Source organism: Phycodurus eques, chromosome 16, assembly GCF_024500275.1.
Source record: "Phycodurus eques isolate BA_2022a chromosome 16, UOR_Pequ_1.1, whole genome shotgun sequence".
Lineage (NCBI taxonomy): Eukaryota > Metazoa > Chordata > Actinopteri > Syngnathiformes > Syngnathidae > Phycodurus > Phycodurus eques.
Genome location: NC_084540.1, coordinates 13700580 through 13808897, shown reverse-complemented (window position 1 = coordinate 13808897; position 108318 = coordinate 13700580). Strand labels below are relative to the sequence as shown.

Sequence of the window (108318 nt, the reverse complement as noted above, 5' to 3'; positions counted from 1 at the left end):
CCGTTGTCGTATTTTACGCTTCATAATGTTCCACACATTTTCAATGGGAGACGGGTCTGGACTGCAGGCAGGCCACTCTAGTACCCGCACTCTTTTACTATGAAGCCACGCTGTTGTAACACTTGCAGAATGTGGTTTGGCATTGTCTTGCTGAAATAAGCAGGGACGTCCATGAAAAAGACGTTGCTTGGATGGCAACATATGTTTCTCCAAAACCTGTATGTACCTTTCAGCATTAATGGTGCCTTCACAGATGTGTAAGTTACTCAGGCCGTTGGCACTAACACAGCCGCATACCATCACGGATGCTGGCTTTTGAACTTTGCGTCCATAACAGTCCGGATGGTTCTTTTCCTCTTTGGCCCGGAGGACACGACGTCCACAATTTCCAAAAACAATTTGAAATGTGGACTCGTTGGACCACAGAACACTTTGCATCAGTCCATCTTCGCTGAGCTCGGACCCAGAGAAGCTGGCGGCGTTTCTGGGTGTTGTTGATAAATGGCTTTTGCTTTGCATAGTAGAGTTTCAAGTTGCACTTATGGATGTAGCGCCGAACTGTATTTACTGACATTGTGTGTGTGTGTTTCTGAGCCCATGTGGTGATATCCTTGACAAATTGATGTCGGTTTTTGATGCAGTGCCGCCTGAGGGATCGAAGGTCACGGGCATTCAATGTCGGTTTTCGGCCTTGCCGCTTACATGCAGTGATTTCTCCAGATTCTCTGAACCTTTTGATGATGTTATAGACCGTAGATGATGAAATCCCTAAATTCCTTGCAATTGTACATTGAGGAACATTGTCCTTAAACTGTTCCAACCATTTTCTCACGCACTTGTTCACAAAGAGGTGAACCTCGCCCCATCTTGTGAATGACTGAGCAATTAAGGGAAGCTCCTTTTATACCCAATTATGGCACCCACCTGTTCCCAATTAGCCTGTTTACCTGTGGGATATTCCAAACAGGTGTTTGATGAGCATTCCTCAACTTTTTCAGTCTTTTTTGCCACCTGTCCAGCTTTTTTGGAACTTGTTGCAGCCATAAAATTATAAATTAATGATTATTTGCTAAAAACAATCAAGTTGATCAGTTTGAACATTAAATATCTTGTCTTTGTAGTGTATTCAATTAAATATACATGATTGAACATGATTTGCAAATCATTGTATTCTGTTTTTATTTATGTTTAACACAACGTCCCAACTTCATTGGAATTGGGGTTGTATTTTCTACAAATAATTAATCTCTGCTTATCTATCAATGCCAGCAATGTAGAGTGACAAGAAGAATAATTCAATGTTTTTCCTGTAGATAGCAGAAGGTACAAGTAACTTGTGTATCCACCGGTTGCCATTCATACAACTGAATAATAACTTTGTGTTCAACTATACAGGCCCAGATTTCACACTGCAAGTACATTTGTAAGTAAATTGAGATCAGATCTTCATTACAGTATTTCAGTATATATACTTGTGAAATGTTTGTTTGGTCGTGTGACATGAGATTTTTTTAAATGTCAAATACTTACCATGTCTCAATAAGAACAGATATTGTAGACCATGGGTGTCCAAACTATGGCCCGGGTGCCATTTGCAGCCCACCATCTGTGTTTTAGCGGCTCGCAGCATATACTAAAAATAACACTTGACATGGGCTGCAAGAGTGGGCGGGAGCAGCATTAAAAAAAAAAAAAAAAGTCCCCCATGGGTGCGATACCCATGACAACTAATACAACTACTACTATGACAACTACTACTGCTAATACTACTACTACTAATAATAATAATAATAGTAATAAATTGGTTTTCTATAGGTGGCCGACTGGTTAGAGCATGAGCCTCCCAGTTCTGAGGACCCGGGTTCAATCCTCGGCCCCGCCTGTGTGGAGTTTGCATGTTCTCCCCGTGCCTGCGTGGGTTTTCTCCGGGCCCTCCGGTTTCCTCCGACATCCCAAAAACATTCATTAATTGGAGACTCTAAATTGCCCGTAGGCATGACTGTGAGTGTGAATGGTTGTTTGTTCCTATGTGCCCTGCGATTGGCTGGCAACCAGTTCTGGGTGTACCCGCCTCCTGCCCGATGACAGCTGGGATAGGCTCCAGCACGCCCGCGACCCTTGTGAGGAGAAGCGGCTCAGAAAATGGATGGATGGATGGTTTTCTATAAGAGACTTTCGAGTTATACAGACCCAAATGAACTATTTACAACTAAAACTATGACAACATTTCTCTTCATGATGGTGAATAAAGATTGTTCTGTTTCAGAACCAAAAGCGCCCCACTCTCTGCTCTGTATGAAGGTCCAAATTGTGAACATATCACATTAATGATTCTGAATTAACTGCTTTAAAAAAAAAGGGAAAAAAAGAAAAAGAAAGTCAGCTTACTGAAGATTACTCTTGTTTTGGTTCTGAATGTGGAGATGTGATTTGGCTGTTGCTCAGTGCAGGGGTGGATCTATTCTGGTCGGTAACAGGGCTGCGGACCACCCCAAAATAGTTAATAATCTTAAACTATTTGCCTTATCAAAAGAAAACTGTGATTTAGCATATTTTCAAAATAACTACAATATATATCAACACAACATGTAATTGCTTGATGGATTGGTTTTAATATGTTTAATACATAAAATTAAAGTTGAAGAATTTCAAAGTGGCCTTTGAAATTCAGACAGATAGATAGATGGACAGACAGACAGGCAGACAGATGGTGACATCAGCAACAACCTCCAGAGGGCAGGAGTGAAGATATCACATTCTGCAATGAATGCAGAAGCAGGGGCACCGCCAGAGATTTGTGGTCCCATGCAAAAAATAGCACTTTGGGCCCTACCACATAAATGCTGCAAATTGAAAATACTATTTTACAGGGCTCCTGTCAGTCACGGGGCCTCTGGAATTGTCATCATTTTTCTCCCCCTTACAGCACCCCTGCTCAGAGGTCTACAGAAACATTCTCAGAATGAGAATCATCTTTATTTGCCAAGTATGTCCAAAAAACACACAAGGAATTTGTCTCCGGTAATTGGAGCCGCTCTAGTATGACAACAGACAGTCAATTGACAGAGAACACTTTTGAGACATAAAGACATTGAGAAAAACAGTCACTGAGCAATAAAGGGTAATGCCGGAACAAATTTTATTTTATTTTTTTTGGGACAATTGTGCAAAAAGATGCAGAGTCCTCTAGCACTTAGAGCAGTTTGAATGACTAATATAGCAATAGTCCGGTGCAATGACCATTGTGCAAAGGGCAATGGTCCTTCTGTCTGCCAATTTAAAGACAAATCATGCTACCAAAACAATAAAGGTTCAAAAGTTCATCAGAGTAAAGAAGTCAAAGGTTTTAGACCAGCCAAATCAATCTCTAGACATAAAACCGAAAAAACATGCAGTTTACTTGCTAAAGAGAAGACTCCAGGGAGTAACTAACGTAAATGAGCGGTAGTCGCTCATCTGTAAGGACTTGGGCTATGGAACGGAGGGTCACGGTTTAGACAAAAAATGTAAAATAGCAACTAGCTGTTGGAGAGATGCTGGAGATGTGCCCTTGAGCAAGGCACCACCCCCCATGCCACCTCAAAAGCTTTAAGAGTTACAGGCACTATTTGCATGCCCCTTCCACGCTGCCAACTTTCTTTGAATGCCTGCCATGTTTGAGCTGGCTGTGCTATGCAAGTACTGTATAAAACAGCGTGTGAGTTGAACCCTAACCTGGAGTCATTATAATGAGTACAATAAGCATCACAAAAGAAGAATGCAAAGGTTTGGTGATGTCAATGAATCATGCCTTTATTGCAAACAAAGGATTTACAACTAAACATGATTCACTTTAGTCTATTTTAAGTCTGTTCTAATACTTCTGTCCACTTAAAAATGTGGTGTGGGTCAATGATGCTGTACTCACTTGATTTGGGTGCAGCAGCATGGGTTCTGTTCCCCCTCAGTGATGGTGTACTGCGAATGTAAGTGTGAAGGGTTGTCTGTCTGAATTTGTGACCAGTACAGGGTGTGGTCTGCCTTTCGCCCAGTCGACCGGGAGAGGTTCTAGCTCTCCGTGACGCTCCGCACGATAAGCACCTTGGGATTTTTACTTAGGCTTGCCCTCAGGGTGCCGGTTATAATGGTGAAATGAATAATCACTAGTGGTGTAAAGACCAAAAAACACAGTTAGGTATTTACCTTGGTTTTAAATTCACAGTTCGGTTCACATTGGGTTCAGTAAGGGAACAAAACGGCTTTTGTATGAAAGAGAACAAAATTAATGACATTTAGCATGGAACATCAGTCGCGTAAATATTTTTTCGGGACGTGCGACATCAATCTTCTCCTTAGGAAATGAATGATGGAGACAAGTGGAAAACTAACGGTTTAAACAGTCTGAATTATTATGCCGTCCGCTAGCCAGCTGTCATGCACTGGGTTTGTTTATGGACTAGGCGTGTGGCTAGAGCACGAGGCAGTTCCATTTCTTGTCCCTTACCTAATACACTACTCACAAAAAAGTGTGAGATACTTGGCTTTCACATGAAATTTCAGTCAAAAAAAAAAATGCACTATAAAATTCACTATAAAGTTCTCTCTTTGTATTTTTTGCTCAAGAAAATGAAACTGGCAGTCATTTCCCAAAAAAATCGAATAAAAAAAATAACTAGTTGCCTTGAGAATGCTCTTTTTACATCACCAAAAACGCAACCATTTCTTGGTCTGACATCATCAACAGAACTGGAGACCATTTCACCGCATACCCAGTGTGGACAAAGGAATGTACTATACTATAAAGGGGCAGTATTTACGTATTTTTTTACCACCTCCAAAATGACTTTTCAGGAAATATACAAAGAAAAAAAATCTTGAAAATATTCCAAAAAACTGAAATAAAATCTTGCTCGAGTTTCCAAACACTGCTTTGTTCAAGTTGGCATTGTAGCTGCTATCATATACCTTTGCACACTCACATCAACACCACATCACCCCAAAATGATGTTCAATTGATAATTTAACATGCTAACAAACAAAACAAAAACATCGCTTATTTATTACGGTGTCATTAATAAAAATGGTACGAACACAGCGCGAGCTCGCAGTGCCCGTGACGCCAACGACCGTAGAAAAAGCCTTTAACTGCACAAAAGCAAACGCCTGTGTTACGTCATGTTACCCAACTATTTTTCAAAGGTCTTAGAGCCAACATACCTCCATATGGCTCATGCGGATACCCTCTACAACAAAGCATTACAGCTAAAGCCAACTTAAATGTATCTAATAAACACTACTCAAATATATCTAATCTCACCATCCAGACTTTCAATATAGGCGACAATTATGCCACACTGCTTTGCAGAACAAGGAAGTAGGCGGAGTTTTACAACATTTCCCAAAATGTTAAGCATTTACAGATTTGTTCTCAAGCTATTTGCGCTTGAAATTGGTTGATATTGCGTAAAAATAACAGATGAATATTGTCGATCTATGAAGCAAGAGCACGTGCAAGTATAAGGCTACGTGCTAGTCGTTCAGCAGGCTAATGTGTCAATCACGCAGGTTCGAGACCTAAATGTGGTTGGGCCAAAATCTGGCGGAAAAGCACTTCTGAGTCTGTTTTTTTCTGCTGACATTGTTTTTAAATCAATAACTATGGAATAAGTGCCAATGTTTGTAGTATTAGATACCGTAGGTCCTTTAATTTGACCTTGTTTCAATTTATGAATGCCCGTCTAACTGTTCAATTATTTCAGCACTACTTTCTGCACAACTGCTTTTCTCCACCAAGGAGTTGAACGGCAAAATTTAAAACAGGCGTTTGATCCATAAATAAACCAATGTACATTTCCTTGTTCAATTAGAATTGGCATTTAAAGAGTCCTCTTCATGCTGTTCACATTTTGACATGTTGAGACCAAGACAACACCCAACAATTGACTCATAGAATGTCATCCAAAAAGTTGCAACTGAGATACAAACTGGGTCACAGAAAGACATAGAAGCGGAAGATGTACTGGAAATGTTGTGAATTTTGCCGCTCATTTCCTTTCGAAAACAGCAAGTTGTGCAAAAAGTACTGAAACGTTGGATTCCACAAATTGAGAGATCAATCCCCACATGCTGCCAGATTACGACCGAACTCGGAGACTAAGCAGGTTCAGTCCTGGTTAGTACTTGGAAGGGAGACTGCCTCGGAATACCAGGTGCTGAGGTTAGACAGAAGGCCAATCACCTGCTCCCTTAAAAAACACTACAGAAAACGCAATTGTGGCTTAATGTGCTTCATTGCATTGAGAGCTCTAACTAACTATATAGTACACATTTAATCCAGAATCTGAATAACCTAACTTTTTGGGAGTATATTGTACGTTCTGTGTTGGAAACCTAATAATCACCTGATTACATAATTGCAACCTTATTAGGGCTTATCATGAACAGAAGTCAAGGGAAACCTTTGCAAGTTTTTTTTTTTTTCTTCATTTAAGAGCAACTACAGTGAAGTGCTCTTCTTTAAGCGTTGAATGAAGTTTATGGTCCGTTGTAGAGACTTTTATGGGGACAGGGTGACGTTATCACGCTTCTGTAGCGTTCCTCATGCAGGGAACGTTTACAAGGTAGCGGCGTGACACTTCCCGTAAGAAGGAATTTATTACTGCTATTGAGGAAAAAATAAAAACACTCGCGTATCACATGACTTGTTATCTGCCCGGATACCGACACTGTGTGTGTGTGTGTGCAGAAAAACAACACTATTAGCGCCCACTCGTGATGAGTCACTCGTGACTCACCGAACGTGCCAGTAAGATCAGCGCTGCTTCCTTGGAAGATCAACAGAATAAAGCACATCAGTTTCCCATGCCGGGAATCCATGTTTCTCGTTAAATTACCCCTATAAGTACGAGCGGGACCGAACGGCATCGCGTGTGGGAATACGGAAGAGTGGGTCCTGCAGCTCGCTGCACAAGCTCCGTGTGACACGACCACTGAGTCACCCTTGACTCCACTGCCATCGCAATGCCTGGTGTGCTTTGTCATTTCTACTTTCAAATGGCAGCATGATGCACGTCATACGAGAAGCCGCACTCATGTCGGTACCTTTCACTCAGTGAATCCGAGATCATTTGCCAAATGAGATGCAAAGCATTGTACAACTGTTTTGCAATACATATAAACATGGAATGAACTTTATGAAATATCTATATCTAGATATAGTGTACATATATATATATATAAAACAGAAATTGAGGCCAGAAATAACGCTTTCATCTCCCACTCAGACCAAAATAACCTCCACTCACCAAAAAAACCTGACTTACACAAAAAACATTCACTCACCAACAACCTCTCTCATGCAGAAAATACCTCTCACTCATAGTAAAAAAACACGCACACACACATCAGAAAATCTCACACACATCAAAAAGTTTTCTTATTCACCCCAAACCCTCCTACTCAAGAGATTTTTTAAAAAAATTTTTTACAAGGGTGTCCCTGAATTATGAGGTGCTGTATAAACCAAAAAGTAACATTTACCTCTTACTGTACATGCACTCAAAAAAAAACCTCTCACAAAAATCTCACTCACATCAAAAACAAATCTAAAACGTTATTTTATTCACCCAAAACAGTCTTCCTAAAACAAACAAAACTCACAGAGAAAACATCTTTTGTCTGTGTAAAACCTTTTATTTTATCTGAGTGAGAGTAAAAAATGTCTTCTAAATTTGACACACCACAGAAGAGTGTTGTTAACAACCATGTCCAATTTGAATGGTAAAAAAAGAAAAAAGCCAAGTACATAAAAATGAAGCTTAAATATTATGCAAAATCAAGCAAGCCGTTGTCTCCGCTGTCAAATGCTGTGGGCATGTCTGCTGAATGCAAGAAACCACACCCCTTCAAAAAAATATGAATGCTCCTTTGTTTAGCAACGTCTTATGCCTACACATCCCTACATGATTGAGCCGTGAAAATATATCCACTGAAAGCCTCCAGTGGCTGGCATGTATCCCACTGGGTCATTGCAGGGCTTTCCACACCGCGACAAAAGGTGCTAGCCCCGAGACAGCTTGCGAGCTAACAGGCTTCCGGGGCTCCTCTAGGCCGGCAAACGGGTAGCAGCCTCGTGCACATCATCAACTTCTCACTTGCAAATTGTGGCATCCAGATGCATTATTTACTGTGTAGGCATAGCTAGCTAGCTAACTGCATGGTAGAAATTATATAGTGGAGGAGAGGTGACTCATGCTATGTCCCTGGGCAGCTCAAGTCCTTTTTCAGTGAGGGTGGGGAGACTCATACCGGACGCCCAAGTGCATCACTAGGTTCCGTTTTTGCCACGCCCAAAAGCATTTGTAAAACTGAAATGGTTGAAAACAATTTAACTCTATATGACTGCGTGGTTCTCCGTTTTTTCACGTTTTCAGTAATTATTTTCAAACATGTACAATGTACAGAGAGACAAAACCATGAATTCACTTTACAGGGTCTTGAAGGTTTAATCAGTATCGTATTTTATCAGGGGATAAAAAGTCATTTCCCAACTACTCTATGTCCACCTGCTTAGCTGTGAGCTTGTGGTTGAAGAAAAATGAGTCAGGATGAAACCAAACTTGAGCTGAATCATTTCCAGAGAAAAGTGCAAAGAAATAAAACCAAAAACAAACTAAGTCTCAGAAAAGATGTCTGTAACAATGGAATGTAGAAAAACATTCACATTTATTATCGGTCATTCATAATAAAATGGAATAGAATTTGAATTAAAAGAAAGACATAAAAGAAAAGAGATTGCAGCTGAAACTGCTCTCAGTCAAGATGCACGCAGAATGACGAATAAAAAGAAACGCAATGAATGGATGTTTCATTCCAGCCAAGGGCAGCTGCTACCTCTTCTGAATCTTACAGCTCCAGCGGCTACATGCAGAAGTGTTTCATCCCCTAAAAGGACTCCTTCTCGGACCTCACTTTAATATGGGCAGCGTGCTAAATGTTGAAAATGTTACGTTTAGTTGCTGCCTTGTGGGCATCAGAAGATCAATACAACTCTTATCATTTCATCCAAATCCCTTAACTTCCCTTGACTTTGTTCTCTTGGCACAATTCCCAAACGCAAAGTCACAAGACGGTTTTGAGGAGATTCTGTATTGTGTGTAAAAGACGCCAACAGTCGAGTCACAGAGTGCAAAACCTCCGCATGCTGCTGTCACCGCTGAGGACAAGTGACCCGTGTGTGTCCTGGCATGTGGCAGATTCCGCAGGAACGAGGTTTCTTGGCAGCGGGTGGTTTGTCCCCCGTTATCTTCCTTCGCTTCTTTTCGCCGTTTCTGTTGCTGTTAAACCCGCCGCCTCCAAAGGCACCTGACGGAGAGGAAAAGGAAAAGAGGTCAATACACTGAAGATTCTTTGTGTGCTGCCTTTAATTCTCAGCAGGAAGGTGTGTGTCGTGACAGCTTTTCTTTATGGTTAAGTAAGGATGTGTATCACATAAACTAGATGATGAGCTGACTGCTGCCTCAAGGTACAAATTCATTGTATGCAAGCAAGTAAGTAAAAGAAACACAATGGCCCCTCCAAGATCATGTATGATGCTGGTGGACTTGACAATGTTGTTGACAATTTTTTTTAAATGAAGGAAAATACATTTGCATTGCCTAAAAACATAATGAAACATAACTACACTGAAAGTAAATAAATAAACGTGTAATTATACTGTAGTATTCGTATGTTGGATGTTTGCCTTTAAGGGGTGTGGTCAAGTGACTGAAGCCATTTGCGTGTGAGCGTCTGGGTGTAAGTTGTGGCCTACAGCAGCACCTTGCAAGACTGTTTGTCCCATTTAATAAACAGATGAAAGTCCATCAGCGACTGTGGCTCTCCTTGCCTACAACCCCAATTCCAATGAAGTTGGGACGTTGTGTTAAACATAAATAAAAACAGAATACAATGATTTGCAAATCATGTTCAACCTATATTTAATTGAATACACTACAAAGACAAGATATTTAATGTTCAAACTGATCAATTTGATTGTTTTTAGAAAATAATCATTAACTTAGAATTTTATGGCTGCAACACATTCCAAAGAAGCTCGGACAGGTGGCAAAAAAGACTGAGAAAGTTGAGGAATGCTCATCAAACACCTGTTTGGAGCATCCCACAGGTGAACAGGCTAATTGGGAACAGGTGGGTGCCATGATGGGGTATAAAAGGAGCTTCCCTGAATTGCTCAGTCATTCACAAGCAAAGATGGGGCAAGGTACAATTGCAAGGAATATAGGGATTTCATCATCTACGGTCCATAATATCATCAAAAGGTTGAGAGAATCTGGAGAAATGACTGCATGTAAGCGCAAGGCCGAAAACCAACATTGAATGCCCGTGACCTTTGATCCCTCAGGCGGCACTGCATCAAAAGCTGACATCAATGTGTAAAGGATATCACCACATGGGCTCAGGAACACTTCAGAAAACCAATGTCAGTAAATACAGTTCTTACACATCTGTGAAGGCACCATTAATACATACAGGTACATACAGGTTACATATGCTGCCATCCAAGCAACGTCTTTTTCATGGACGCCCCTGCTTATTTCAGCAAGACAATGCCAAACCACATTCTGCAAGTGTTACAACAGCGTGGCTTCGTAGTAAAAGAGTGCGCGTACTAGACTGGCCTGCCTGCAGTCCAGAACTGTCGGACTTGCCGCTTACATGCAGTGATTTCACCAGAGTTTCTGAACCTTTTGATGATGATATGGACTGTAGATGATGAAATCCCTAAATTCCTTGCAATTGTACGCTGAGGAACATTCTTCTCCTATCTCTGGGGTTGAGGTCACCGAGGTGGTCAAAAAGCTCCTCGGTGGCAAGGCCCCGGGGGTGGATGAGATTCGCCCGGAGGTTCCTCAAGGCTCTGGATGTTGTAGGGCTGTCCTGGTTGACACGACTCTGCAAAATTGCGTGGACATCGGGGACAGTGCCTCTGGATTGGCAGACTGGGGTGGTGGTCCCCCTTTTTAAGAAGGGGGACCGGAGAGTGTGTTCCAACGACAGGGGGATCACACTCCTCAGCCTCCCTGGTAAGGTATATACAGGGGTGCTGGAGAGGAGGGTCCGTCGGGAAGTTGAATCTCAGATTCAGGTGGAGCAGTGTTGTTTTCGTCCTGGCCGTGGAACAGTGGACCAGCTCTACACCCTTGGCAGGGTCAAGGGTGTTCACCTGTGGGATGTTCCAAACAGGTGTTTGATGAGCATTCCTCGACTTTCTCAGTCTTTTTTGCCACCTGTCCCAGCTTTTTTGGAACGTGTTGCAGCCATAAAATTCTAAGTTAATGATTATTTGCTAAAAATAATAAAGTTTATCAGTTTGAACATTAAATATCTCGTCTTTGTAGTGTATTCAATTAAATATGGGTTTGAACATTTGTGGAAGAAACTGGTATTTAATCAATTGTAATGTTCATAATGTACTGAGCATCCAGGCCCTTTACTATGTCACAATAAATTCAATTTCAGGTTCTATGTCTATCACTGATATCACTGCCACAAAAACGGGAGGCGTCACAAAAACATAAAAAGCCAAAGAAAATGCAAAATCAATAAAGTCACTCCATAAGCATCTGCCTGGCGTTTTCAAAGAGTGGAACGTTTCTCTTTTAGTTTTATAGTGAATCCCCATCTATCGTAGAGGATACGCTCCAGACTTTCTTGCGATAAGTGAAAATCTGCAATAGAGAGAGACCATATAAAAAAAAGATTTTTCTATGTAGTTTTACCGCTCCCACATACTTTAAGCACATTTTAACTTACGAAAACACAATTTTTAAACGCATTGTAAAGAAACGTATTTGAACACAAAAAAATAACATAACACTCTACTGTTTGTGTACATGCATGTGCCTTTGAGAGGCGGGGCCTGGTGAGGTGGGGTGTGATGTCCACAAGTTTGCGTGTTAAGTGTCTGGGCGGCAGCTGTGGTCAACAGCTGATGAGTGTTGACTTTATATGTTTTATTATTCTTCCGGCATTCAATAAATGGCTGAAAAGTGCATCGGCAACTGTGGCTCTCCTTTCCCACATGCATGGGCATTACATTAAGTACAGTATATTGCAAATGGCCATAAAAATGGGTAACTTAGAAAAGGTTGGGATAAGAGTTCCAGTGCATTCCATATATGAAGGGGCTGGGAGCACTTTCACATAAAAATCTTTTGAAATAGACCCCAAACAAAACGTGTGCCTTGCCTTGTGGGGAGACGTTTTCGTCATCCCACTGGAAGAAGTTACACTGTTGGTCTCTCGGTTTCCCGCACGTGTGAAACAGCCGTCCCTTGTTCGGTCCGTCCTTCTGCACAACGCGCGTCACTGTGGCCTCGTTACAGTTACACATCGTACCTTCTGTGCCTCCCTGAGGCCCACTGCCACCTCCTCCGGCGGTGTTCCTAAACCCAAGAGATTGCCGGGGAAGCTGGGAGATTCTCGGTGGCGCGGCTGGTGTTGGTGGTGGAGGCCAATGACTCTGCAGCGCCCCCTGTTGGATCGGCTGATCCGCCCACAGAAAAAAATTACAAGCCCCTGAATTGCATTTATAGAACTGCCGTCCTTGGTTGGGCCCTTCTTTGCGCACAGTCAGCAGGATTGCATCCTGACCACAGTTACACACAATGACATCACTGTTGTTGTGTGCACTGATACTATTGCCCCCTGGTGGTGGACGAGGTTGTGGGTTCCAAGAGGGAGCAGAGGGTGGAGCAGACAGCCTTGGGCTTGAATTTGATGCTCGTGGTTGTGCTGGTCTGCGGGCATTTTGATGGTGGTCCTCTCTTCCTGCCACTCCTCCTTGTCCTGCTCCTCTGAGATATTTAAGGTCTAGCACCTCTCGGAGAGTCTCATCACATCCACCGATACAGCCGACAAACTCTAAAGGTAAAATGGCAGGAAGGCTGCCCCGACGGAACTTGAACTTTAACCTGCAGGACACAACAGGAAGCAAATGTCAGCGAAGATTAATACTTATCACAAGTTACATCCACATTTAATGAAATCCCCACTGCAAACTACAACCACAATAATACACGTTAAATCTTTTTTTTTCTCTCTTATTTTTTAAATCTTTGTAAAGCATATTGCGCAGGTGCATCTAATGTCAAAGTTGATTGGAGTACATACAGCGTCTACCTGCTATACCACTTTTCTAATGAGCTTTTACAGTGTACAGGCAGGTCTCTATTTTGAGTTGCGTCTTGGGTGTAGTACCAAGCTTTGCCACAAGATGCCGTTTAGCAGAGGTCTACTGGAAAAGATGCAGCATAACAGAAGAGGCAAAGCAAGAAGAAGGAGATGCAGAGGTCTCCAACTGAAATCCAGTAATAGTTGTTGTAATTACCGTGACATCTATGCTAATGAATCACATTATGTTGCACATTTGCATTAAGCTAGCAGACTTCTGTTAGATGAAATTATATGGTTTGTTTGAGCATTTTAGCATTTAAATATACTTGTGCTTGAATGTTTTATTCTCTAAAGTTTAACCTGTCAGTTTTTTAACCTTCAACCGGGAGTGACAAATAAAGAGCTCGATGCAAAAATGCTATGCCTCTTATTCGTGGAACGGTGCGAGCAACAGCGCGAGACCTGGCACTAAAGAATACTTTAAAAAGTGGGTTTTAATAAGTTTACATGTGTGGGAGAGGTAACACCATTTTATTTATTTATTTATTTATTTATCATCACATATTTTCCCCTTTTGCGGGTGGGTTTGGAACATATCCCCCACGATAAACGGTTCACTTTACCAGCAAAAGCAGAAAGAACTGAGCTTGCTTGGTTTAAACAGCAATATTACTATTACTGTCACATACTTATATAGGTGAGGCCCTAATAATTGTTTTAAAGAGTTAATCATTGTATAACACATATTGGCCGAAGTGCAAAAAAAAATAAAGCTGTTACTAAAAGGTTTAACAATACAGTAAAGCTCAAGATGCAAGATACATCTGCTTTTCAAAATGTGCACCCCAAGTAAATAAATAAATAAAGTTTAGGTACCACAGCAAGTTGCCATGGTGATCAGAAAAAGTCGCACTGGCAGCAGAAAGCTATATTCAAAGTTTTTGCATTTGTGATTAGTTATAGAATACATTTCTGGGTGAAATGTGAATTTAAAAAAATCTGTTCTTATACACAAGTGTTGTGGTTCAGCTTTTAGGTCTGTACATCCGAAGAGTTGCTGTGGCAACAGATACCGGTGTGAAGCACTATGGCTTGCTGCTTGCCAAATGCACCCTATATTTGGACTGTGCACTGGCATGTGGTCACAGGGTTAATACCCACTGATGCAAGGACTATTGTCAGGTTTCCTCACAATTTACCTCACACTTACAACGAACAACTAAAACGAGCCTTGCTTTTACAAAGAGAATAATGTTCAGTTTTCATTGAGGGGGTATTAATTGAACAGTATGTTTCTTATTGTTGTGTTGCAGTGGTGTAGAAATATGCTGAATCATCCTGACAGGTGTTTTTTTTCCATGTGATAAAATACAAGCTAACCAAAATAAATAATAATATAATAAACATATAAACCAATCTCTCTCTAACAGTGTCAGTCATAATTATCTTTGTAAAGACAGACATTTTGATACAGCAGTTAGTGGATCTTAACTCCATGTATAGCAAGCGAGTCTATAATTGCCATGTCGCGTAATGAGTTTTTACAGAGCCTGCATTGTTCTGAGAGTCAAAGATTTGCATAAAAGAGCATTGTATGACACAAAATAAATAAATAAATAAAAATACACCAAATAGCCATGTCAACTGAAAATGTTTTTTTCTGAGGTAAGCTAATCAGGACAAAGAAGATGTGCATCATTACCCACAATTCAGCGCTTATTGGTTCTCAGCCATCAAAATGACTTTCACATAGCTGTTCTTCACAGCTATAAATACTTTCACCTTCAGACATGGTTGCAATTGACGCAATAGACTAAGAATTATTTCTCAGCTCTCAGCCAGATGTACCAGTGTTTCATACACCTTACAGTGTTAAAAAGCTTCAAAAAACAGCAGTCCAAACACCTTTCCCGCAATAATGCAGCACTGGAAGTCACGGCATTGAGCAAGAGCTCAGCTAATTATAAATTGTCTGATTGCTCTGATGACATACCTACTGATCGCAGCCTCATGCCTGTCACTTTGGCTAAGATACAGCATTTTTCAGAATGCAACTACAATTTCTAGGGTTTGAAAACAAAGTATAACTCTTGGCACATTCACCAGTTTTAAGTACTCACATGTGAACGGGCCGCGGCTGGCAGGTAGAACAAATGCTCTCATCTCGGCTGACCTCCAGCACCGTGTCAGGAAACCATACGGCTGTTTTACAGGCTGGGAAACCCACACAGGACAGGAACTTACTACGAGGGTGGGAATGAAAACATAAGTGATCTAAAAAGCATAGATTCACTAGATTAAATATGAACATTTTAATCGCAGTGGAGCAAATATTTGTTATACTCACAGTGGACAGAGACAAACACATTATTATTATTATTTTGTATTTTATAGGGCATTTGCTTCCTCATGAAATCCTTATATTTATCATCTCACCCATTTCCCTCCTTCTTCTTCCTCAGCACCATGTCACGTCCACAGTGGGGACACTTCCTGACAGGGAGTGGGATCTCCATGTCTTGCTGCTCAGTTTCATGGATCTCCTGAGCAGCACCCAAATACAGCGACAGAGCTTCATCTAACCTAAGGCAATACAGAAACTTATCTCTTAGGTTAAAAGCAACAGTTTACAGTGACTAATTCACCTCAGTCGTGGTACAGTGGGAGGAAAAAAATCTGTGAATTGTAAACCCTTTGGAATTCCTTGAATTTCTAGATAAATTGGTCAGAAAATGTGGTCTGATCTTCATCTAAATCAAAAGAATACCCAAACAGTCTGTTTAAAGTAATACCACACAAACCATTATGTTTTAATATTTTTATTGAAAATAACATGAACATTCACAGGACAGGGAGGAAAAAGTAAGTGAACCTCAAGGCTATGGACTCTAATCAGAGTCCAATCAATGAGAAGAGGTTGGAGGTGTTGCTTAAAGTTGCTCTGGCAACTAGAATACACACACCAGTTTAGAATTGTCTCTTATCAAGAAGCATTGCCTAATGTGTACCATGCATTTCTCAAACGAGCTCTCAGCAGAACTAAGATTAAGAAGAGTTGAAAAAAAGAAGGAAAAGGTTACTAAAGTATATCTAAAAGTCTTGATGTTAATCAGGCCACGGTTAGACAAATTGGCTATAAATGGAGATAGTTCTGCCTGTTCTCTTCTAACGAGTAGCCGTCCTGTAAAGATGACTGCAAGAGTACAGCGCAGAATACTCAATGAGGTAAAAAAAATAATCCTACAGTGCCAGATGAAGATTTACAGAAATCACTGCCACATGCCAACATATCTGTTGACAAATCTACCATACGTAAAATATTAAACAAGAATGGTGTTCATGGGACAACACTAAGGAGGAAGCCGTTGCTCTCTAAAAAAAAAAAACAATGCTGCACATTTGAAGTTTGTTAAAGAACATTTGGATGTTCCACAGCACTACTGTCAAAATTAGTCTGTGAAATGGAAATGGACTGCACTTATATAGCGCTTTATCTACACCATTCGCACTCACATTCACACCTACGGGCAATTTAGAGTCTACTCCCCCATTGGGGGGATTTAGATTAGGGGATGTCATCAATCATTGCCAACTGTGGGCCTGTGAAGCCCTTTGAGACACTTTTGTGATTCAGGGCTATACAAATAAACTTGACTTGAGTTAACCTTATTGAGATACTGTGGCATGATTTTAAGAGAGTTACTCACACCAGACAGGAATATTGCCAAACTGCAACAGATTTATAAAGAGAAATGGTCAAAAATTTAGCCTGATCGTTGTACACGTCTGATCTTCAACTATAGGAAATGTTTGGTTAAGGTTATTGCTGCCAAAGGAGGTTCAACCAGTTATTGAATTCAAGTGTTCAATTACTTTTTCCTCCTTGTCGTGTGAATGTTTAAATGTTTTTATCTATGAAAAATATGAAAACATACAATTGGTTGTGTGGTATTAGTTTAATCAGACTCTGCTTGTTGTTGTGATTTGGATGAAGATCAGACAACATTTTATGGCCAATTTATGCAGAAATTCATAATAGTATTGGGTGTGACTAACCTCTTTGCCTTCGTGACCGACTCAATGAAGACAGCCTTGTATTTTTGGATGTGGTGATGCAACACACTCCTTCGGTCCTTCCTTCCCTCTGATACCAGCTTGAGGTCTGCCTCCAATTCAGCGCGCAGGTGGGGTTTCGACATCTCATAGCCCATGGCGTTGTAACCTAACCAAAGAAACGGCAAGAATTGTAGTAGTTTAAAAACTTAATACAAGAGTATGTGAGTGTAAGTTTGTCTAGATACCTTCTACCAGTCCCATGCCAAGCTCCCCAGGGAGAAACCGCTGGTCAGCTGTCAAGCCCACGTACATGCGACTTTTTATGGTTTCGATGTGTTCTGCATGTGTTGCATCTGTGCCTGTTGAACACAATTACACCATTTGGGAAGATGTGTTTAAAATACTTCTATTGGGGATCAAAGTATTTTTTTACATTTTTTGTTTTACAAATGACAATTTGAATCAGTTCTAGGAGAATGAATATCTTGTAATCCCTCGCATTATCACGGTTCCTCTATCACGGCCCCTCTATATTGCTATATTTTTTGTGTTGAAATACACTTACAATGTGTTTAAAAAGTGTGTTCAAAATAAGTTTCCATATGATTACAGCAGGTGGCACGGTGGACCGACTGGTTAGCACATCTGCCTTAAAGTTCTGAGGACTCAGGTTCAAATTCAGCCTCGCATGTATGGAGTTTGCATGTTCTCTCTGCGCCGCCATGGGTTTTCTTTGGGTACTCCGGGTTCCTCGCACATTCAAAAAAACAGCCATGGTAGGTTAATTGAAGACTCTAAATTTCCCATAGGTGTGAAAGAGAGTGTGAATGGTTGTTTGTTTAGATGTGCCCTGCGATTGGCTGGTGACCAGTTCAGTTCCAGTTCGCCCGAAGATAGCTGGGATAGGCTCCAGCACGCCCGCAACCCTAGTGATATAAGCGGTACGGAAAATGAATCAATTAATGATTACAGCATGTGGTAGGGGTATTTTAAGGGTTAAACTAAGGGTTTTAGTTTTTTGTTTTTTTTCATCCCATCATTATCACAAATTTCATACACATTTTATGTTTATCTGTGTTTCTTACCGATTTTAACCTAGCGTAGGTGAGACTGCAAGACAACTCTCGGAATGATCTGCATTAATATTTTATATTCTTTATTTGTTAGTGCTTGCGGGCACAAACACATTAAAAGCACAGCCTCCAAATGTGTTTTTCTGATGTACCAATGCCATGCTTCTCCATCAGTGATATGAGGTCGGCTTCAGTGAGGAGCTGTGGAGGACTCGTCTGACCGTCCACCATCTCTATAGCAGAGGGCTGGAACTGGGAGCCTTGTTCATACACTGGAATAACCTAGCACAAACAAAGTACCTTTAATAGTTAGCTTCCATACGTTGATCTTTGATGCTTCCACCCCCCCCAAAAGCAACCCACCCAACACACACACACAAAACACTCCTCTTACCTTAGCGCTCCACCTGTCATAAGGATAAACATCAAGGTAATTTTTCGCAATGATCATGAGTCCCGAAGTGGAAAACTTCTCTTGAGCAATGTCTATATCCACAATAGTCTCGTGCCCCAAAGCATCCTGGGATACACAAGCCAGGAAGTGACGGACAATGAACTCATACAAACGTCCTTCATTTCCCTGAAATAGAAAAACGACAATGGTATTAAAACAGCATCGTTTTGTGTAAAGGAAACAGGCTGTGCCTACCTGCAGTGTGTTTGTGTATTTAGTGGGGTGTATAGGGGGATGGGCTTGGTCAGACTTTTTGCCCTGTCGTGGTTTGGGACCCCCAGGCTGGTCAAGCACTCGCTGGGCGAATGCCCCCCAGTCAGGACTCTGCATCTGTTGCTCCACCAAGGGGCTGAGAGTAAGGGACACTGGGAAAATGTTTGTTTCCGTGCGAGGGTAGCTGATAAACCTTCACAGAAACAGAATGTGATATTTCCGTTAAATACACCCAGAAAATTCACTATACAGTGGAACCTCGGGTTATGAATTTAATTTGTTCTGTGACCACTCGCCCATGCCAAGACTGTTTGCAATTTAAATATAGTACATCGAGGTAGTTTTTCTACAAATATTTTGTGCGGAACCTGAAATGTTCGTAAAAAAAAGGGTTGTTCGTAACATGAGGTTCACTGTATTCAGAGAAAGGTTTAACAAGGAAAGTAAAAGGCTTCCATACTGTCAGCACAAAAGGAACACAGTATGCGTTTCAAAAAATGCTACCTCACACTCACCCTTGTGTGTAAAGTTTTTCTGCAATTTTCATTGTCTCTTTAGCACTAATTCGCAGCTTTCGAGATGCCAGTTTTTCCAATTCCTGATGCGGGAAAAGAGGAAAAAATGTCATCGGGCTGGTGAAGCTGAATGAGGAACAAGCAAGTGTGCGGATGTTTGACTTTACCACAGTGTCCAAAGGCAGCGGCCTCCATTTGCTCTTGGGCTTACTGGTTACTGAGGTGACGGTTGCTATGGGATCCTTGAATTAAAAACATATAATTATAGTTAATAATATTTACATGTGGCGGCACGGTAGTCGACTGGTTAGAGCGTCTGCCTCACAGTTCTGAGGACCGGGGTTCAATCCCCGGCCTCGCCTATGTGGAGTTTGTATGTTCTCCCCGTGCTTGCGTGGGTTTTCTGGGAGAATTACCAAATTACACTAAACTCTTTAACAGTAGATAACTGAATGCCAGTGTTATACAAGCATCAAATGTCGAGTTCAGTGGAATTAATGTATGGCAAAATCACTGACCTTATTTTAGACCTACATGCATCAGAGTCAGTGCAGTGAAAATATACCTTAGTCAGCAGTCAACTTGAAACATTCATTTTCTAAAGTTGCTTGTACTGTTTAGTAAAACAAAGTAACGTCAATCACAACATTCATGACGTTGTTTTGAATCTTCCCTCTTCATCCCCTCAAAAGGAGTGGTGCATTGAGGGTCCGCAAAATGTTAAAAAGTAGATGTAATAAAACATGTTTTCATTGGTCATTTAGATACATGGTACATTTGACAGTACATGGAAAACACTGAGATTCACATCACAAAACCTCCAACTCTTCAGCAAGTGTACAAAGATGCATACTTGACAACTGATGTTGGCATAATATTGCACTGTGATTGGGGTTGGGCATCGTTTGAATATGAGCGATTGCCGTCCTGATTCCGGTTCCTTATTTCAATTCTGGTTCCAGATTATTCTCAATTCAGATTCTTTGAGGAGGCTGGGTCAAAAAAAGTTTGCATGGTTTAAATAAAAGGTGTCCAAATTATGAACATCCATTTTCTTAGCAGCCTGTTGCATAGACTAAAATGAACATTTGCCACTGGGTTCTTTATAAACAGTATCAATATCAAACCTATGAACTAAAAGGCAATGTGTTTGTAACTAACCCAATTGACTTAATATTTATTAATTAATGTTTCAGCTAAAAGTAAAATATAGCATTGTTAAAATCATTATTTGGGACTGTTTTTTCACGTCAAATGGTTTATATGTGCAAGTTTTAACTTGACTTCCTGGTTTAAGCTTGTAGCCTTTTATTTTGAAGGGCATGCACCAGAACTCAGCATTTTGACACAAAAAGTAACTTCACACGGCACTGGTGTTTTTTTTTTTTTTCTTCTCTTTTTTTATGAATGGAACCAAATGCTATAAAACGTTGATTCCTTTCCCGATCCACTGAAGAGGTACAAGGTTAGTGTTTGTGATACTGTGAGACAACGTTTCTGTGAATTTTGTCCCAATTCATTGTGATGTAAAGTTGTTATGGTGAAGTTTTAGCTCAATGTTAAGCTTTTTTTTTCTGTCATCGGCTCTACGTTGGTTTGAAGACTAAAATAAGTGCTAAACACTCAACTTTACACCGATCTTATTGGCCTGATCAGTATCGGCCGATAATTTGCATTTTATGCTGATCGCCTTTAATGTCATAATTCGCCGATCCGATCCGCAAAAGACATTTACGGCATGTCACCATCGTGTACGGTATATTTGAATCCAAAAACTAGTTTAGTTTATTTCTAGCCTTGTCGCGTGTTTTTTCACGTAGTACTGTAAATATCTGACTGCCAATAAAGTTATTTTAAAAAGAAAAATGTCGGTGCTGTGGTAAAGACAACACGTAATGCGTGGATCAGACTACAAGACAAATTTTGCTCTTTCAAAATTGCACTATGTCAGACTACTGCAATAAAATCTTGTATTCCGATACCACCACATCCCGTTTTTTACAATTACTGGGCTTTATCTTTTTTTTTTAACACGACCAGATACACTCGTTACCACAGTCACGACAACAACAATCGATCGCGTCGTGTGTATTATATGAACTAAATGGGGAAAAACGTGTGTTGGTGGTCAACCGGTGCTCGGGAGAGGACTTTGATTCAAGGATTGTTTGATGTATGTTCACATACTTTTAATACGATACGGCTTGTAAGCAGGCAACAAAACGTTATGTAGCCTAGCGAGCTCGTGCTAGCGCTAATGGTTGTACCGGCGTTCTGTCGAATCATGCTGTAAAGTTCAGGTGTGTGTGAAGTAATATAATTAAAACCCCAATTCCAATGAAGTTGGGACGCTGTCCATCCATCCATCCATCCATTGTCTTCCGCTTATCCGAGGTCGGGTCGCAGGGGCAGCAGCCTCAGCAGAGAAGCCCAGACTTCCCTCTCCCCAGCCACTTCCTTTAGCTCTTCCGATGGGATCCCGAGGCGTTCCCAGGCAAGCCGAGAGACGTAGTCTCTCCAGCGTGGCCTGGGTCATCCCCGGGGTCTCCTCCCGGTGGGACGTGCCCGGACAATCTCACCAGGGAGGCGTCCAGGAGGCATCCTAAACAGATGCCCGAGCCACCTCATCTGCCTCCTCTCAATCCGGAGGAACAGCGGCTCTACTCTGAGCCCCTCCCGGATGACCGAGCTTCTCACCCTCTCTCTAAGGGAGAGAGAGGAAACCCATTTCGGCCGCTTGTATCCGGGATCTTGTTCTTTCGGTCACGACCCACAGCTCGTGACCATATGTGAGGGTAGGAACGTAGATCGACCGGTAAATCGAGAGCTTCGCCTTTCGGCTTAGCTCCTTCTTTACCACAACGGAATGATACGGAAGTCCGCATCACTGCAGACGCTGCACCGATCCGCCTGTCGATCTCCCGTTCCATTCTTCCCTCACTCGTGAACAAGACCCCAAGGTACTTGAACTCCTCCACTTGGGGCAGGATCTCATCCCCGACCCGGAGGGGCCACTCCACCTTTTCTTTTAACAACATTCAATACATGTTTGGGAACTGAGGACACTAATTGTTGAAGCTTTGTAGGAGGAATTCTTTCCCATTCTTGCTTGATGTACAGCTTCAGCTGTTCAACAGTCCGGGGTCTCCCTTGTCGTATTTTACGCTTCATAATGCGCCACACATTTTCAATGGGAGACAGGTCTGGACGGCAGGCAGGCCAGTCGAGTACCCGCACTCTTTTACTACGAAGCCACGCTGTTGTAACACGTGCAGAATGCGGTTTGGCATTGTCTTGCTGAAATAAGCCGGGGCCTCCATGAAAAAGACGTTGCTTGGATATGCATATGTTTCTCCAAAACTTGTATGTACTTTTCAGCATTAATGGTGCCTTCACAGATGTGTAAGTTACCCATGCAATTGGCACTAAAACAGCCCCATACAATCACAGATGCTGGCTTTTGAAGTTTGCGTCCATAACAGTCCGGATGATTCTTTTCCTCTTTGGCCCAGAGGACACGGCATCCACAATTTACAAAAACAATTTGAAATGTGCACTTTTCCACTTTGCATCAGTCCATCTTAGATGAGTTCGGGCCCAGAGAAGCCGGCGGCCTTTCTGCGTGTTGTTGATAAATGGCTTTTGGTTTGCATAGTAGAGTTTCAAGTTGCACTTACGGATGTAGCACCGAACTGTATTTACTGACATTGGTTTTCTGAAGTGTTCCTGAGCCCATGTGGTGATATCCTTTACACATTGATGTCGGTTGTTGATGCAGTGCCGCCTGAGGGATCAAAGGTCACGGGCATTTAATGTTGGTTTTCGGCCTTGCTGCTTACGTGCAGTCATTTCTCCAGATTCTCTGAATCTTTTGATGATGATATGGACCGTAGATGATGAAATCCCTAAATTCCTTGCAATTGTACGTTGACGAACATTGTCCTTAAACTGTTCGACTATTTTCTCACGCACTTGTTCACAATGAGGTGAACCTCGCCCCATCTTTGCTGGTGAATGACTGAGCAATTCAGGGAAACTCCTTTTATACCCAATCATGGCACCCACCTGTTCCTAATTAGCCTGTTCACCTGTGGGATGTTCCAAACAGGTGTTTGATAAGCATTTCTCAACTTTCTCAGTCTTTTTTGCCACCTGTCCCAGCTTTTTTTGGAATGTGTTGCAGCCATAAAATTCAAAGTTAATGATTATTTGCTTAAAACAATCAACTTTATCAGTTTGAACATTAAATATCTTGTTTTTGTTGTGTATTCAATTAAATATAGGTTGAACATGATTTGCAAATCATTGTATTCTGTTTTTAATTATGTTTAACACAACGTCCCAACTTCATTGGAATTGGGGTTGTACAATAAAGTAATTTAATTACAGTAGGTTAGCACCCATTATTTCTGTCATGTTGTAATGATGGTTTGACCTAATTGATTAGAATACATGACCTGACTGGAGCAGTGATTTCCAACCTTTATGGAGCCAAGGCACATATTTTACAATTGAAAAATCTCACGGCACACCAACAAACAAAAATGTCACAAAAAGTGGATACAATAATTACTGCATGTACTTCCTGCCATCTAATAGAAGAGCATTTATCTGTTCTGTCTGTTACTATGCCTCACTGGCATAAATAGATGAACAAAGATATATTTATTGTAAATATATTTTTTGGAGCAATTAAGTAAATGAACAAGTCATTTAAATAGACACATTGCTCCATCTTGTGATCGGATCGGTGATCGGTTATCGTTTTTTTAAACGAGCTGATCGGTGAAATCCTGATCGTGTAAAGCCTACTAAACGCCATCAGTGCAAAAGTGCAAACAACCATTTACCTTGTTAGCTGTCTCAATGTTGGCATAGACGTATTTTATTGTTTCACTCACCCAACTGACTGAGAGTTGACTTGACTGAAGCGACGCGCGGTGTAGGCTGAGGTTCGGAGCGCGTCAGATGCTACATATCGTGAAAGCCTCCTTTGCACAATATAATCTTATTCCAAGTGTTGCAATGGGGCGTCTGGTCATTAATTTTAACAAAGTTAAAACACGCTATTGTTAGCCGTCGCTGTGGGCACAAGCACGTCTTTGTGCATGTTCTTCTTCCTTGGTTTTTGCTACTTCTTCTTCAGGGCCGGCGGACTGGGAACCAACATTTTTAAATTTGAACGATTCCGGGAGAATCGGAACGTTAGTCCCGGTTCCAATCGTTTCTCGATTTTCGATACCCAACCCTAACTTTGATAGATTGTACAACACATTGCAATTTCAACGTTGTGTCCCACCCTTAATAAACAGGCATTTAGAGGACTGTACCTCCATGCAGATCTGGTAGAGCACGAGACAAGCTGTGTGGTTGAAGAGACGGTGTCTTTTCCATCCAAATTCTACAGTGTCCTCCTCCACCTCATGTAGCACTGAAAGACGGAAGCAGATGAGACCAAATTTAAATTAAGTTTAAATTATCAGCAAATAAACCTCCAAACCCATATTGGATCTGTGTGTCCATGCACCCCTGATCTTGTAGAAAGTCTCAGGAATGAAAGCCTGGATGGCTTTGAACCGCTCCACCACGAAGCCCAGAGTGGGAAACTGGCAGCTGCCGTAAGAAATTAGCTGATTGGCCAGAGACAATGGGAAGATCTTCTGTAGGCGAAGGGTCTGGAAGCGGGTGAAGGATGCACCTGCATGTGTTCAGAGAGAAAAGTATTTATAAAGTCTATAGGCTTCTGAAATCTTATATCATCTGAGGCATCACATTATTTTGAAAGGATCTTTCTAATGTATTCTACAGTGCGATACTGCGTGTGCCTCCTCACCTATCCGCAGGTCAAGCTCTTGGCGGACATCAACAGCATCACTGATGTTAGCGTCTGGCTCTGATAGTGTTTCACAAGCTCTCCGAATGGAGTTGGGGGTGATTTCAGAAAACTTCGCTCGAAACACTTGCAAATTAGGCTTCACTAAAAACACAGTATTTATCCAAACTTATCAAAGATATGTACATATGGACAACTGCACCTGAAGATGATTGATATTCTATGGTGTGTCCTGCTATTGAAACATGAAGCAGCCAAACAACCAAAAATTGTTTGGTCATTCTTTGCATTGTTAAGCTCTATTTTAACCTTACCGGCTTTGCAGACATTGATTATTTCAAAACCAATGTTCTCTCCCTCTCTGTCACAGTCAGTCCAGATAATTAAGGCCTGGCACTGTCTCACCTCCTTTTCCAATGTATGCTGCATCGGAAGGACAGCAAGGTGAGAGGGACTTAGTTTATAACAACCATTATTCACAAACAATATAAAATTGACACAGAACATAAAAAGAAGGAAAGAGTGGAAGGTTCCATAATTTGTTTCAATACAAAGAATTGGCTTCCTTTTTTGTAATTCCTTGGAAAGGCATACCTTAATTTTTATCATGCCATCTGGACAATACTTCTCTACTTCAGCATCAAACAACAGCACCGGATTGCAGCTGAGCCTTTGGGCAGAAAATGTAAATATAAAAAAATCAACAGATGCGTGTTAGCCTCATACAGGTACTGTTCAAAATGGTAGACGTGTCCTTTTCAAACTTACCAGTTTTGATAAGGGGCTTTGAATTCAAGAGCCAGTAAATGCCCTGAGACTGATGTCATTGTTACCGTCACATTCTAGAGGCAGATGTGGACATAAGGAAAGAAGCAATTAGAGGAAACAAAATAAAAGAAACAGATGCAAAAGAATGTGTATTTCATTGTGTCCACATACCTGACCAAAGAGATGATATTCATACTCATAGATCTTATTAAACTTTGACTGTCCTTCCCTCTTAAAAAAGAAAATAGAAGGGCATTAGACCCCTGCCAGAAGAGTAAAAATAAAAACATTCTCAAACAAGAGTGAGGGTGCATAAAGGCATAAAAAGACAGATGAGGATGGTTATTTTTTTTTTGTCATTATGTTGAACAAGTTGGAGTCGCTAGGTTACAACTAGTATACAGTTTAACACTTTATGTTACATGGTATAAACTAACGCATGCACATGACACAACCGCTAGCTCCTCTCTTTCCAATTCAAACAGAGGACAGTGGTGTCAGCTAACTCCTACCTAACAACATAAACTGTGGAAGGGAACACACTATTATCATTTGTTGGTATTGGGTGGTAGAAGTAAATAAATGTTCAACCTATCCTTGTTTGAGCTTGGTACCCACATGACTATATCCCTGGAAGGCAGCATTATTGCTCTGTGCATATAGTGTGATCAGTGCCCAGTTGGGGAGATGTGGGATGGATTGGGGGGAACAAACCATTTTTGAGGCAAGTGTGTGCAGTATTTTTTTTTTGTTAAAATATTACATTTCAACCAAGTACTGCATGGTTACACACTTTTCTAGCTTCTTTATAAAGTACATACAGTAAAAAGAAGAAAAAAAACTCTGACTTTAGGGGCGCTTGGATTCAGTTTAGGGGAGCTTCAGCACCCCCAAAAATGGGCTTAAAACGCCTATGAACTACGTATTGTCGATATTGCAGTAATAATAATTTAGTTATCTAGAAATAAAATGACAACAAGATACTTACCCTGATGGACCTGCCATTGGACATGATTTCGGAGATACCTTTGGCTGCATCATTCTTCTCGGCTACGCAGAGGACCCGCTTGATTTGACCCCTCCGCATCATGTCTAATGTTGCCAATGAGTCCTGCGCCGCAGAACAACACCTCAGCTGGATACCTGGCCTCCGTTGTCCCAGTCGAAGCAGCTGTTTTGCGAGGAGCTTCACTACTTGCATGCCTGGCCGCTACTCACATAAAGCAGCTTGTTCTCCACGGAGTCCCGCTACTGTCCTTCCACAGTGTTAGCATGTTAGCTAAAAGTGCTAGGTCGAGCGAGTAGACTTCAAAACCCTTTGGAGAACGAAACTTGTCACTGTGTAAAACTTCACCACTCCTGCGTCGATAAAGTAAATGTCTTCGGAACCCAAATACATCTCCCGACAAAAAAAAAAAAAAACTTTCTTCGTAATGTCTTCAGCTGTTAGCAGAGAAAGTTTATATTGTTTACAAACCCCGCGCCCGCCTGTCAAATTCTGCCGTATTCTACCGTGGTGTCGTAAGGTCAGTATATTGTCGTAAATGTTTGACCGAGTGGATTTAATGACGTCCATCCGGGAAAAAGAAAGATTTTTGTCTGTGATTTTTGTGTTTTCAATAATATCGGTTTCTAAAGAAAATACGCAATATGGTCACCAGTAAATGGGGTTTGACTATTTATTCTATTAAATTGTTCCTTCACACCAATCCCCACCGGAGCTGTCAGAATCAGAATCATCTTATTTGCCAAGTATGTCCAAAAAACACACAAGGAATTTGTCTCCGGTAATTGGAGCCGCTCTAGTATGACAACAGACAGTCAATTGACAGAGAACACTCTTGAGACATAAAGACATTGAGAAAAACAGTCACTGAGCAATAAAGGGTTGCTAGTTATCTGGTAATGCCGGTACATTTTTTTGTTTGTTTGTTTTTTCGTTTTTTTTTCCCGTCGTCATTACAAGAACTGGATTTAAATAAAGGGAAACAATTACATGTCTTAAAATTTAAATTGAGCTTCACCGCTACTTATGTTTCGCTGTGGAAATCTTGCATCGGATTGGTGGAAGAGTCACCTGACTCGACTCCAGCAGCTGGGTAAACATGGCGTCACTCTCACGGTGTGATGATTATGTCGCTCCTGCCTGCTAGCGGTGTGATTTCTGGGCGCATCTGTGGATCAAACAAGGCAACGTGATGGTAATGAAGACATGAAGAGAAGACGGAGAGAAGAGCTGCTTTTCATTGTCTGGTTCAATGCATGAAAGGTTTGAGGCTGGCCGGATGCTGGGATTGACGCTATATAATTGCTTTTGTTAGCAGGACGCCGACCTGCGTGCGTGTGGTGTACTGTATTAAAATCGAGCATCTTATGCTGTGGACTGGATCACCCGATGCCACAATTCAACACTGGCATCAAATTTCCACATATTCTGTGATTATTGGTGGACGATGAGAGTACAATGATCATTGTGACTTCACTTTATCTGCCTTTCAGCTCTGCTCCCTGCCAGCTTGTTCATAATTGATAGATGAGCTGCACAGTGTGGTCTCTAATGCCTTGCTCCGCAAAAGCACTATGATAGGTTCACCTGACGTGGTGGCTTTCACAAAAGAGGATGATGATGGTCAGCTCACTCCTGACCCATGGGCCATTCCAGAGGAGTTCTCCATTCCCCTCCATCCTCCGGCTGACTCCAACCCTTGGGCCAAAACCTCCTACGCCAAGTTCACCAAAGACTTCATCCTCATTTCAGAGTTCTCTGAGCAGGTGGGCCCTCAGCCTCTCCTCACCATTCCCGATGACCCCAAAGTCTGTGGCACTTTTGATCTCAACTACTTCTCTCTGCGCATCATGTCAGTTGACTACCAGGCCTCCTTTGTTGGGCATCCGCCTGGCAGCGGATACCCTCGGCTCAGTTTTGTGGAGGACTCAAGGGTTGTACTGGGTGACTCTAAAGAGGGCGCGTTTGCCTACGTCCATCACCTTACACTGTATGACCTGGAGGCAAGGGGCTTTGTGCGGCCATTCTGTATGGCATACGTGTCAGTAGATGAAAGGAAGATCATGTTGCAGTTTCAGGAGCTGTCTGTCCGCTTCTCAAAGGCCTCGGAGTGCTTGAAGGCTGGGAACCGGAGAGCTTTTGCCAAAGAACTTCAGCGGAAGCTTCGAGACCTAGAGTAAGTCCCTTCTTGAAACAGTGAACCAGCGTTCCCTTACATAGATAGGAAACATGTACACAGACACCTTATGCTTTATAATTACACAGGACTTTATTTTACTTCATAATTTAAAAAAAATAAAAGAAACTAGACTGCAATTTCTGTAGAATGCTGATGCTGACTGAGCTGCTGTGCAACTAATTTAAATAGGAAAAATGCTGAACGTGAGACTGAAAAAAGCTTAATTTAAATGATAGAGGTACATTTTTCAAATGTATCCAGTCATTTCAGATTTTGTCATGGAAAACGTGGAATACCAAAAAAATATGGGAATTTTGGGAACGTGTCTAACACATCCCAAGACTGAATGAGCTAACACTTTCAAGTTGGAATGGGTCAAATCAGTTGAGAAATGTAGACTGGTGCATTAAATTTGTAAAACGTCTCATTGATTTCAAATGGATTTATTTCTATGTAAATGTGAAATGGTGGGAAAAGTAGGAATTTTGGAAATCTGGGAAAATCATGCAGAAGATGTCCTGAATTTTGTGATTATTTTGAAGTTGGAACTGTTTCAATCGGTTGAGAAATGTGGAAGGTGTAGCGTTTTGAAAAACCACCGGAAATAATAATAATAAATATAATTTTGGTGAAGAATTGTGTGTGAATGCTCTTCAGCATTCAGACAACTAGAAATGCATGGTCATAGATGACAGTGTATCCCACCAGGCATCCTCCTTCTATATACTGTAGTTTCTAAACTATTTGACCTTTTTAAGGTCACACATTTACTGGAGCCTATCGCAGCTGAATTTGGCAAGAGCTGGGGTACACCCTGGACTGGTTGCCAGCCAATCACGGGGCACATTTAGACAAACGAGCATTCACATTAACACCTATTGACAAGTTACAGTTTCAGTCAACCTAACAAGCATGTTTTGGCAATGTGGGAGTAAGCCGGAGTACCTGGAGAAAATCCAGCAAGCACAGGGCGAACATGTACTCCAAAATTCAAACAGAAAGGCTGGAGCTGAGACTTAAACCCCAAACCTTAGAAGTGTGACGCATACATTTTAACTACTAGTCTCGCTTCCCAGTCACAATACTAATACCATACTATATACTGAATCAATAATAGTCCTGTTTTAGATGGGTGTCAAGTAATAAATGTTTGTCTGTGGTGACTGTGCTAGTTATGACTGAAAATGGAGCTCTGTCACTGTTTGACCATGTTATGCTTGTCGCCCTCAAGCATGCCACCTACCCGTCGGCTGAAAATGTTTGTTTATCCAGACTTTGCTATGTGAATTCCCTCATATTTACCATTTAATTAATTAAGACAGGAGTTACTGAGCAAAATATAGGCGTTGATTGACAACCAAGTTTTTTTCCCCTCTTAGGTACACTCACTCTGTTCTGCAGAGGGAAGAGGGCCTGCGGAGAGAGGCGGGACCACAGTGCATGTACTCCGCCCATGCTGTGGAAAAGGCAAATGAGCTTGCCAACGTGGAAAAGAGCATATACGAACACAGAGACCTTCTAAGACAGATCAGCTCATACCCCCATCGTCCCCGCCGGGACCCTCAAGCTGTTGCGTGTCAGAAGTGTATGAGAGAGTGTGAAGAGCTCTTTGGCAAGTATTCCAAGCTAGCTAACCCCTTGAGTTGCACCGATGGAGGGGAGAAGGAAGGGAATGATGTTCAGGGACGTAACGGTCATGGAAGCGAAAGGGAGGTGGGTGAAGAAGAATATGAGCATGTTAAACGCAGGCCGTCCTACACGCCACAGTTGATCAAAGCCAAGTCTGCAAAGTGTTTCGACAAGCGCCTTAAGACCCTCCAAGAGCTGTGTGACAACAGGTTCTACGAGGCCACTGTGGAGCTCCTGAAGGAGACGGAAAGTAGTTTCCGTGGTGACCTGTGCTACCTGCACACCCGACGCTTGGACCTAGCCCTGCGGAAGAAGGTGAGAGTTATTAACTTCCTGTTTGAAGAGGAACTCTGTGAAGACGACTATGATGATCTTGATGGAAGGGCAACATTAAGACCATTTTGTGCTGTGAACCACGCTGTAGATGACTCCAGACTTATGAATCCAGTACCTATCGTACTTGGACCAGAACATCCAAAGCCTTTTGACACTGCCTCTGAGACTAGCCATACTCGAGACCTCAAGCTTGAAGACAAAAATCTCAAGAGCTCTTATTTTGACCAGAAATTGGATGCCCAGAAGTGCTCAGAGAAACCTAATGGAAACTGTAGCAACCAAGCAAGTCCAAAGCCAGACATTCTGGATCATGAGTCTAACATGACCCCAGACTGCATCCACAAAACTGATTTGAATGGTGAGAGCAACAGTGAATGGGTGGAGGCCGCTATTGATGAAGACAGGAAACCCAAGACTTTGCTAGAAGAATCTACCAGAGACATAGGATGCGAGAAGGGCTCGAAGTTGGTTCCAATGGATGCTGCATGCTGTATGACTCATGAAGGTTTTCTCGATAATCCACCTGATGTGGCGCCCCATCTTGCTGTCCATCTGCAGAATGCTCAAATCCTGGTGGTCAACCAGGAGCCCCAGGCCCTACTTCCACTCCATGATGACTATGCTGTGGGATCCCCATTCTCAGAGAACCACACAGCTGGACTCCTAGGAGATGCAGTTTCCCATACCTCGGCCGAGGATGGGTCTGATTGTACTATGAGTACATCTACTGGTTCTGATTGGACTGCCTCCCCTCTCAGCAACGAGGGAAAGCTGACCCTGCGTCAGAAGAAGAAGGCCGGACAAGGGGCCTTGAGGTTCGTGCGACAGTATCCTTTTGCTATGCAGGCTCTCTGGTGTTTGCTGAGTGGCAGGACGCTGGTGGTGCTTGGGGCCGATGAGGCGAGAGTTCGTCGGCTGGTTTCAGCTCTGGCCCTATTTGTACCAGCTCCAGGGAAGTGTGGAGAGCGAGTACAAGCTTGGCTGTGCTGCCCTTTCACCCTTACTGACCTGTACAGGTGGAAACTTATTGGATTGCAAAGGTAAGCACTCAAGGAAAAATTAAATATATATAATGCCTTGCTAAAGGCTTCTTTGTTGATCTGTTAATCATTAAAGATGAGTTAGGGATACTCAATCTTTATGTTGTTGGCCATTTCTCCATTTGTTGACTCAAACAACGTTGCCATCATGGTTATATTTACTGAATCTGTGGATATGTGTCTAAGGTCCGCCACACAGCGAACGAAGTGTGGTGGGTTCAGCAACTAGTTTTAGTGGTCGACTGTCAGTGACTGGTTTTGCTGCGATTCAAAATTTGGAGGGAAAAAAAAAAAAGCATTTCCAAGTTCTAAGCATAAGCGAAACCCAGCAAGCCGCCATGACATTGCCAAGCTCTGGGACAATCGATTGTTACCAGCAGCCTGTCAAAATATGGACACTTTCTCCACTTTATTATCGCCCGTTTCCTCTCTTTGTGGCAATCTGCTTATTCCTTGACAATTGTGCCATGTTTTGTTGGTTCAATAAAAAAATAATACAGTACAGTATATTGTGTGTGGACTGTGGCGCCTCAAAAACTATACAGTTTTTCCCGTAGCAGTATGTCGTTAGACGTACTGCACAATCGCTTGGTATGCGGTGAAGTCGCCAACTGTAGTTTTTCGCGATGGTCCACTTCAGTTGTGTTTGGCTGCTTAGCTCGGTGTGTGGTGGGCCTAAGAATCAAATTTTTATGAGCTTTTACTTTTATAAAACAATACATTACACACCATCCTCATTATGTTTTATTGAACAAAAACCAAGAGACAAAACGGATGTGCCAATTTTTATTTTTTTTAAATTTCCACCCACTCCATGTTGAAAAATTCTGTACTCACCAATGTTGTTGGGGGGTGGGAGGGGGACGTCTCTTCACAAGGCACAATATAACCATGAAGTCGTTTTAGCCAATCAGGAGCCATTCTGTGAATACTCAGTCAAGTGAGGTTAGTCCTGAATATGACAACTTAGTATAAAGTTAGCAAAACAATACTAAAACATAATCAAGAAACACATAAAATAATAAATACATTTAAATAATAAAGTACAATTGCGGCTTAAATATGAAAAAGCAAAATCTTAGCGAATACTGGCGCATCAAACAGATGAAAAGCTGGGTTGAAAAAAACCTGTTTTTAAAAAAAATTAATTAATCAAAGCTGTTCATGGTAATATGTTGATGATGAAAGGCCAAAAGTTATTGAAAATTTCACATTTTTGAAAAAACTCATTGGCTTTCCTGTAATCAGCAACACTATTTGCTGGCAACTTGCAACTATTTATCTATATTATATATACAGTATTTGTCTCTCAGAGTGGCGTCTCCTGTGGGTTCCAGCATGCTGTACTCACTGTCCCGCTACAGCCGCTATATCTCCATTCTGGATACCGACCAGAAGACATTGCGCTCTCCACCTTATCGTGGCGAACTGCTCGCCAACATGGCTGATCACCGCACCTACGTCCGCCGTGGCTCCACATACTTCCTTCACGTGCAGAGTATACTGTGCCGTTTGGTGGCCAAGGCCTTTCTGTTCACCTTCACCCACCATCTCCATCTGCCAGTCAACATAACAGAGGGGCCGGATGGCGTGGAGGCCCGACGCCGCTGCTTCCTCCAGGAGCAATTGGGGCTGGGAGAGGACGACAGCCAGATAGTGCTCTACCTCAGCCAGTTGATCACTCAACACTACCTGCACACTTCTGACGGCCGCAGTCCAGCAGCAGCCCCTTTTAATTTTAACTACACCACCAGCGTTTTATACAAAATCTGATCTTTTACAGAGAGACCCCACCCTTTTGGTTTTTAATGGACTAAATATGATCTTGATCTTGAAGATGATCATTTTAATTTAAGATCAAACTGCACTGGTTTTATTGTATTATCTCTGCAGATCTGCCTTGTTCTCTGGTCAAATGTGTGTGTAGGAAAAAGGCAACTCGTGAATGCCAGTAAGTGGTTCAGTTGTGAAAGCATGTTGACTCAAACATGCACACACACTGTAATCCTGACGTGACAGAGAAATGGTGAATATTTGCATATTACTGGGTTTATGTTGTGGGATCAGTCCCTGCTCAACCACACGTGTACAGTATCTTTATATTTTTTAATTACAGTAAATTAACACTGTTGACACTGCTGTTCATGTACAGAAATAGCTTATTTGTTCTCAGACAAACTTGCATTATGATGATATTCTGTCCATGAAACTTCATGAGCACCATGCAAAATTATTCCGCCTTTGTCAACTAACGCGTTCTCCCTGAGGATTTTTCAACCACACACTCGGTTTGTTTGAATCCTGTAGTGGGCATGAGTTCTTTTACCCACATTCCTGTAGTAAAATTGTATTGTCCTTGTTTTTCCAAATGGACATGCAAAAGTGGACTTTTAACCGTCGATTTTACTCTTGAGAACATGAAGTAAAGAGGCTGTTTCAGACTTGTTAAATTTTATCCAGTTGTCCTCCCATGATAGTGCATGACCTAAGAAATATGTTGTCACACAAATACTTTCTGTTGAGGGGTACACAACAGCAACAAAAAAAACCTGCTGATACGATCAGTTGTTGTGGATGTCCGTGGGATTTGACTCAGTCAGGAAAACTTTAAAGCTATTTAACCTTAATGTATTGAATTTCACTGTTGTCTTAAAGGTGTGAGATTGTTGTGGTGTCAGCATGAGACTGTCTTGTACCACAGTGAATTATTATATTGGTAATGTTTCTGCTTTATTATGGGTGAAAGAATTGTTACAGACAGGATGTTTGGTTTGGGTGAAGAAGGATGTTAGATATATATATATGATTTACTGTTGCCTGATCAGTGATCTTTGTTGGATTTAATCACAAAACTCAACTTTTTTTTTTTAAGTTAATTTTTTTCAGTAAGCCCTGTAACAGTTCCATAAACCTTGGAAATCTGAAATTGGGCTGTGAAACAAATCTGCAGAAGAGTCATCCATATGTAACACATTTTGCTGTTGCTAATTTTGTGGTGTTGCTGTACTTCTGTAAACACTACAACACATGTAACTGCATGGGGCAAATAGTCATGGTGGAACTGTGGATGCTGTCCTTTCTACTGCAAGCAATGGAAATTGATCTTAGAGGCTTTTTTTTTTTTTTCATTCACCTGACTAAAATTTTAATTTTGGGAAAATGCAGCAACCTTAGATTTCATTTAACTTTTTTTTTTTTTTAACTCCGCTTGTTCCATGTGACCTATTAAATAATTTCTGATCTTAGTGGTTTTAGCAATTTTTCCCTGTAATGCAAAAAAAGTGAATGTAATCTGACCACACTGTGCTTAACTTGATCACTCAGTGTCCTTAAGTTACAGCTGCATCATTTCTGCACATTTTGTATCACTTCATGAGGGGGGCGGTGTCTTTTTTTCCCCCCTTTTAAATATATCGCATATCAATCCTTTAGGTATTTTTTTCCATTAAAATATTTATATCCAGTACCGTTTTTGCACTGTTTGGTGCACACAGGAGTTAAATGAGTCGATGATCCTGACGTTCACTGTGAACAACTCATGCAACCGACAGATCATTAAATATGAAGTGCTCCAAGAGACTTGTGTTTGTGTGACTTGTGTCCACGATGAATGTGCTAGCTTTTGAGGTGGTATGGCTAAAAAAAAAATCATCAATTGGGAAAACAGCTCATTCTTCTGCAGGAGCTGGAGAAACAGTGAAAAGTGAAGTGTTGCATGTTCAGACTCAATTCAAGAACGCTTGGAAGATTTGAAGTATTTGGACAATGCAACTCCCCACTTAATTCTTTAATCAAAACATACCAAGTCTATTCACTGAGCAGCAACAGTAACTTCATTTAGAATAAATTGCACCATTTGTATGATACTTGGTCTAAATGTGTCTTAATTCTTGTTCTAGAACCTTAATTAATGCACAATTTAATCAAAATGTTCTAAGCTCCTCTTTGTGGCTTTATAAGTGACTGGCTACTCTAAGAAACTGCAAGTATTGAATGTGAACAGATGTGACAGGAAGTTAATCAGAATTGTTTTATTCAAATTATTACAAGAGGTTTAAAAAAAAAAACTTCTCACCCAGCCCTCTTTGAATGAAATAAAACATCACGACAAAAGAGCTTGAAGAAAACTTACTCCTCAGAGGTATTGAAGATAAGGGGTTTAGACAGTAGAACACAGAAAAACAACTGTAATGAATACAGGAAGGCCACTCTCAGTGTACTTCAGAGCCCTAAGACAATTGCTGGGAATAATGTTGATCAAAGTTAGGAACATATTCTGTAGCAGGTGACTGAGATGTGCGAGAGCAACGATGGAGGCCAGGCAAGTCTTGATGTTCTACACTTAACCAGAACATCCTCTGCATCCACAGTGGGTGCATTCAATGATCCTTCCCTACAAAGAGACAATAAGTCACAAATGGTACATTGGGTAAGAAAGGTCTTACCACACATCATACTGTAAATACAATCAAACCCACTGAAAATGTTTATTGATTTAAAATCAAGTCCATGCAGATGGGTCTCTGAATTGTATCAAATATAATCCTATCCTTGTCTCTGTCTGGTTCGGTACTAAAAATGTGTTTATAAATTCAATGAATATTTTAAAGTGAAATGGCAGAATAATCATAAAAATTATTATACTAATGTATTGGAATCAGTGGAACTCCGGATAATCATTGAAACTTACAACTTCCAGCTTGCTCTTTGGAACTCTGCAAATACAGTTAGTCCCAAAGTTGGTGTCTCGTGTTTGGATGCAACGCAGGCAGCACAAGTTCTCATAGCCCTGCTTCTTCCACTTGGCAATCAGGTTCTTGTCAGCATAGCCTTCCTTTATGCAATACTCATACAGCTCTGCCAGGACACGCACAAAGAAAAACAAACATTCGGTTGGCATCTAGTAGACAATTTGATATATTATGTTCTGTTCAAAGTAAACATGGTTACAATTGACAGGATAACGTTTCAAATGAATCATGATTGGTAAAAGTTTGAATTGAGTCAACTGGAAAAGATGTTGCATCAAGAGATAAATAATACTGATTAAATATGGTTCTCCTTTACCTCTGCTAATGGCTTTTCTTTTGAAGAAAAGGTCGTAGATGTATCGACTCCGCTGATGATGCAGTCTGAAAATTGGCCAAAGAGCTTCCACTTTTCTCTTACCCTCATGAGGTTCAGTTTCAGCTGGGAAGAAGCAGACCATAGAAAGGGGATCTCAATGTCGGACATATCGAACGGTGGAAACCAACAGGCAACACGTTAGCGCCATATCTAAAGTAAAATGTTTCAAACCCTGCATTAAATTACAATTGTAATAAATAAAGCTCTTCGTGACCATTGGTTAAAAAGACAGTAATGCCCTAACCGCGTAAGGGCTAAATTATCTTGTTTCGGCTTACCTTCCCTCATTTTCTGATCCAGCTCATCCAAAGTAGGCTCAATAAGTTCCCAGCCGTCTGGAGGTGGCTTACGACTTCTCTTGACTTTCGGCATTTTCCTACACTCAAGTCCCGAAACGAACAAAAGCACCTAATGTTTTCCTACTTGGGTATCGAAAACGTCTGAGGCCCTTGAATTCGCAGTCATCGGGGTCCATTGGGAACTCGTCTCACATTTGACGTCATAACACCGTATTTATTTTTATATCTTTTAAATCATATTCCAGACTAACTTGACATTAATTTATTACCAAACGTGAATTTAGGTCAGTTGGCAGACATTTTCGGAGCCAAAATTGATGCAAATAGCCTGCAGTCGTTTTCTTGATATTGCATCACTTTCAGCCACAAGTTGAATGCCGTTATGAAAACAGAAATGCCTTTTTTTTTTTTTTTTTTTTTTTTTTTAAATAACACGTAACATACAGATAATAAAGTCAGCCCATGAGGAAAATTTTATAATATGTGGTTTGTACGCGGAGAAATGTTTGAAATAGCCCCGACCATTTTTTTCCATTTTGAGGATATTTGAACAGGCAAATCGTTGGCCACAACGCACTTCTGTATTTTGTTGCTCTGTGATTTTAGAAGCCAGCTGTCACTTCGGCCTTAAATGTCTTTTGTTTTTTATATATATATGTATATATATTGTTAGTCCGATATCGATATACAGTATTTATTACTCAAAATGCCTAAAGGAGGTAAGACGATTGTGTAAAATGTCAACTGTTTAGTGAATTTGCATATTTCTACAGAGTATTAGCAAGCGTTAGCCACTTTAAAGCAGGTAACGATTCTTGCCTTTAAGAACATGCAGAGTGGCATCAATTTACGCTTGTGTTCGCTCTGATGGGATTATAACATTACACCGATGTAATGTGTAGAAACATGTATGTAAACATGTTCTTCTCCACTGTGCGTAGTAAACAGGGTGAATCTGTTCACGTCTGTCATCTTCACTGTAGGTAGGAAAGGCGGCCACAAGGGTCGCATGCGGACCTACACAAGTCCAGAGGAGATCGACGCCCAGATGAAGGCGGAGAAGGAGAGAAAGACAGTAAGTCGTGTATCTTATAAAAGAAAATGCCATAGACCTCTTCCAGGATCCATACATACCATTTCTCTTGCATCCTTAGCGACATTTGAGTTGCTTATCCACTGATTTAATGAGCCTATGAAAACAAAGGGAAATGTTTGTAACTGCTAAGTTCTCCTCATGATTTTCTGTCACAACCGTAACATTGACAGGATTTGATACCTGCCAGGAATTGTGTGTGCGTGCCTGTTTTAAATGAGAATGATTTTGTTACTGTTGTGCGAGTTCTTGGATACTGGTGTTGATACAGTATAGTATTTTTCTTTTTCACTATAATTGAGAGATTATTACAGAATGCGCCATTAAAAAGGGGGTAGCAAACCTCAAATTATTTAAATCATATAAATATTGCAAATAATGAGTTAGACAAATCATATAATTTGAAGAGATTTTCATCTGTGTATACTGGTTCAGAAGCTGCAATGCCAAACCAATGGTACCAACGCTAGCCTGTACAGTCTTAATAGCCAAAAGCTAGTAAAGTTGCAGAAGGGAGCAAGCTGTCATCACTGATTGATTTTGCAGGTAACAAGTGTTTACGCCTTGATGGAGGTCTGCACTTTCTGTGCTCATGTAAAATGCAGTTACGATGATGCACAGACATATTTACAATAGCTGACTAACGTGGCTATTTTAATATTTACTTATGGGCTAAATGCATGACTTCCTATATTCTTTGTTTCAGGATGAGGATGAAGGTGCAGCTCAGAATGACATTACAGAAAAGTTACAAGCATCAGGATCAGATGATAGTGACGATGACAATTCACAGGTACAACCCTATCACAGTAAAAAAAAAAAATCTTTTTTTTTTAATGCACTCTCTGAGCTGTTGTGATGTGTTTGCAGAGGAAGAGAATAGGTGTGGAGGGCTTGATAGAAATCGAGAACCCCAACAGAATCGCTCAGAAGTCCAAGAAGGTGACCCACATCGAGTTGGATGAGCCCAAGCAATTGTCGAGAAGAGAAAGGTGTGTGTTTCCGTACAAATCAGTTCAAATCTTTTGCCCCCATCATATCACTTTAGTTTAAACATTAGGCATGTTATACCAGGCCACTGATTTTGTATACTGAAAGTCTTCGGTAATGTTTCTAGTAACCAGTTATTCGGAAAACTCACCGTTTGTAGTCTGGGTATCTTTTGCTACACCATTCCTGGAACTTTCTGGCATACCTAATGCATTTTTTGTGTGTGTGTTTAAATTCCCTAATGCTGTAATCCTACATACTTTGATTAAAAGGAACTTAACATTTTACCATGTATTTAATTTGTACATTGATTTGTTTTAGAGCTGGTGGGGCAGTTAAAGACCATTTTAGCAATTTAATTATTAAAACTTTGTATTTTGGTGATGTTTTCACATGCTTTTTTTTATCTATACTTATGAGAGGAATAAGGATCCGTGGCAAGTTAATAATGTCCCATGTACTGTATAACAACTTGGGGCAGGAGTTGAAAATACGCCAGAGCTATGAACTTTAACATATTTCAGAGTATTCAGCTATGTTCAACTGAATTGTCCCTTTTCGATAAATTAAAAGTACAAATGTCTGACATTTTGTACCGGAAATATCAACAACCTACAGTATTGGAAGCATACTGTAAGGACCAAAGTGTCGTTATATTGCACTATCACAAGTTTGGCCAAAAAAACGTAGGAATTGATAATTTTTCAGTTCAAGACTATCATGACTATATTGTATCTAAATACTGAAGAATTTATTTATTCGCAACATCCAGTTTAATACCAATGTTTTCATGTTTGTCTTTTTCCAACTCTGTGCATACAGAGAAGAAATTGAGAAGCAGAAAGCAAAGGAGCGCTACATGAAGATGCATTTAGCAGGGAAGACTGACCAAGCCAAAGCTGACCTCGCCCGCCTTGCCATCATCAAGAAACAGAGAGAGGAAGCGGCGAGAAAGAAAGAGGAAGAGAAAAAAGGTATGTTGCTTGAATGGGGCAAAAATATACAGTGATGTCTTGAGATACGAGTGACCTGACTGAGTTTTTCGAGATATAGCCGCGTTTTTTTTTTTTTTTTTTTTTTTTTTGCTTGCTTTGACTTGCTAGCAAAATTTTGAGATTTGGGCGCTGTATAGTGGCAGTGAACTTAAATCAAGAAAAAGCAGCAGTTTAACAGTTCTTCAAAAAAAGAGGCTTCGAGCTGTTTAATGTAAACCCCCCCCACCCCAATTAAAGTTTACTGTCAAACTAAACATGAAACAAAGAAAATTACACATTTAAAACAACCAACAACAACAGCCTTAGATAAGTATGTTTACCGTCCTGCTGGCAAACAAAGCTGAAGTCACAGACGGGCTAACAAATATCATCTGTGTCGCTCTGTCATATACCCTTTTAAGCAATCACTAATGAACAACAGCAACACAAGTAGGCAGACAATATAATAATACTCACAGGTACATATTCTTTATCCTTTCATAAAATGACTAATATAACTGCAAGCTTACTGAGGACCGTCTCCATGTACAGTATATCCGTTTGTCTCCCCTGGTTGGCCAAGATGCGCACACCAGAAGGAGCAGCACAATGTCTGTTGAATTGAAACAAAAAAAGTTGAAAAAAGCTTTTAGTTCTTTACATTCTATTTAGCGGCACGGTGGACGACTTGTTAGAGCCTCTACCTCACAGTTCTGAGGACCGGGGTTCAATCCCCGGCCCCGCCTGTGTGGAGTTTGCATGTTCTCCCCGTGCCTGCATGGGTTTTCTCTGGGCACTCCGGTTTCCTCCCACATCCCAAAAACATGCTTGGTAGGTTAATTGACAACTCTAAATTGCCCGTAGGTGTGAATGTGAGTGCGACTGGTTGTTTGTTTGTATGTGCCCTGCGATTGACTGGCAACCAGTTCAGGGTGTACCCCGCCTCCTGCCCGATGATTGCTGGGATAGGCTCCAGCACACCCGCGACCCTAGTGAGGAGAAGCGGCTCAGAAAATGTATGGATAGATGGACATTCTATTTAACTATGTTTTTGGGGGTGTTTTTGGAAGGCTGGAATGGATTAATAGCATTTCAGTTCATTTCAAATGGGGAAAGATGATTTGAGAGATGAGCATGGTCACGCAACAAATTTGGTATCTCATGCACCAGTGTATATACAATTGAGAAATTGTAAATGTGATACGGAACTCATTTCCATATCCTTATCCATACCTTTTTTCCCTTGCAGCAAGAGAAGCAAAAGAAGCAGCAGCAGCAGCGGCTAAAGGGTTAAACTCCCTCTCACTAAAATGATGCAGAGTATTTATCAGAAACATTTTACCACCTTTATGAACTGACGCAATATGAATTAAGACTATTAAAAAAAAAAGTGATATGAAGAGTATTTACCTTACTGGTGGTGCTTTTTGGCATGGATAACGGCCGGCCGGATTGGTAAAGCTGCAGCTGGTTTACATACTATTGGAATGAAGTTATGAGCTTTTACATGATATGAATCAAACTGATCATTTTACAATGTCCACTTTTGCTAATTGAGAATTGGCGTTATTTTTCTTTTGGATTTAACACTGTACATAACTGAGTTGTGAAAATATTTCAGATTAATATGATAATGTTCAAACATTAATTTCTTCATTTGGAGTCACCTGGTATGAATGTGATTCGTCAATACAGCAGTTGGTTCTGTTGTTGTTGTTTGTTTGTTTGTTTGTTTGTTTTCCAGAAACTGTAGCTTCTAAGACTATGCTTGACGCTTGGCATGGCAAAAAATCCTGTTCCTATTATCATATAGCTAGCTCGATCAAACTGCCAGGTCAAGGTAGCTTACAACGTTTTACTTTTACTACCTATATTTTTCAAAATAGACTTGTTGCTTTTTAAAAAAAATACAATGTCAACATGACTTAAAGGAAAGAAAATCAGCTGCAGTTAAGCTCTTAATTGATTGAGATCTTGGGAACTTAAACTAATTAAGAACAGCAGCAACAGATTGGGAGAAGCAAGCTATTCCCCAACCATGCCCTTATGTAGGACAGTTGTTTGATGAAAAGCAACTTTTTTTTCTGTTGTACCAAGTTATCAAACAGGTATCTTTTTATGAGCAGGTTGTTGAGAATCAATCTTTCAGTTGATGCCATTGGACAATCCAAAGTCACACAGGTAAAGATTTATCACCCTCCAAAGCATCCGCTGAATCGAGCTTTTGTTGATGCTGGATTTCAGTGCAGCCCACCGGATAGAGCAGGCATTTGCGCAAAGCCTGGGAAAGTCTAAGAGTTCGGTCTTTTCATCAGTGCTAATTGCAAGCCTTCCACCGTGTGGTTATGAGCAGACACGGTTTGAGAAACTTGCCTTGGATAGTACAGATTGTACTACGTGTTGGAGCAGTGTCGTGGTGGCCATGAAACTTCTCAAGCTGCCATTGAACTCCAGTCTGGGACCAAACGATTCTTGTCACCTGGCAATTTTGCAATACTGCACTTATGTCAATTGGCGAGCCATGGGGAACAGAATGATTTGCTTATTTAAAAAAAAAAAAAAAAAAAACTGCAAAGCCTAAGATGTCAATGCAAATGGCCTCATGCCTCTCAGAATCCGAATCATCTTTATTTGCCAAGTATGTCCAAAAATAACCGCAAGGAATTTGTCTCCGGAAGTTGGAGCCGCTCTAGTACGACAACAGACAGTCAATTGACAGAGAACCAACGCTTTTGAGACATAAAGACATTGAGAAAAACAGCCACTGAGCAATAAAGGGTTGCTAGTTATCTGGTATGCCGGTACAATTTTTTAATTAATTTTTTTTTTACAATTGTGCAAAAAGATGCAGAGTCCTGTAGCACTTAGAGCTGTTTGAATGACTAATATAGCAATAGTCCGGTACAATGACCATTGTGCAAAGGGCGCTGACACTTGATGACACCTCAAAAAAAAGGGAGTTTATCATGTCTTGTGGGACATCCTGTACATAATAGACATATTTTTTATTTTTTTGGGAACTTAAGAAGTTGAAGTAAGTTGAATCAAGCACTTCTAGGTCATGCATATAACACAATCAAATGAAAAGCACTAGGTGGTAGCTGAGGGTACCTTCTTGTGTCGCGTTAGAACGTTTTCTAATGCGCCGTCCCACAGTTTCAGGTATCGGATCTCATTACATACGTAAAGCGGTATAGTAGGAGGAGCACGGTAGAAGTAGGTCACATGTTTGACCACACGCCCGGCGAAGGGTGGCGCGCAAGTGCACAAGCTGCACGTACAATAACAAACGAAGAAGAATGACGCATTTGATTGGTCTAAACTTTGGCGGACTTTTACCCTTCGTCACCGTGTTTTTTTCCCTTCTAGTTCCCCGTGGCTGCCTCGTGATGAGTTTTGTATTTGACAGCGACATTCGCTGTACGTCTTTCGTTGGGTAAGTTCAGCGTTGACTACACATTTCGGTTTCAGCCTGGACGAGATTGAAAGATTAATTAAGATTAATGCTTGTAGTAAAAATTTAAATAAAATAATCAGCCCCAGGTTTTGCATTTTGAACGTATCTGTTTGAGTATGCAATGTAAACTTTGAATGTGTAGCAATGTCTGTCTTGACTTGACATTTAAACTTGAGGACTAGAGTAGTTTTCTTGAAATAGGTTGAAGTGTTTAGGAAACCTTGTTGGTTAACGTTTAATTCACAGTATATTTAAAAAAAATAAAAAAGTTAATAAAGCTATTTGTTTTGTATGGATACTTGACTTTTTAAGCTATTCTTGCTGTGCAGCCGATTTTCTTGTTCAGGTGAACACAGCAAATGGTCTTAATTTTTTTTCTTACAGGAATTTGACTTGTCTCTTGTTTCTGGTGATCTGGTGATTTAAAAACTGTATGAGGACAAGTTACCCTTGCCACCAGACTGTGCGTTAAGATTTATTTAAACTGTCGTGTATTTGCTTTGCTTATGCAGTGATCCAAAGTTTACCTTGTGGAGCCTCGAGTTTTGCAACAGGCACTTTTCAACTGAAGCTTTTGATCATTAATGAACCCCCGCCCCCTTTTGCACATTGGACATTGACATAAACCCTCAGGTGAACTAAGAACAAAGCATTAAGACTAAATTTGAGAGTCTTCAATAAACCTACGTGCCTATGTGGGTTTTCTCCAGGTTCTCCAGTTTCCTCCCACAAATAAAACATATGGTTGATTTCCAGTGGGCTTCATTGGCCAAAGGGCTGACACAAGATATGGATTTAGTTCTGGGTGCAACACTGGTACTGCTCCATTCTCCTCAGGGATGGGATAAATGCACAGAACAAATGTCACTGTATATTGTACATGTGACAAATAAATTACTTAAATATTACGACGGTTTCCACCCCAGCTCTCAATCACTGGAAAAAGGACGTGGAGGACGTGTGGCCTGATGAGTTCAGATTGACTTCCACACATGAAGTAATGTGACCATCACACTAAGTTCCTGTTAAGATCTGGGCTTGAATCTATTGGTCAGGTCAAATTTAGTTGATTGTAATTTTTCCCTGGTTAGCATTGTCATATTGCATGATGACATCACATCTTATTCTCGAACGATTGGATAAAAAAATGGAATAATTATGTTGTTTAGATCAGCACTGTGCAAGAACAACAGCAAGCATGTCTTTAACAAATGTCACCAAGGACGCATGGGACTCGCACAACAAGATGATGTTGGAGCCTTTGGCTGTCAATGATGCTGAGGTCAGTGTTTATGGAAATATATTTGACTACTATCGTGGTATTTTAATATTAACCTCTTTGGAATTATTGCTGTGTCCGAAATCCTTCACTCACTCACTACTCCCTACTCCCCATGTACGGTTGCACTATACAGTGGACTATAAAGTGAGCTCATTCATAGCAGCATCCAGACACTACACGGCGCTCTGTTAATGACGCCACAGGTGTCGCACAGTAACAAAGTAGGTCGTTGCCCTGGGTTAAAAAATAAAAAATTGCTGCACAATATTAAAAGTTGGTTTTGTAAACAAATCCATGTCCTTTTGTTTTCTTTGTTAAACATTAAATTGACATTTGTACGAAAGGTTCACTCCCTCTGTCTGTGAAACATCTAGTCCTGCCATTCTTCTACTTCTTCTATGAAGACTCAATGCATTATGGTATATCACAACTTGGTGAGTGACAATCTGTTGGTAACTACTTTTTGCTATGCTTTGTGGGAAATTGAGTGTACTAAAGGGCACTGAATTTGATCACTAAGCATTTGGACAGCACTACAAAATGGCATAACCATTATATAGTCCACTATATAGTGGTTAGTGAGTGATTTCCGCAACAGCCACTATATTTGTCTAATGGACAGTAATTGGTGCTGTCTATATTTTTCTGCACCTTTTTATGTGGGTGTACTCTATATATAATATGGATTTATTTACATTCACTGTAAACAACGTGATGAATGCCTGCACAATGTAATGATATCCAATACAAGAGCTGTATTAATAAATTAAAATAAAATCTGCCTCAAAGCTTGGTTTTGATTTTCCACTATTAGAGAGGTGTAAAATATTAGAAACACTTGATTACAATGCTGTGCGTTTCTTAGTCACTTCCACTAGAATAATAAACTTTAATACAGTACTTCTGTGAGTTTGTCAATCAAATCATATCTTTTGTGTGTGGATCTCTGACTGTGGAAGTGAACCTAATCCGAATAATTGAAATTGTTACCATATGTTATGGCTGTGTAATCCATAAAATATTCACAGAGTTGATATTAAATGTAATCCATACTTTTGCAACTGCAGCAATAATAACATCCTTCTGTATGAAGTTTGTGTGTCAGATTGTTTTGTCTGTGTTTCAGGTGTTCTCTATAATTAAAAAGGAAAAGCACAGGCAGACGTATGGGCTGGAACTGATTGCTTCAGAGAATTTCACCAGCAGAGCTGTTCTAGAGGCTTTGGGATCTTGTATGAACAACAAGTACTCAGAAGGATATCCTGGTCAGAGGTATGAGAATAAACATGTTTGTGAAATGATTTATGAACTAGAATAGGATTGCATGCAATAAGGAGAGCAGTGAGATTGAGTTTTCCTTTCAATTATGAATGAGTTCGATATTCTTAATGGTCTCAATTTAGGTATTATGGTGGAACTGAGCATGTGGACGAGCTGGAGAGACTCTGCCAGAAGAGGGCGTTAGAGGCATATGGGCTGGATTTTGACAAATGGGGTGTGAACGTGCAGCCATATTCAGGTAACAAATATGGTTTCATATCTCAAATTAAGGGCAACACAGTGGGCTAGTTGTTAACGCGTCTGCCTCACAGTCTCAAAATTGGTGTTTGAATCCGTGTTTGCATATTTGTTCTTCCCGTGCTTGTGTGGGTTGTTCTCTATTTACTCCATCTTCCTCCCACGTTTTTAAAACATGCTTAATTGAAGACTCTAAATTTTACATAAGTGTCTAATTTGTATATATGTGCCCTGCTATTGGATGGCAACCAGTCCAGGGTTACCCAGCCTCTCACCCAAACCCAGCTTTTAAAGGCTCCAGCTAACTAAAGACCCTAATCAGAATCATCTTTATTTGCCAAGTATGTCCAAAAACACACAAGGAATTTGTCTCCGGTAGTTGGAGCCGCTCTAACACTTTGGAGACAGAAAGACATTGACAAAAAAAAAAACAGTCACTGAGCAGTAAAGGGTTGCTAGTTATCTGGTAATGGTACATTTTTTTTTTGTTTTTTTGACAATTGTGCAAAAAGATGCAGAGTCTTCTAGCACTTAGAGCAGTTCGAATGACTAATATTGCAATAGTCCAGTGCAATGACAATTGTGCAAAGGGCGCTGAGACTTCAAGGAGTGTATGCGGTTTAAAGTGACGAGTAGTGCGATCATCTGGGACAATGTTGGTTGTGCAAATGTTACAGATACTCCTCAATGAGTGTGCAAATGGAGCAGATGCTACTATGGCATGAGTGGCCAGTATATGCAAATAGTGCAGCATGGCGAGACAACTACAGTGAGTGCACGAGTAATACATAATTGGCCCCACAGAAATGTGACAACGAACTCAAGTCAAAAAATTGCCAGCACGTTGTAATGGAATTGTAGGTTAGGTGTTTAAGAAGTTGATCGCAGGAGGGAAGAAGCTGTTGGATAATGTGAGGATAAGTGGTACAGAAAATGGATGGAGGGCTCTCAAATTGAGTAAGAAGTAATGTAAATGCTTCTCTATGAAGGTTCTCCTGCCAACTTTGCTGTTTACACCGCCATCGTGGAACCGCATGGTAGAATTATGGGCCTGGACCTTCCTGATGGAGGTCACCTGACGCATGGCTTCATGACTGAAAAGAAAAAAATCTCTGCAACGTCCATCTTCTTTGAGTCCATGCCGTACAAGGTGATCACACACATTGGCTTGAATAGACCTGAATATTTAGTTAGATAAGCAAGATTTCAAGTTGGCACTGTTGACCTAGTAAGAAGAAAAAAAAAAGCACCTTATTCCATGAACATTTAGGTCCATAAGTATTTGGACAATTACACACAGTGTTTGGTTTTACTTTAATGCGCCACAATTAAGAAGTGATTTGGAATGTAGATGTTCACCCTTGATTTCATACCGGTAGGTTTCACAAAAAATTGGCATTCATTTTGTAATTACAGCCATTTTATGCAAAGTATCACCATTTTCTGGGTTTTTCACAAATTTGGATAATTGAGTCACAAGAGGTCATTGGCTGTATGCATGTACAACTGTATAGAGGAACTGTTGTATTTAATTGAAAACAACTCACAGTATACTTTCATTAATAAAACGATCACTCGAGTACCATTTGCCTAGTTGTAAATAATAATGAAGTGTTGGTTAGTTCAGTGTATCATTATTATTTGCCTGTATATGTCAGATGTACTGTAGTTGTGGCTGGTGAGAAATTAATCAGACGGTGTTCTGTTTCAGGTTAATCCCGAAACTGGTTACATCGACTATGACCGACTGCAAGAAAACGCTCGCCTTTTCCACCCCAAACTCATCATTGCAGGTTGTCTATGCACTCGCATGTATTGTATTGTTTGCTTTGTTAATATTGTTGTGCTTTGAAGCCTATGTCATGTTTTAAGTCGAAGGATTGAGTTTTAGTCTGATTCTCAATTCTGTGTTGACTGGAAATTTACCCATTATATTGTTTTGGTGCTGGGTTAACAATTTTGTTCTGTTGAGGAAACCTTTCGCACATGAACACACAAATGAGAAATCAAACCGCTTTTTCCTTTCCTTTCTTTCACAGGAACGAGCTGCTATTCCCGTAACATCGATTATGCCCGCATGAGGCTGATCGCTAACGAGAATGGTGCGTATCTGATGGGAGACATGGCACACATCAGTGGACTGGTGGCTGCCGGAGTCGTGCCTTCACCCTTTGACTACTGTGACATTGTTTCCACGACGACACACAAGACGCTGCGCGGCTGCAGAGCTGGACTGATATTCTTCAGGAAAGGTCAACACTCCTGTCATCAAATCTTTGGAGTATTCAAGCGTTCTGTTTTATTCTCATCTGCACTTCTCCAGGTGTGCGCAGCATAGACGCCAAGGGGAAAGAGACTCTGTACAATCTCGAGTCTCTAATCAATCAGGCCGTCTTTCCAGGGCTGCAGGGTGGACCACACAACCATGCCATCGCAGGTCCTCCACATCATTAGATTTAAAACATTGTTCTCTGTTTAATGTCAGTACCTGTTCAATCTGTGTTGAATTGGTTCTTTCCATTTTCAAATTGGCAATCAAAAAATGTAAAAAGTGACTGATTTCGTTTTGGTTCCCCCCTCGCACCCCCCCCCCCCCCTTTTTTTTTTTATCCAACACAAAAAATGAAGAAATGACATCTTTTTCACATTTCAATTTTAGGCTTATATCAAAAATACAAAATGGAAAAAATGGGCCACAGGACTGAGTATGAGTTTAATATTTATTTGGTGTTGTTTACATGGCCTGAAAGTTTGATAACAAGCATTACTAAAGATACATTATCTTGTTAGCTGCCACAATCTGTCAGGACCACAACCACGAGCCATCAAATGAGCCATCAGTCATATTACTGTATATCAAGGACAAACATGTTTGAAGCGTTACTGTAATCAGCTTCATGCATTACGACTTACACGGAAGAAATGCTTCTACTCCTGTTTGTCTGTCCGTTTACATTGTTCTCAACTCATTCATGTCCACACGGAGCACCAAATATGGACTGGTAGCCTTGGAGCAAATCACTTCAAATCCACCATTTTATAAATTTTTCTTTCAACCATTATGCAATGATACGTAGGGAGCTATGTGTACACACTACAGTATATCTCAGTTGACTAATTGTGCTGGCTAACAAGCTAAGTATCTTTAGTAATGCTCATTTCCAAACTTATAAAAACGACCAATTAAATATTAAACTTCATCTCAGTCATGTGGACCGCTTTTCAATTTTGTATTTTTGATATGAGCCTAACATTATAAAGTATTATACATATTTTAGTTTAATTAGATTGAAATAAAACATAAAATAATCAGTCATGTTTTCATTTTCTGATTACCAATTGAAAACTGAAAAAATTAATGATGCATAGAATCTGCTCATTTCACTGCATTTCCCATTTATTTTGGTTAAATGTCTCCAGGTGTTGCTGTAGCTCTCAAACAAGCCATGACACCAGAGTTCAAAGCTTACCAGATGCAGGTTCTTGTGAACTGCAAAGGTCTGGCCACTGCTCTCATTGAGCATGGCTACAAGATTGTCACTGGTAGGTGTCTTTGTGCCCGACTGGCATAACTAGTGGGAAGTTCAAACAGAAAACAACAGAACAGAATAAACTGTATATGACTGCTATAATGTTAAATTGGAGTTGGGTTCTATCTATACTATGTGGAGTGGCAAGGCAGTACTACACCCTGCGAGGAAGGTATGCAACAAGTAGCAAATATGGCAGGATGGCACAGGAACACGGTCAGGAGGACACTACCCATGCCCAGGGAACCAGGGTGGTGTTCCAGCACCACCAAAGCGCCTCGACCAGCCCCCAGGAGGAGGACGCGGGAACATTCCACTGCACCCCCAGCCAAACACCACCTACACCCATCGATTCCTTCAACTGCCAACCTCTCATCTACCCTCGGTAGATCAAGAGGCCCCCACCTGCCAACGGGGCCCGCTGCAGGGAGACAGCCACCACCCCTGCGGGAGGACAATAGCCCGCAGCGAGTGACTGGGGTGGAAGAATGGGATCGGCATGGGGGAGCCGTAAATGGGAAATTCTTAATGCCCGTTATTTTTATCAGTAGGCTAGAAGGCTTTAAATTTGATCAAGTGTTGAACGTCATGATTATATTTGCATTTTAAGGTGGTTCTGACAATCATCTTATCCTGTTGGACCTGCGCAGCAAAGGAACCGATGGAGGACGAGCTGAGAAGGTTCTGGAAGCCTGTGCTATTGCTTGTAATAAGAACACCTGTCCAGGTATGGTTTGTTGTGTACTTGAGTGTTGATGCTGCAGATCTTATTGCAAAATTTGCACGTCCATATACAGTGTGTGTGTGTGTGTACATATGTATGTATGTGTGTGTGTGTGTGTGTATATATATATATGTATGTGAAGTTCACGGGCATTCAATCTTGGTTTTCGGCCTTGCCGCTTACATGCAGTGATTTCCCCCTTTTTTTTATAATCCAACACCAAAAATGCGTACGTGTACACGCGTAAAAACTGTAAGGGGTGTGAATACTTTTCGTACCCTGTGTGTGTGTGTGTGTGTCTATATATTATAGTTTGATCTTTTCATGCAGGGGACAAAAGTGCTTTGCGGCCCAGTGGACTGAGATTTGGCTCCCCAGCGCTAACCTCGAGAGGCTTGATGGAAAATGACTTCAGGAAGGTTGCAGACTTCCTTCACAGAGGTTAAGGATCTGCAACTCCATCACTGAGGCTGTTATAATTGTATATTGATATATGCTCATGATAATACATTCACAAGACCTATAAAGCTACTGTTACGAATACAACTCACTCCAATTGAGATGAAATCAAATTTAAACATAATTTGTTGTGCTATTTGATACTGTACAAACAGCTTGGGTTTAATTTTCTCTTTAGACTGGTGCAACGTATACTAAAGTACCAGGCAAAAGTCTGGATATTTGCTCATAGAATACATTGACTGCTCTGATGTACTTTAATTTATATAAATTTAAAATGTCGTCAAATTTGTAGTTCTTTGGTACATGTAGCACTCCGTCTGCCAAGATGTGTTCTGTTTACGCTCACAATAGTGTGAGGTTTGGATGAGTATCAGTGCCTATTCGATTGTTTTCACTTCCCATTTTTGTTATTTCCTTACCTAAATTACTTGTTTTTTGTCGCTATATAAACCTCCTGGCTCTTCATAAAGAAGAGCCTCTTCATAAAGGTCAAATTAAGCCCAAGATTGATTTAAAAAAGAAAAAAAATGTCTGGAGTAGAATTTCAACATAAAAAGCTCCCTACCCTTTAATTTCTTTACACTCCAGGTATTGAGCTGACCTTGGAGGTGCAGAGAAGTCTGGATCCCAAGGCCACGCTGAAGGAGTTCATCCAGGCGTTGTCCAAGGAAGAAAAGTTCCAGGAGCGTGTGACCGAGATCAGAACAGAGGTTGAAGCTTTTGCTGGTCATTTTGCCATGCCTGGCCTCCCTGAGCTCTAGATGATGACTCATACACTGATGGTTGTTGTTGGACTGATTATTATGGAAACTATTGCATGCAATTTTGGAGATGTTAATTTGTATGTGTAGATTTGATACGGTTATACACACACCTTACACAATCAGCTCAAGACACATTTTTGTTTAAGCAGGCATTCAATATTTTTTTTGTGGTTTCGTCCACTGCTGCTTTCGATGTTTCATTAAAACCTCCAAATCAAATTCATCCTTTCTATAAAGGTTTCCATACCTTATGAGTTGTGCAGTTTGCTGCCCCAAGTATGACTATCCTTTTCTTTGATTAAGCATCATGTACAGTATTCAACACCAGGGACATATGCTTTGTTTTTTGAATGCAACTTCTTTGTCAATGCATTGAGTGTGCCTGAGGTGGATATATCTGCTGTGATCAATCTGTACAAATAGAAGCCGCATGTAGCTGCCCGGAATGAGCCGGAGGAGTTCTGTCAAGAGCTTTGTATTTAAATTGTGTCCTGCATTAAAAGACTCAATGCATTAAACACGCCTATCCCCTTTGGTAATGCACTACATACACTGATCTCTGGGGGGCAGCGGGATTTGGTGGGTGGGAGGGGTGGGGTCCTGATCCCCCACGGTGCAAGGGCAGCAAGTAGAGGTCACTTCTGAAAGTTATTGTGCATGTGAGATTGTCTCAATTCACTTGCATGTGTCTGCAGATACTCACCTCTGGGATTTATTTGCTTGGTGTGGGGCCCCTCACTCATTGCAATAAATGCAGTAACTCATAAGCATGCAAGCTTCCTGGGTATCCCTTCACTTGCACTCCCACCACACTTCAGTTGTACAGCGGGGACCACAACCTCTGTCCTGCATGCTTCCCCTTCAGTCTTTATGCTGTCCTTCCTTTATAGCATGCAGCACTACTGTATAATGTGTCATTGTCCTAGGGATATAATGATTGACTTTCCTCATCTTTCTGACAGCTAATGTCCTGTTTTGTCTTATAATGTTTAGTTATGTTTTCACTATCTCTCCCTTTAAAATAGTTCCCTCTGACTGAATGTTCAGTAAAAATCCACCAGAATACAAAGAACCACAGTGGCAGCTTAAAAAGTCCATCGTGGCACAATAAAACTGCTCTGGCATGAAAGGAAACGGATCCTCCTGTCTGCTTGACTTACTGTAACAGCTGAACAGAACAAAACAAAAACAAAAACAAAACGAAATGTCCTGCACTTTGCACCCTGGGACTCGCAGTATTGAGTCTTTTATTTTTTAATTATTATTGTTATTATTATTATTATTAGCACTTTTAGGTTTGCCTTGAGTTGGTGTGCAGTAATGGATCAGGTGTTAGGTTCTGCCTACTGACTTTGATGGGCAAGGTTGACAGATCAAATAATGCAATGAGGCACTGCAACACCCATGTAATAATTAAAAGGTTTAAAATATATATATATATATATATATATATATATATATAGGTTAATAACACGTTAATATGGTTGAGTAAAAGTCATCAAATACACCAGTATATGCTCAGAAAATTCCAAATGCGTAAAATATGAATGAAGAGATTTATCATCGATGTCAATAACCGAAAGTATTTAAGTAGAAGTTACGAAATACCGCTGTTCAAGTTCCTCTGCAGTGTAGTCAAATTAAAAGTGAGGGAGTCGCTCTGAGGATTGTTTATGCAACGGGCCAAACCACACCTTTGAAAATGTTCTCGAAAATGATTAAATACAGCTCTACTCGGACCAAAACAACATTGTGGGGTGAGTTGTCAAACCAAACGATGTCTTTAATTATATATTTGCTAGTCTAACGCGAGAATATTTAGCTGTATTTGGGTTGAGTTTCTGTTCGCGGAGTTGTCGAAGTGAATCAGTGTTGGTGTGTGGGGATAAATATCTCGTTACAGTGTAAGACGTACACTACCAATTTTAGCATTCAGCATTAAAAGCATAACATAATTTATGGCTTTAGCACCCCCTGGTGCCACCCGGGTTGGGTGTGGCCGGTAACGAGACAATGACAGAAATAAAGAAAAGGGCAAATGGAGAAACAAAAAAACGTCAAAAACAGTTGGTCCAGTCGCGGTTCGAGGAGACTTTTCCTAACGGACTTGTTTCGGGTTAAAGGTTTTGTCAGAGATGCGTATTTAACCCGGTTCTAGCAAGCTAACCCAAGCAAAGCAGTAACAGTAGCCTAATAAAACACGTTATAGATTAGGTGGCGGAATTTTTTTTTTTTTATATAATTCAAAATGAGAGAGGAAAATATCACATTACATATTTCTGCTCCATAAAGACCAGTAACAATGAGGACTTTGAATTTAATTCTACACTACCATCTGGCTGATTGTGTTGAGAGCGAGAAGAAAGAAGAAGAAGAAGAAGAAAGAGAGGGGGAGAGAGAGAGAGGCGGCGGGGCAGGGTGCTTGGGAGACTGAGTGGGACATAGAGCAGGGCCAAGAGGCTCATAATTTTGAACAAAAAAATGCCTGATAAAACTGCCCGAGTGAGTGTTACTTTTTTTATTTTAATGACAACAATATTTATTTAACAGGGAAGATACAGTGGGTACGGAACGTTTTCAGACCCCCTTAAATTTTTCACTCTTTGTTATATTGCAGCCATTTGTTAGAATCATTTAAGTTTATTTTTTCCTCATTAATGTACACACAGCACGCCATATTGACAGGAAAAAAAACATATTTGTAAACATTTTTGCTGATTTATTAAAAAAGAAAAACTGAAATATCACACAGCCAGAAGTATTCAGACCCTTTGCTGTGACACTCATATATTTAACTCGGGTGCTGGCCATGTCTTCTGATCTTCCTTAAAATGGTTCTACACCTTCATTGGAGTCCAGCTGTGTTTGATTATACTGATTGGACTTGATTAGGAAAGCCACACACCTGTCTATATAAGAGCTTATAGCTCACAGTGCATGTCAGAGCAAATGAAAATCATGAGGTCAAAGGAACTGCCTGAAGAGCTCAGGGACAGAATTGTGGCAAGGCACAGATCTGGCCAAGGTTACAAAAAGATTTCTGCTGCACTTAAGGTTCCTCAGAGCACAGTGGCCTCCATAATCCCGAAATGAAAGACATTTGGGACGATCAGAACCCTTCCTAGAGCTTGGGAGATAAAAACATGGAGAAGAGCCTTGGTGAGAGAGGTAAAGAAGAACCCAAAGATCACTGTGGCTGAGCTCCAGAGATGCAGTCGGGAGAAAGTTCTAGAAAGTCAACCATCACTGCAGCCCTCCACCAGTCGGGGCTTCATGGCAGAGCGGCCCGACGGAAGCCTCTCCTCAGTGCAAGACACATGAAAGCCCGCATGGAGTTTGCTAAAAAATACCTGAAGGACTCCAAGATGGTGAGAAATAAGATTCTCTGGTCTGATGAGATCAAGATAGAACTTTTTGGCCTTAATTCTAAGTGGTATGTGTGGAGAAAACCAGGCACTGCTCATCACCTGTCCAATACAGTCCCAACAGTGAAGCATGGTGGTGGCAGCATCATGCTGTGAGTGTGTTTTTCAGCTGGAGGGACAGGGAGACTGGTTGCAATCGAAAAAAAATAAATGCGGCCAGGTACAGGGATATCCTGGACAAAAACCTTCTCCAGAGTGCTCAGAACCTCAGACTGGGCCGAAGGTTCACCTTCAAAAAAGACAATGACCCTAAGGACACAGCTAAAATACAGAAGGAGTGGCTTCAGAACAACACAATGACTTTTTTTGATTGGCCCAGACAGAGCCCTGACTTAAACCCAATTGAGCATCTCTGGAAAGACCTGAAAATGGCTGCCCACCAATGTTCACCATCCAACTTGACAGAACTGGAGAGGATCTGCAAGGAGGAATGAGAGCTGATCCCCAAATCCAGGTGTGAAAAACGTCTCGCATCATTCCCAAAAAGACTCATGGCTGTATTAGCTCAAAAGGGTGCTTCTACTAAATACTGAGCAAAGGGTCTGAATACTATTATTATAATTTTTTTGTCAGTATGGGGAGCTGTGTGTTCCTTAATGTAGAAAAAAAATGTACTGAAATGATTTTAGTAAATGGCTGCAATATAAAAAAGTGAAAACATTTAAGGGGGTCTGAATACTTTCCGTACCCACTGTACATTGCCTTTAAAAATGGGGGAAATCTGATGCACATAAAATGTCTAGCTTCAGATAATCTGCACTCTTAGTAAGTAGTCAGGCTTTAGAAAACAATGAAAGAATGTTGTCACATGTGGGGAGTAGCTGGACCCAAGAGCAGGCGGAGGCAGATGTAAAATGATGAACAGTTTATTGAGACAGAAGCGTTCGAGCCGGCAGGGACGTGGGTGTGTTATGTGACAGAAGAGTCTCTGCTCGGATGAAGGGCAAAGTTTATAAAACAGTGTTGAGGCCAGCCATGATGAACGGATTAGAGACAGTGGCACTGAAGAGACAACAGGAAGCAGAGCTCGAGGTGGCGGAAATGAAGATATTGAGGTTTGCTCTCAGAGTGACCAGGTTTGGACACGTCCAGAGGAGAAATAGTGAGTATATTGGTAGAAGGATGATGAGGATAGAGCTGGCAGGCAAGAGAGCTAGAGGAAGACCAAAGAGAAGGTTGATGGATGTCGTGAGGGAAGACATGATGGCAGTTGGTGTTTGAGAGGAGAATGCAGGAGATAGGGTTACATGGAAAAGGATGACTCACTGTGGCGACCCTTAAAGGGACAAGCCGAAAGGAAAAGAAGAAGAAGAAATCAATTTGCTTTTCTTTTCTTTGAAGGCTTTACCAGAAGGCGGGAATTTAAGCCCCATGGCAGGTTCATGCATACCATGTGTTAAGAGGTATGCTGTTGTGTGGTAAAAACCAGGATCCTGTGGAAGCCAATGGACTGACCACCCCTCTTTTAACCAAGAAAACATTAGCATCGTAACATGGAACCAGGGAATATGGCCCAAATAGAAGAAGAGATGCACAACATATACCTTGCGCTATTTGGAATTAGTGAGGCAAGAGGAACACAAGCAGAACAAATACATTGAGGATGGGAGTGATAACAGCAAAACTCAGGTCATGAAGAGGAAAATGCCATTCACACAGAAGGGGTTGCTTTTGTTTTATCAAGATTAGCCCAAAGAGCACTGATAGGATGGGGGGGGGGGGGGGGGGGGGTTCTCATGCACCAAGAACAATCATAGCCTCATTCAGAACTATAGTATGAAATACAAGATCAACACGAATGCAATCCACTGCTAAGCGCTGACAAGCAAGAGCGAAGAAGAAGCAAAAGTTGAGTTTTAAGACAGCTTTAGAATATGATGGACAAGTACCTAGAGAAAGACAAAACCATCCCCAAAGGATACTTAACGCAAAGGTAGGCAAAGACAATGTGGGTTATTAGAAAGTCATGGGAACACAGGGACTCTGAAAAATGAACAAAGAAGGAGAGAAATTTGTGGACATCTGAGCTTTAGACAAACTCGTCGTTGCAGGCAGCATCTTCATTCGATATGGATTTCACCGGACAATACCACGCACAAAGAAACAAAAAACAGACTATATTTGCAAAAATAAGAAGTTCAGAAGAATATTTCAGAATGTCAGAGTTAAGCAAGGAGCAGATGTGACTTCAGACCACCATTTCCTATCTGCTAAACAGAAAAATTAAAAAGGACGGGCAGAGTTTACAGGAACCAGGAGAAAATCCAGTGTCATTCTGCTAAGGGGGGGAACAAGAATGAAAAACGGTTTAGGTGCAACTTTCCAACATATGTGAAGTCCTGCAGGAATTAGTAGATCATCATTAAAAACCAGTCGAATCTCATCACAACATGTCAAGAAGTTTTCAGATACAAAAAAAAATATATTGACAATGGGAATGGATATGCTATAAAAGATACATGTAACGAATGAGAAGAAAGCATCAGTGCTAAACTGCAGCACAAGAAAATGAATATGAAAAAAATCTCCAATCCACTGAATCCATAATAGGTGAACCGCAATATAGCAAGGGAACACTGTATAGCAGGCCAGAAAGACAAGTGGGACAAAGATAGCAAAACCATAAGAAAAGAAAGCCTCCGCCCACCAGAGCCCTCCTGCCTTTCCAACCTGCACAAAGAGATCTTCCTATCAGACGGATTGGACCGAGCAGAGAGGAGATCAGGAGAGCTGTGCTGAAGCTAAAACATGGCAGGGCAGCGGGCCCATATAACATTCCTCCAGAAGCTTTAAAGGCAGACATTGTCATCACTGTGGAATTGCTCTAGCATCTCTTCTGTAAGATCTGGGAAGATGAACAACTGACATTAGATTGTCAAATTAAGTCAGAAATAAAGTAATTTTGCTGTGCAATGATTACTCTGCCTCAAGTGTGTCGTGCTTTTAAAAGTGGTTGTTTTACTCACCTGAATGTTTTAAGAGAGGCAGTGCGGCTGTCAGAAGGTGTGACCGGAAATCAGAAAGGATATATAGACACTCTATAATAGGATCCTTGACAACAATCATGTTCAAAAGGGATAGGAACAACTCTTAAAGACTGATTAAGTGTTTAGTGAGAGTGAGGGCAGGACAAAGTGTTCAACGATTTCTCTGTTTCAGGGTGTTGGTCGGTAGGTAAGGTAATTTATTTAAAAAATAAATCCCCTTTCAGTATATTTGATAGCATATCTTTCACTTTTCATTGATTATCGTCCCACTCAGTGGTTTATTATTCACATTGTCGGACAAAAAATGCCACCACTTGGATGGGACTAAGCAGTTGAATAAGAAGATTTCTTAGAAATACTGCAGTTAATCATTTATTTCAACAAGCAACCAACTTAAACTGAGCTAAGAAAAGTCATTAAATTTGCAATTAGCTCCTCATTTTTAAAAATCAATTTACATGTAAGGTACATAATTTTCCATCAAAGTATTTTATTTGATTATCCTATTCAGTTCATCACTGTCTAAGAACAACAACAACCATCGTTTTAACAAACGGCCAATATGTCACCAAGAAGACTTGGGACTCACACCACAAGATGATGTTAGAGCCTCTGGCCATCAACGACTCTGAGGTCAGTAAACTAAATTGTGCACTACTGTCGATTTCGGCGGAACAGTGACGGGGTCTGAGATTTTCCTATTCCCTATTCTTGCATGGGTTTTGTTTGTTTTGTCTGATCCAATTTCCTAAACCAAATACATATCCAGTTGCTGTAGCTTCATCGACCAAGATAATGACATAAAATTTTTTGTTTGGTCCTTTGGCGCAAAATGGTTGCCGCCTACTCCACCTCATTGATGGGTTAACCCATTGGATTTAACCCGAATCAAGTACCTTTAGCTCAATTTTTGCAAATGCAGCAAGAATAACCTGTTCTAATCTATACTGTAGTATTTGTTTGTGTATCAGGTTTTTATTTTGTCTCCTTTATAATCTGAGTTTTGTCACATTTGTGTTTCAGGTGTTCTCCATCATAAAAAAGGAGAAGCAAAGGCAGACATATGGGCTGGAGCTGATTGCTTCAGAGAACTTCATCAGTAAAGCTGTTCTAGAAGCTCTGGGATCTTGCCTCAACAACAAGTACTCCAAGGGAAATCCTGGCCATAGGTAAAAATAAAAAATAAATTCTAAAATGGTTGATGAAATTATGGCCAAAGATCAAAGATGGGATCAGATCCGGTTTAGTGAAATGAAACCTCTGATACTCTGAATGTCAGGCACTTTGGTGGATCCGAGCATGTTGACGAGCTGGAGAGTCTCTGTCAAAAGCGAGCACTGGCGGCCTATTGTCTGGACTCTCAAAAATGGGGCGTGAATGTGCGATCATATTCAGGTAACTAATGTCGTTTAACTTGTCAAATTGAATTAAAGATGTTTTCTTTCACCTCATTCTTCATCTCGCCTTGTGAAATGTCAATTCATGGATGTCAATGCTTTTCCATTAAGGTTCACCTGCCAACTTTGCTGTCTACACTGCTATTGTGGGTCCCTACGGTAGAATCATGGGCTTGGACCTTCCCGATGGAGGTCACCTGACACATGGTTTCATGACGGAAAAGAAAAAAATCTCTGCAACATCCATATTCTTTGAGTCCATGCCGTACAAGGTTGATCACAAACATTGGTTCACATGCACCTCAATAATTAGTTAAATAAGTAAGAATATTATATTCTATATTATATTATATATTGAGTACTCCAGTACTTTTTGGGGAGAATTACCCAACAAAAATACCTAATTGATTATCCAGGTCAGCAGAAAGGGAGGCTTTCCGAGGTCAGACAAGCGTTGAGACCTCGGACACGCTGAAGGGCAGCATGTTCTGCGTCTGTCCCAAGGTCCCCTCCTTTGAGGGCGCAATAATTGTTTTCTGACTGACAAACATGGCCTCAGATTTCGAGGCCTGACAACCAGCTGATACACTCAGCTATGAGCTGTCCCAACAAACGCTAAAGCCTAGATGATGGGCCATTAGGACCATATCTTTCACAAATATCTTCAGGCCATCAAAGCCTCTATATGCCTTGGTTGCATCTAGGTATTTCATAAAAAAATTGTATTTCATAAAATAAAATGAATACACCCAGTGACAAAGCACACCCTTGGTGGAATCCAATTCGGAAGACCGTCTAATGCCTTTTAAAATTTAATAAAACACTTGTGCACTGATTTGGCAAAGTACCATACATTCTCAAGGACCTTACAAAAGATGTAGAGCTTGTACAGAGTTTCACGACTGGAACAATAATCAAATTCCACCTCCCAGATCTATGGCTAGACTAACAGACTAACAGACTCCATTAGTCAGGAATAGGCTTTCCTAGGTAGCCTGAGGAGTGTGATCCCCCTGGATTTGGAACATACACGCCGGTCCTCCTTCTTAAAATAGTGCACGACCAAACCACTCTGCCAATCCAGAGGTACTGCCCTTGCCTTCCCCGGAAGAAAGGCAGGTTAACCTATTAGCATTCTCTTAGTATACATTTTCCTCAAGTGCGTGTTGGTCAGTTCAGTCTAATATTATTATTATTTCTCTGTACACATCAGATGAAACTGTCATTGGTGTGTAGGTGTTGAGAAAAAGTGTTCTGGTTTCAGGTGAATCCTAAAACTGGTTACATCGATTATGACAGACTTCAAGAAAATGCACAGCTTTTCCACCCAAAACTCATCATTGCAGGTCATCTATCATGCATTCACATATATTGTCCTCACTTGTTTGCTTTAACATTTTTGTGTTTTTAAGTTAATATCAGAAGGAAATTGAAAGATCACATTTAATTTAAGTCTGTAATATTTTACTCATACCCATACGCATACCCATACCTGTGGAATTAACTGGGATTCTTTAGGGAAACCTTTTGCATTTGAACACAAATGAAAATTCAGAAGTATTTCCTTTCCTTTCTTTCACAGGAACGAGCTGCTATTCCCGTAACATTGACTATGCCCGCATGAGGCAGATCGCTAGAGAGAATGGCGCGTATCTGATGGGAGACATGGCGCACATCAGTGGACTGGTGGCTGCCGGAGTCGTGCCTTCACCCTTTGACTACTGTGACATTGTTTCCACAACGACACACAAGACACTGCGCGGCTGCAGAGGCGGACTGATATTCTTCAGGAAAGGTCAACTCTTTCGTCATCAAGCCTTCGCAGTTATCAAGCATTCTGTTCAATCTTGGCTTCTATTCTGCAGGTGTGCACAGTGTTGACGCCAAGGGGAAGGAGACTACAATGTACAATCTCGAGTCTTTAATCAATCAAGCCGTCTTTCCAGGGCTGCAGGGCGGCCCACACAACCATGCCATCGCAGGTTCTTCATGTCATTAGACTTTAAAAAAGACTTTGTTCTCTGACTTATGTCAATAGCTATTCGTTTGACTGCATTCTACCTGTACTCACATGTAATGGTTGTATGTCCCCAGGTGTTGCTGTGGCTCTCAGACAAGCCATGACACCAGAGTTTAAAGCTTACCAGATGCAGGTTCTTGTCAATTGTCAAGCTCTTTCCACTGCCCTCATAGAGTACGGCTACAAGATTGTTACTGGTAATTGGCATTGGACATTAAGAAGTTCTTCATGTCTATTGTGTTGTCAATGAAGCATTTAATTGAACTATCTTCTGTATTTTTGATCATCTGCAGAGGTGGCAAAAGTACTCACCTTTCTACTTTTTGTATTTAAGCAGAAGTACAGATACTAGTCTGGTAAAAGTAGAAGCACTGATTCAACTCCTGTACTTAAGTAACTGTAAAAACTTACATATTCTTTAATGTTCTCAAGTAAAACATAAGAATCAATTTCTACTGTCAATTATGCAATACACATTTTGATAACTTGGCACAATAGCAACAACAAAAACACTCCCCTGAGCACAAAATAGTTTCCCTCTTTTATTAACTTACTGTATATAGTCCTCGTTCTGAGAAGAAGAAAAAATGATGTTGTTTCACGTTCTTTAATAGCTCTGTAGTGTTGGCTCAACTTTTATGATATAAAAACAACATGTGAACTGAATACTAAAAATGCTAAATTAGTCAATGATAATAACTGAAAAAAGTACCCTTGTGTATATATACAGTGTGTTTTTTGAGAAAAGACGGAGAGTGTTTGAACACCAGAAGTTGGTGGTTTGTAGGCAGGCACAAGACAAAACCCATTCGCACAAAACATTCTTGGACCCGACAACATCAAAGACGTCTCTTAACTAAGACCGAGAATGGGGAATATCTTTTTCCTTTGAATCTGTTGCTGTGGGTGTTAATGCTTCCCGGTTCACGTTCCTCCATGGTACTGCTCTCACTATTTTGACCACAAGATCTCAATCAATGAAGATCTTACTATGGTTGACTTTACATCTCTTCCTTTACGTCTTTTTTTTACATTGTGTCGCCATCAGCGGAAGTTGAAAAAAATCCCAAACCTATTACAAAGTAAGGAGTAGAAAGTACAGATGTCTGTTTTCAAGTGTAGGGAGTAAAAGTTAAAAAAATAATCAGAAAAATATATAAATAAATGTAATTAAGTACAAATCAAAGTATTTGTACTTCGTGACTTCCCACCACTGGTCATCTTTATGATTTAACTGTCACGTTCTGCGTTCTGCTACTCCGTCTTCATGTTAAGGTGGTTCTGACAATCATCTTATCCTGTTGGACCTGCGCAGTAAAGGAACAGATGCAGTACGAGCCGAGAAAGTTCTGGAAGCCTGTGATATTTCTTGTAATAAGCACGCCTGTCCAGGTATTGTTAATTACATAAGTGTTGATGCATGCTGCTTTGTTTTCATGCTAGTGTACTGAGTGTGCAATTCTTGTAACAAACTTGCTTCGATAGATACCTATGATCACACCAGCAGTTTGGGCCAGAAATACAATATTTGGAAAACGACAGACTTGTATGACTTTTCTGTCACACATCACGACAGCTGATTTAAAATAATCAAGATGCATAAACAGAAAATTGCATCTTATTTCTACAATAAAAATCGAAAAGAAGACAATAGTTCTGTTCTGCACATCTTGAGTTTTATTCAAAATCCTTGGGGTGGGTGTACAAATGTGAAATAATCAACCATCATCCATCCATCCATCCATTTTTTGAGCCGCTTCTCCTCACAAGGGTCGCGGGAGTGCTGGAGCCTATCCCAGCTATCATCGGGCAGGAGGCGAGGTACACCCGGAACTGGTTGCCAGCCAATCGCAGGGTACATATAAACAAACAACCATTCGACTCACATTCACTCCTGCGGGCAATTTTAGAGTCTTCAATTAATCTACCATGCATGTTTTGGGAATGTGGGAGGAAACTGCAGTGCCTGGAGAAATCCCACGCAGGCACAGAGAGAACATGCAAACTCCACACAGGCGGTCCTCAGAACTGTGAGGCAGACGCTCTAACCAGTCGTCCACCGTGCCGGACAAAAAAAACAAAAAACATGGTCATTGTCCCTTTTCTTCTGGATCTAACTCTACCTTGTTGTGCAGGGGAAACAAGTGTAATGAGCCCCAGTGGACTAAGACTCGGCTCTCCGGCACTCACATCCAGAGGCTTGAAGGAAGATGACTTCAGGAAGGTGGCAGACTTCATTCATAGAGGTATTATTTTCACAACAAACAGCCTATCACAAGATGGTCATTTTGAATTCCCTTACATGAAGAGCCTATAGCATGTATACTCTGTGTGTGTGTATATATATTTGAATATGCTTTGTTTAATGTAGTCATATATATATATATATATATATATATATATATATATATATATATATATATATATATATATATATATATATATATATGTGTGTGTGTGTGTGTGTGTGTGTATTGTATATATATATATATATATATATATATATATATATATATATATATATATATATATATATATATATATATATATATATATATATATACATACAGAGTATATGTGCAAAAGAGAAAACATTTATTTATTTATTTAGGCCATGAATGACTAATGTGGTTCTTGAAGGAAACCGACCCCTAGTTTGTACTGTTCACGAGTGTGTCTGGATCCGGATTTCAATCTTTTCTTTCCTACCCTCTAGGCATTGGGCTTACCCTGGAGGTGCAGAGAAGTTTGGATCCGAAGGCCACTCTGAAGGAATTCATCCAGGCGTTGGTCCAGGACGAGAAGTTCCAGCAGCGTGTAACTGAGCTCAGGACAGAGGTGGAGGCTTTCGCCGGTAATTTTCCTATGCCTGGTCTCACTGAACTGTAGATGATGATGACTCAGACACTGATGGGTGTTTTGGGGTTGATAATTATGGAAAATAGCACATGCAATTTTGGAGGGGTGAAGTTGTGTGTATAATAGAAATGGTTAGACTGTGAAGACACTTAACAGTCACACCTTCAATATCTTTATTTTGTTGTGGTCCACTACAGCTTTCAATGTTTCATCCGCATTTAAGCTTTAATGTTCATTGAATTACTGTACCAAATCTATCACTTAGAAGTTGCCTTACAGTCATTTGTGAAAACTGTAATGCCATGTATCAATCTATCCGTTTCATAATTAAGCATGATTATAATTAGAGTACAGTGGAACCTCGATTTAACGGACTATTGGGGGGAGGGGTCGTTAAAGCAGATTGTCCTTTAAATTGAACCACTTTTTTCGTGGCCTATATAAAAAAAACTAGTACAGTACAAAATTATTGTAAATAGGTGTAGAAAAAAAACCAAGTTTATCCAAACTTACCTTACTGGTGCATGTGAGGGGTGATTTTGAGTTATTTTGAGTTCCAACCGGACACTATTTTCTGTCCGTTAAATCTGCAGTCTGTTAAATCATCAATCCATCCATCCATTTTCTGAGCCGCTGCTCCTCACGATGGTTGCGGGCGTGCTGGAGCCTATCCCAGATGTCATCGGGCAGGAGGCGGGCCAGCCAATCGCAGGGCACATACAAACAAACAACCATCCGCACTCACATTCACACCTACGGGCAATTTAGAGTCTCCAATTAATGCATGTCTTTGGGATGAGGGAGGAAACCGGGGTGCCCGGAGAAAACCCACGCAGGCACGGGGAGAACATGCAAACTCCACACAGACGGGGCCGGGGATTGAACCCGGGTCCTCAGAACTGTGAGGCTGACGCTCTAACCAGTCGGCCACTGTGCCGCCTCTGTTAAATCAGGGTCCATTAAATCGAGGTTCCACTGTAGAGCTAAACGATTGCTCACCCTTCATTGACTTTGGTGAATGCAGCTTTGGCCAGGAGGGGTTGATGCCATGAGGCATCATGTCATTATTCACTGGGTGTTTTGACCCTGAACCCTCACATCCTCCGGATGGTGAGTCAGCAGTGGAGGCCAAATCACTCCCCATCTCCTTCTCCTGCTTTCCATCTTAACTCCTCTATCCTGCTCGCTCCATAACAAGCAAGAGACTATTTCCGCTGCCTTCCTCATCTTACGAGCTGGTGCCTTTCACTCCATTCCTGTCATCTCAAGGGCCGTGAGCATTGTCCACATTGATTGAATAGGGAATCCTCTACAGCCAAATTCGACTGAGAATAGCCATACCTGCCATCCTTTCTCCCTGCAATCACTTAGCAGGTCCTAGTACTTGGCTTCTTCCTTTCAAAGGCTTGTTCACAGCCCTCCTATGGGACAGTAGGTTTGATGTGAAAGATTGTCTTTGCCTCTTCAGACAACAGTACCACATCTGGCTTTAGGGTTATCTGGAAAACCTGGGGGAACTGCAGTCTTCCTCCCAGGTCATCATATATTCAGAATACAAGTACAAATGAATTCTGTATTTTATGTACAGCTTGTATACAAATAAAATTATTACCATTTTGGGAAAAGACAGCTTCTGTGTATTAATTTAACTCCAACCTGGAGCAGCTGGTGGTGGATGTCAAACTTACAAGAGGGCCTTAAATGAGTCTCCCTCAAATTAGGTAGGATTTTCATTCTGGGATTATACAAATCTAATTACTTGGCCCCAAATAAACAACACTTGATGAATGGATGAAATATGAGTCTTCTAATATTTCCACACCAGTCTTGTAAACAACCGTGCCAAATTTGGATTTAAAAAAAATCACCAATTATATAAAATGAGGCTTCAGAATCATGAAAAATCAAGCATTGGTCTCTGCCCTGAAATGGTGTTGGTGTGTTTGCTAAATGCACTGAAACCATACCTACTCAACTCTTCAAATCATCCATCCATCCATCCATTTTCTGAGCCGCTTCTCCTCACCAGGGTCGTGGGCATGCTGGAGTCTATCCCAGCTATCTTTGGGCGAGCGGCGGGGTACACCCTGAACTGGTCGCCAGCCAATTGCAGGGCACATATAAGCAAACAACCAATCGCAGTCACTTTCACACCTATGGGCAATTTAGAGTCCTCAATTAACCTAGTATGCATGTTTTTGGGATGTGGGAGGAAACCAGAGTAACCGACACGGGGAGAACATGCAAACTGGATTTGATTTAGCTGTGGGGTGTGGAGGGGCTGCCCCCCTTTTCTCAGGAGCCTAGCCTCTTACTTCACACACTCAGAACATTTTTATTACTCACACTGTACATTCAGTATTTCGCACATTGGGCACATTCACTCCTCATTCAGGGTCATCGACGACGATCAGGCTTATTTAATCGTGGCAGCCAAAATCACAATCACGATAAAAAAAATATTTATTGCAGCCCTACTCGAAAGCAAAGTGCTAAGGTCTTTAGCTGTGCAGTCAGTGAATGGGGTGTTGACCATGCCCAACAGCCTCTCAAAATATCCACACTTTCTTTATTCTGCACATTTCCTCTTCTTTGTGCTCATCTGCTTCTTCCATGAAAACCATGCCATGTTTTTGTGGTTCAATAAAAATAATAATAATAATAGAGCACAGTATATTGTATGTGGGGCCTCAAAATCCGATACAGGGTCTCAGTTCTTCCGTTGCAGCATGTCCGTCGACGAGAGGTACTTAATTGCTTGTGTGAGGCGAAGAGTTGCCAGCTGTTATTTTTTTCGATGGTCCACTCCAGTCGCTTTGGCCCGCATCGCTCGTACAATCAAGGAGCTCAAGTTTTTGGCCATTGTCAAGGAAAAAGCAGATCAAGTTTTTATATCGTAGGGCACTTAGAGCAGGCTTTAAATTTGTGTGTGCTCTTCTTCACTGCAGCTGGATCTTGCATTTGAATTTACGCTAAATATTCATTAAAATATCCAAATCTACTGTATTGTATCTTTGCCTCACTGAAGAGACTTCTTTCATGATTAAGCACCATGTAGTCGTCAGAAATCACAATTGTATGACCGATAAAGCGTTGTTGCCAATGGAATAACAGAGTTTTACATTTGCAAGAATAATTTTGCTTATGTATGAACTGATTCTAACCTAAAGCCGCTGGTGTTGAATTTAATGTAAAACTTACAAGAGCCTCTAAATTGGGGTAGGATTTTTCCCTGCTGTAATCAGAATCAGAATCATCTTTATTTGCCAAGTATGTCCAAAGAACACACAAGGAATTTGTCTCCGGTAATTGGAGCCGCTCTAGTACGACAACAGACAGTCAATTGGCATAGAACACTTTTGATACGTAAAGACATTGACAAAAAACAGTCACTGAGCAATAAAGGGTTGCTAGTTATCTGGTAATGCCGGTACATTTGTCTTTTTTTCGACAATTGTGCAAAAAGATGCAGATTCCTCAAGCACTTGGAGCAGTTCGAATGACGAATATTGCAATCGTCCGGTGCAATGACCATTGTGCAAAGGGTGCCGAGACTTCAAGGAGTGTATGCAGTTTAACGTGACTAGTAGCGCGATAATCTGGTACAATGTTGATTGTGCAAATGTTGCAGCTACTCCTCAGTCAGTGTGCAAATGGAGCAGATGCTACTCTGGCATGAGTGGCCAGTATTGGTCAACAACAGATATGCAAATAGTGCAGCGTGGCGAGACTACTACAGTGAGTGCACGAGTAATATATAATTGTCCCACAGAAATGTGACAACAAACTCAAGACAAAAAAATTACCAGCATGTTGCAATGGAATTGTAGGTTAGGTGTTTAAGACGTTGATTGCAAGAGGGAAGAAGCTGTTGGAATGTCTGCTAGTTCTAGTTTGCATTGATCGGTAGCGCCTACCTAATTTAAACGTGCATGAGCAATCTCACATACATGTACTGTCTACTTAAAGATCCATAAGGAGTGTGTGCCTAAACATTCTCCACATGAAAGTGCTTTGAGAAAATAATTGCCATGTGGCGCTATAAATGCTGAACTACATACCAAAGCTGACTTTGAGCAAGAGGTGCGGTACACCGTAGGGCACATACAAGCAAGCATTCACACTCAAATTCAAAATTAAGATTCGTCAGTCGTCCTACCATGCATGTTTTTCGAATGTGGGACGAAGGCAGAGTACCCACAGAAAACCGACACAAGCAAAGGGTGAACATGCAAATCCCATCTGAAAGACCAGAGTCAAGATTCTAACATGCGTTGTAGGTTGATTGAAGACTCTAAATTTCCCGTAGGTGTGAATGTGAGTGCGAATGGTTGTTTGTTTCTATGCGCCCTGCGATTGGCTGTCGCCTGGTTCAGGGTGTACTCTGCCTCCCGCCCGAAGATAGCTGGGAAAGGCTCCAGCAGCCCGTGACCCTCGTGAGGAGAAGCGGCACAGAAAATGGATGGATGGATGGACGCCCACGGCTCTAGTGAGGATAAGTAGTACAGAAAATGGTTGGCTGGATGGATAGATACAGTAAAGAAAATGGATAGATACAGTAAAGAAAATGGATGGATGGATGGATGGATGGATGGATGGATGGATGGATGGATGGAAGATCCAGTGTTTTGTCACCATCAAGAAACAATGTTCCACCATAAATGTAAATGTTTTCTTCAGAAAATCTGCCACAGGACAGCTCTTGTTAATAATTTTGAAATGTGTTTGTTTACCTTTAGGCAAAATGGGGCATTTAATAAATTTTGAACATGCTTTGTTTAATGTACTCGAATTTTCTCATTTATAACCCTGCCAAATTATCCTTCTGCAATAATCATGAAATAATCTGGGATGTATGGAGTTTAGCTCCCTACCTTTCTACTAAAATGCTCTCCAGTCCGGTAGGTGGCGGTAATGCTCTTGGAAGCTGGTTGCAATCCAAAAAAAGGCAGCGGAAAAGCCACTCACAGGAAACGGAAGTGACGTTATTTGGTCAAAGGTCAATCCGCGCGCCTCTGGGTAGGCTGGAAACTGTATCGTGACAAAAACACTCTTTTAAACCAATCCCGGATTGAAGTGTTCCAGTATATAAAATACAGCAGTGTTTTACGTTTTCCTTGGGGAATTTACCCAGCGTCTTCAGGGCTAACCTGGCGTTTGGTTGGCGGCTGGAGGGGGCGGGGGGGAAGAAATGACCGGCTAATTAGCGCGACAGTACGCAGCTAACAGAGGCGTTTTGTTTCATAGCGGGAATCGACGAGCTCATCGCATTCAAGCATGCAGGATTTACTGGCTAGCGCGGACCACATCAAGTTCGACCTGGAGATTGCCGTGGAGCAACAGCTGGGGGCTCAGCCTCTGCCGTTCCCCGGAATGGACAGTAAGTGCTCCCATGCTAACTGCTCGCTATGTGACAACAGCACAAGTGCTATCCAGACCACTGAAGGCTGATGCTTGTGTTTTCCTCAATGCTTTGCCCCCCAACCACCCTCTTAGAATCCGGGTCTGCTGTATGTGAGTTCTTCATGAGAGCTGCGTGCATGAAAGGTAAAAACAAAGCACGATGCTTCATGTAGTCAACAGCGACCACAAATAATGTAACAGCGCTCTATTTGCGCCCCGTGGGCAGAATACACTAGTTGCCTGTGTAACAATTAATTTATCATCATTATTATTATCATCATTTAAACTTTTTTTTTTTTTTTTACTCTGCATCGCTAGGTGGGATGTGTCCTTTCCGTCACATCAGTGGAGAGAAGACGGTCGTGTGCAAGCACTGGCTCAGAGGACTTTGCAAAAAAGGAGATCAGTGCGAGTTCCTCCACGAGTATGACATGACGAAGATGCCTGAATGCTATTTCTACTCCAAGTTTGGTGTGTTCACATGACCTGGGCATTGTTTCACAGAAGAGCCCCGTGATTGTTTTTTGTTTTTTTTTAATAAATATACTTTGTGTGTGTCACCTCCCTTAGGTGAGTGTAGCAACAAGGAATGTCCATTCCTGCACATCGATCCTGAGTCCAAGATCAAGGACTGTCCCTGGTATGACCGAGGATTCTGCAAACATGGTACGCTCTTAAGCCAGCCCACACACACCGAGCGATGCCACTGAACAATTCAGGCATTTAGGTTCTGCAACAAATTTTCATGAGTTGCCGGCCGTCTACAACTTGTTTGGCTGTGATTCCAAATATCGAATCGCAAGTGAGTGGTGTCGCAACAGCACGGATGTACAGCCAATGAAAGTGCCACAGTCTATCACATAAGCTTTAAAAATGACCTTTACAAGTTCCGCCAAAAGAGAAACCATATTATGTGCATTTAATTTTTATCCTATATTATCAAAACAGCTATTGTATAGAGACTTTATACACCGATCTGATCGGTATCGGTCGATAATTAGCATTTTATGCCGATCTGCTTTCATGTCATAATTAGCCGATATGATCAATGACGTCATCGGTCGGCTTCGCACAAGACATTTAACTCTGTGTCGCTGTTGCGTATGAATCCAAAAGATAGTTTATTTTTACCCTTGTCTTGTGGCGCAGTACTGTAAAGTTTTAAATAAAGTTTTTTCAATCTTGTCGGTTAAAAAACATGTCATCGGTTGGGACTATTTTGCAGTCTTCAGACAAACAACACGTACAGTGGGGACGGAAATTTTTCAGACCTCCTTAAATTTTTCACGCTTTTTTATATTACAGCCATTTGTTAAAATCATTTAAGTTAATTTTTCCCTCATTAATGTACACACAGCACCCCGTATTGACAGAAAAAAATGTAATTGTTGAAATTTTTGCTGCATCCGTTTTTGGTGGAGCCAAACGGACGCAAAGTCTGGACAATACCTGTCCATATAGTGAGAAATAACAGTGAGAAAGTTAGATTAAGCATGTCATGAACAGTATTTATTAAAGTAATTTTATTGCAATAAAGTAATTTAATTATGGTAAGTTAGGACCCATTATTTCTGTCATGTTGTAATGTTGATCTGACCTAAACTTATGTCAGTGGCCAATCCTTGAATGCCCCGCTACAGGTCATTGATGGTTTTAACTTATGTCTAATATGCTAGAGAATCATTTTGAGTTGGGATGGGCTCCAGCAGGCGGCACGGTGGCAGACTGGTTAGAGCGTCAGCCTCACAGTTCTGAGGTGCGGGGTTCAATCCCCGTCCCCGCCTGTGTGGAGTTTGTATGTTCTCCCCGTGCCTGCGTGGGTTTTCTCCGGGCATTCCGGTTTCCTCCCACACCCCAAAAACATGCATTAATTGGAGACTGTAAATTGCCCGTAGGCATGACTGTGAGTGCGAATGGTTGTTTGTTTCTATGTGCCCTGCGATTGGCTGGCAACCAGTTCAGGGTGTACCCTGCCTCCTGCCCGATGACAGCTGGGATAGGCTCCAGCACGCCCGCGACCCTAGTAAGGAGAAGCGGCACATGGATGGATGGATGGATGGATGGACGCCCGCGGCTCTAGTGAGGATAAGCAGTGCAGAAAATGGTTGGCTGGATGGATAGATACAGTATACAGTACACGCGTATATACAAGAAATGAACAAGTCATGTAAATGGACACATGGCTCCATCTTGTGATCGGATCGGTGGTCGTTTTTTTAAACTCGGTGATTGGCCCCAAAAATCCTGATCGTATAAAGCCTAATTGTATCTATATTGACATGTATACCGGTGTATATAATATATATATATATATGCACTTTTGTACACAAATTCATTTAAGGGTCTGTAGTTCTTAACATAAGGAGTTGAATCAGTTCTTCTACTTTTACCAGAGTTTTTTTTTTTTTTATATCGATTATAGTGTGTGACGACTGCCACCATCGGTATCACAGCTTAAAGGAATGCCGTAATGCCAGGACTTGACACCATTTCACATCAGCATGGCTTTGGGTTGGTGAATGGTTGTCTCCCAAACTGAGGGGTGTGGGTTTGATCCTGAGCCGAAAGAAAATGATTGGATGTGCAGACCGAAAGCGTAATCTCGTGCATCTTCCTGTTTCAGGTCCTGACTGCAGACACAGACACACAAGAAGGGTGATTTGTGTGAACTACCTGGTGGGTTTCTGTCCAGAAGGAAAGTCTTGCAAATTTATGCAGTAGGTATCTATTTTGCATTCAATATTAAAATATCTCAATTTCATGCAAAACAAAAGCAGTTTTGCTCCACTCTGTTTATCCTGAAATTTCAGTTTTTTGGGGGGTTGTTTTGTTCTTGTTAGTCCTCGTTTTGAATTGCCAATGGGAGCTCCTGAGCAGCCTCCTCTGCCACTACAAAACCAAAATCAGATAAAGGTGAGACTCATGCTCTAACACACACACACACACACCCTATGATGGTCATCACGTTTGTGTCGGCATTAGTATTCTGACAAAGAATCATTTGTCCTTGCTTTGACTCCTGCAGACGGGCCCTATCATGGGCCGCTCGTCATTCTCAGCCATCCACCTGAGCAACGCCAGCCCGGGCCCGCGGTCGCACAACAACTCTTCCATGCCTGTCACGCAACAGAATCATGTCATTCCCATCAGAGGGCCTCGGCCACTGGACCAGGTTACCTGCTACAAGGTGACTCAGCTCGTGTGCTTCTCACTGTGGTTATGTATAGAAAAATTAGCCATTTTGAGCACTTTATAAAATATTATGAGTCCAGATTGAGGTAGGGTCATTGGCTTTTATAGTAAAACAAATTCCTCCTGTTAACAATTTTTTTCTGTGTGCGCAGTGCGGAGAAAAGGGCCACTACGCCAACAAGTGTAATAAGGGCCATCTTGCCTTCTTGATTGGACAGTGACCTTAAAGTTGGTGTAATGAGACAACAGGGAAGATGGTGGACACTTTACAGGTTGACCTCCCAACTGAAATCCCTAGAACAACCTGTGATTTGTTTTTTTTCTAGTCAGTCGACTCATACACAGGCACAAAGAGATTTACATCAATTTGTATTCTTGCCTTTTATACAGTGTGGGGGGAAAAAATGGCAAGATGCCATTGTCGTGTGGGATACTTGGAATTCTCACAGACAAAAATAGTGTCTATTTGTTCTATTAGTTGTGCTTATGTTAGCCTTTTTGTACTAAAGATTTGCAGTTATTTCATAAATGCGTCAAACCCCAGAAATCACTCCTCACAAGAAACAGTAGCTACACCGATAAGTACTGTCTTCATACCTTCATAAATGATGACGTGTGAGGACACATTCTCAATGTGTAAATAAATGTTCCATTCTAAAATGAGTTGCATTTGAAATCCTGAACAAGAATATCCAATGTATTTTTCTTTTTTTGGGGGGGGGGGGCACAAAACAAAAGCCACAATTACTCTTAATATTGTTTATTGGTCACAACGGTCACATTGAACAACGGGCTGAGAAAACAAAGAGTAGGAAGAGCTGAACGGTCCATCGCAGAAGGTCTGATGGAGCTTGTTAGTGGTACTTCCTCCAGCGATCATGTTCTACAAGGAAAGAGAGCAACGCTCACATTAAACCAGGGTTTCCTGAAAATGGGTTTAAAAGCCAGTTAAATTGGGTTGCTGTGGACGGTAAAATGCTGTACAGGGGCTAGCTCATGAAGAGCATGCAATGAACTTGTTTGCACAGCTGCTTAAGAATGTCACATGACAGACATGTTCAGTGCGTTTTAGATATTTACTATAGTTTTGACATTACGACTGTGTTACCAGAGGTAGACGACAGTCATTCCCAACCACTAATGTACTGCGAAGAATGGATTCAATCCCAAAACTATATACTGCAAACTTATCTTTGTTCATCTATGCCAGCGACATATGAGACTGGTAGAACAATTCAATGCTCTTAAACTATATTGCAGAAGGTACAATTAACCTGTGTATCAAACCTGTTGCTATACATACAACAGAATAGCAGCTTTGTGTTCAACTAAACAGGAGGCCTAGACTTTGAGTGAATTTGTGAGTAAATTGAGATAAAATTCAGTTTTCGTTTCAAACAATTCAGTAAATGTTGGGTGAAAATGTTCAAATGTAGTTTGGAAACATTGGACGAAGACATGTTACAACTTGAGTACAAATTTGGGTTACGTCGCTGCCATACCGAACTGAATCTTGTAAACAGGCCCCCCCTGTAAACTATTTTACTGATCAAGCAGACAGAATTTGTTGATTCATAGCTGTAATAAATTTACATATTTTGTGTTCTATAGTGTTAGTCTATACTTTTCTAAGTTGGAAGCAATATCGCAAAAGGTAAACAGAAAGCTGAGTCTTTCTTACTGATGTGGTCGTATTCCCACAAGTAGCTGATAGCCACATAACCAACGAGCAGCATAGCAACGCCTCCAATGCCTCCCCTCTTCACGTTAACATACTTGTTGTAGTATCTGTCATGGCCTAAAGGAGGTGAAATGACAAAAGGGAATAAAATGACGCGCCAAAAGTTCAATTGAACTGTGGTTTTTAGTCAAAGCAGGTATCCTTACCTCTGCGGACAGCAGAGATGACGCCGTTAGGGGTGAAGTCTCGTGCTCCGAACCAGCTTCCCAACTCACCCAGTTTCACATCCATCAGACGCTTCTCAGCTATGGGAACTATTAGAATGAGGAGACCATTATAAAACCTGTTGAAATCAACCTGAAGCATGGTGTGCACTCATTTCATTTATGGAAGCAACGTGCTCAACCTGCATTAACACACTGAGGACAAATCAACATCACAATGAACGCTGCTAAAACTAGCAAGTATCTGAACAAAACAAACAAATAGCTGTGTTTATACCCCCTTTTTCCAAACTACAGGTGAGTATGTGTCATAATGTATCTATAAAACCTATTTCCAATCAGTTTAACGGGCGGTTTCCAATTTGATGAATTAAAAATTCCATTATGGAGGGATATGAAATGGCACAACAGCAAAAGAATATAAATGTTTGTATGTTATTTTTTTACGTTACTTTTAGATTTTCGAATGGAAAGTTGGCGTTTGACATACCACGTAAAATGGTAACCCAAATAAAAATACCTTTATAAGACTACAATACTGTCACTGTTTTTTATACGATTTAAACTACGAGTAAACGGGAGTCTTTAAGACCTGGCTTTGCAAGTTAGCCAAGACAGCAATGCATTGATTAAATACATTGATTGGCCAGATAACAGAAATATTTTGAGCCAAATCGTATATCAGACTGTTTTTGTTTTAATAGGTAAAAAAAAAAAAATGTATATATATTTTTTAACATAATTAGCAATGACACGCAAAGTCCTTGACGTGACTCCACTGCGGCCTTTGGGCTAACATACACATTTTAAAAAAATTAAAAAGACTCGTTCACGGTAATTTGACTTGATAAAACACGTCAAATGTGCACAAATGTCGCATTGTCTCATCAATACAGCCCACAAAACTGACCCGATTGTGAATATTTGAGCAGAGGACATGCTACGTACCTGGTCTGTCCGCCATCTTGACTGGTGGAGTTCGGCTGCTGAGAATGATGGGAACAGGTAGAAGTGCATTATGGGAGCTAATGTAGTTTTGTAGTCTTTCCGCTAGAGGACAGCAACATGGATGAAATCAATCTTTGGCGAGCACAAGCACAAAACAGCAAATGTGAAATATAAACAGTTTAGGTGCATTTAATTCAACAAACAGTTTTCAAATAATTGTTAAGACTTGTAATATTCCCCTGTTGCAAAAATATATTGTTAGAATACAATTGACACTAACTGAAGGATAGGCTTTCAGTTGTAGTTTTAGCAGTGGTAAGCCAAGAGGGCCAGCAAGCCCTTCTCTGCCTCTGCTGGCCTAAACACCATCAGAACCACTGGCCTACATTTACAACCTGAATTGTAATATTTGATCCATGAAACTATTCATTAATGTCTAACTGTTCTCATCATTTCATAGTATTTCTCTTGGCTGCACTGCTTCCAGTATTTTTTTGTGGATGTTTGATTTTTTATTATTTATTTATTTATTTATTTGTCCAATCTCATTTCAGCCTCTATGTGCTGCCATGTCAATTTAATCTGCCCAGGGCCTTCAGAATCAGTAGCGCTTGCTGCTGTAACCTCAACTACTGTACACTGTATTAGCAATGGAACTGTATCTTTACCCAATTAGATTTCAAGTTCACCATACAGGGTAATGTGAGTATTTTCCCACCCTTTGACTAGCAAATCACAGCTGGAGCAATCTGCACACGATAATCCATTTAGTTACCAGCATCTCTGGTAAGTATATTGGATTAATTTTTTTGTTTTTTTTAAACATTTTTGTCATAGATGATGGACCTGGCAAAGTTGTGTGCTGTCATATTGCGTTTTTTTTGTGTGTAGTTGTGATGGTTTCTATAATTGCGATGTGATAGTGATGGTGGTATGAAAAAATGCATTAAGTCGAGTAAGTCCCCACTGAAGCCCTTTGTACCAAATACATGGCATGTAACTGAGTTACAGTGGACAAACCAACTTGCAACTTTAACCATTTAGGAATAAATTACAATTTACACATACTGTAGTCAACGTAATCTAACGTGATGTCTATGCAAACTGGTAATTATTAGTTTAATTAGTTAATTTATTAGTTTATCCCTTTTTTATATGTTTAGGCTGACCTTTTATTCCTGCTTGCCTGGTGTCATTTCGCAATTGTTTGAAAAAAAAAAATGACCTGGAGCTTTTATCAAAACATCCATCCATCCCTTTTCTATAGCGCTTGTTGTCATTAGGGTCGCACAGGCGAGCTGGAGCCTATCCTAGTTGACTTTGGGCAAGAGGTGGGCTACACCCTAAACAGGCTGCCAATGCATCGCAAGGCTTTTTATAAAAACAAACAAAAAAACAATTGTACTTTCAGTCAAGTCTCCAGAGACTCAAATGGGGGATTGTTTTGATGTGAAAGTGGTCGATCAAAGAACAGCAAATCTGCCCGCAGCACTGTCAAACATAAAGTATCATACGTGCAGATATAGAAGAGATCTAATTTTGTCATGTGTGAGTAGAAGGGCCAGGCGCAAGAGAAGGATGAGAGATGGACTGTAGATTGATACACACACGCACGCAAACACACTCACACACTTTGCACAGAAGTGGTTTTGGCCTTCATCCAAGGCTCTTTCCCTTCCCTTTATTAGAATGATTTGCCAGCCTCTCTGCAATTACTTTAATTAGATGGAAGACTTATAAATGTCCCACACCCAGCCTGCTGTTTATAATTAAATGTACTTTGACTTCCATCCAGCCATACATCCCTTTTCCGTACCGCTGGTACTCACTATGATCACGGGCGTGCTGGCGCCTACCTCAGCTAACTCTCGGCAAGAGGTGGGGGACACCCTGAACTGGTCGCCAGCCAATTGCAGGGCAATCATTCACACTCACATTCACACCTATGGGCAAATTTAGAGTCTTCAATTAACCTACCATGCATGTTTTTGAAATGTGGGAGGAAACCGGAGTAGCCGGAGATAACCCACACAGGCACCGGGAAAAAAATGCAGACTCAACACAGGCGAGGCCAGATCTGAACCCGGTCTTCAGAACTGTGAGGTAGATGTGCTGACCAGTTGCCACTATGATACCCCTTTTGACTTCAAAAGTTATTTCTCCTTTCTTACCCTTTGTCCTTTTCATTGTAAACCAGTGACTATAGTAAACGCACAAGTAATTCAAAGAAAAGCGCGTTAAATATGTTTAGATTTGTTGGGTAGACTTAGCAGTGGACCTTTGACAAGCTCTCTTATGTCATGAAAGCAGTGAAACCTTTGATTTTTGTAACTCTTTTTCTTCATGTTTTCCATTTCATGTGGAGAAAAGTTACTCTGCCTATTTAAGCTGTTCCGTTAGTTTAACCACCCCTTTAACCCTTCACAAAATACCTAACTTATTTAAAAATGAAGAACGAATACTCTTTTTTTTAGACCATGTTGACATCTCCAATGGTTATAAACTCATAAAATGTTTATATTCTAATTTAAAAGTCCAACATCTAGGCTACTATTAACTCTAAGGGAATTGTGTGGGTATTTAGTATGTTGCTCCGTTTCTTTCACTTGTTGAATCACAATTTAAATGTATTAATTAAAAAAAAAAGCTATAACGACTAAATTGTTCTTATCTGCATGTACACGTGAAACTCATATGAGTCCGTATGCAAATAAAAAATGCATGTGGACTATTTTACACTATATTAAAATACAAAAGTATTATTTTAAATAATTGCACAACTATAAAATAAATCCATGAAAATAGAAGATATACAGTACAAAATAGCATTAGATAAAAAGTACATTTGTTAAAAGATACACTATACTTTGTAATCGAAAATAAAATGAAACACTGTCAAAAACAACTGTCAAAATTGCAAACAATAACACACTGACACCCTGCTCGAGAACACACACAAAGTACCAAAACAAAACAAACACTCTTGATTTTGGCAGTTAACGTTCGAAGCATTGCAACATGACTTAGAGCATTTCTAGAATAAATCGATAAGAAGAAATAAACATGTTGTCCAGGTTCACGTGCTTGTTCACTGCTTTCGTGTTTGACTTGTTTGTTGCAGCTCCGCCTTAGGCCTTAGTGCACTTCACACAGTAGTCTGTACCGGCTACCCACAAACAGGCACGCATGCATGCACCCACTGTCCCACACACACATACATAGGAAACCAGTGTGAGACGGATGATTTGATTCCACTTGAAGAGGCAGGTGCCCTGGAGGTCTGCCACAGAGACAACTCTTTGAAGCTGATGGCGAGATATAAAGGTGGAGGAAGAGGAGGAGGCCGGAGAAGCGCTCGGTCAGAATAGCGGAATGAGAATAAAAGACATTTGGGAGCAGAGTAGACAGGGGCGGAAAAGGATGCCAGGGAATACAAAAAGAAATGGCAGTCTGAACCAAGAGGGGAAAAAGCTGGAAGAATAAAGTGGGGGGTTCTAATACACAGCCACTTCCTGTTCATCCGTCCGTCATGCACCACATCTTCTTTTCCCCCTGTGTGTCCTTTACGCTTGTCAATGTCTCTTTTTCTCCTCTGTGGCCAATAAACATGGGACCTATCAGTCAGACAGAGATGCTATAGAGGACTGTCTCCTGTTTCTGCAACTATCCCATTAGAGCGCTGGGACCTGCTGTGAGGCGTTCAATTTACAAGTGACATGAACGATATGGAAACAGAGAGAGACAAGACAGTCTGTGTGGGAAAATTCCCGAAGGACTATATCTTCCCAAATATTGATAGTGGTCTTGTCCACTGAATCAAAGTCCTTCACTCACACTCTTAAATGTGATGCATACAAGCTTATTGAAGTTAGACCACACTCACACAATATGGACTAAATAAGTGCAGTCTCACTATTTTTATTATCATTTTGTTTTTGATTATGATATTGTTGAGTGTACAGGAAATTGTACCTTAATGGTGGCTGTTGCTCAGTTGTTAGAGGAGGTCATCGGGTCGGCGGTTCAAATTTCAGCTTTGACTGTCTGCTGACAAAGTGTCCTTGGGCAACACTGAACCCTAAATTGCTTCCAGGTTAGCACTGTCAATTATAAACTGTTCTCAATTGCCTTACCTGGTTAAACAAAAGAAAAATATTATTATTATACCTGAGGATAAGTGGTACAGTAAATGGATGGATGGATGTGTCAGAAAAACTGAAACTTGGTGTACTGTACACAAACGGTGGTAACACTGAAGTCGGAGGTCAGAAAAGTTGTACAAATTTGGAGTTGAACCTCCATTTTCTGGAAAACAAATTTGTAAAAATAAAAACTTGGAGATGGAACCACTGCTCAGAAAATCACATGAGATTTCAGAGTGTCCAAAGGATTAACTCTATCAGTGTGTTTTGATTTGTCTTAGACTTTCTTATCTATCCAGCCACCTGTCCATTTTCCATTCATCCCTCCTTATCCATCACATGACTATCGGGCATCTTAAAATGGTGATTATGATCGTACGTCTTGTGAGTGAACCGCTATTTATTCTGTGACCATTTGTTGATTATGCTTTTAGAATTAGAAATGTACACAAGAAGGCTGTCTATGCAGCACATTTGTTGATTTACATTGGTTCTCTTGCTTTGTCATGAAATAACCTGCTGCAACCGTGTCAGAAAAAGTTCACATTTTAATTTGTAAACCACCTGGCTGTTACGTTGACTATTATTATGATAGTAGCGTGTCACTGACAGTGTAGTGGTTCACTCGCCTGACTTCCGTGGGAGAAGCGTGGTTTAAGTTCTCAGTGAATTTCACTGTGTGTGTTATATTTTATTGTATATTGCAGCTTATATTATCACATAGTGTGCTCGGCAACTATTATGTATACTCACAGCCACAAGCTGTAAAGAGCACAATGAAAAACTCTCTCTGTCTTTGACACAGATCATAGGCACAGTAGACAACAGTCCTGTGTTCTTCCATCACAGTCTGGTTTGGTGCTGCTACAAAAAAGGACAAACGCCGACTGCAACGGACAATCAAAACTGCTGAAAGGATTGTCGGTACCCCCCTACCAACCCTTGAGGACTTGCACGCTGCCAGAACTAAGACAAGGGCGTGCAAAATCCTCTCGGACCCTCCGCACCCCGGTCACCAGCTCTTCCAGGTCCTTCCCTCAGGTAGGCGCTACCGATCAATGCAAACTAGAACTAGTAGACATTCCAACAGCTTCTTCCCTCTTGCAATCAACTTCTTAAACAGCTAACCTACAATTCCATTACAACAAGCTGGCAATTTTTTGACTTGAGTTCGTTGTCACATTTCTGTGGGGCCAATTATGTATTACTCGTGCACTCACTGTAGTTGTCTCGCCGTGCTGCACTATTTGCATATACTGGCCACTCATGCCAGAGTAGCATCTGCTCCATTTGCACACTGATTGAGGAGTATCTGTAACATTTGCACAACCAAAATTGTCCCAGATGATCGCACTACTCGTCACTTTAAACCGCATACACTCCTTGAAGTCTCAGCGCCCTTTGCACAATGGTCATTGCACCGGACTATTGCAATATTAGTCATTCGAACTGCTCTAAGTGCTAGACGACTCTGCATCTTTTTGCACAATTGTTTTTTGTCAATGTCTTTATGTCCCCAAAGTGTTCTGTAAATTGACTGTCTGTTGTACTAGAGCGGCTCCAACTACCGGAGACAAATTCCTTGTGTGTTTTGGACATACTTGGCAAATAAAGATGATTCTGATGATTCTGATTCTGATGACATACATGGCACACTGTTGAAGCCCATGACATTTTATTATTTTTTTTTTTTGGTGTTACAACATATTTAAGTAAAATGCAATGACATTTTTGCAAGCGCCATACTTAATGCCATAACAGAGAAGGAAACACTGTATCACAGACACTAAAACTCACAAATACAGTACCTCCACCCAGTGGACCCATATAGATAATTTATTTAAAAAATAGCGCATACTATATTGCGCCTGTGAATGTTCTGTACTGGGGGTTAATCAGAGGCAGTTTAAATGGTAGCAGGTCTGTGCTGACTCCCATTTAACACGAGTTACAATATGATTGGTTACATTATTTCGGAGCGTAGCCACACCCCTCTTATAAGAAGTTGTGCACACTTGTAGAACCGCATTATCTCAGTCGTTTATTTTTACTTCCCCTCGAAAATATTTTCAAAATCTTATTGCGTTGGTACAGTTTATAGGTCCGATTAATGGTGGGAAAAGTTTTGAAATGATTTACCTGGATCTTATTTTTATTATATGAGTAAAACCTGAGATCTTAGCAAGGGTGTGTAGACTTTTTATATCTACTTTACATGCAGTACATATATAGCATGGACTCATATCTGTCCTCGTATGTATTGTTTTAATAATTAATATCGTATGTATTGTTTTAATATTTGTCTGAGAAATGTCATCGAACAGCAAAGCTAATGGTAACCCATGACCTTTGCACAGTTTTGCGCGCGTGTGTACGCATGCATGCAAATCTTCTTGCCACATGAACAGACCCGTAATACCTGCGGGCTTGCTCCTCTCTCCCATCTTTCGCAGATTTTCAACTCTTCATCTTCATCACCCAACAAATAAACTCCCCTTTTCCTCCTCTTTTCCTCCATCTGTCTCCCTCCCTTGATCTCGCTATCTGCACATCTGCACCTGTTCTCTTTGCTTTCATCTCCCTGCTGTACCTCTGCCTCTCTCTCTCTCTCGCCATCGTTCCTTTCTTCACTTATTAGCGTGTGAGTTGAGGAGGTCTAGTCACAGGTAGAGTAACCTTATGTAAGTCAACATTCACTTTGCTATTGTCTTGCCAAGCAGTTACGTGAATCTTGCCAACATGAATCCCAGTGCCTCTAAAATTTCAGAGATCCCAAAAAAAAAAAAAAAACAGCAACCTTTACCTTGTTTTTAAACATCCTAGTGTAAAACCACAGTTCTCGGTTGTAATGTAATATTTTAACAAAAAAAAAAATGTCATAGAAAGACAGACAGACGGACATATATTTAAAACATGGCTATGCAATGTGTGACTGCAATAATGAAGTTAAAACATAATGAATAAACACATGTTGAATCAAAGACTAAAAGGGAAGCTAGCGCAAATGCTTGAATGTGTCTCAATTTAATCCCCTTTCAAGACATATTCCAACATATGCATGCGTGGCGGAGTCTCCAACAATTAACATATTTTAAAAGGATTGATTAAAGTGACACAAACTGCAGTGACAGCATTGTGTTGAGTGCCCCAACACATCAGTGATTTTCTTAAAAAAAAAAAAATGTAAGCATAGTTGGTTGTTTGTAAAGGTTTTGTTGGCAAATTCAGCTATAATGTCAAATGCACATATGATTTAAAGTTGCGATAAAAGCTTGTTTCAGGAATTGCAGCGAGGAAGCAGCTAAGCGCGCGCTCTCTCTCTCTCTCTCTCTCTCTCTCTCTCTCTCTCTCTCTCTCTCTCTCTCTCTCCCTTCCGCGTCACCCATCCAACCGCGCTCCTCTTCCTCCTCAGCCGCTGGATGCTGCATCAGGAGGAGCGAGGCTCCGTCTGGATGGAGACCGACTGAGGAACCACCAGGGCCGGCGAGAAGGGGCGGTCAGACGGGGGGTACCAACGGCACAGAGGTAACCTGTTGTTGGTATTGTCTTTGCCTTTTTGCGGGAGGGGGGCGAGGGGGTCATAAAGCACAATAGGCGAAGGAAGAATAATTGGAGGGAGCGCGAGAGACTGGGTAGAAAATAAACAGCAATCATCTTTTGCATTGGTCAGTTAAGCGTATATGCACAAACAACAAAACACATCGGCACATGCTAAAACGCATTTAAACAAACAAACAAAAAAAAGCCTGCGAGATCTTCAATTGGGTTTCATTAATGTCAAGGCTTGCCTTGACATTAACAAGGCTTAAACCAAGAAGCTCGCGAGCGCCCTCGTTCGGTTGTCATTAGAATGGCTTCCACCTGCAAGTAAACAGCTTTTAACTCAAACACCGTCCCCGGGGACTAAACCTAACATGACCTCTTATTTCAATGGTGGCTCCTTCAAGATGGCTTTGTTGTCATTTGTATGTGACATATTATAACTACATTTGTACAGTACGTCAGGTATTCTTGCATCAGTATGCTCATTTTGTGGTTGTAGTTTGGTTTGAGGGCTGTCAAAATGTTTGAAATACACCTATTATTATTTTTGGAAAGGTACCATTGATGATGCAGCGCTTCTATTTGATGTCATTAAATTGTAAGTAAGTCAGTCAGAAAGCTGGTTAATCTTATTTAATCAGCACTTTTCACAAAAAGGACTCTCCAAAGTGCATCACATAATCAAAATGCAAGTCATAAAATAAGAGAACCACAAAATGTACAAAATCAAATGAAAATATGAATAAATCAAAACATATCTAGTCTTATTAGAAAGCGTGCCTAAACGAAGATTTTGCACTTGTATGTAATGTTTTGGCTCTAAAGCTCAAAATGTGTCACAAATTTAGCAGTTTCCACCGATGTATGCTAAAAACAGATAATACATTCTCAGCATGGTGATTGCATATCGGTGGCGTTGAGCTGAAAGCTCGCATGTCCAAATTTGGTCAATTTCATATTTTTCACAAACCAATACAATTGGTCAGTCATTATGTGGGTATGTTATTTTTTCAAATTATTGACCAATATAAAGTGTTGAAAATGGTTGGCTCTCTTTGACGATGCAATCTTAACGGCTCAACAAAGATGCCTTTTTTTTTTTGGTTATTTTTTTTTTTGAGGTTTGCGTGTTCTCCCCGTGCTTCTTACCCATTGCCCTTGTACTCAGGCTTCCTTGAAGACTAACAGTTGCTTGTCTATATGTGCCCTGTGATTGGCTTGCGACCAGTCCGGGGCGTACCCCACCTCTCTGGAAGTCAGTTCAGATAGACTCCACCTCACCCATGACCCTAATGAGGACAACTGCTATTGAGTAATGGATGCATGCCTGTTACTGCTCACATGTCTATGTCATTTGGTTCAGGTTATGTAGTGGTTTAGTATGTACTCTTTGCACAGTGTGGTTGCAAATGCACGGTGGCTACTGTGTGGATTGTGCAGCTGGTCGCAAGCGTTTGCGTGTACATGACAAAGAAGAGCATGTCTCACATCAATGCCGCACATCGGCCTTGTAATGGTTTCCTCAACGGTCCTCAGCTAAATAGAGCCAGTGAAAGATGGAGCCCAGCTGCTATACTGGCACGGTACTTGGATGCTGTGGGTGGGGGTGTTGTGTGTGCACATTATATTTTGTTGCAGGTAATAAACTGTGGACTGGATAGTCTGCACTCGCTTTCATTTAGCTTCTGTCTGCCTTAATCAAGAAAATGTTACTTCGGAATGACAAAAACATGGCCAAAGTCAATGTAATGTGTTCAAGATGGATGCACATACATACTGTACATCTCTGGAAAAATATTACGAGGCCAAGACTAGTTAACAGTTTATGCTATGTAAAAAAAACAAAAAAACTGCTTAAAAGTGTTTTGTTGTTGTTGTTTTGAAAATGCCTTTTTGTACGCTTCTTGTAACATAAGCACAGCAAGCAGCGTAGACCCCAAAGTCCATCCTTCTTTTTAAATTCATCTTATTGTTCTTTTGTTTAATTGTTTAACCTTGCGTTCGTGTCTTCATTTTTCCCCATATCCACTTCCCACATACTGTATCCACCAAAAAAGCAAATAGTCTCAGCATATGTACATATACATACACTGGATCTACTTCCTGTGTGAAAAGTAAAAAGAGAAAAGGGAAAAAGTGCAACTACTCACATCACACCGTTAATTTGTAGCTCAATATTTAATTTATAACACACTTTCTCCTTCGCTTTTATGCTTCCATGCTTTGCTGAATGCATCACATTTACCTCAGTTGGCTTGTTACACAGTCATGCATCTTTTGTCAACTGTCTAACTCAGTAAATAGGCTTCTCTCTCTCTCATACACACACACTGAGCTTGCACATCTCGTATAACCTTGTCTCGTCTGACGCTGTCTACATTTATTAAGGCTTATGACAGATGCCTTTTCTTCTCTACCTAAACATCTTTTACATTTGGTTCCCATGGTTTCACCGTCCTTGCAGCTCCTCCACCGTCTAAAGATTTCCTGCCTGTCTGCCTCACCCGCTGCTGGAACAGGGTGTCTCTTGGGAATTGAGTGCAACATGCACACTCCCAAAAGTGTCTAGCAAGCGTCGGACTTGGCTGCAGAAGATGGACGTGGTGGGAGCAGAGCGTCGCAGGCCCACCCCGGCGCAGACCCCCGAGGAGAGGGATGTGTGGAAGGATGGAGGGAGAGCCGGATGGAGGGATGCAGGCAGAGAGGGATGGAGGGACAGACAAGAGAGCGGAGTGGTGCAGAGCTATAGTTTTGACTCCTACCAGCTTGAGGAGGAAGAGATCAGCAAAGGCATCCCGGAGAGAGGAGTTCTGGCGCTGTCTGAGCCTGGTACGTGACTATCTGACTGTGCGGACACAAAACATATTATTTGGAAGTCAAGTAGGGGTCATTGTTCAATATACTCCACCCGTTTTCCATTGCTTATCTCGCCCAGATTCAAGGGTCATCTGGAGCCTCGCCTGGACTGCTAGCCAGTCAATCATATCATTCAATGCACTGTTAAAAGAATTTAGTATGAAGTTGTGCAAAGATATTGTTAACGAGTAAACCAGTAAGATTAACACCGAACACCTCAGAAAGATGTTGCTTTTTAATAAGTAAGCCCAAACAATGCTAATTTTCATTACATTACAAAATCTCCAACCGGATTGTTTTCATGTCCTCAGTGTTGTGGACTTGAAGAGTTTGTGACCTCAAATTTCAAATTAAGCTGGGCTCCAAGGCCCACTTCTCTGAGTGTGTGGCTGATAATGCAAAACAAGACATTTTATGTGCTTTGTTTTATTAGTCCCATAAAGTAAATTTGGGATTATTTCAATACGGTTCACAGACATGCAGTGAAGCCATACCAATCTGGGGGACATATTAAAGGAGACTCTCTTTCAATTTAGTTGTTCACCCCAGTCATTAAATATCAGAGAATTTAAGAAGGACACAAATGAGCATGTGCCAATGTCAAGGAACAACCTTGTTAACAGGAAACTGCAGTGTTGCTTGTTCAATGACATTGCAGAGATGCCACACTAATCAGATAACCTCCATTTGCCTCGCTTACACCACCACCACCGCTAGCTGTCAGTTATTGCTTATTGGTGGAGTGGAACCCCAGCCCACCCGCCCGCCCATACACACACACACACACACACACACACACACGTAAATTGAGGTGTGTTGACTTCATATCCATTGTACATGTACTGTTTTTATTACCCCGTAAAGAAAGTTATGCTTTTATCAGCATTTGTTTTGTTAACAGGAGTTCGAGGAAGAACAAGAATCCTTTTGGTCTACAGCCCCAAAAAAGTTTTGTTTTTTTTCCACTTTATTTTAAGAAGATAATGTTGCATGTAAAATAAATAAATAACATGGACAACATTTATGAATTTACAGGAGTTGTTAAATGCAGATGTTTAATCTGTTGCTTATCCTAATGGGAATCGAATAAACAAAATATTTTTTTCATGTGGATAAACTATAAGAAGATAAATGATAACAAAAACCTCAACATTGTAAAACGGCATCACAGAAAAACAGAAGACAAACAGAAGATTGTCTGTTCCTGTGTACATCTTTCATCTTAATTAGCTTTAATGAAGATCTGGTGTGTAGGCCCCAGCTCGTGATTTCATATTCTCATCATTAATAACCCTCGTCTCCTACCTTCACGCTCAGACTTTGAGGAGCCGATCCCTGACGACCGTTACCATGGCATCTACTTTGCAATGCTATTGGCTGGAGTCGGGTTCCTGCTGCCCTACAACAGCTTCATCACAGATGTGGACTACCTTCACCACAAGTTCAGAGGTACAAGCATACATCAGTGTGAATGTGACTGCAACTTGTAAGAACGTAATGCAAACAAATGTTTGCGTATCGCATGTTCCAGGGACGTCCATCGTGTTTGACATGAGTCTAACGTACATCCTGGTGGCTCTTTTGGCCGTCCTCCTCAACAATGTGCTGGTGGAGAGGCTCAGTATGCACACCAGAATCACTGTGGGTGAGTCACACATTACAGAGAAACAACTCCGATTGTCAGAACATCTGTCTGATATCCTCCATCAAACTAAGAAGCCACTCGGAGGCAGTGAAAGGAAAAAGGTGCACCTCTTGCTACTCGCAATTAGATTCAAGATTCAATGTGTTTGTTATCATATGAACGGTCAGGAAACATGTTTGCCCTGTACAAAGAAATTCTTACATTGCTGTCCACCTGCATGCCGACATGGTGTAAAATATTAAAAGAATAAAGAATAACTCTGAATCGATGTCGCCTTGTAATATTAGCTTTGTTGATCTGCTTAAATTGTAATTGTTTGGTCAGTTAACTTTGCAAATAAATATAACTTGCAAAGGGAGATGAAACATTTTCAGATCAGCTCTATACAGTAGGATGCCTTTAGTAAATGGTTTATTTAAATAAAATAATTCTACCACAAAACAAAACATTAAATAGCCTAAATGAACTCCACTTGAATCCTTGAGGAAACGTCCAGTCTAGAGTGCTCAACACTCGGGTTAATAAAGCCCAAATTAAAGTGTGGAGGCTTTCAGTTGATGTTTGTCTTGACATATGTATGATGTATGTATCTGTTTTTCTTTGTGCAGGCTACATTTTAGCTTTGGGTCCTCTGGTGTTTGTCAGCGTATTTGATGTCTGGTTGGCAAAATTCACTACCGGTCAAGCCTATATCATCAACCTGGTTTCGGTGGGGGTAGTTGCCTTTGGATGTACAGGTAAGCAAACCATCCATCCATCCATCCATCCATCCATCCATCCATCCATCCATCCATCCGTCCGTCCGTATAATACACTTATTTGTCCCACAACAGGGAAATTAACATTTTATAGCACCACGTGGACAGTAGCAGCATGCAAGAAACATACTCAAATCATACTAAATCCCAAATATCTATGCACATATTTACACCAGGCAATAAAACTGAGCAGTGTATGTGCCAACTGTACACATTAACGAATACTATGCTCACTGCACACGAGTATATAGACACTACGTACAGTACAAAAATTAATGTGAACAACAGTGAGAATAGTCACCAACATTTTATGTGGCATGCGTCAATAAGTCATCTCTTTAAGAGCAATTGAGAATGAAATTAACCATCAGCAGTATTAATAATCAACAATTGAGTGACTATACGTGAATAAACATGATATAACCAGATTACTATATTATACTATGGACACTATATATTGTATGTAGCTGTGAATGTGAACAGAAAGCAGCAAAAAGCAAGTATAATACTATACAACGACTTGGGAATTAAAATAGCAAGATTAGCTATCAGCAGTGGACTGACAACAATATAGAGTATGAATACACGTTACGCTAGAGACACACTTCTCAAACCTGGGTCAGCATAAGTGTCAAATGGAAGGACCCTTGACTGGTTAATTCACCAATCCATTTTCCACCCAGTCAGTTATCATGCATGCATCCTTTTTAGAGTAAATTAGCTAAAAAATCCATCATGCCATCAGTTGTGTGGTTAAAGAATGTCACAAAGTCATAACTAACACATTAGGTACTGAAAATGCTTTATTAGTCATCAGACAGGATCGAAAAGACGGCTGCTTATGAATATTAAATAATGTTGAGTGTGCGCTTGATGTTTCATTAAAACACTTGTTTGCTGAAACAACCACTGCATCCTATTTGCATGTAAACAAAAGGATACAAATACAACGCATTTTTAAATTGCTTGTATTATTTAGGCTTGTAGTTCAACAGTCGCTCCAGCATGTGAGCAAACGTGTTACATGTGTTTGACTGCCGGAGGCCTTCTCTCCTGGCCGAACCACTATCAGAAAAACTCAAGTCACCTACATTTCCAACCTAAATTCTGATATTTGTTCCGTGAAATTGTAATCATTTATTCCCAACAGTCTTTTCTCTTCATTTTGTAGCATTTCTCTTGGCTGCACTGATTGTAGTATGTGGATGTAGAATTTTTTTATTGTTTTTTTTTTGTTTGTTTGTTTTTTTATCCAATCAGATTTCAGCCTCTATTGTGTGTCTTGCCATGCCCTCCATGATGTCCGTATTTTTCCATCCTCTGATTGGTTGGTCAGAGCAAAACTTGTTACAGCCAAGGGAGGCCAGCAGTTGTTTAGAAGTTGTCCTGAGTTCCTTTGTGGCCTCCTGGATGAGTCATTACTGTTCTCCTGGGGTAATCTTTGTAGTTCGGCCACTCCTGGAAAGGTTCACTGTTCCATGTTTTCTCCACGTGAGGATAATGGCTCTCCCGAATGTTCACTGGAATCCTAACGCTTTACAAATGGCTTTTGTAACCCTTTCCAGAATGATAGATGTCGATTACTTTATTTCTCGACTGTTCTGGAATTTGATTGGATCTTTTGGTCGACTTAATTTTGTAGGGACATATTCTGTTTAAGTGATTTCTTCACTGAACAGGTCTGGAGTTAATCAGACTTGGGTGTGATCAGTGAAAATTAACCAAAAATTGTGATTGTGATTAGCCACAATTAATTCATGATTTTACAAGGGCAGTAATTACTTTTTCACATAGGGCCAGGTAACCTTGAATAGTTTTTTTCCTTAATAAATGAAATCACTATTTCAAAACAGCATTTTAAGTTCATTTGGGTTACAGTTGTATGATATTTACATTTGTTTGCTGATCTTAAACATTAAAGTGTGGAAACTGTGCAAAAATATAAGAATTTGAGAAGGGGGCCAATACTTTTTCACGGCACTGTAAATATTGATTCTGAACTGCTCCAGATAACGTACTGTACATGACATGGCATAGTTGCGAGCTGTTATATTGCGCTTTGATGGTTTATGTAGTTTGCAACATGACAGCGGTAGTATTGAGAGGTGGATTAAGGCGATTAAATTCCTACTGAAGGCCCAAGTACCAAATACATGTCACACCACCGGTTGACTGTTAACACCATTGTTTACTGTTTATTGTTTACTTCTTCATCCGCTTCCAGTGCAGCAGTCCAGTTTCTATGGTTACATGGGGATGCTGCCCAAGAGGTACACACAAGGGGTGATGACTGGAGAGAGTGAGTTCAAAAATATCTGTGTTCTTTTTTACCACTGTTGCACAATGGTCTTTATCTTCCTCTCTAAAGTGTCGCTACACATCAAAACATTGTTCTTCTTCTTCGTCCAGGCACTGCCGGGGTCATCATCTCCTTTTCTCGCATCTTCACCAAGCTGCTGATCCCAGACGAGAGCAGGAACACGCTCATCTTCTTCCTCATCTCCATCGGCATGGAAATGATGTGCTTCCTTCTTCACCTGCTGGTGCGCCGCTCCCGGTTCATCCGCTACTACACCAGTCACACCCAGGGAAAAGTTCCGGGCAAAGGCCACGACCCCCGCGGCAACTCAACCGGCTACAGGGTTCATCATGACGTCACTGCGGAGGAGGTTAAATTTGTAAGTTGTAGCCTTATGTTTACGCTCCAGAAGTGTTTCCTAACTCTTTTCAAGCCGAGGAACATACGACAACAAAAATCTTTGTCACAAAGTGTATCTACTGAAATAAAGTGATCTCATCTCAATTTACTCACAAAATCTGGGCCTGTTTAGTTATACACAAAGCTATTATTCGAAGGTTCGCGTGTGAATGAGAGCAGGAGGATACACAGGTTAATTGTGACTTCCGCCATTTCATGGACGAGCATTCAGTTGTTCTACTTGACACTCTACGTCACTGGCATAGATAAAGATAAATAGTCATACAGGACGCACATAAAGCTTTGACAAATTAGCAGCGCTAGCAATTCTAAGCTAGCATTAGCACTGGGAAAAGGCCAACTTTAGTCACACCTGCTACGATATTAGCATGACTTATTCGTAATATAGGGTTAACTATAACACAAAATGTTATTGGTTCAAGTTACATTTTTGAGAATGTACAATCAAAAAGCAGAAATGTTGCTAATTGCCTGTCGCTTCTAAATCCTTTCTCCCTCCACCTCTAAAGGCAACTACAAGGTTCACTCTTGTTTTGTCTCGGGATTTGTCCAATTCTTTCTTTTGTTTGCTATTGTTATGCGGACTAATAATTATAATTCCAAACTTTCCCTTTAATGTGGTACAATATTACGATCAGGTTATTTGATTTAGAATATACGATGGAGCTACAAAAAGAGACTACTAGGTGAACCAATTTATTTTCTTTTATATCTTATCTCTTTATCTGCGCAAGGCGGGGAAGGCTGTCTCAGAAAATAATGAATTTATACTACAGCTGCTTTTTGGTTGCTGCTCAGGTGGAAGAACGCTGAGAGGGAGCAAGAAATGAGTGTCACTTGAGTGGTGTGCTGTAGTGTTTGCTGCGCAAAAAAAAAAAAAAAAAACAGACAAACAGATGTCGCTTTTAAGATGTAGAAGTGAGGGCTTGGGGCCTCCTGCATGATTGATACTCTGATACCAGGAGGAGGTGAGGACTTGGAGCAAAAGCATCCTCCTGAATAAACATGAGAAGGTCAGAGAGGAAGGAGAAGAAAGCTTCATAACAAGTGCTTTTTATATTTGAAGCAACATCTTGCACCTGTGGACAAGCTGAAACGCAAGTGTCACGAGTGTGCATGCGTGTACAGCCTTCTAAAGACCCCACATTACCTCAGGCCATCCTTTTTTTTTTTATTTGTGCATTTGTCCTGTTGTGTGAGAGGGACATCCCACTTTTGTTTAACTCACAGCGTGCGTATGTGTTTGTGTGTGTGCGTATTGCCTCTGCATGTGGGGGATGATTCGGGGAGTTCTTTGTGTTGGTTGCCAGGGGAACCAAAGGCAGTGCTTCACATTATGGCTATAATCAGGAGGAGTGGTTCCTTCTGGCTCCCAAGACCCTTTAATCAACTAATGGATTAGTCTGTGTGCGTGTGTGTGTGTGTGTGTGTGTGTGTGTTGACGTCAACCTGCAGTCACTCGCAGTGATCGACTAATAGCTGTAGCCGTAATAAGCTGAAGGCATGCAGCCAATATGGTGTCGTTGTAATGAACGAGAAAAATACAGACCCTTGTAAGATAATATATTTATGAACTGTGATTTATTGTTCCTCTGGTGTTGTTTCAATAAATTGTGTCCTTCAAAAATGAAATGACAACATTTTGGGCCTCATTCACTGACAATTCTTAGAAATTTGAAGTCATACATGTACTTTGTTTTTTGCATAAAAAGAAAAAAAAACTTTGGTGGTACGTTCTTTTCATTGGACAGTGACAAGTTGCAACTTCACAATTGTAACATTTCATTGTACGTTTTTTTCTCAAGCATGTTCTGTGAATAGAAGAAGAAAGCAAACAGGCCAGAAATGTTTTTTCAGTGGTATTTCATACATGATGATGATACAAAGGGCCGTATTTTCATGACCGGTGTAAATCTGGTGTGGCGGGCGTTTCGTTGACCAATGCAGCCTGGCAGATCCGAAAGTGGGCGGACTGCACCTCTGTGGGTGTGTTTACAGCCAATTTTATTTGGTGCCAATTAAAGAAAATCCTCTCATTCCCTTTAAATGTGGCGCACTCACTCTTCATGAGTGGAGCATTGTCACTTCAGTGACCATGGGGTGGCAACTGATAATGTGAACATGTCTACAGAACGAGCTAGTGATAACCACTGGTGACTTAAATATGTACATCTGCGAGCTCAGTATCTGTTGGCCTGTGTCCCGATCAAATTCACCAAAATCGTGTTAGACCAGCAGTTAGATGTGGTCTGAGCAGGCGTAACTTTAGACCACTCAAATTGTTACCCCGCCAGGCGCATCTCTAAGGACACACCCTCAATGTGCTGGAACGTGCAGCTTGGGGCAAACCGGTCTGCCAAATTGGCAAACATGCACAATTTCAAGCTGTTTTTTTTTATCTCTCATCAGGGGAATGGTGGAATGGGGCCGCCTACAGCAGAAGATGCCGTTGAAGACTTTGTCAGTGGGACATATGTCCGATTTGATGCCCCAAAAAGCAAGATCAGAAGAACCTGGCCTGGTGTCCGTGGTATATTAAAATATTTTTATTATGTATCTCATGTGCTCACCTTGTTCCATGTTGGGTGTTTAAGCTTGTTAATGTTCGTCCTGTCCAAGCAGACATGATTTTGCATCGTTACGTGGTGTCCCGGGTGATTTGGGCCTACATGGTGTCCATAGCGGTGACCTATAGCATCACCCTGTGCCTGTTCCCCGGCCTGGAGTCAGAGATGAGGAACCGCACCTTAGGGGAGTGGCTGCCCATCCTCATCATGGCCACCTTCAATATGTCAGACTTTGTTGGCAAGGTGAGGAGCCTCTGATGCTAGTTTACATTTGTCACCCCTTAAATCCATTTAGGCACCCCTAAAATTACCAGTAATGACAGTAGTAGTAATCCATCCAGTTTCACATATTGACAAATAATCATTCATAATTCACATTCCGTTCAATTCATGTTTTGGGAATGTGGGAGGAAGCCCGAGTGCCCAGAGAAAACCCACGCAAGCACATGCAAACGCAACACAGGAAGCCCGAGGCAAGATTTGAACCCTGAATCTCAGAACTGCAGACGTGCAACCGCTCAAACACCATATTGCCCGTAATCATCCATCCGTCCATTTTCCGTACCGCATATCCTCACTAGGGTCGCGGGCGTGCTGGAGCCTATCCCAGCTACCCTCGGGCGAGACGCGGGGTACACCCAGAACTGGTCGGCAGCCAATCTCAGGGCACATATAAACAAACAACCATTCGCACTCCAATTCACACCTACGCGCAATTTAGAGTCTTCAATCAACATACCACGCATGTTTTTGTGATGTTGAAGGAAACCGGAGTACCCGCAGAAAACCCACGCAGGCACGGGGAGAACATCCAAACTCCACACCGGCAGGCAGGGCCGGGATTTGGGATTTGAACCCCGGTCCACAGAACTGTTAGGCAGATGTACTTAGACGGTGGGCACGGTGGGTGCCACCTGCCCATACTCATAATGTATTTTATTAAATCAACTGTGTTAATAGAAAATGTTGATGATTTTGTTTGGCGCCCAAGATAATATTTTATGAACATTAATTATGAAGAATTGTACATCCCAGGATTCATTCCACTACACAGTAGCTGTTGTTTTTTGTTGTTTTTTTTTTCACTTAGCTGCCTCCATTATCACCAATGACACATAAGTCATTTCATGACAGAATGCTGGTTTAATACATTATAATAGGTACTGTATAATTGTAGTCAGTTGTGTCAAAAACAAACAGCTTAGTACTATTGTTAACATTAGCCTGCCAGGTAGTAAAAGTAAGTTCTCCATTCTCCATTTTCCATACCGCTTACCCTATGGCCAAATGAATCAAAATGTATCCAATCAATCAAGCAAGCAAGCAAGCATTATATCGTATACTTTGCAACAAATTGAGTTTCAACTTTGGAAAATGTTGGCTGTCACGATTGTCCTTAGTTTCCATTCATTCAATTTGTGTTTCCCAACCCGGGTGCCACGGCACCTTTGTGTGCTGAGAGAGATCATTGGCTGTGCCGTGGCAAATTTTCCAATTTCACTTCATTTATCCCCCAAAAAATGTTAGTTACAAATATATATTTGTTCATCTAGCTATGTCAGTAAAGTATAGTGACAGGTAGAACAATTAAATGCTCTTCCATTAGATGGCAGAAGGTACTACAAACCTGTGTATCGACCTGTTGCCTTTCAAACAGCAGAATACGGCATGGCTACCTACAGAGATATCAGCTTTGTGTTAAGTTAAACGCCAGTGAGTAAGTCACTTTGTGTGTATATTGAGATCATCATTATTTCAGTATTTTTGTTTGGTGGTGTGCTGTGAGATTTTTTGGTAAAGAAGTCAAACAAAACTTATCAAGCGTCAATGTATGTTCAGATCCTGGCAGCGCTGCCCTACGACTGGTCTGGAGGCCGCTTGCTCTTCTTCTCCTGCCTGAGAGTTGTCTTCATCCCTCTCTTCATCATGTGCGTGTACCCGGCACACGCGCCCACCCTGGCCCACCCCGCCTGGCCGTGTCTCTTCTCCCTGCTCATGGGCGTCACCAACGGCTACTTTGGGTCCGTGCCGATGATTCAGGCAGCTGGAAAAGTGGCACCGGACCAGAGGGAGCTGGCAGGTAAGACAGGGTTACATTTCATTCAAGTCTGGCTTGTGTGAGTGAGGGCGGGTGAGTGGTTCGCAGATCTGCTTCATAGTTCGAAGGGTCGGAATCCAAGCTCGTCGGTGAATCCAAGCTCCATCCTTCCTGCGTAGACTTTGTCTGTTCTCCTGGTGCTTGGGTCAGTTTTCTCCCATTCAACTATAACTTTCTTTTCAACATTTTCAGGTGTAGGGAGTGAAAGTCAAAAGTCATGCAAAAAATAAATACTCACGTACAGTATAGGTACTACTATATACTGTAGTAGCTGAAAGTTAGCTCACCTGTGACCATAATAGTAAAGAAAATGGATGGCTGGATGTGGCTTCTTTGTGTGTGCAGGCAACGTGATGACGGTGTCCTACATGACAGGCTTGATGGTGGGCTCTGTTGTGGCGTACGCAGCTTACAGCTTCGCCGCTCCTCCACAGTCAGGCTTCTTCACGCTCAACTTACATGCCAACACTACCGGCTTTTGAATGTCTTCACATGGTAAATATGCGACAGAAGCAGCGGGAAAAGGTGACGTGCTCCCATTTTAAGGAACCGATGAAGCATTACATACAGTATCGTTCTATTCTCCAGCCAGGATGAGTGAAGAATTCGGGGATGTTGATGGGAACTTTTTCACGAACTCTTCAGTGGTTGTCCTTTGGAGTGTTTCGCTATGAAATTAGTTTCTGCATACTGTTGTGCAAATGGCATTCATTCACTACTATGTCACTTTTTGTGTAGCTGGAGAAAGTTAGTGCCCACGGTCCCTGAATGCACCATTAAAAACAACAACTGAAATCAATAAGGTAAAACTGTGCTGTGTTGGTCACAGGGGGAAACAATTAAATAGCTAAGAGTTGAAGATGAATCTTAAAATGTTGTTTGGATGAAATCTGGATATTACAGAGCACAAACTGACATTTGTTCACCCCCCCCCCCCCCACCCCACCCCACCCCCGAAAAAAAACTAATGACAACTTTGTTTTTTCAGTCAGTTTGTCTTAACTTGGTATTTTTTAAGACCAAATTTAAATTCAAGTTCATACAATAATGTTGGAGTAGCACGGTGGACAACTGGTTAGCACACCTGCCTCACAGTTCTGAAGTCTGAGGTTTGAATCTAGGCTTCGGCCGTCCTGTGTGGAGTTTGCACATTCTCCCCGTGCTTGCGTAGGTTTTGTACGGGTACTTCCGGTTTCTTCCACATTCCAAAAACATGCACATCAGCTCATTGAGGATTGTACAATTGTCCATAGGTGTGAATTTGAGCGTGAATGATTGTCTGTCTCCTGTATATGTGCCCTACGATTGGCATGGCGACCAGTTCAGGGTGTACTCCGCCTCTTGCCCAAAGTCAATTGGGAAAGGCTCCGGCTCACCCACGACCTTAATGAAATTAGTGGCATACAAAGTGGATCAACATTGACCATATACTGTAAATTCTTCATCAAGCAGTATTGATCATCTTTGACCGACCGTGTTCTTCGTGTAGTGAGTGTCGTGGTTTTTCTTTTGTTATTGTTTCATTTTTGTTTTTGTTTTTTTAGCTTAAATGCTCTCCATTTGAGTGCAACCTCCGAAGTCGAACACCCCAAATGTAGTACAATTTGGGAGTCAACCAAAATGTTCTGGTTTTCAAACTTGGAGTTTAAACCGATGATTCGGAACGTCAAGGCTGACTTCTGTAAATCTCGCAGAAGGATTAACATGAAATTGTTTTGATTCTTCTTTGACTTTTGTGTATATTTTTGTGATCCCACCATAGAGGAAAACCAATGATGGCAAAGAGGAAAAGTGAGATGACAATAGAATCACAAATAGAAGTGTCTGTCTAGTGCTAAGTACAATAGTCCATTAATTTTACCAAGCGATAGTAAAGTATACACACTTATTGTGCACTACAGTCTGCGTAATAATTCTGACCAGACTTATAAAATGCCACTAGGTGACAGTATTGCTCTGAAGATCACTGTTCGCTCTCCATTAAGTGTCAAAGAGTGAGTGGTTTTATTTAGCTTTTATCACACAGTGGTTAACTTCTCTTTGTTTTTGACCATTAGGAATGTTAAGGTTTTCCTTAAAATATTGCTTGTGCAGTTAATATACGTACATGTTCTAAATTAAGGGTCACCAACATGGAGCACATACTGTAAGATGCCTACAGGCCTGTTCTTGAAAATAGCTCACCAGTGATGCAACATTGTGATTTTCTAGGAATGTTGTAGAAGTGATCCATTGGAAATATAAATGCAGAAATACTGTGAAGTGTTGCATAATGATATTTATCTGTTTCCTAGCTTAAATCATTGTTGATGATTATTGTGAGAAATCATTAACATAATCAGTCTTCACAGACAGTAGATAAATGTCTTTAATTATTAATAGTAACATAAAGGTAATTTGAGCATGTGTTATTTCAGAAGTGTGTATCAAACTGGTAACCCTTCCGATTAATCAGCATGAAATAAATAGCTCCCATCCTCAAAAGAGTTGGTGACCCCTGTTGTGAAGATTGAAAAAAATGTGTTCACTATATTATTGGAAAATTTGTTTCGAAATCAATCAGCACTACAGAACGATTGTGTTCCACTTTGGAGGTTCTTCTGGACCAATGTTGCATTATGAGGGGTAAAAACAATGAGTGCCAAAAACATCTACAAGAAATGTTATTAACGGAGAAAAGAGTGAATGTAAAAACAACAGTCTCACTGTCAGAAACTTGAGGGTGTATATATATATATATTGAGGAATGACATTTCCAACAGCAAGATGTTTACATGTCAGGGCTAACGATATTATTGTTAGTTTATTTCTGTGTGTCTTATAAAGAGGCAGCCCCTTTCTTGTGTTTCGTGAGAATTATTTTTTTAAATAATCTTGTGGATCAGTGGGACTAATGTGGAGTTGAGAGTTTATATGTTACAATGGAAAGTGCAGGCCTCAAGTGAACTGCATCATGTGGAGGGCAGCCTGAGTTGGACTTGTTAGAACCCAAATTCTTTTTGTCCCACTGTCCTAATGGCCTCTTACTTGTCATCAATGTAGAAAAAATACATTGCTGTCGTTTGGCCAGGTTCTAATCAGAACTGATTGTCACTGTCACAATTTTAACCAAATCTAAGTATGGGAAGGCGCAAACTCTGACGCAACCCTTAGGGGTGTGGCTTTAAATGGACCCTACGAATGATCGTACCCACTCATAACCAATTTGCAAAGTTAATAAAATATCTTTCATTCAATTAAGGAACATTACAAACCATGTATTGCTAAATCATTTTTTCCCCTTGCCGGTTTCCTTTCAATTACAGTTATTTTATTGTCTTATTCATGCTGTGTTGATTTAATTACGTGTTTTGTTTTCTCTTGGAAGCAGTTTTGCGTATTTGTGATATATATGTCTTTGTGCGTGGAAAGATGAAAAGCAGTGCACTTTGTAAGTCGGCAAAGCTCTACGGCTGACAGGCATTTACTAAGAATGAGCATACAAGAAAGTAAGATATTAAATCTGTTATCAACATTGTGTCATGTCTTTCCAATTGCATTTCCTTGCAGTCTCTGTGTTAACTGTAAGAAAAAGCTCAATGTGTTCAGTGGGTTTCTTTTCATTGTTGTGGTTAGGGGTTTTGGTGTTTTTGGTTTTAACAAATAAACATTCAGGCCAAATTTGAAGAAACATTAAATGTACATGAGCATTTTAACTGAGGTCTATTAATTTTACAATTTAAATTAAGTTTGCAGCTGCATTGTAAGATCACAGTAGTGTTATGCAAATAAACAGGAAGTGAACTAATTTCCATCTGAACCTTTCAGAGGAAACTTTTTATAACCGTTTAAGGGCACTTCAAAAGCACAGCAACTTCATAATGCATTTCATAATATATTATCTGACGTTAGATTCAAACCTAAATGTTCACGTTTCTATGTCCATTAATGTAGTGTCAATGTGGGCATTAATGTAATGTCAATGTGGGCATAAGGGTGCGTTTGTATTGCGAGACAAAGCAGAAACACCTGCATTGGAAATGTATTTATCAGACGAACAGCAAATCAAATGTGTTCCTGTTAACGGCTGGCACTGAGCACCCAAAATACTGTAAATAAACATCATAATCTAAACATCCCCGGATACCATGTTAACGTGCCGCCTTGTGACTGTGGACAGTGTAATGATGACGCCAGAGCAAGTGCAAACAATTTGGACTTGTTTAATGACAGTATGGCACATTAAAAAAATAATGTGAAGTCAAATAAATATAAAAAGGTCATGTGAAATGGGCAGTCGTGTCATACTTAATTGGGAGATGCATATTAAAACTGTGACTCAGCAACTGAATTATGACTATAAGCCCAGTAGGATCTAAGCAAATCATTTGTGAACATAAACGCGTAAGGGGCATCATATAAAATATGCACACGAGTCTAAACTCTCATTTGTAGAGCATCTTGTTGATTTCTTTGCAGAAATTGTTGGAATATTTGCTGCTGCTGTCTTGTGTGTTGTTGTCAATGTGTTTGCATCATGTTGTTAAATGACATTTCTTTTAGTGGCGGGAACAATAAGGAAGTAAGTACACCAAAGGTTTAATATACATTGTCATTGCTACTTCCTAGTGAAATCTATAATATCAAAAGAAGAAAAAAAAAGAAAGAAAGAAAAAGGAAACAATTTCTTAAGTGACCAAATCCCTTTTATTCTCAAAAATAATTATGTGTGATAATAAATAGTGTGATTCATAATAAACACATTGGCCTCACAATACATCTGAGTCTATTAGAACTCCTCTTTCAGACAAACTGGCTTGCTCATATAGAAGTGTTAACATTCGCTCTGGTGTCCATTCTCGCTACAGCATGTTTGCATTAAGGTGGCTTAATGGCTTGAAGTGCTTCGCGTGATAAGCAAACTCTTACTTATATAGGGAGATTTAGTCATTTGGGGGCCCAGGGTAAACCTTGTCATGGGGCCCTCCACATACTTCATTGACAACAGTTTAATTTCTCCACAACAGAAGTCTTCGATCATAAAGTCCTTAAAATCCTTTTTGAGGATTATTATCGAACAGGTGACTCATTTCAATGCTTTTACTGTAATGGATAAGAACATTAATCAAGATTTAATACAGTTTACCATTTTGAATTTAGCCCTGTAGGGGGCAGCATAGGGCTGAAGAAGACAACGATCAAGTGTTTCCAACTGATGATATGGCGACAGCCACCCTCAGTTACCGCCGCACCCACTGCTTTTCATTGGATTATTTTATATTGATGGCCGAAAAGTGTTTTTCATGGTAATTACAACTTCACCTAGGCTTTGACGTAGATTAGTGACGGGCTTGTTCCGAAACCCTGTATGCAGAACCGGATAGCCCGAAATGTGCATATCAACCCAAGAAGAAAAGCAGACCTTGTGGAGATGTTGTCTGAAGATGGTAAGAGCTTTTCAGCATCCACATCGGCTCAAGGGCCAATCTGCATGGAAGAAGCCATTACTCCAAAAGAAACATTAAAAAAAAGTTTGATTACATTTCACAAATCCACACAGGTGCAAAAAAGTCTATTTTGGGAGATGTCCTATGGTCTGATGAAACTCAAATTAAACTGTTTGTCCTTAATGAGCATCGTTACGTTTGGAGGAAAAAGAGGGAAGATTGCAAGCCTGACAAAACCATCTCAACTTTGAAACACGGGGTTGGCAGCATCATGTGGGGTTGTTTTGCTCCAGGAGGGCCTGGTGCACTTCGCATAATAGATGGCATCATGAGGAAAGAACATTATGTGGAAATACTGAAGCAACAGCTCAAGACATCAGCCAGGAAGTTAAAACTTGAGTGTCAATGGTTACACAGTGGCTCAAGGTTAACAAAGTCAATGTTTTAGCGTGGCCATCGCAAAGCCCTAATCTCAATCCTATTGAAAATTTAGGAGCAGACATGAAAAGGCATGTGCGAGCAAGGCGGCCTACAAACTTGGCTCAGTTACACCAGTTCAGTCAGGAGGAATGGTCCAAATTTCCAGCCACCAATTTGAGACGCTTGTGGAAGGATATCTAAAACGGTATGTGTCCTTTTATGCAGTGTAAGTGTATGTAAACTTCTGCTTTCAGTATATCTGTATCCTATACTGTAGTTATTCATTGTTTATAACTTTTTGGGAGAAATCCTTAACATGATCAATGTCTTCATATAGATGAATATAATTAATTATTAAAAAATAACCTGTAATTGAAGGTCATTTGATCCAATTTGTTATTTCAGAAGTGTGTATCAAACTGCTAGCGCTTAGCATTAATCAATAGCGAAGAAGTACCTCTCACTTTCAAAAAATGTGACCCGCATAGCCCGTGTTCAACTTCAAAGTGAAAAGCCAACACTGAAACTGGTGTTTACATAAAATAGTTGCGTTACTTCCTTCGCAGCTGCTGTGTATGTGTGTGTGTCGCATTGTACCGCAGACGCGCGGTGACGTCACAGGCGTGAGTTTGACTTCAAAGTTGAAAGGTTAGTTGCATTTGTGACGTAGTCGCGTACGCGGCGTAACGGGCGCGTTTCACAAAGGCTGGAAGCGGAAGAACACGTTCCACCGATGGGAAATTTCGCCAGACAATAAAGGTATGCTGCTTGATTTTTTTTTAAATGTTTTTTTTTTTTAAAATGTATTTATTTATTTATTTATTTAAAGATAGTTTATAGGTAATATAACGATAGTGATGTTTTGGATTGATGTGAACAGACATGGAGGCGAGCGCCCAGGCTTTGAGGATTTATTTCACTTCGTGGGGGAAACTGCACAACTCTCGCAGCCAGAGAGGAGGACAGCGCCTTCACCGGAGCCTCATGCTCATCCAAATGATCGAATCCTCCAGTGACCTCTACTACTCGGCTCTGGCCGGTGCGCAAAGCGGGCGACAGGTGGCCCACGGGCCCGCAGAGTCCACGCGCACAGCCGTCTGCACTGACATGGATTTGGAGGAGGAACACAAGGAGAGCTTTGAAGCGAGCCTCGCTATCTCGCAGTGACGAACTCGTGCAACTTCAAATGTTCGCAGCGGGTGAGCAGGACACAAACCAAAGGTGCTCAATAGTGGAGATGCAGAAAAATGACACAAGATTCTAGTCTCAATGTTTTGGTTTATTTATTTATTTGTCACCTTGCTGTATTTATTGTATTCAAATCGGATGTACATAGATCGAAATAAGGGGAGCAGTACACAGTTACTTTTGTTTCTCCACTTAAATGGGACCTGAGTACAGCTACAAATGCAATACACAGGTGGCGAACGGTTCTTAATGTCAGCAAACCTATGGGAACATTTTGAGAAGTCGAGCCAACGCTACCCAGCTCTTGATTTAAAAGGGAGGCAAAAAAAAAAAACCCTGACCTGAAACATATTGCCATGAAAAATTTTGTTTCTCTGTACACTTTGTAAGTTAATCAGAGAGAAACTATTTTGAGTGCAGTTTTTTTTTTTTTTTTTTTTTTTTTTATCCCATTGTGCCAAGTTAGCAAAACAGGTATTGTATATAACTGACTGAAGAATTCAAGCGACTCAACTTTTCAAGTTTTTGAGATGCGAGCCGTTAGGCCATTTTTATGTATTTATTTATGTATTTATTGATTTATTTATTTTTACTTCGAGTAGCAAGCGCAGATTTGAGATACAAGCATTGTAAGGTCACAGCAACACATGTAGAGAATATAGCAGTAGTCTGGAGTCACGTCATATATTCTTTATCCTCTGCAAAGAATGACATTAATGACTGATGAGCTGAGAGGAGTTCTCAATGAATAGTCTATCCATCTGTCTGTCATATACTGCCCTCTGGTGGCCAAGGTGGGAACACAAAGAGCAGCACAATGGCCGTTCAATTCTGTGACAAAAAAACAATTATTTTAAAGTCAGGCTATTCCTGTATGTTTTTATAGAGTACTATACTATCGAGTGGTATTTTTCTTCATTAAAATACACATTACAGCATATTGTTTATGGGGGACAGCTGGAACGGACCGATGGCATTTTCATTCATTTCAATGGAAAAAGATGATTTGCAATACAAGAGTTACAACTGAGTCACTGATGGGGTAGTGGTTGGTACATTGGCCTGACTTTGGTGCAGGCAGCGTGGGTTCAGTTCGCACTCAGTGACAGTGTGAATGTGAGTGCAAATGGTTGTCAGTGTCTATATGTGCCCTGCGACTGACTGGCGACCAGTTCAGGGTGTAGTCCGCCTTTCGCCCGAAGTCAGCTGGGATAGGCTCCAACACCCCGCGACCCTAACCAGGATAAGCGGTGTTGAAAATGGATGGATGGAGTTACAACTGTGGTCTGGGAACAAATTAAACTCGTACCTCAAAGCGTCGCTGTCGTCCCTACTTTTGTACTTTTACTCTAGTACCAGAGTTGTATCAGTATTTCTACTTTGCACGAGGCTCTGTACTGAATATTTTTGCTACCTGTGCCTAAAATGTAGGGAAAATAACTAAATTTAGGGGTCATCACAGTGAGTCATCTTCCATCTCTCCCTGTCCTCTGCATCTTCTGTTCTAACTGCAATTATCTGCGAAGTCATCACACATCACATCCGTGAATCTCCTCTTTGCGCTTCCCTCTTTGCGGTCATAAAACTTGTGCATGGTAGAGCATAGCATTATCATAGCATAGCATCCTAACTAGATGCCCGAGCCACATCATCTGGCCGCTTTTCTCTGAGCACCTCCTGGATGACCGACCTAGAGCTTGTGACCAGAGGCGAGGGTCGGAACGTAGATCGACTTGTAAATCGGGAGCGAATCAGAAAGTGTGGAATTTGCATCTTCGCCCCATGCTTGTTTGTATTGGTCTTCTACAGGTACTCTGGCTGGTTTCCGACCATCAAAAAATTGCTTTTTAGGTCCATTGAAGACTCAAAATTATCCATAGGTAATGTGATTGGGAACGGTTGCAATTGGCTGGCAACCAGGTCAGGATGTACCCTGCCTATCACCCCAAATCAGCTGGGATAAGCTCCAGCTCACGCACAACCCTAATGAGGACAAGTGCAGTAGAAGATGGATGGATGGATAGATAGTTGATATTTGAGCATTTATAATTAATCATCAAGTCTAAGAATTGCCCCTGTAAGATAAACCATCCGAATCAAGAAAGTCATTTATATCAAGCTGGCGTCTTCATATGATTTGAACATTTAAGAAAGATTGAATCCATCTGATAGTGACAAGACTGGAAGCATCTTGACACTGGCAGTTTGTTTTGAACGTCCTTTTTGAGGTTCTATTTTTTTGTGTGTGTTGTCAGTTTGTCCAATAAACTGACAGGTGGAATGACAACTGCTATGTTGAGAGTATCTGTCAGTGAGACAACATTCTTCCCCATTTGTTTTCTGCACCGTGACAAAACAGAAGGACTAACATTGTTTGATGCTGTGACATTCTCAAAAGTCAGAATATACGGTAATATAAAGCTTTTCAACTGTTTGTGCACTGCTTCTTTTTGAACGCCCTCTCACTTAGACACCTGTCTCCTGGGAAACTGCTGCTTACCACACACACACACAGGTGCTTGGATGGAGACAAGAATTATATTTAAAAAAAAAAAAAATTTGAAGTGAGACAAACAGAAATGGCACACAGACATACCTCCCGTTGTGCGAGAAGCCTCAGCCAATAGGAAATCGCTGTTCATCCAACGTCAACCAATAACAATCCTTCCTGCTAACACACCCACAGAAGTGTGTGTGCGTCTCCTCTGGGGCAGAGTGCTGCTGAGGCAGGAGAGAGGGAGAGGCAGTGTGCGTGTATGCTAGAAAGATGCCTCTTGAGAGAGAGAAGATTCTCCCAGCAGGTGCTGATGTTGGAGCTTTGGGAGAAACGGAGAGGTAGCAAAACCCTGGGCTGCGGCGCTCTCCATGAAACTGGATCTCCATCTCAACACGCGCGCGCGCGCGCGCACACCATGTCAGCAAATATTTAATGACCCACAGACACAGTGGAATCCGAAAAAGGTGCACACACGCACATCATGAAGGGTAAGCGGTGGAAAATGAGTCTCCTGCGGTCCCCGTGCAGCTCAGCAGAGGAAGCTGAAGTTCCCTCCATTTTATCACGACCAGCAGCTTCATTACAAGGCTGCCAAAATGGAGTCCACTGATGATGAAAGGGGGCAGTCCACACCGAGCGCACGAGGAATTAAGCAAAATGAGAAGTACAAACCTGACAGCAGCTCCCTGGGACGGAGCACTGCAGCCAAAACTAACAGACGCAGCCAAATACTCTCTTAACTTGAATGCAACTATTAGCCCGCTTTATTCGGAAAAAGTCTTAGTATTAGATAAAAACATTTCAATCCTACAGTTCAGGGGTGTCAAACACATTTTTGTCGCAGGCCACACTGTAATTACAGTTTCCCTCAGAGGGTCATTATGACTGTGAAACCATAAAAATCTTTCATCGCCTCATCATATTTATACACAAACTCTATGAACTAGTTTTGAATTCAGAAATCAAGGGTAATGGGTTTTTCAACTTATTAATGTTTGGTAACACAAAAATGCTTACAATAGCAATGTTGTCATTTATGATATATGACGATTTGAAATTTTAGTACAGATTTTAACAAGAATCATGGAAGTCGACACATGATTTTGCCTTTGCGAGCCACATAAAATCATGTGGCAGGCCGGATCTGGCCCGCGGGCCTTGAGTTTGACACCAGTGCTATCGTTCATGCAGACCTGCGCTAAGGCTGAATCCTGAAACGTACCTATTGTTTACCTTCATACATTGATTTTTGTCATTATTCGTTTTCTTAATCATTATTCACTTGGGACAATGATTCACAGCCAGTGTGCAGAGAGAGCTCATCTGGTGTGCTCTGGGAAACTATCCAATTTCACTTAATGGGTCTCACAAGTGTTATTTTAAAATATCTTTGTTCATCAATGTATGCCAGCAACGTAGAGTGAAAGGCACAACAATTAATAGCTTTTCCTTTAGATGGCAGAAGGTACAGTACATAACCTGCATGTCCACTTTTTGTGACATTTTGTTTGGTGGTATGCAGCGAAATTTTCCTCATGTAAAATATGTGCCTTTGCTCCAAAAAAGTTGGGAAACACTGATCTTAAAAAATTAGGGAACAGGAAAAAAAATAGGGAACAAAATTGCTGTGCAGTGGACCCCCGCTATTCGCGGGGGATAGGGACCGGGCCAAACCGCAAACAGCGGAAATCTGCAGATAATTGTAAAAAAAAAAAAAAAAATATGAAAAGGTGAATCCGCAGGTGCAGAGTAACTGGAAGTCCAATGTAACCTGTTCTATCACTTGTCGAGCAGACATTTCAAAATAATTCACACAGAACACCAAAAGTACAGTTCCATCTGTTTA

The 108318-nt window shown here is 41.0% G+C and overlaps 9 protein-coding genes across 17 annotated transcripts; 6 read left to right on the top strand and 3 right to left on the bottom strand.

Annotated features, from left to right (window-relative positions):
* Positions 1-8667: 8667 nt before the first annotated feature.
* Positions 8668-27565, bottom strand: top3a (DNA topoisomerase III alpha). Of its 3 annotated transcripts, XM_061701408.1 has the most exons (20): positions 27286-27565; positions 27056-27178; positions 26239-26298; positions 26068-26141; positions 25894-25969; positions 25614-25722; positions 25300-25443; positions 24967-25164; positions 24797-24897; positions 19634-19708; positions 19467-19549; positions 18934-19144; positions 18679-18864; positions 18437-18566; positions 17457-17570; positions 17212-17377; positions 15592-15738; positions 15276-15398; positions 12229-12953; positions 8668-9342 (listed from the first exon to the last, which is right to left on the bottom strand). In XM_061701408.1, exons 2-20 carry the CDS (start codon positions 27155-27157, stop codon positions 9188-9190), a joined length of 2979 nt encoding a protein of 992 aa, XP_061557392.1. In that variant the 5' UTR covers positions 27158-27178; positions 27286-27565; the 3' UTR covers positions 8668-9187. The 3 variants fall into 3 exon arrangements, with proteins under 3 accessions (XP_061557392.1, XP_061557390.1, XP_061557391.1); XM_061701406.1 differs by having other exon boundaries at positions 27056-27565; XM_061701407.1 differs by having other exon boundaries at positions 24994-25164; positions 27056-27565.
* Positions 27566-28170: 605 nt separating this feature from the next.
* smcr8a (Smith-Magenis syndrome chromosome region, candidate 8a) lies at positions 28171-36076 on the top strand. 3 transcript variants are annotated; one of them, XM_061701157.1, is made up of 4 exons: positions 28171-29249; positions 30632-31196; positions 31776-32257; positions 33571-36076. In XM_061701157.1, the coding sequence occupies exons 1-4, from the start codon at positions 28648-28650 to the stop codon at positions 34028-34030; spliced, it is 2109 nt and encodes a 702-aa protein (XP_061557141.1). In that variant the 5' UTR covers positions 28171-28647; the 3' UTR covers positions 34031-36076. The 3 variants fall into 3 exon arrangements, with proteins under 3 accessions (XP_061557141.1, XP_061557140.1, XP_061557139.1); XM_061701156.1 differs by having other exon boundaries at positions 30632-32257; positions 33595-36076; XM_061701155.1 differs by having other exon boundaries at positions 30632-32257.
* A 220-nt stretch (positions 36077-36296) lies between these two features.
* On the bottom strand, positions 36297-38040 carry bud31 (BUD31 homolog). Its single transcript, XM_061701158.1, has 4 exons — positions 37663-38040; positions 37325-37447; positions 36948-37114; positions 36297-36650 (listed from the first exon to the last, which is right to left on the bottom strand). The coding sequence occupies exons 1-4, from the start codon at positions 37754-37756 to the stop codon at positions 36600-36602; spliced, it is 435 nt and encodes a 144-aa protein (XP_061557142.1). The 5' UTR covers positions 37757-38040; the 3' UTR covers positions 36297-36599.
* A 203-nt stretch (positions 38041-38243) lies between these two features.
* pdap1b (pdgfa associated protein 1b) lies at positions 38244-43513 on the top strand. Its single transcript, XM_061700534.1, has 6 exons — positions 38244-38402; positions 38667-38758; positions 39483-39569; positions 39647-39768; positions 40589-40740; positions 41990-43513. Exons 1-6 carry the CDS (start codon positions 38390-38392, stop codon positions 42052-42054), a joined length of 531 nt encoding a protein of 176 aa, XP_061556518.1. The 5' UTR covers positions 38244-38389; the 3' UTR covers positions 42055-43513.
* Positions 43514-43635: 122 nt separating this feature from the next.
* LOC133414857 (serine hydroxymethyltransferase, cytosolic-like) lies at positions 43636-52995 on the top strand. Of its 3 annotated transcripts, XM_061700533.1 has the most exons (13): positions 43636-44176; positions 45124-45194; positions 45367-45479; positions 46606-46751; positions 46883-46998; positions 47987-48147; positions 48709-48790; positions 49037-49249; positions 49321-49434; positions 50418-50540; positions 51138-51254; positions 51582-51692; positions 52302-52995. In XM_061700533.1, exons 3-13 carry the CDS (start codon positions 45396-45398, stop codon positions 52472-52474), a joined length of 1440 nt encoding a protein of 479 aa, XP_061556517.1. In that variant the 5' UTR covers positions 43636-44176; positions 45124-45194; positions 45367-45395; the 3' UTR covers positions 52475-52995. The 3 variants fall into 3 exon arrangements, 2 of the variants coding, with proteins under 2 accessions (XP_061556517.1, XP_061556516.1); XR_009770076.1 differs by lacking the exon at positions 45124-45194 and having other exon boundaries at positions 51178-51254; positions 52302-52388; XM_061700532.1 differs by lacking the exon at positions 45124-45194.
* A 1122-nt stretch (positions 52996-54117) lies between these two features.
* On the top strand, positions 54118-66753 carry LOC133415292 (serine hydroxymethyltransferase, cytosolic-like). The gene is made up of 12 exons (XM_061701238.1): positions 54118-54234; positions 59401-59522; positions 59913-60058; positions 60169-60284; positions 60398-60558; positions 61551-61632; positions 61869-62081; positions 62152-62268; positions 62381-62503; positions 63582-63698; positions 64442-64552; positions 65023-66753. The coding sequence occupies exons 1-12, from the start codon at positions 54180-54182 to the stop codon at positions 65193-65195; spliced, it is 1536 nt and encodes a 511-aa protein (XP_061557222.1). The 5' UTR covers positions 54118-54179; the 3' UTR covers positions 65196-66753.
* A 3406-nt stretch (positions 66754-70159) lies between these two features.
* cpsf4 (cleavage and polyadenylation specific factor 4) lies at positions 70160-74462 on the top strand. The gene is made up of 8 exons (XM_061700231.1): positions 70160-70545; positions 70662-70712; positions 70887-71039; positions 71139-71234; positions 73192-73285; positions 73409-73481; positions 73594-73755; positions 73913-74462. The coding sequence occupies exons 1-8, from the start codon at positions 70443-70445 to the stop codon at positions 73979-73981; spliced, it is 801 nt and encodes a 266-aa protein (XP_061556215.1). The 5' UTR covers positions 70160-70442; the 3' UTR covers positions 73982-74462.
* Positions 74463-74504: 42 nt separating this feature from the next.
* On the bottom strand, positions 74505-76657 carry atp5mf (ATP synthase membrane subunit f). The gene is made up of 4 exons (XM_061700232.1): positions 76614-76657; positions 75648-75755; positions 75442-75558; positions 74505-74643 (listed from the first exon to the last, which is right to left on the bottom strand). The coding sequence occupies exons 1-4, from the start codon at positions 76627-76629 to the stop codon at positions 74615-74617; spliced, it is 270 nt and encodes an 89-aa protein (XP_061556216.1). The 5' UTR covers positions 76630-76657; the 3' UTR covers positions 74505-74614.
* Positions 76658-81621: 4964 nt separating this feature from the next.
* On the top strand, positions 81622-100455 carry slc29a4a (solute carrier family 29 member 4a). Of its 3 annotated transcripts, none has more exons than XM_061701563.1 (12): positions 81622-81796; positions 84168-84280; positions 86763-87127; positions 88472-88603; positions 88686-88799; positions 89408-89536; positions 91782-91856; positions 91967-92235; positions 94686-94806; positions 94899-95086; positions 96683-96923; positions 97287-100455. In XM_061701563.1, the coding sequence occupies exons 3-12, from the start codon at positions 86893-86895 to the stop codon at positions 97421-97423; spliced, it is 1641 nt and encodes a 546-aa protein (XP_061557547.1). In that variant the 5' UTR covers positions 81622-81796; positions 84168-84280; positions 86763-86892; the 3' UTR covers positions 97424-100455. The 3 variants fall into 3 exon arrangements, with proteins under 3 accessions (XP_061557547.1, XP_061557548.1, XP_061557546.1); XM_061701564.1 differs by lacking the exon at positions 81622-81796 and having other exon boundaries at positions 83512-84280; positions 97287-97436; positions 97530-100455; XM_061701562.1 differs by lacking the exon at positions 81622-81796 and having other exon boundaries at positions 83512-84280.
* Positions 100456-108318: the final 7863 nt, after the last annotated feature.

Coding starts and splice junctions, on each gene's coding strand:
- top3a (XM_061701406.1), bottom strand. CDS start 27,268: ATGCAAGTAGTGAAGCTCCTCGCAAAACAGCTGCTTCGACTGGGACAA. Junction 26,142..26,238: donor AATATCATCTCTTTGGTCAG/GTATGTGGACAC, acceptor ATCTGCCTCTAG/AATGTGACGGTAACAATGAC. Junction 18,865..18,933: donor AATACACAAACACACTGCAG/GTAGGCACAGCC, acceptor TTTCTATTTCAG/GGAAATGAAGGACGTTTGTA.
- smcr8a (XM_061701155.1), top strand. CDS start 28,648: ATGATAGGTTCACCTGACGTGGTGGCTTTCACAAAAGAGGATGATGAT. Junction 29,250..30,631: donor CGGAAGCTTCGAGACCTAGA/GTAAGTCCCTTC, acceptor TTCCCCTCTTAG/GTACACTCACTCTGTTCTGC. Junction 32,258..33,570: donor AAACTTATTGGATTGCAAAG/GTAAGCACTCAA, acceptor TTTGTCTCTCAG/AGTGGCGTCTCCTGTGGGTT.
- bud31 (XM_061701158.1), bottom strand. CDS start 37,756: ATGCCGAAAGTCAAGAGAAGTCGTAAGCCACCTCCAGACGGCTGGGAA. Junction 37,448..37,662: donor GGATCAGAAAATGAGGGAAG/GTAAGCCGAAAC, acceptor GCTTCTTCCCAG/CTGAAACTGAACCTCATGAG. Junction 37,115..37,324: donor AAGAAAAGCCATTAGCAGAG/GTAAAGGAGAAC, acceptor GTGTCCTGGCAG/AGCTGTATGAGTATTGCATA.
- pdap1b (XM_061700534.1), top strand. Junction 38,759..39,482: donor CGGAGAAGGAGAGAAAGACA/GTAAGTCGTGTA, acceptor TCTTTGTTTCAG/GATGAGGATGAAGGTGCAGC. Junction 39,769..40,588: donor CAATTGTCGAGAAGAGAAAG/GTGTGTGTTTCC, acceptor CTGTGCATACAG/AGAAGAAATTGAGAAGCAGA.
- LOC133414857 (XM_061700532.1), top strand. CDS start 45,396: ATGTCTTTAACAAATGTCACCAAGGACGCATGGGACTCGCACAACAAG. Junction 45,480..46,605: donor TGGCTGTCAATGATGCTGAG/GTCAGTGTTTAT, acceptor TCTGTGTTTCAG/GTGTTCTCTATAATTAAAAA. Junction 46,999..47,986: donor GAACGTGCAGCCATATTCAG/GTAACAAATATG, acceptor TTCTCTATGAAG/GTTCTCCTGCCAACTTTGCT.
- LOC133415292 (XM_061701238.1), top strand. CDS start 54,180: ATGTTCTCGAAAATGATTAAATACAGCTCTACTCGGACCAAAACAACA. Junction 61,633..61,868: donor CCCAAAACTCATCATTGCAG/GTCATCTATCAT, acceptor TTTCTTTCACAG/GAACGAGCTGCTATTCCCGT. Junction 64,553..65,022: donor GGCAGACTTCATTCATAGAG/GTATTATTTTCA, acceptor CCTACCCTCTAG/GCATTGGGCTTACCCTGGAG.
- cpsf4 (XM_061700231.1), top strand. CDS start 70,443: ATGCAGGATTTACTGGCTAGCGCGGACCACATCAAGTTCGACCTGGAG. Junction 70,546..70,661: donor GCCGTTCCCCGGAATGGACA/GTAAGTGCTCCC, acceptor CCACCCTCTTAG/AATCCGGGTCTGCTGTATGT. Junction 73,286..73,408: donor AAGTCTTGCAAATTTATGCA/GTAGGTATCTAT, acceptor TGTTCTTGTTAG/TCCTCGTTTTGAATTGCCAA.
- atp5mf (XM_061700232.1), bottom strand. Junction 75,559..75,647: donor CATCTCTGCTGTCCGCAGAG/GTAAGGATACCT, acceptor CACCTCCTTTAG/GCCATGACAGATACTACAAC. Junction 74,644..75,441: donor GTGGGAATACGACCACATCA/GTAAGAAAGACT, acceptor CTTTCCTTGTAG/AACATGATCGCTGGAGGAAG.
- slc29a4a (XM_061701563.1), top strand. CDS start 86,893: ATGGACGTGGTGGGAGCAGAGCGTCGCAGGCCCACCCCGGCGCAGACC. Junction 95,087..96,682: donor TGTCAGACTTTGTTGGCAAG/GTGAGGAGCCTC, acceptor ATGTATGTTCAG/ATCCTGGCAGCGCTGCCCTA. Junction 96,924..97,286: donor GGACCAGAGGGAGCTGGCAG/GTAAGACAGGGT, acceptor TTGTGTGTGCAG/GCAACGTGATGACGGTGTCC.